Source organism: Scomber japonicus, chromosome 12, assembly GCF_027409825.1.
Source record: "Scomber japonicus isolate fScoJap1 chromosome 12, fScoJap1.pri, whole genome shotgun sequence".
NCBI lineage: Eukaryota > Metazoa > Chordata > Actinopteri > Scombriformes > Scombridae > Scomber > Scomber japonicus.
In genome coordinates, this window is record NC_070589.1 from 14,491,163 (window position 1) to 14,613,058 (window position 121,896).

Consider the following 121,896-nt stretch of genomic DNA (forward strand, 5'->3'; position numbering starts at 1 on the left):
ACAAATGTAACTTAGGTCTAATCAACAATGTATGAATAATTATTAGTAGAAATTAGTCACTTCTGGCTAAGATAATTGTAATTAAAATGATACTTTTCATACATTGTGGAGTGAAATAGTTATCTTTCAATTTCGTGGCATGGGAGCCGACTGGTAGACTGAGCTGGAGGTGGTCTCAAAGAACGGCATGCCCAGACTCGGGCATATTGTCTGGGCTTTGGTTCACTTCCCTAAATGAGCATTTCAGCACTGCCAACTTACCTGGACTGCGTTCACTATCTTGTCTCTCCCTCTTTCTCTGTCTGGCTGACAGTCTAATTGTCATGTGGGCAGCCTCTGCTGCATGGATTTAGTGTCGCGCTTGCCTTAATTTAATTGAAAAGCTGCGGAAAGGAAGGAGGATGGGAAGGAGGGAGGGGGATGAAAAACAGATAAATAACCAATCTTTGCCGGGTGCGCTGGGCAGTAAAATGGCTGTGTGTGGTGAATAATGCATGGGGGAGATGGATAGGTCTGCATGGTTAGAGCTCAGGACTGCTGGCGCTTCATTACTGAGGTGTTTGTATGCTGATGCTGTGATGCCAGCTCCTTTGCTTGGTCACACAGAAGTGTCTGCAGAGGTAGGGCCTCCCTGAGCTATCTCATAGTTTGTCATTCATTTTCTCTTTAAAGCTCCCTCCCTCTCTTCTTGTGTAAATGTTAATGCTTCAACCCCCAACACACCCTTTTTCTCTTATCTATCTGTGTTCACCGTATATGTGCGTGTGTGTGCTGGAGTCATCTCTACTATGTTAAGATAGTAAAGCCCAAAGGCAGATGGCTCCTCTTTCAAGCAACACACATACAGCCAGCTACTGACAGAGCTAGAGACAACCTCTGATTCAAGAGACAACCTCTTGGCTTGACCTTTGACCCACACTGCACCTGTCCTGTCTATCTTTCAGGTGTCGTATTTATAGTGATATTATAATTCTTCTCTTTTCACATTTTCAGTCCTTCATTTATGGTTGTTGTTGTAGAAGCTTGTTAACAAATGTTTGGTATTTTTATTCTGGTCTTAAAACCTCAATCTGATTATATTATACTGTGTACTGTGCCTTGTGTTTGTATGATTTAATTAAGATTGTATTGCCAGAATAACTGAACGGAGTTACCGGCTAATTAGTTAACTGATATCAATTGAAATTCTTCTCAGTTCATCCAAAATATCACATATTAAACTGCCCAATGTTAATATTTTATAATGCAGAGCCTGACTGATACATCAGCTTAACTAATGTTATATTAGTATCAGCATATGTGTCAGTTGATATGTAACAAGAGTTTGCACTGAACAGTAGAAATGCCAAAGATATGTCTGAGAAAACACAGAAACATTACTAACCCTGTCTGCAATTAATTATGTTAATGCAAATTTGCAACGGCAAATAAATCTTGATAGAAAGCTCATGCCACCAGGTGACGTTGACTATTTTTCTAACTTATACAGGAAACATTGTTAATATAATTGCAATATGTCAGAAGGTTGATACTTGTTATGTGTGCTCTTGCAATATAATATCCACTCATAAGAACTAAAGCCATGAGTGGATATTTATGGTTATTTTCAGGCACTTAGTTAAGGCGAGGCAAAGATAGATAAATACTGAAAGCATGAGACTGGAAAGTTTTGTTGCCTGAACTTGTGGGACTCAGAATGTGAACTCAGGTCTCTGGTGTCAAAGTGTTGTACTTTGTACGGTATCCAATTGATTAAGATTGCAGAAATAGCCTTGTTTTTGACTGTATGTGTTCATATTAAGTCTACTAATTACCAGCAGAATTGCTACATGTTATTCAGAGGAACAAAGTAAACAACTCTCAACGAACCCACTTTGGAGATTTGGGGCAAAGTTTTGTCGTTGTTGTTGTGGTTTAAAGGATCTCCCACTTCTTCACTGGCTTTGCTTACATGAAAGGAAATTCCATGGAGCTGAATGCAAATTTAGGGGGAAAATGTCACTTTACCTCCAACTCTGATCACAGGATACGCTCCTTTTAATTATCTTGGGTGCTGCATCAGGTTACATAGCTGTCAATAGCTGAAGCCCACAAGCGAAAGTTGAATTTTTACCCCACAAATTCTTTCTGGGAGTGGAACAACAGTGCAGTACGCTCACCACCACCATGGCATCAACGTCATCGACTCACTTGTGTTGTTAACTTTGACCCAAAAGAGACATTTGAATTAAAATAAGTCTTTCATGTAATGGCGGCAGAATTCTGTGTGAAGCTTTAGGTGTGTTATGTTGAAGCAGCAGGTTTCTGGAAGGCCAATCTATGGTGTTTGGCATCCTGTAATGTATTCCATTTCATTATATTCAACCTCCCAGCCTGCTCTCATCAGTGGATCAGGCATGTGCCATCTCGCAGGCACACTGAGATATAATTACTTTCTAACACACGAAGAGGGGAGAGAGAGAGAGGGAGAGAGGCGAAAAGAGAGAAAGGATGAAGGAATGAACAATGAAGTTTAATTATGCTTTATGGCAACAATTATAGAATCAAAACAGAGAGTCAATAGGCAGAAACATTGTCTAATTTTCTCTGCTGAGGTGGACTGGGTTTTGCACAGGGCCTCAGGCAGACAAAAAAAACAGTCAAGAGGAGACAGAAAACAGAGAGAATATGCCTGATCATATGTATTAGTGAAAGAGGGGAGTTGGTGCACTTCCAAATCCTTCACTGATATTTCCTCACACAAACCAAATGTACTTTGTTGCTAATTTCAACCTTTGCAAGTAATTAGAAGACTATAAATGATTCCACTTGTATTCTAGCCACCTTAATAATTGTCCGATGTGTAGTTTTGCCCTGATCTGTGTTTGGAGGTCCGTGAGGAGGAGCGAGCATTCAATTCAAGGGGCTCCACATGCTGTGTTAAACTCAGCCTGACATTTTGTTTTCTATCACTCACTCACAGAGTATCAGGATCAGTGGGATTAGCAGTCTGATTATCATGCTTCACTGACAGCAACACACACACACACACACACACACACACACACACACACACACACACATACTGTAAGCCGGCGTCCTCTCACACACAGGCAAACACGCTCAATCAAGGACAGATTAATTAATGGGAACAGTCTAATTAGTGTCATTAAGGGAGGAATAATAGAGAGGCTTGTATATAGGGACAAGAAATGAGGCAACCTGTCAATGTGTTTACAGACACACACGCACACACACACACACACACACACACACACACACACACACACACACACACACACACACACACACAGACAGACACACACACACACATACTTATATATTCACCCTCCCAGAACTGAAACACAACTAAGTTGATCATCAATGTCCTTAAGAAAGAATACAGTATCAGTCTGTTTGGGAGGTTTTAATGGTGTTGAATAAATATTTGAACACATTACATGGAACAAAATATGCCTATTTTTTGTTCTTTGTTTGTGATCCTGGTCAAGTTTGAAAGGAGCAGACAAAAGTGGACACAGCTGAGTTGCCATGAGCAACAAGCCCTCATGGTAACCCAGAGTTACTCAAAAAAATGCCAAAATGTGCCTTGGGCACACTGTTGAACACAGAAGCCAAGGAGGCAATCAGTAATTGGTTCAAACACACACAAACACAAACACAAACCTGTGTTCACGATCGCACATAAACACACAGACACACACACACACACACCCCGGGCAGGGTTACAAGAGCCAAAAAATTTGAAAGTAAGTGCTGGGATACCCTGTAGCGCAGAACCTCCGAATACACTCATCTCTCTTTCTTTTCTACTCTTACTCGCTCTCACAGGCACAGAGAAACAGACCCCCCCCCCCCCCCCTCTCTCTCTCTCTCTCACACACACACACTCTCACACTCACACACACACACACACTCTCACACACACACACGCACACACACACACTCTCACACACCTGATTTTATGCTAGAGGCTGCATAAATATGAATCAGGGGTGACAATGGCATGCAGAGTGGAGCCCTGTGCATCCTATTTTCATCATTTACCTTGGGCTAAATGGATTTGGAACACTGTTGGATAGCTCACCTCTCACACTGGTTTGCCTACTTAAATGTGAAAAATGGTACAGTTCCAAACTCAACCTTATGCTCTTTCATTTTTTTCCATTCTCTCATTCGCCTCTGCTCCAATACTCACTACTCGTGACTCAAGGACTCACGGTAAAAGGGAGAACCAAAACTTTCAGAGAAATTATCGCTACTCACTCACTCTGATAGATGTGTTTGGTGTGCACATATTGTACTTGCAAATGGAGTAGGAGCATCTTTTTCATTTGAAATTGTAGTTTACAGTTACAAGTGACAAAATAAACGATGAAGAAGAGGCGATGTGTTTTTTCTTGTTTTATGGTTACCTGAAAGAAAGGATTGTGTTCGTTCATCCAAATGACCAAAAGCATATTTTCTCCTTTACCCCTAGTCCTCTATAGCTACAGAGATTGTTTGTCTTTTATTTGCCCAGGTTTATATCAGCAATAACGTCTGTCTCCGAGATTTATACCTTCACCCCAATACAATGGAAGTGAATGCTCTTTCTTTTATACAGTCCGTAGCATTGAAAATTACATTTAAAAAACTCAACAGTGCCATGTCTTTCTGGGGTGTATGTATTATAACATTGTATGTAATATGAAAACTGTTGTCATTGTGTCCTGTGGTTTATCCATAATGGTGTAGATACTGTTTCTGAAAGGGCAAGTTGCTGCTGAATTTCCTCAATATAATTTTTCAATGCTGTGAGCAGCACAAACAAAATAACTTTCAGCTTTATTGTATCCGTGGAAGTACAGAATGATAGCAAGCTTATGTAAAGCCGGGTTGCTGCAGGCACCAGTGAGACATATAAGAAATATAATCCAGGAAGTCCAGTTTAGTAATAGATTCCTGATTGAAGGTACTAAACCACTGCATAGTTTTTATAGTCATGGGTACTCGTGCTGTATCAATGGCTGTATTCAAATGTGTGAGAGGGCTGTGTTTTTTCATACAGAGCTTTAATAGTCTGAAATCTCAGAGACCAATATACTGTATATATATACTGTATAAAACCAAAAAAAAAATTCCTATTTTAGGTCAACTAATCCTATAAAAGCAAAGGCCCTTGATTCAATATACATCTCTGCAGAGAGCCCAATATTGTATTATCTCTATTTCTTTAGGAAGCAACATTCTTTTTATTTATATCCAAAAAAAGTAGAAATAGGTATAAAAGTCCTGTTTAGGATATAAAGTGTTAAAAGAAGTGTCCTTCAATAAACAGTTTTGTTAAGGAGGACTCCCACACTGGGTCTCGAACGACAATCTTCCAGACGACTGCGCCAACCACTCAACCAAAGCTCAGCACCATCAGAGCCACAGACCTGCAGCTATTTATACATCCATTGCACAGAGACAGACAGACAGCAGAGCAGAGAGATATAGTAGACACAGACCTGCGTGCTGTTATTGGACATGTCTTCTTTTTCTTCCTAAAATCGAGTAATAATAATAATAATAATACATTTACTGAATACCACATTTGGATTCAGGTTCACTATTATTCTGAAGGTTGCTATCTTTCTTCTCTCCTCTTGTTTCCACCCCCCCTCCTCTCTCCTCTTGCCCTTTGTCCTTTCTCTTTACCCTTTCTCCCAGGTCCTTTCTCTCTTTTTCTTTCCACATCTCCTTCTCCTTCAGTCCCTCCTGATGGCAACATGTTTATCCATTATTGATATTCTGACTGGGCTCACTTCCCGCCCCCCTGTCGCCCCACTTTCCTCCAGCCTGCCCTACTTCACCAGAGTCCTCACGAGACACTCACATACATAGACGCCTGTGTGTGTGTGTGTGTGTGTGTGTGCGCGAGACAAAAAGTCGTGATAACCCTGAGTGTTTATTGTGTGTGTTCAAGTCAGTGAGACAGAAAAAGAGAGACTAAGTGAGAGTCCACACACACAGCGAGAAGAGAGTTCCTATATTTAGATCCATATAAGAGACTGTTCTTAGCATCCAACTGTGCATACACAAAGCTCAGTCGACTCATACATCTCTATGTGTGCCTGTATGAGTATATACACACACATACACACACGTGTTTTCACATTTATTAAGGAACAAGCCTGTTTTTCTCAGTTTCTTTTATTTCAAAAGAGATTTAATTTGACTGAGATTTACAAAATGTCCTTCATTTGACTTTGTGGGTTGGTGAAAAGCTTTTATTTGTAAAGTTTTAACTTTGCTATTTTGCTGTGTTCAAGTCAATTAGCATCTGTGGTGTTCTTTGTCTATTACAGTTTGATCCCCCTTGCGTCTCATAGTAAATAAAATGTGTGTATATGGGTGTATATGGGTTGATGTACTGTATGTGGAGCTCGGGGGGCAGAAACATACATAAAAGCACATGTATATAAGCACATGTACATTTTTAGGCACAGGTTACACACATACTTACTCATTTCATATACACACACATGCAATTTGAGAGCTTTGATAAGGGAGACTGGAGTGTATTAGTGTGTGATCCTTTGAAGAGAAAACATGAAAACGTTTGTTGTGCTTGGAGCAAAGGTTTGTTTGGTGCTGTTGCTTGACTTGGCTCCATGGGGCCCTCGCAGTAGTAGGCTGTTTTGAAGCCGTTATCAAATAAGATTTCTCATTTACTACTTTCCTTTCGCACCAGATTGGCTTTAAGCTCTGTTGAATCCTCTTCCACTTCATTATGTACGTAAGTTTTGTGTTCGCATGTGGGAGTGTGTTCGTTCGTCTCAGTGCATGCGTGTTAAGGAAGTGTGGAAAAGTTCCCTTGTCTCAACTGAATCTGTGCATTCATGTTGATGTCAATTCAAGGACATACTGTATGGCAGGCACATACTTACATACAGGACTCCATGTGAGTGTGTGTTGAATTTTCCCCTGTGTTGGCTTTTAATTGTTCTGTGCTTCTGAGAGTGTGTGTTCAGTTTAGTTCACAGCAATTGATCTGGAGAATAATGGTTGCTGGAGAGTCCCATGTCTCCAAAACCACTGTCTGAAACTCCTTGTAATTACCTATGGGATCTCCAGCAATGTTGAAGGAAGAGAGAGAGAGAGAGAGAGAGAGAGAGAGAGAGAGAGAGAGAGAGAGAGAGAGAGAGAGAGAGAGAGAGAGAGAGAGAGATAGACAGAGACAAAGAGAGGGAAAATGGGGAAGTGATAGAAATTGACAGAGATATTGCAATATGTGTGCACACCCAAGTGCATACAGTATGTGTAAACTTGGTTCTTTTCAGCTCTTAAAGATTCTTATTTTATTTATTTCTTTACTTACACCAATCACCACATTTTACAGGAAACAATGTCCTTGAAGGGTGATGATGACAGCTGTATCAAGTGATGTGACCTCCATTTGAAGTTATAATTATTAAGATTTCAGTCCTGGTTGATGCTGACCCCTGTACTGTAGTTACTGGTGGTGAGTGTGGTTTAATACTACTACTTAATACTACCACTTTATACCAATACTAGTCCAAAAACTCCATGGGCAGTGTCAGAAGGTACTTTATTTGAAAGTATCAGACTGTCTAGTATATCTGTTTACAACACAGCCAAACAAATATTGCATCACACTGTTAGAATAAAGCAATTGATCAATCATTGGCCTTTTTCTATCATGCCATGAGCAACATCAGTCTGATTTCATGCTGCTCATGAGTTGTTTTCCACTGTACAGCGGGGCACAACAAAGTTGGTTCCCCTGCTGAGGAGTTGGGATAGTGTCCCCTGCAGCTTACAGCTCACTGTGGCTGCTCCTTCTTGTTCCATTACTTCCTGCAATATGTAAAACTGATCCACTGTCAAAAAATGGGTTGTTTTGTAAATGCCTTTTTGATGCAAATGCTAACCTCAGTGACAAATACATGGCGCTTTTTGTGACTGTTTCACAATGAAGGGCACCTCTTGTGTGGCAGCAGCAGTAGGAAATGTTCAGTCTGTATTAGCAGTAACATGCTGCATTTTTTCCTCCTGTGAATTCCTTAGGTGTGTGAAAGCAATTTGAATCCAGGGCTACACTGACAATGAAAACTACTACATGGAGAGGTAATTGCTGCATGCAAGTATATTGAATGGTTATTTTGCTGAAAAAAACATCAGCCATGAATAGTATAAAAAAATGGGGATTTGTGGATTATGCAGCAAAACAAAACACTGAATACTTAAATACAGAAGTTTTGCACTGCAAAAATGTCATTTTAAAATCCAATGTTGAATGTTTTTATATCATTGCTTTTCTTCCTTTGTTATATTATTATTAAAAATGATAATAATAATCCCTAACTATGCTTCAATACTGTGGTATAGTCAAGTTGTGTTTCCACAGTCAGCCTATCATTCTATTAGCGTCTGTTAGTATTTAAGTCAGCCTGAGTCAATTAAAAGATCTGGAGTCACCTTCATAAGTTGTTAAGCTGTTAGCAGTGAGGCAGTCTAGGTAATGTGTGTTTGTGTTTGTGTGTGGTGATCCAATCAACAAGAGACGTGCTCATGGAGAGCAGAGACCAGACACAAACACACACGCTTTGCAGTTATCGCTGCTAACAAGTAACAAGGCTGTATTGAGCTTCCAGCAGTGCTGCAGCTTTTGGAAAATCATTTATGGTCATTGTTACACACACACACACACACACACACACACACACACACACACACACACACACACACACACACACAGACACAGACACACACACATACATACACACACACATACATATAAGCACACTCATATTCACCTGCAAACATTGGGATATGAACGTCATCAGTAACTCCGGCAGTATAGCAAATAGCTTTGTGTCTTTGTTAAGGTATCATCATTTCTCTTTCGCTCTCGCTCCACACCCACAAAAAGATTACATCGGAAGAAGCGTGCAGATGAAACTGGGGAGCAGGAGAGCTGGGGAATAGGGGATGGAGGAAGCAACAGCAACAAAATGAAAACAGGAGATTACTGATCAATGGGTAACACAGGATGAATATTTGATTCAGTCTTTTGTGACGTTCTCTTATCTGAAAACACATAATGCTGTTATATTGGTGTGTTAAGAACATGGAGGACTGGGGTTCAGCAGAGGTGCAAAAGATTATTGTTAGATGGACCATAAAAGCCAGCAATTCTCAACATTACTATGCCACGGGAGAGGCTTTATTAGTGGCATCATGGTGAAATTGTATTTCATCTAACAAAGATTTCAGTTAGTGCTTTTGTTCCCTTTTGAATAAAAGAAATCCTTTTGGGTGTTTGAGTCACTATTATGAATCTTCTTAAGTGCCAGATTGTTGCTGGAGCTTCATACTTTAAATGACTTGTGTCACTATGAGAAATTTGCAAGACAAACCAACAAATGGCAACTACTGTGCCGTTTTAGGAGGAATGTGTAGCACTATATGTGTGTGCTCATGGTTGTGTTACAGTGTTTGGATTACATTGGATAAGGATTACGTCCTTGTACTGAAGATCATCAGTAAGCAGTGGTGCATGTCCGAGGGCTGATAACATTTTAAACATTGATGCGACTTTGAAAATACCATATTAGGAGTTTATTGGCTTTGAGAGGTAAATGCTGGCAGGTGTGGTTGTGCACATGTACATACACACATATGCAGACACACATTCTACACATCACTGTCCTTGTAATTGCTCCTCTCATTGCCCCGAGGCGGCGTGAGCTGGCATATAAGCTATATAATAAAGCATATTATCCTGGCTGGTAATGCATTTCTGCCTCCTCCAGTCTGATGACAGCTGGAATTGAGCTCTCCGTGTTGCAGAAGGTGATCCATACTAAATTCCTCCAGGCAGCTTGAAGCTCTGTGTCATAGTCCTGACCTTCTCCTGACAACTAGCATAATGAGTTTTGGGGAAAGCAATGTCTTCCATGAATGAGCAAGTTGCTGTTTGGGTTTTATTTTGATCCCTATACGTCGTACGTGGTGCAGCTGGGATTTCAACCAGCAACAGAAAACATTTACATTCTGAAGCTGCTGTATTGCTGCAATCCTCCAAAACCAGTATCAGCCAAGACAACAGAAACCAGCCGTATTTTCAAATATTTGGAGTAAAGAGTGATCAAGCAGTTTTTTAATGGTTTATCAATTTTGTTATGCTGAAATTTCCTCTATTCATCGTATCAGAATCAGTACTGATCCACCTGTCAAGTTGTTAGAAGGAGCAGAAAATAACGTTTTCCTGCCACTCACTGTAAAATCACCTGCACTCCCACTGAACAGATGTGCTCTGACACAATACAACACTTTTCCGGTGACAAAAAATGCCTGCAGTTTGGCAATTCTTTAATCTGAGTGAAGCAAACTGTCAACTGTGCCAGGTGGAGGTATTTGGTAGTGTTACAGCTGAGACAGGTGAAGCAGCCCCTGAAGTCAGCCAGAAACAGATGAAGTAATGCCAACAAGTGAAATAATAATACCTTCACCATCTGTGTCGCTACTTTTCAATAATGAATCAATGCCAGTTTATGTGGACACAGACGTGTTAATTCAACTCTATTGTAATTTGATAACATGAGGATGTTTGAGTTATCAGTGATGTAGTGGATTGCAGTACAGTTGTACATGATTAAGTGGTTACCCTGCATGAAACCGTTTTTAATAAAATATAGGTTAGATCAACTATTATTTACCATAAACTGTTACACACATTTTATTTCTACTAGTGTTCATTTTGGAAAACTGAAGGGAAAAAGTAAAATATAAATCATATAAGATCAAGACCCTGTAAGTTCATCAAATGGACTGTTGATTCTGTCTTTACTGCTCTAGCTTTGTATTGCCCAATTAATAATTGTGATTTAACAATGTTGATAAGAGAGATCTGAAGAAAGCTAAACGACTGCTGGCTGATAAGAATTTAACCTGAAAGTAATTGAGATAAAATGTGTACATCGCAATGGGAAATATTATGAGCAATTCAAAAGGCTACAGATAATTGTCATGAAATTAGATTTAATGATAGACACAAAATCCTTAAGAGAGGAAAAAACTTAAGGGTGGTAAGATCTATGTCGATGAGAATTTCACTGAACGTGTGAGACAGAAACAGTGAACTGTGGCCGAAGCTCAAAGAGGATTGTGACAAAGAAATTGTAGTATATTTATGATATGGAAATATGGAAATAGCCCCCACTGACAACCTTAAACCTGTCACCCTTTTCTCATGCTGATCCCAATAATTATTTCAATGTTTTTAAACACATTAAATACATTTTACACTGAAGATTCTTTAGTATCAATGTGTCAAGGAAAAAATATGAAAAACCTCAATTTCTTTACACTATTTCATCTGAATGTTAGCGGTGTGCTAAAGCACTTTGAGTCATTAATTGATTACTTGGCCTCATTACTTTGACATTTTCCTGTTGTGGATCTTAATTAAATTTTGTTAAATTACTCTAAAGTGTGTCTCTTTTCAATAAATGACTACAATCATGTTTTCAGTCATAGAAAGATAAACCAAGTGGTGGAGTAGTCCTCTTTGTTAAAGTGTCAGTGAGGCACTCTGTGACAAGATTAAATCATTGGTAACTGGTAACACAGATAGTTATGAGGAATCTATTTTTTATTTAATTAATATGGGGACAGATATTTTCCAGGCCATGCTGTCATTGGCTGTGTAGACCATCAAACAGTAAACTCTTGTCAATAATATAAAGTAATTTCTGAACACTATTGCCAAGGGATGCAAACTGCTTTTTATTTAGGTGATTCCACTATTAATTGAAATTTTGCAAATGCCTTTATATCACAAGCCACTGGAATCACTTTATCCAGTAAGTCACTTATAGACAATATTGCTACTAAATGTACAAATGAAACATGGAGTGTATTTTATACCATCTGCTGATATACAGTATCAGACCACCTTCTTATTTGTGTTACTTACCATTTACTGACAGTAAGCAAGTTGTTACAAATACTTTCTCAAGAAATTTCAAGATGGCTATTATGAAAAGATTTGTTGATAAACCTAAATGGGATTAAATTATGAGAACAAATTGTCGGTCTAAGGCATATCATCTTTTTACGGATGTGACACTTTCAATGTATCCTTCACATGTGAAAATCTAGCCATCAAACCTAAAGCTTGTAAATTTTGGTTGTCTAAAGAGTTAAAAATGTATCTCTAGGAAACACAAACACTATCTAACTAATCCTTCTCACTGAAATATTGATAATTATTCAACATACAGAAATAAACTTAATCATATGCTGAGAAAATATTATCAACATGAATTTAATATATATTCATAAATGATATGAAAAGTACATGGAGGATGATTATTGAAATTGTAAATAAGCCCTCTTCTGAAAAATTGCCCCACAGTAAGTTTAATATTAATCATAACATCATAGAGGACCCCACTGAGATTACCAACAAAGTCAATAACTACTCTGTCAATAAAGGTCCTGCTCTGGCTGCCAAAAAATCCCATCATGCCCACTAGTTCTTCTTATATAGAGTTTGTTTCCAACCTACCTTCATAGACATTTTCTTATGTAATTCCATCAGTGATTCAATTTAGTATCAATCTATATATGATACAATCCTATCAGATCATATTCACCCCATTCTCATAGCTTATAATGTGTTTGAATATGTTTCCCATATGTTTTCCCATGTTAAATTCTTAGGTGTAATCATTGATAAGCAATTTCATTGTGTTATGTATCCAATAAAGTTGTAAAAAAAAAAAAAAAAAGGTATTTCTTTGCAGAGTAAGACGTATCTTGTCAAGAAAAAAAAGTTTATGGATCTACATTATGCTGTGATTTATTTTTTTCATTTCTTATGGCAGTATAGTACGACATATAAAACCAGTCTCTGTTCCATCTTTTCATTACCAAAAAAATGTGTATGAATGGTCACTAACTCTGGCTAGAATGTTCATACTTCCTCATTATTTCAAACTCTGCAGTTTTTAAACATATTTGACATCTTCTGATATATAGTATTGCATTTCAATTTCTTAACAATCCATTTCCCATTAATTTTTACAGTTTCTTTGTAACTAGGTGTCCGATCCACTGTTATCACGTCTGAACTGTTGATCTGGTTTATAGTCAGATACAAAACTAGCCATGGCCAGTTGTCAGTCAGGTACAGAGGTCCAGTCATATGGAAAAGCTTTTCTGCTTCACTTCGCAGTCACTCCTCATTTCAGATTTTCAGACAAGATCTTAAACAGCTTCTCTAGAAGGAGTACTCTGTAAATGAGCTTTGATAACAGTGGAGGAAAGCAACGCAAATATATCTTATTGGAGTCCTTGTATTATTTTTTTTCATCCCACCTGTTGATCTTTTATTATTGTTTAATTCTTCTCTTTTGATTCACTTCATTATATACAGTACACAAAATAAAGACTTAATCTTACTATAAAAGCTTTTAAGTATAAATATAAATAATACTAAGCCCGTAGGTAATGAAGGTCACATGGCTTTTCCACAGTATATCAAAGTCTATTACAGAATCAGAAGCTCTTGTAATTTGCCCAATTGCTGAAATGCTGTCTAGAATGAGAGATGGGTTGAAATATTTCATTACCCAGCTCCTTCTATAATATTCATTTAGTGGGAATTAGGCTCTAGTCATGTTTTTATCAGTAAAGTTTCATCCTGCATTTTAATATTTTTCTATAATTCTATGGGTGCAGTTATTGCTAATTTGTACAGTTATCATGCTTAAAGGTGTTTTCATCATTTAATGCAATAATATCCGTTTAGTGATTTGGATACTGTTTTAATAATCCAGAGAATAAGACTTCACTACAAGTTGTCGTTGATGAAAAAAATGATTTCTACATCTCTACTGCAAAGACTCAGTGATATTTAGCAAACCATGATTGAAAAATGAACCCCAGTCACATATCCATATGGTGATTATGGATGATTAGCTGTAACACATTTTAAAAAATGATTTAGGTTAGTAACTTAATACAATATTTGCCCCTGAATGAACATAATGTCATCTCTGTGACTGTGATAAGAGTGTTGGAGAAACGTATCATTTGTTCACCAAAGCTTATTAATAGTGATGGGAAGATGGGAACACTCAAGGTTAGAAGGAGTTTGGAGGGGAAAAAAATCACTATAGAAAATAAGTGTGGTTAATACCAAGTATGATACATTTTAAGAAGGCATTGAGGTGTGCGAGTGGTCTATCATCGTGCATTTATATCTGTGTGGGCAAGAGGTTTGTGAGCAAAGTGTTGTTTGTGTAAACTCATGTGGGAACCGGTGGCATATTTTCAGTGTATGTGATAGAAAAGTGTGGATGGGTGTTCAAAGAGAGAAGGAGTGGGAGAGAAAGTGTTTGAGAGAGGCAGAACAGGGGTTATTTAATGATCAGAGCAGTGTAATTACCTCCCAGTGAGGTTCAGCCTTTTAGACGGATGATTATTCAAGGGGAGAAATCTCATTTGCATCTTGTACAGTAATATGTAAAAGTGTTCGCTCTACACAAAATTAAATTGCCACATTGATTTTTTTTCTCCTCACTAAAAGTACATTTCTGTCTTTTTTCAACAGAATTATGGTTTTACACGTAGATGAATACATCTGCAAGCATAAAAGAGAAAATAGTCTCTCTATGTCCTGCAGTGCTTGTATCTAGTTTTGTCTCTTGGGTTCGGCTCACAGATCATTAACAAGGCGTTAGACATTATTCTCAGCACTGTATAGTAAAGGGCTGAGAAAAGAGAAGCCGTACAGTGAACCCATGTCACACTTCACTATAGCTCGCTAATACAAGGCAGGGGGTCACTCGAATGAACATTTGCTTGGCGTAATTATCCAAAATGTGCAGCACTTGAATCTGCATGTCTGCCTATCGTAAGTCTCTTTTTTTCTGTAATAGGCTACTACATTTTCCTGTGTCCACACCACCCACACATGCACACCTCCCCTTGGCAAAGCACACCACTGGCTATCCGTTTCTTCAAAGTATGAAATCAAGGATCCTGCTTTCATTCACAGCACCTCCAATTACAGTGGGAGTGAAATAGCATGGAGTGAGTGTAATGACAGCAATCTAAGCTGTATGGAGGAGAGGAGAAGAACACCTGACTGAGCCACTGTCACATTCACGGCTGTACTACCTAAGGACAAATGGAAAGACAGAGGAAGAAAAAAATCAGAGTTAGATGGAAAGATACGAGAAAATAATATATTGCGTTTGCCAAGAAGAAAGAGAGAATGAGTAAATGAATGTGGAGAGTAGAGAGACATGTGGTGAGATTTAACAAAAAAAAGGAAAAGAAAGAAAGAGACGATGATTGACAGAGAGCCATCTGTTGATCTTCATGCTTATTTGTGTTGCTGTGAGCTTTTCCCTTCCCAACTAGTCCCACGCGTGGCTGACTGGGGGTCAGCTGCGACTGATAGTCCATGCTCCTGTTTTCGGCTGACAGATGGGTGCAAGGACCGACTCCGGTGCAGCCTGAAAACGGATTCTCCATGCCTCTGCGTGCTGCCACTGCCATTTTACCCAGCTGTCAGTCACAGACAGCATGGTTGACGTTATCAGCTGTACCCCGCGTAACTGTGGAGGTCTGCTCAGAACTGCTGCTGGGTAGGAGTCAGACAGCAGAACAGTGCGAGGGAGGGGATGGGAAGATGGAGGCAAGCAGTAAAATTGATGAAAGCAGAGAAAAGAAGGGGAAATGAGATTCACCAAGGTTAAAAACATGAAGATGGTGAGCAGGGAAATAGAGAAAGAAAGGGATGGCATGCTAGATATGAGAGCAGAGTAATTAAAATGACATCAGACTGAGGGGACTTATAGTCTCCTCCTGTACACATAATGAAGATGGCTACCAAGGCCTTTGGCTCCGCACCAAGAGCCGAGAGGCTGAAAATGAAGTACAACAAGAGAATCGCTACTCTCCTCCCCCCTCTCCTCTTCCACTCAGGGAAAGATTTACAGGCCGTGTTATGACAGCACACAATAACAGCAGCCATATTTTACTCCTGCAGTCTGACAACAATATCTGTAGCCAATCAAATCTACCACAGAACAAAGTTGTTATCTCTACTGTGTGTGTATGTGTGTGTGTGTGTGTGTTTGGGTGTTGAAAACTGCCTGTCATCGGTAAATGTGATTGTGGTACATTGAGTTGATCGGCTCAATTTATTGCTGTCACAGATAAGGGATTCTGAGGATAGGGAGGCAGACTTTTTTACGGGGAATACATTAGAAAAATAAACACCCATAAAAGAAACCGTTTCAATCACTCAGAGATGAATTGCATGGAAACATGATCAGGAAATACTGCATGCTCTTAAAAGTTCACCTAAGTCCTAAAGAGGGGCCGAGGGAGATGGAAAAAGAAATATGAGAGTGAGAGAAATAAAATAAGGGATCTTGTGAGCCTGCACAGATGAAACTGAATGATGAGAAAATAAAGAATGAGAAGGGGAGATGCAGAAAAAAGAAAGAAAGGATCCAGAGAGTTACTTAAAGCTGGATGAAAGTGTGCATGGATCAATAGATATGGATGTGAACAGGGAGACTTTTAAATAAGGCTCTCGCTTGTGTCCTCAGATCCTGTTTCACAAAGAAACTCAAACTCCGCAGATCAATACCCAGCTCGTCTCACTGACCTGTACAGGCTGTAGCCAGTGGCTCCTCTTATATGGCACTGTCTGTGCGTCTGTTTGTCTCTGCTCACAGCACTTGAAACCCACTCAAACAGTCTCTTTATCTCTGCAGCCCCGGTCTCCATCAGCATCTACACCACCTTTGCCCACTAACTGTGTATCCATTGGCCCAACAAAGAAACCATCTTCCAAATTACTGCAGCATAACAATACAGCATTTATTCATTTCCATTTAAATAAAGGCCAGTTCTGCTTTACTCTGTTGCAATTTGATATAACAATGCCAGCGCACATTGGTATTCAGCCTACATGCAATTCAAGAAGCCTTTTACTCTATATAGTTGCTGTTTTGGACATCTGGTACTGGGTATGGCTTTCCTGGAAGATTTCTGAGGTTAATTTTACATTTCTGAGAGAAGTCACTGTGGATTTATACTGAAGAAAACTCTGTTAAACTCAAGGAACTGTTAGGAGAATAGCTGAGCATTGGTTGGAAATATGGCTAGTCACTTTTCTTTCAAAGGTTTGATGAAGATTAAGATCTACAAATCTTATTTCTGTGTATCAAGTACACAGCTAGCACTCAGAGGTGATTTGGATAGCTTAACATAAACACTGTTAGTCAAGGGACAGTTAATGAAACTAAATAGATATATCAATAACAATAATAACTGGCTGACACAAAAATCATCAATACCTGTGTGCCAGCGCTGGATTTCTGCCACAGACACCAGATTAAAAGCTCAGGTATAATGCAAAAAAAGGGAGATTAACCTGCCAGTGGTAAGCTTAATCAGCATTGTGTGAACTCATTTGGCAAGGATTTGAATAGAATGGTAATGGACGTACATTTATAAGTAAAAGTCCTGCACTCCAGCTTTAAGACACAGACATGAGAGTGATATCAATTGTTTCACCTAACTCTCAGAACAAGAGCAAACTTGCAGGTTTCCTAAAACATTGAACTGTTTCTTTAACTTAATCAACAGAATATTTATGAGAGAAGACAGCACTGTCCTAGTGACATTGTCTGAATGCCAAATTACCTTTGGGGAATGTTCAAAGCAAATAATTAGCACACAGGGAGAAGACAGTCAATGATATGATGCAGACAGGATAAGATTACCTAAATACTTAATAGTCCTTGTGTGCATTCACGCTAATGCATCTATGTATAGACACATGCACAGACTTTTCATTTATTCCTGACCGTCTAGTGTGAGTCATTGACAGCCCTGGGACATCTGTTATTGAGATGCAGAGAGACTGCAAGTGGTTAGTCTAAACTGAGACTGCTTCACTGCTTCGCAGCAGCCTCTGGTTAAGTATGTGTCAATATACAGAAAATGTAGCGTACATTAGATTGTTTGACCAGAGGGCTTTTACTTTAAGCTTGGCATATGTGCTTACGTTTGTATAAACACAGCGGTGTGTGTGTGCACATAGAGATGAGTTCAAGCTACTGACTGTTTACCCTTTACAAGAAATGATGAATTGATTCTTATTTTATTACAGTAGCTTAATCTAGCTCTAGAGGCAGAAAGAGACTGTACCCCATCAACAAAGATGTATACCAGAGTCTATGCATATATCACTGAGTGTGATCATGTTGATGTCAGACCACCTCTCTGCTCACATCTTATCCTCTTCCTTGTTTTTCTCATTAGTAAAAGCAGACCTTGTTCGTCATTAGGCCGTGATGGTCAGTTCCCACTGTGAAAATGTCACCAGAGTCTTCTCCCTGTGTCACCTCTGTCTGCTCCCTGCTGTCCCCTCTGACACGTCTAGGGACCATTACTGCCCTTTCTTTGACAAGGAACCCTGGTGATTACACTCACACTCGTGCACACAGACACACACAAACGCAGAAGACAGGACACGCACATTATAATAGATGACACCTATTTTAAGATGTAGCACACTGAGCTTCTGGCTATACATATACACTCTACTGTACTGTAAAAGAGTAGTCCCTTTTAAAACCTGAACTTGCTTTAACAGTGCTTATCTTTTGGTTTGATATGCAGCACATTACACTACAACTCAAAATTTTATGACCCTAACAAGTGATGATACACTACTTCTGTTCACACAAATGCTGCTTCCAAACCTAACAGACCCATTTAAAACCAGAGCAGTAGCTGTACTAACTCCAGCCAGTAGTTACATTGTGTAGACATGTGATGTGATTTCCTTCCCACTTTGACAGCCCTCTCTTCAGCAAAACACTGCACACCATTTGCTGCTCTGTATGAGCATGGATGGGAAAATGGATTTTCAATTCAAAAAACACTCAAACACACAGTTGTGCGTGTAAGCTGTTGCCACAGTTGCTCTAATGGACATACTAGTAACTCAGATCCACAACTTGGATAAAAGAGGAAATGCAGGCTTGAAATACGATATCTAAAAAGTTACTTTGAAAAATGAGTTTGCCTAGGGCCTGATTTACTAAAGGTCTGCGTGTCTAAAAACGTGTGCAAACATGACAAAAAATTATACGTGCTGTCCATTTAGTACGTTTGCCATAATGAATATGCAATGTGGGGCGTTTCAACCCCAGTGTGCAAAATACAGGGAGGAGAAAATGCAAATATGTTATTTAGCCCACGCATTGTGATTTACCAAACCTGAAGATAATTTTACTGACGGAAACTGCGTCTATGTATAAATAATACCCTTGAAGGGCAGGTATTAACTGGCTGAGCACTGCACTCAGGTGTTTTCTGTTTGCTTTTAGGATTCTAAACATAGGTGCATTCATAAAGACATGCAGGGAAAGTGCTTTAAGAAAGTGGTGAACATGTGTTCATGTTGCAAATACTTAAATAGATGACTAAACTGTGTTGAATAATGTTGAATAATATCATTTCTGTAAAATAATGACATGAAAAATCTATTGTGGAAGATGGATGCACTGTGCTTATCACATAGTTTTGGTAGATGTACATTATTGAGCAGATCTTAATTTGGATTAACAAGATTTTATCATAATTGTACCAAAATATTTTATCCTCAGCATTTTGCAGCAGTCTTTTGCTGCTGAGAGCGATTAGAGAGACAGAGGAGATACACCTGTGTCGACCCCCGCTGGTTGCTAAAGGGAGTTAAGTGTGTTTGACTCAGAGTTGATCAAAGCCTGGCTGCTGGGCAGCATGCCCTTGCAGTAGTCTGGTTCTTGCCTTCCATCTTGTTCATCTCGGTAGTGAAGCTGCTGCTCAGAGCAGAGCATAGAAGACAGGAGAACTGTCGGGGGCAGGTGGGGTCTTGCTGAGAGGGTCTGTATCTGCAACAGAGTGTAGTTCAACTGGAGTGAGGATTTAGATGTCAGTTGTTGAAGAGTTCATTGAGAGAAGGTAAAAATCATTACAGTTTTTTTAAAGGGCTGGGAGACCTGTGTGACTGACAGAAAACCACAGCTGTTAATTCATTTTAACCTGGAAATGGTGAACGAAATATTTAATATTAGCATCATAAGTTGGAAGATAATCAAGCTTTTCCTTGCATGCGGCCTATTTTGGGCTTTTAATCTTCTGTACATATGGAACAATACATACCTGTATTTCCCCAAAGCTGCACAAATCAATATTTTCATAGTAACAGTGGCTCAAATATTTTTGTGTGATATAACAAGGGTCACTCATCATGCCAAACCCACAAAGAATTGTCACCCAAATCAGCTGTCAGAGTTACATAATGCTTTCAGTTCAACGTTTTGCTTTTGTTTCAACACTCTCACCAACCTCATTTCCAACTGCAAAAGGCAGCTGTTTTTAGCCAAAAATTCTTATCATTATAATAATAATAATAATTATTATTATTATTATTAGGACTGCTTAATTTTGTGTATATTTCTGACTGCAGACCGACTTGGCATTAAAGCTGATTGTGTTAAACCAGCTGTACACTATCTTCTGAGCACCACACAGCAGACAGACAAAGGTAGTGACTTGCTGGTAAACATAGAAGAGCATTTAGCAGATATTTCTCAGCTCTAAAAGCAGAGTGTCAGCAGGATCTATAAATAGGCATCCCACATTAGCACCTTTATAAGGTGATGATATGTCAATGTTTTCAGCTTGTTGTCCTCAAGTTGCCAGACACAACAATACAGATTCAAGAGTTATTAAAGTTAGAGAAAATACAATACTTTGTCAGTGTAAAAAATGGACAAAAGTTATTTTATTATGATATGCTATATTTATTTAATTTATATAGCCCTTCATGAAGTTAAGTCTACCGTGATCTAATTAATCAGGAGATGACGCAAAATATTACCTTGAAAAACCATGTTACCACCAACATTGCCCCTTCATTCTGGACAAAATCTCAAGACCCACCCCACCTCCCTTTCAACCATGTAGGAGAAACTACGGTGGAGGCGAGACTCTATCCTGGCACACCATATGGTCTGAGAAGTCGTCCTTGTAAAATGGTTGGAAAAGGGCATGCACTTTGCAGGTGATTGAATAAACCATCTGTCTATCACTGTCCATTACCATCTTACTTGGATTCGCAAGATTACGTGAGAATCCTTATAGGACACTGATTGGTACAAACCACCGATGGTTCGGACACAAGCTCATACTTGAAGACAAGATGGATTCTTGCGTGATCCCATGAATCTTGCAAATCCAGCTGCTTTGCAAGGGAAGTGAACCTTGTAAAAAAAAGTGCAAGGGTCCCTCTATAGAGCCAGTGTTTGGTTTGTCCGTTCTGGACAGGCTCTGTGAAAGAGAACCTACGTAGATATAAAGGGCTCATTCTAAGCGAAAACACAACAATTCTTACTTTCATGTGACTATACACTGATTAAAACATACTTATGAATATTTTATTCCATAAATCTTACACACTGGTCCTTTAAACAAAGCAGACACACCTTCACTGAGCCCATTTATAGACATTACCCACCAGAGTGGTAGAGCATGGAATAAGTACAAAATAATTAAGTTGACACAAAGATAAAAAACTAAGGAGGCTAATGGGCCATTCAGAAGGATCCATTGATGAACGTACAATACCTAATCAATGGGGTTTCTTCATATAGCCTTTGTATTGTGTTGTGGTCAATAATGTGAATTGGCTATGACAATACCATCCAAATATGTTGTCAGTCATATTGATGACTATGCTAGATGCTGTTGCCCTCAACTATAAAAGAACAAAAAGGAAGAATGTACTAATTGCAGGTGGTCTGTTGAGACCCTTAAAAAGACCCACGGTCAATTATCCCCTGAATAGTGATCATAAAGAACGAACGACACATTCACGTTTTGTAAAAGTCATTTAACCTTTCACCTCCAGGCAATTATGAATAGTGTAATCAATGTTATCGATCGCTGTCGTTAGCTCTGTATTAATTGGACTTGTCAAAAGGCATAATCCTGGTTACCGTGTGGCTGCGTCTGCCCAGGAGAGGTCATCAGGGATCAGAGCTGGATGGTAATGAGGGTGTATGGGCACAATAGATAATGCCAGAGAGGTGTGTGTGTGTGTGTGTGTGTGTGTGTGTGTGTGTGTGTGTGTGTAAGGGAGACAGTTGTGTTGTGTGTGTTCATGTGTAGTGTGGAGGTGCACTGGGAGTAATGTGTGTGTGTGTGTGGAATTTTAATGATGTCACCACCTACTGCAGAGTAAAGTATTGTTCTCAAACACAGTATATCCTCTTTACCCCTTCCCTTCTTTGTGTCTGTGTGTGCTTGTGTGTGGGTGGGTGTGTTTTTATTAATCCTCTTTTAGGGACAAAAATAAGCTTATACAGTCACATAAAGGAGCATTTTGTCTAAAAGCTTGTACCCATAAGATAACACATTATTTTTTAGTTAAAGCAGCAAATCAATATTTTTACTACCGACACTGGATCACATGACTATTTGTGTCACAGATAATTATCAACTGACTGCAGTTCTCCTCAGTTCTTTGGAGCTTTACAGTACCTTTCAAGCTCATTATTTTGTTTTTTGGGGCCTGTAACTTTACTGTTTTTATTTCATTCCAGTGCTCTCATCAGCATTGTTTTCAACGGCAACTGTTTTCAGAATAAAAGTCCACTACATGCTCAGCACTAAATCGATGGCAGAAAAAAGTAGAGACTAGCTAGTGAAAACTATTATTTAGTTTGGAATATTTAGCTGCTAAAGAGAGATATTTGGACTTACATTCATCTGATGTTCAAAAGCATGACTTAAATGTTATTTATCTCAATGTTAAATTCTAATGTATCTGCTGGATGTATAAATAGGCAACTATTTCCCAAGAAAGTCACTGTTTTGATAAAGGGCTTCTTAATGGTCTAAATATATAAAACATGTGTTTTTGAAAGTGGCTTTGTCTTATATTCTTGGTCTAGACTTTTATTCGTCAATATACATTCACAACAACAAATGATACCAAAAATCTGTAAAATGAGTGTTCCCCTCCTGACTGAAGCTAGCCTGTAACTCCCAACTAGCCTACAGTGCCAGCAGGGGGCCTAAAAGATGGAGAGTGTTCGTCTTGAATAAAGTGGCTCAAAAAAAGACCAAATGAACCAACAACTGCTTAACATTAACATTACAAGTGTGTTCGTCAATTCGACTAGTTCACCGTCTCTCCTCTGCTCCGCTGAGCTCCATGTCTGTATGAAAAGGCAGCTCCACCTTCTCTGAAACAGAAGAGAGAAGAGCAACTCAGCATGGCTATAAGTGACAGCAATACTTAGAAGAGAGTCTCACACTCATTTATGGTAATACTGAGTCTCTCCTCTCTGTGTCTGTGCTCAGCAGCTCAGAGGTAAAGTCAACTACACTTATTACATTACTTTAAGTGCAATAAAGGTTTTTCAAGTAAAAAGCAGTAAGATTGATTTAAATAAAAGGTTTTTTTAAACATGAGTCTTGAGTTGTCTTATAATAGTGGTTGTCAATATAATACAATCTACCCATCCATCCATCTCAATTTTTTAGTTTTGTTGTTGTGTTTAAGTGTTGTATATTATTATATTATTATTTTTATGTGTATATCATTTATTTTTCTGCCCTCAAATGGCCAAGAACTCAGGTATTATAGGTTTAAGGTTGAGTTTAAGGATAGGACATGGTTGGGTTTGTGGTAAGAGAACAGAGAATGAATCAAAGTCAATATAATGTCCAAAGACAGTCTACAACCCACCTCTACAGTGTTGACTGTGCGAGCTGACAATAGTGCAACAACAGTGGAGGGAGTATCAACCACATACACATACTACATACACAGTGAGGAAAATGGAGAAATATGTACACATAGTAATTTTCTTTTTCAGTTGCAGTCAGTTATGGATTGATACTGTAATCATATAGGCTGTCGCTGTTGCTGTTGTTATGTCTTATAGGCTCCAAAATCATATAATTTATTTCTTTGTGGTATTTTATTTGCACCGTTAGATAATCCACAGGTTGAGGCACAGCTGATATAGAGTACATACTCTTCTGTCACTTTATTGAATTAACTGAGCTGAGAACCATTTCATCTTCAGGCTTTGGTGTTGCAAAGCTCTCAATTTCTGTACATACACCGACAAATCTGTCTCTCTCTCTCTCTCTCTCTCTCTCTCTCTCTCTCTCTCTCTCTCTCTCTCTCTCTCCCTCCCTCTCTCTCTCTCTTTTCTCTATTCTTCCTGCTCTGGCTGGTTCACACACACACACACACACACACACACACACACACACACGCATACACATACACATAAAATAGCACGTACATGTCTGAAATTTGATCAGGTGTCCAACCCCAGCTTCAACTGCAGGGTCTTAAAATCAGCTCTAACCATCCATCATGCTTTATAGCACATCACACATTATGGCCTGACAACAGACAGAGAGAGATGGAGAGAAGGAGGGAAATTCTGAGACAGCTATGGGGGCGGGGGGAGTATTAAAAAGAGCAAAACAGAAAAGCAGAGAGACATTGGGGGAGTAAGAGAAAGGGAAAAAAAAAGAAGGAGGGGGGAAAAAAAGCATCAACCTTTTCTAATCAATATCCATTTCCCGGGGCTGTCATGTTGTTGCGAGAGTGGCTGTTGCATTACCAAACAGAGAGCGTCTAATCCTAAATAAAATATCACCATCAATCCAAACCATCCCATTCATCTTCATTTAACAAACGCTCAGCTTTTGGCAATACCTTTTATGCACCCTCTTTGCCATAGTCAGAATGAATATGTCAGCATGACAGCGCCTGGCACCTGCATAGGAATATTTCTCTACGAAAAGACACTTGACTGTTAGTGGCATTGTTGCTCTGCACATCTCAGATGAGTGATTCCATAGAGGTGGATTGCAATGTGTGAATTGAATTTTAGGGGTTATGATCATATAGGGTGGGGGGGTGGGGGGTGCATGACTATGAAATAAATCCAAAAGAAAGAAAAGTGTGTTTAGTGAGGCTTTTTATGCAGGGCTTTCCAGTGAGTGGGAGTATGCTGTCAACAGAGAAAGACAACCGCATTGTAAGACACACACAAATGTGTATATATATGTGTGTGTGTGCTGTAAGTGTTGTAATGATGCTAAATCAGCTTAAAAATCAGTTTGTGCGTACCTCTGTGCATGTGTCTGTTCGTGCATATCCACTCCTTTAAATAAGTCTAGACTGACAGCTGACCTTATCAGCAGAAAGCAGGGCCTAATTTGCGTGATGATAACTCTGAGAAAAAATGTGAACGCACAAATGGGCTCTCTTCTGTTCCCCTCTGCTCTCCTTTCTTCCTCCTCTTTCTGTCTGTCATGAGTCTATGGACGGCATTAAGTAAATCATCTGCTGTGTATCAAATGATAAAAGAACAGTGTAATGTCATTACTGATGTACTCCTTGTTTCCCACGGCTCTCTGTCAATGGTCTCTCAGTTGTCTGAGTGTGTGAGAAAGGCTAAGGACTGCATCTAGTACATGCAGTCTTTTCTCTGTATTTTGGCCTCTGACCACAGTTAGTCAGCTATTTTGACACCCCGAAATGAAGACTGTCAAAAACAACCTCCAGACTGGATAAATGTGAGAACACCAGCCTTGCATTTTAGTGTTCGTGAGGAAAAGAAAAACAAGTCAACATAGCAAGTCAAACAGCACAGGTGTTGTCATTAACCTTTATTTGTTTCTTCTGATTGAGGTCTTAGTGCAGCAGCAGAGGAATTACCTGGGAAGCAGGTTGCATTTATGAGCCATGATCAATGCACTAATTTATGCGCTTTCAATTTTCTGACAACAGAAACAGAAAATAAATAGAGCACAACTAAATCATCAGTTTTAGTGTAATATAGGTTATTATGGAGAGCAGGAGGGGACATAACAGAGGTTTAGCCAACTGAGAGTTGGCAGAGACAGCAGGTTATGTCTGTCCCACTCTGTTTTTTGTGATTTGTTGTTTACTGACTGAAAGAGGAAAGATAAGCTACAGTGTGAATAGAGATCTTCATGAAGACAATCTGAGAATGTGAATGTGTATGCACTTGCACATTTTCATTCATACATTCTTTTCAAATTTTAGTTTTGTGTGGATGGTCTTCAAAAGAAAGAAAGCAAGAAAGACAAGGAAAAAGGAAAAGAAGTGTCTTTCTACGGGAAAGGTCTCATGTCATCCCATTTGTCTGTCTTTGCCCTCTCCTCCTCTCATGGCATCCTGACGCTCTGTGCTCTGATCTGTGGAGCCGTGACAGAGGTCTGATCCTCAGAGCTGCATCTCCACTTCAAACACTGAGGCAAATGACCCTCTACAGCACGCCAGGGTAGCACACAGGATTATATGCATACAGGCAGTCACACACACACACACACACACACACACACACACACACACACACACACACACACACACACACACAACTATATCAGTTCTTGGGATGTCTTAACTCGTCCTTTGGGTCTGCCTGAGATGTCATCTCCTCCAGCAGCTGCTAACAGTCCATTTCAGCCTCTAACCCTGCCTGGGGCCAGCGCCTTACAGTGGAGTACTAATGATCTCTCTGCTTCAGTCTGTCTCTCCTCTCCTTCTCCATCCATCCATCCATCCATCCATCCATCCATCGGTCTCACTGCCTCTGTAACTATATATCTCCTTCATTTACTGTACTGTCTTTCCTTTTGATTGAATCTATGTTTGTAAGCATGCCTGTCAGTACCTGCACCTGTTTAGTATTCTCATTTGTGAGCATGTCCGTAATTGTGCGTGTGGCTGTGCATTTGCCGCTGAGCACATCTTTGTAAACCCAGTGTCCATTAACATTGTGTTTACTATCTCTGTATCATTAAGAACTGCAGACATGTGTCCTAGTAAAAGACCAGGACATAAACTGAAGTGATACTGCTCTGGTCAGGCTCACATTATTCTCTGTTCTATTTCCATGGCTGCCTGCGAGCCTAAAAGCCTTCATAAATTACACTGTTATTTGGGTCAAACCTCCTCTGTTAGTACGCGTGTGGCTGATTTAGAGCCTGACTGCCTATCCTTACGTCTGTGTTTGTGCTCTGTGTGTGTGTGTGTGTGTGTGTGTGTGTGTGTGTGTGTGTATGAGAGAGAGTGTGTGTGTGTGTCCAACCATACACACACACATACGCAAACAAGTTCTCAGTAGTGACATAAACAATATAACTTAATCTATATCACCCAGAGAATGGTGAAGATTTAGACAGAGGGAAAGGCCTAAAATGTTTCTATATTTTTTGCGAATAGACCACAAGTTGAGTCAGCACACTTTTTTAGTAACCCATCTTGTGTGGTCGCACATCAGCTATCACACTGTGTGTGGCTGTGTGCTAACGGCATGGATAGCGGTCGTGAAGAGTGTGTGCGTGTGCGTGCATGTGATGGTGTGGCTCCAAAGTTGTGCTTAGTTTTCCATGACATTTTTACAAACCATATGATTGTGGTTTTACACTACAAAAACCCACCAACTGGTTTTTCTCCTTAACCTGTAATTTAGACGTCCTTCTGGTTTTCCCATAATATTTCCAAAGTTTATTTTCTCTTGTTCTCCCTATGCAAGTCCAACTACTGTGTTTGTGCATTTGGTTGCTAAATTAAGTGTTTATTGAATTGAATGGAACTGAATTGCAAAACAATCTGTATACGGTTTGAAAAAATGGTTTTATCTGAAAATGTTACATTTAGTATTTCTAAAAAAAAGGAACATTAATTTCTGTTACTTTTTACTGTAGTAGATGGGTCACAGATTCTTGTATCCACTCCTAAAACAATGATAAGGTGAATATTTAAAGATTTCCATTTTAAAATGGTGGTGGTTTGAACCCACAGTATAAATACCTTTCTTAACCGCACTCAAAAAACTCAATCACTCATGGAAATCACATTTAAAAAGTGTTTTTTCCCCATGACTCAACATATACTGCACACCGAATAACAGTTACATTACATACATACAATCCCCAAGTGACCATTATATTATATTATTATATATTCATTATATATTTCAATTTGATGCAAGTGCATTTTCCAAAAGGTCTTAGTCATTTTCAAGTGCCTCATATGGTCCAATAGAGAGTGTAATGTCTTAGATAGGTTATTGACCTTTGACCACCAAAAATCGTCCTCATCAACATCAACTCATTGACCAGTCTGTACACGTAATGGTCCATCCCTCCATTCCATCCCATTTTGTCTTTCTCAGAGAAATCAGTGCTGGCTACTTGTTATAAATAAATAGTCTACTATTACATCTTTCGGAGGTCTTTCCACTTCTTTGCACCTTGTGAACATTCCTTATTTGTACCATGTAATTTGAAAAACACACTCACGCTGGAATACACGCCCACCAGCACCACTCACCCATCCTTTGCTTTTTCTTGTCACTGGTTATATCCCCAGAGGCCACCACCAATCAATGCCAAGTAGACATGCCCACTTGTCAATAGCAACTATTATGTAGATGACACATGGATCTGGAGGACGATGATCACTCAGTGAACACAAGGTGGTCCACATTTTTTATTATAAAGACTCTTCCTATGATTTAGAAATACGTCCTCTCAGCTTTTCTAAATCACTCATATTTTCTAGCAATCTGTTCTCTAGTTATAGCCAGAATAATACCACAATATGGAGGAATTTCTAATTTTAACCTGCAGTACATTGGCACAGATTATCTAAGTCTTAATTATGTTTTTGTGGGAATTTCAGTTTCAAGTCATTCCAGCCCACCACTATTATACTCTGATCTTTCCATATACATTCCTTATCTTTGGAATATCCGATCATAGTGGTCTACCAAAATCTTTTTAGAGGCACAACAGCTATGATAAAGATATGGTGCTTTCACCCCCAGATATTGATCGTTGAAGCCCTCCTCATGAAGTATTGTTTCATTGCTATTAAATTAATATTGTCATTATACAGTACACATAGATTATGTCTTACAGAAAGGTGTTTTAGTTTAATTCTTGACTTGAAAATCAACAGTTTATTTGTTTTTTTTTGTTCATTGTTTCTTTAAAAATTAGATCTATATTAGAATTGATTTGGATAAACCCATACATTTTGCAACAACACTTATTACAACAGGCCTCCTTGAGCAAGACAATGACAAGACGTGTGTGCATGTGTGCATGTGTGCATGTGTGATTGTGTGTGTGTGTGTGTGGGTGTGGATGAATGTATGCGTGTATGTAAATGAGAGGCACATTGTAAAGTGCACAAGACAAATTCCAAGTATATTTTCTATCTACAAAAAGATTTCTCTTACCAATAGAAGTGGCACAACTTCTGACAACACCAAATGAATTGTTTCTACTGAATCTATTGTATATTTATATATGCTACAATTGTACTATTGCAGCTTTTTCTTTTTAGATTTTAGACATGTAACCAGATTTGCTAAATAATGGACAGAAATGAGAAACAAAGCCTGAGAAAAGAAAAGTAGCAGATGTTGAAAACAAAGAATAGGATGATGAAAAGACCTTGAATATGCAGACTGATGTTCAAAATAAAACCACACTATTTTGAAGCTTTGATGTTACACAAAAACTGTAGATGTTAACCACAGAAAGATGTATTTTCACCAGCCAAACCACATTACTAATGGGTTACATAATGCAGATGGTTTGTCACAGTTTCTACACCTCCATTTGGTTTTGAAAACATTTCCTATGGATCCACCAACATTAAAACAGCCTCCCCCTGGCCCACCCTCAGCACATAGAGGTGGGGGGTGGGGGGGGGGTTACTGCGGTTTCAAGGCTTTTCCCCGTAACATCAAAGCTTGATTGATGGCACTTAAAGAGCTGCGTTTGATTATACCGGATAGGACACACACAAACACTTGGTGCGTACAAAAGAACACATGTACACTGCAACATGCGCAGAAAATCATGCAACATACTGCAATCAGCTGTCACCCATTGTACATAAAGGGATTTCACAGAGAGGCAGAGGTAGTACATCACTGAGTAGGAAGATATTAGCAGCGTGTTTACACTTAAATAAATAAGGCTCCTATATGAGTTACTGAAATATATACAGCGTGTTTGTGTGATTTATGAACCAGCAGATGTGGCCTTGGTATGTTAGCTCTAAATTTAGATCTTCATCATCTTTAGTCCATCGATAGAGAGCAAGATTTGAGCAAGAGCAAGTTTGCCTTTGGTCAGAGTCCCAATTGAGTCTCCAATAGCAGTTCAGTATGTCATGCCTGCCAGGCATTAAGCAGTGATTTCCACATCTGTAAGGGATTATGTGGTCAATAATATCTCAGTCCCAGCGACCCCTCTGAGTTTTTCTTCACCTACTTTTTTTTGGCTCAAACATTATTTATCCTTCTATCCTCTCATTCTGTTCATCCTCTATCTGCTTCTGGTTCATTTCTAAACCTGTTCCTGGTTTTAAGGTGATGATAGCTGTCAAATATATGTAGTATTATTGCTGGTTTTCTTTTTGTGGTTATCCATTTGACTTAGATAAAACAGTATTTGGAAATTCTTTTTAGCGGATTTTGTTGCCAATCTCAAAAGCATCTCAAGCTCCTTTCCACTAAATTCCCTTCTCCCTTTCACGCAGTTTTGAGCTGTAGCGATTCAGTAAACTCTACCCAACTGGTACCAAATGCATGTTAAAACAAATGCCAAGTCCTGTTTCCACATACAATCAGACCCAGGTGTGTGTTATTTTTGTCATTTCTCCATTCTTCTCTCATTTCTTTGTTATCTGTTGAGCAAAAAAATGGCACAGATCAAATCACAGTTCTGTCAACATCCATTTTCCGCTGCATTCACAAAAAAACACACACACGCACATACACACACACACATACACAGACCATGATGCTGACTTACTGTACACACAGGGTGGCGTCTCATTCCTGTGGCTGATGAGAGCAGGCATGATGGGAGTGAGGCATGTAATGTGATTTATAGAGCTGGACTCACTTTTCAAATTCAATCAGGAACTTTGATTACTGATGAAAATTTGAGACAGGAAATCGCTTTGATAGCAAACTAAAACCTCATGAGACAGAGGAGCACTGATGTGTGCACGTGTGTGTGGACTGGGAAACACTGAGCCCGTCTGAACTGGGACATATATTTGATTAGAGAGGACACACGCAATGCAATCAAGAGCGACAAAGCAGGAACTCCAGGAAAATTTAACCAGTGTCTGATGAAATCTCTCCCCTGGTTCTGATGTTATCTACCTCTCTCTTTTTTTTGGTCTCCATTTTTGATACTCACATTGCCCACACACTCACAGGCGCAGGCACACGCATCAATTTTGGTCTCACGAGGATTATGAACACACAAACATTCACACATTTATGGAGGCACGCACACTCACACACACATGTGCACATATGGCTGACCCTACAGAGGTCACGGTGTTTGGTCTCTTTTGTTATTTTAACGTCTGTTGTTGCACATGAGGGGACACTCAAACACACACCTGACAGCATGACAGAGGGGCCCAATTATCACACACACTGTGTGTGTGTGTGTGTGGGAGGGAGAGAGAGTGCAGAGAGGAGGAACATAAAGAAAGGCAGATATACTGTATATAGATGGAGCGAGAGACAGGATGCTTGTGTATGTATGTGATACAAACATGACAGGCTCATCAGTCACCAATGGCCTTTTTAAGTGTTCTCCATAGGGACAACTGACCTTTTCACATGATGCCAATAGCAGCTGTATGATGAATCAATTGCCTTAGCCTTTGGCTCCCAGTAGCCTCCATGTTATCCAGAAAAAATACGTGAGATGACATTCTCCCTGTTGAGACACCTAGAGACAAGAGCCCAAACTTATGGATTGGCCTTTAATAGTGAAAGAAACCCCAGTGCTGATATCAGTGAGGCAGAACAAAGTGATGGACCTCTAAGAGAGAGGCTGCATGCAGGGAACACTTTTGGGATGTGGATGGATAGATGGATGTACGTGGGAGAAATTAGAAAGCTATGAGAAGAGGTAAAAGTAAGGAGAGGGGAGATAATGGGGTAGTCGAGATCAGAGTACTACCACAACCTTTCTGCCTGTCTGCACAGGATGGATAGGAGAAAAGGGGGATGCATGAGGCCAGCTGAGAGATTAAGAGGAGGGCAGCAGGAGGAAGAGATACTGAAGGTACTGAGGAAATGCAGAACAGGCACTGATTTTGTGTGTGTGTGTGAGAGAGCGAGAGAGAGAGAGACAGAGAGAGAGAGAGAGAGACAAAGGGGGGGGGGGGGTATGGATCCTAATATGATGGGCTAAATGAGGTGTAATGGTAGTAACATAGAGTGACAGCAACTGGGCCAGTGCATTAAGGGGTTAACCAAGGCCAGGAGTCACTGACCTTCCCCCTCCCCTGAGACAGAATTATCTCTCAGTATGGGATACACAGACCGCACACACACACACACACGCACACACACTGATAATGAAGATGTGGTTGCAGGATGGCCATATTTTTCCATTCAAGAATGTTATGATGGGAATTTCACATCCGCTATCACCATTCAGAGCTAGGGACAAATGAGACTACCTTTGAATTTCCCAGTTATGCAGTGCATGCTCACCAAAACAAAATATGATACCTTCAGGCTTTGTAACACAGCAAAAAATAATTGAGGTCCTAATATTACTTTCCTGTAAAGGCCCCTTGAATTTTATACACTCTGTAAGTCCTGTTGTAATTGTACTATGGAATTGTGCAAGTAAATCAATGTGTTTGCGTGCATGTGTGTGTGTTAGAGAATGTGTGAAAGAAAAAGACACGGCAGGCTTCAGGTGAGAAATTAGAAATATTAGCATATTTATTACAGCAACATGAAAGACATTAGAATGCCTACACCCTTTACAACAAGCAACGCAGAGGAAACCGGCATGGGGGCAAATAAGCATTGTATGGTGGCCAAAGAAAGAAAGAGAGAGAAAGAGAGAGAGGAGGAGAGAGAGAGACGGAGAGATGAAAGTCTTGAATGAGAATCACTCATGAACATTCACAATACAGACCTGGTGGGGAATGGAGGACAAACACTGTGTTTGAGATCAAGCAAACCAACCCACATAGCTAACTTTGATAGAGTGAATAGTGACAGAAAACCTGGTATTTTGAGGGCTGGAATAAAAGTGGGGTATGACTTCCAAACTCTTAAAATTTCTTAAGTGGGAGTGTTGAACAAGCTTGTAAAAAACCTTTGCAGTTTACCCATATTTTGCACGATACTTCATATTGTGCACATTAACCAAATTATGCAATCAAATATATCAAATTGTAAGCTAATCCCATCCATGATCTGCATATTGTTTTGATCAGTAAGTATCGTATTACTCAAATAAATAATGATAATACTGTCAATTTCTCCATTAACTTTTATGGGCCATCAGGTTTGAGAATGATTATTATACTCTCAGAACAAAATTACTTTCTGCTACCTATACTATTCAAAAGTGAAGGTGCAACTGGAGGGAGTCTCTGGGATATTACAAAACCAGGGTGTTGATGTGAGGTCATCTTAAGAACACAGATAAATACCTATACATACACTTTACTCCTAATATCGCCTCTGTAGGGCAACAGAAAAGAATGATAGCTCAGAAAATAAGGCATCTAAAAGGCCAGCGGTCAAGGGTAGTCCGCTAGAGTGAAATCATAGAGTTAGCAAGAGTAGAATGTACTCACTTTAAGGTTCTCTCAAAGTCTATTGTTTTCAGCATATTCGACAAAATAGCAAAGTGTTTTGGCAAGGACAAATATATCTTTATCATGTTTAGCTGTGAATGTACCTGTATGCCTTCTGTGTATTGAAACATATTATTTGTCATTACTTTACCATTTCTGTAACAATAGGACAAAAAAACCCAAGTAAAAAGGCTTATTATGCGGCCTTCTAGTGCAGTGGTATAATTCCATCCATAAGTAACAAAATTACAGTATGTACGACTATTTTGATCATGTGTTTCATACACTTTCTGTAATAAAACATCTGTGTCAGTTTAGTGTCCCTTGATGTGAAAAAGATTGAGAACCACTGTTATAGTGGTTTAAAAATTCACCCTGGCCCTGTCCCAAATGACAGTTCACTAAGGCCCAACCTCAGTTATTATTGGTAAGTCTGTCAAGCTTTCCTTTCAATGACGTCACATATTACAATTTACAATAAGAGAAGATTTTCCTGTCGAAACAACACTGGGTCTTTGATTTCACATAGATTTAAGCTAGCCAGTGACCATCAATTTTGCCAGCTATTTTACTAGCTGCACTTTAGCTAGCTAGCTAAGCCAGTTAAGCATGAGTTGGTTGAAAACTTTTGTTTCCAGCTAACTTGTTTTAAAATGAAAAGTGGTCTTTGAGTCAGTGACTTGATTGGCTATACACATCTTGTGCTAAAAGATGGAGAATATAGCCTATATGTCCCAGGCAGAAAGTTGCTGATGATCTGTATCGAAGTCATGACAATGAACGAAACATTGTTCTTGTATAGTTGTTCTTGTATGAGTGAGTCCTAGAATGTTGAAGAGTATTTTGCTAGCATATGACCCTATTTGGCTTAGAGCAGACAGACACTGTTAAATTAATTCTGTAAACTTTTACTCTTCTATTTTGGTTTTGGAAAAGGCATTAAAGGCTAAAAAAGTATCCCTATTTCAACATGTGGGGAAATCCAAAGCTAGTGCCTAGTTACAGTTGTTATGCTATGACTAACAGTTGCTATTTGCGAAACGGATTTAGCAAACTGTCAATTTTTGATGGTAGTGGATAGAAATTTGATCTTGACACCTCTTGATAGTTGCTTGTAGTGACTTTTTATGGTGGATATGCAAATTAAACCAGTGTATCAATAAGGAAAGTCCATTCTACTCATTCTAACTCTATGGTAGAAACTGCAGTCACTGTCACCCATCTATCAAAGCTGAAGCTTTGCAACCATGCTACATTCCTTTGTTCAGACCAACGAATCACCTCCCTTCACTTTTATGACCCGCCCCTGAACGAGTACTCAGAAATCTCTTTTTCACAATAAAAGTACATCATAATCATCATCATCGTTATCATTACAAACATTCTAACATTGGAAATCAACACTGTACATATTTTACACTATGATACAATCATATATACTGTACTTTATGCCACTGTTGGTCCTATAGAGTACCACATATATTAAAACTGAGTTTGGGAATACACTAAAAGCAGGTTCAGTGCCATTAATGCAGTGCACGAAAAGAGGGTCCCATCATATCTAACCTTGTAATTAATGTGATAAGTAGCAGTTTCCATCTGGCAAAGATAAACCAACAAACCAATGTATTTGCTTTTTTGCTGTAAACATTGCTTCATACATTTATCTTATGGGTGTTGCTTTGAAATGAGGGATGTTTGAAATAGGTTGACATGACTGATAACAAGAAAGTGAGACAGTATAAGACACATAAATCAAATTTTTAAAAGTAAAATTTACCCTCTCATAGTGACACAGCTGTAAAAATCAACACTGCTTATATTTAATCTTTCTAAAAAAAAGTCCATTGCAATAATCCTTATTACTTTTAGAGACTATTTGGACAAAACACTGTAATTACTGTGACTGACCTTGTGTAACCATCAAGCCATGGAGACTGTTGAAAATAAAGAGTATCGGAAGAATGGTGGTATGTTGCCCAGATGAACTTTTCATGGTCACTGTACATGGCACAACACTGGAAAAACAGTTACACGTTCTTAACAGTGTCAAGTCTATTATGACCTTTGCATCACCTTTGCTCTACACAAAACACTATAACTTTCTTAACACACCTGAAACAAGGGAAGGCAAACTCTTTGGCTGAAATATTCCTAACAACATCATTCTGAATAGATAATGTTGTTTGAAATAGACAGTCGGTTATGGAAGAGTAAAAATGTCTCTGTGCTAACTGCACCTTAAGCAGTTTCGGCTGTTTCTTTGCACTTAGTTTCATCATAAGTGCAAGCAAACTAGCACATGTGCGCTGGGTGTAGTTGCTATGGAAGTGTGTCAGAGCAGTCGCTAGGGAAGCCCTTGTCCTGGTCCAATACACAATTTTAAACAAATCATACTTCCATCCTACACAAGCTATCAAAATCTACACCCTTCTCTATCTCTAAAGGTCCAGTTTTTCTGTCCCACTCACCCTACACATTCATGTCATCCAGAATCTCAGCTCTTTCATTGGCTTTCTGTAAACAGAGCAATGGAAGGGGCCATACATGTACTAGGTAATAACTCCTATTACAGTTGAGCAATATAAACCTCACCACCAATACAAACATTAGGTCCATCTCTACGGTTGTGGGGCACACAGCCCCTATAAACATATATCTACACAAAACATATCTTCTGATCCTTTTCAAACTCTTCAAGGTGAAAACTCAAAACAGAAGCAAGAAGACAGTAAAAACCAACTGTACACCTCACAGACAGTGATGATAATTATATTCTAATTTGTTTTTTTGTCATTCTTTTGTTAAAAATCTCTTTTTTTCTTTTGTTGAGCTGATATGATGTGAAATGGGCGGGGATGCTCTAGATGTGGCCTTGTTGCTGGACTTGTGTCTCTCTGTAGCTCCATAATGGTGGTTGTGCTGCTGGGACTCAGTGCTAAAGCCGGTAGTGCCCATCGAGGATGGGAAGAATGGTGAAACTGCGAGAAGGTGAAGGAGTCAAGCGTCCATGTTGTCTCCATCTCAGTGTGTCTCAAAATCAATGGAGGCCCAAGCACAGAGTATCCATTACAACTCCGTTTCAGCGGGAAACTCTTCACAGGAGTATCCATTTTGGCTCTGTCTCACTGTGTTTTAATGTGGAAACTGTTATACTTGGACATGCGTCCCCTGGGTCTGCAGGCTCTGCACACTGGATAAAATCTTCTTCTGGTGGCCGGCCAGAGTGACACCCATCTTAGTCAGTTCACTACAAGGAAAACAGAAAAAATGCATTTTTATTTATTTATAGGGAAAAAAATCCACATTGCCCTTCAAATGCCAAGCAGCTGCTGAGGTTTCACGTCCTGTGTAAATTCCATTCTTTAATTTCAAATGACACTCGAATGGGATGTAATGCGTCTTTTACTGACAATCTTGACCTTTGGAGTGTTTCGTTTAACAGGGATGAGCGGTGAGACACCAGTCCTCTGTACCTGACACTTATGTAGAGAATTGCGTCCAAGCTGACATATCCAGAACTGGAAAAGTTCTCCTTATACTGGCCCATCTTGATGGCCTCCAACCACTCATCCACTGTGCTCACACTGAACTCTGGGGTGGACGGGTCCTCCCTGCTGGAATACAAAGCACACTCACAACTCAATAAAGTTTTGGCCTGTTGAGTGGCTAAATAGCAGTATTTGACTTGTGCGTAGGTCAATTGTTTGTACTTGGAACTTGGGCATTAATAATAATTTAAAAACTGTCAACAGTACACTTAAGGAGCCAGTTAATGCTCAATCATGGTACTGGATCTGTATTTGGACAGAATAGCCTTAATTTTATAGCAACCGCAGCATGACAGACTCAAATCCACTGTGAAAAGAAAACATAAACCCTAAACTTTAGACCTACCCATTAGTGCTAAGTATGATTGATGATTCTTCCCCTCAATGGCCCCCCACAGCACCAGCCCACATGGCTTTACTTGCTGAACCCTTAGATTTGTGTCACCTTATATTTGCTTGCTAGCTATTGTTATAAATGATCTCTGTGTTTATTCATTTGCATACATAATCTTAGTAAACCCCTTTCATATGCAGGACTAATTCCATCTGCACTTACAAACAATGCAGTGTACGCCGTGTAAAGATTCTTCTTTCTGGTCACGTCTACAGTGTGTAGGCCCTTGTTAGTAATGCTTTTGAGCTTTTCTTGTCTTTTTAGTTGTGATGGGATTTGTTTTTTTCTATTTAGAGTGTCTTCTTTCTGCTTTGAAAGTGGCTGAAACATTTTATTGCACTCTTCATTATCTGGTCTGGTTCTGAACTGTAGCTACATACCTGAAGTGTAAAATGTAAAAGTAAAAATAATGACATTCTATGGATGTACGTATTGCAATTGGTGAGGCAGGAAGTCAAGACTATATGTGAGACTCTGGATTTGCAATCTTATTCAAACCTTTTCATCCACCAAAAAATATGTGAGGATACTAAAAGAAATGTAATTTTCTACATTTCACAATTTTCTAAAATGAATATAAATCTAAAGCAGTGATTATATCTTCAATGACCATGGATTAGATTCCATAATCTAATCCAAATATCCAAGGACTATGTGTCAGTGAATGTGTTGAATTCACAGATTAATTTATAGCTTTCTCCCACTGACCATACTGAGCTGTTGGCCAGCTCTCTGAGGCTGGCTGGATTTCTGATGAGCTTGTCCAGGATTGTGACAATCTGTCCAAACTTTGGCCTTTCACTGCGACCCTTCTCCCAGCAATCCAACATCAGCTGGTGCAACACCACCGGACAATCCATCGGAGCAGGAAGACGGTAACCCTCATCTATTGCTTTGATCACCTGTGGAGAGACATACAAATATCAAGTTCTGTCATCAGTGCAAGAAAGAGAAATAGAACTTAATAGTTAAAAATTGAGCTGAAGATTGTGAAAAACAGAAGCGTGGCTTGAGATTTGCAGGCATTGTATCTGCCATGTTTTATAGCATGCACTATATCTAACAGCTCAACTAACAGCTTCTCTATTTTTGTTGTTTGAGGAATGATCTTATAATCCTTGCTGATACAAGAAGACTGACTGACTTAAATGACGGTTAACACTGTGACTGAAACATTGTGCATGTGTGTGTGTGACTCACATCCTGGTTGGACATCTCCCAGTAGGGTCTCTCTCCATATGAAATCACCTCCCACATGACGATACCGTAACTCCACACATCACTGGCTGAGGTGAACTTCCTGTAGGCTATAGCCTCAGGAGCTGTCCATCTGATGGGGATCTTCCCTCCCTGTGGATGGTTCACAACACAGTCAATACATTCTTGGCATGTTGAATATGTCAGTCTGAACTTGCTGCAGTAATAGTGTAAATATTGAAAAGCTAATTCTGGCTAAGCGCTATAATAAATCAAAACAGTAAAAAGTACTGCAGTGATGGCTGGTGCAGTGCCGCTATCAAGAACAGAGCACATGAGATTACACACCAACTTGTACTCACAAGATAGAGTTACTTTTTCCCTGGTGCTTATTCTTGCACTTCTCTTTCCTCTGCCATCAATTTCCTTTTTCTCCTTTCATGCTGCTCATTTTCATGCCTTTGTTGTTGACGCACAGATCAAACGGATTGCATAAAGTCCACTTTATTGACACACTAGGCAGTGAGATGCCCTCTCTCGCTCTCACACACACACATACACACCATACCTCTATAGGGCTCGCTTCAGCTTTTTAACATGCGGCAGCTGCCTCTGCACCACCTAGCATTCCCCATCTCCGCTTGGTCAAAGTCAAATCAAAGACAAAGCTGCCAAGTTACTTGTCACTGTACTTTTGTTTCCCCCAACCCCCTGCACACTGCTACCCCATCATCTATTTTTCCTCCCCTAACTGCTCTCACTGGATCCTTCGCCCTGCCTTCCCCTATCCTCTCTCTCTCTCTCTCTCTCTCTCTCTCTCTCTCTCTCTCTCTCTCTCTCTCTCTCTCTCTCTCTCTCTCTCTCTCTCTCTCAGTCTCCCTCGATCTCTGTCTTATTTGATATCCACTCCCTTTTCTTTTCCCCATCTCTGCCTCGGCCTCTCCCTTTCTCCCTTTCTCCCTCCTCCTCGCATGCCTGCAGCTCTCCATCTAGGCCTCCTGACATCAGTGTGTGTGTGTGTGTGATTGCAATAGAGCAGTCAGCCGCTGATACACTCCTCCCAGGGCAATGCTAATGCCATATTAAAAATAACATCCCCAACACTTCCTATGAATATGAATAATGCCAACTCCTCGTGGGCATTTTAGATGAGTTACTCCGCAGTGGTTTAACTCATTGACGTTTGAGTTTCTTCTGTGCTGTGCAAAAGGACGGCGATGTTAAGATTTGACTACATGTAGGCAAAATCATGAAGGGGGAGGGGTGTATGCATTCAAATTTGAACAGTGCTGGTTTAGTTTAGTAAATTTCAACTGTTAATGTAATACAGTGTTGGAGCTTTATACTTTTATATATCTATTGTCAATCAATTTTTTTCCTTGTTAAATTTCAAAGTGACACAAATTTGTGATTTTAAAATAAACATTTACATATTGGTCTTGACTTTCTGACACCTGAGTGGGTCCAAATGGTCTAACTTTAAGCTCTGATCACATGTGGCCATGACCCTCAAAGGAGAAACATTTAATTGGTGGCACATCCCTCTATATGTCTCTCTCTATTTTAAGGGTGTGTTTATGTTGACCATATTTTGTGGAGGATCTCATTATCCTCATGTCTGTGTCAGACTGGGTGAGGTAATGTAGAGGTTGATAAACTGTACTGCTATTTGGAGAACATTTGTATGACAGCTACAGCCTGTGTGTGTGTCTTACCCTTGTAGTGTAAGCAGCCTCGGGGTCGTCCTCCAGAACTCGACTCAGGCCAAAGTCAGACACCTTACACACCAGGTTGCTGTTGACCAGGATGTTTCGAGCTGCCAGATCTCTGTGAACGTAACTCATGTCTGACAGGTACTTCATACCTGAGGCGATGCCACGCAGCATGCCAACCAGCTGGATTACCGTGAACTGGCCGTCATGTTTCTGCAGGGAGAGACAAGAAGAAAGATTAATTAATACGCAGTACACAGTTTAAATGCTGACAGTAACCTGCAGCAGGGCGACATCGTGATTAGTGCCAGCTCCTTCAACAACTTCTCCTGGAAGCACAGATTCAAACCAAGAGTCAGGCATCTTTGATGGCAGCAATCCACGCTCCTGAAATGTCCCTGAGCAAGACCCTGAATCCCTTCCAGCTCCTGTTAACCTTGCATTTTGACCTCTCTCTGGAGGTTGGCAGGCAAAAAGATGAATTTCTCCTCCCAGGGATCAATGGAGGATCACAAACAAATCCTGCTTGCAGAAGATTGGATCTGACAGCGCAGACAAAACTTTCCTCTCTAACACTGAATGCGTGCCCAAGCAGAGCTCACTGGATTTCAGATTTGAGCTGTCTTTGGCTGAGAGCAGAGCCTGTTGATCGATGACAGTCCAGCTCACCTTCCTCTGCCAATTATTTCTGCCCTGGGCCAACGGTCCCCGTTAAAAACCCATCCATGTTATCAGTCACCCTCTCTCCTTTATGTCATCTCTCCTTCCCTCTGTCTCTTGGTTGTCTCCATCTATCTCTGTCTCTCCTCAGTCTCTGCCTCTAAGAGAGAACTCTGTATTACTTTGATTCTGTCCCCATCTACCTATCTATCTTCTTTCATCTTTCTGCGTCCCCCACCCCCCTCCCCCATTATTCTTTCTCTCTCTCTCTCTCTCTCTCTCTCTCTCTCTCTCTCTCTCTCTCTCTCTCTCTCTCTCTCTCTCTCTTCTCTCACTCCCTCACTCCCTCAGCAGCTGTGGAGTAAGTTAATTAGCCGGTGGTTTTGTGAGATGCTGATTGATTGGACTGTCTAACAAACCTACAGACTTCCTCTATCAATCTGCCCACCACGTAGCATTGCCAGTAAAAAGGAGGAAGGGTGGGCAGGGCAGAGAAAGAGAGAGAAGACAAATGCAGGGTAGAGAGGTTAGAAAAGGAGATGAAGGGGACAAATGAAAGGGTGAAGATGAAAAATGTGAATTTTTGGCAAAAACTAAGGAGAAACTTAATTGAATAATGGAAGATAGGAAAAACTGGGGGTGAGATGGAAATGGACAGAGAAGAAGAGCTTTCCTAAAAGACTGGTCGTTTCTTTGTTTCTCAGGGATGGGTGCTTAGTAAATGGTCAGCATAATTAAAGACACATATGGATGGCAGGACCACAGATCAGTTGTAAAAACCATAAATCAGATTCCATAATTATATTGAGGGACTGTGGACACTTTTTATGACCCTCATTACAATATATACTGTAACATACAACATGCATATAACTGTGTGTGTGATTTTGTGAATGTGTGTGTGTGGTTTGTGTGTTTCAGGACATTATGCTTTGGCCATTTTTAGCCCATCAGTTTTCATTTCATTTTGCCTCAGTGTTCCTGATGGGATTGGTGTCTATTTATCGATGGGCTCATCATCACAGGGTTAATGGCTCTGGAGCACTGCAGTGTTTTTACTGGCTGACAAACAACTCTGAATATGAATCAGGGGGACTTTCAACATGAGACACCCCGGAGCCGCATCAATCCATTCATCTAGGTATGTGCAAAACCCAATTCAAGGCTCTTAAGCTAAACCAATACTTTTGCATACACTTGCAAGCGCTGCTACATATTTTGTATGAAGATAAATTGATCAGAAGTCACACATTTATCAAATGTAATATATAATGTTTGCCTTCTGGATCTGCTCATAAGTGAAGAATACACATATTTGACTTTTTCATAAACGCACCTAAACCTCCTGTCAATTTAAAGAACAGGCAGTCTATTTCTGAAATGAGCTAAATACGTCTGCAGCTTGGTAATATGTTTCAGAGGATGGCCTCAATGACTAATTCTTTAAAAACATCAATGTAATGACATAGTCAGTGACAGGCTCCAGTAACTCTTGTCATGTTGTCGATTTCAGTAGCAAAGCAATACCTCTGCAGCAGTCCTTTGATTTTAACATTTGTGCACTGATAATTTGTTCAGCAATTACCTTGAGTAAAATCTGCTCTTCACTTACTTTTGAAATACTCTGGCCTGGATTTAAACTCTTTGTTTCTTCAGTTGTCTTTTTTTTAAATAAACAAATCCCTTTATAGAGATCTTTTTGGAAATGTGTTTCAATATTCATTCATAATGAGGGTGATTTGTTTTATCTCTATTATTATACTTTTCTATTTGTACTTGGTGAAGCAAAGGTTCAGTATATGTCATGAATATATCAGAACTCCCATTGCTTTCTCTGTGTATGTATATTGATGCAGGGTGCAAAATTAATTCCCTTGGCCAAATGACTAGTGGCATTCCAAAGTTTACCAGCCACTCAATAGATTACCATTGTTTTTTGAGTGGTAGCTGGTGCTAATTTTATGCCCTGTTGATGGCACATTTCTTTCAACTTGGATAAATGTCCAGTGATGGTACCAATATATATATATATCTTATAACAATATATATCAAACTGATATTTTAGTCAGTTTATTTTTAGGGATACGTAAGTGCTCGGTGGACTCAGTAAAATTTGTATGGATTGAGTTCTCCAGCTTTGACAGATGAAAGACAGTTTCATCCAGGTGCCAATATGTATTTTAAAAAGGGTTAGGGTTGTCCCCTCAACTACAGCAGTTTGGGGAAATTAAATCTACAATTTCAAACACTTTACAGCTGGGACACCAATTTTCACATGGCCTTTTGTAAGGCGTTATGGCCCTGACCTTGATGGGATGTGAGCATTGTGTTCTTTCCAGCTGAGCCAGGTAGCCGTGACTCACCTTGAGGAAAGTGTCCAGAGATCCGTTTTCCATGAACTCTGTTATGATCATCACTGGCTTACCTACAAAGAGACATAACAGGGTAGCTGTTAGTAGGGCAGAATTACAGGCAAGAAAGACACAAACTATAAAGCGATGAGGACAGAGTAGTGTAGTCCACAGCTGTGACCAGCAGCCTTCCTCTCTGTCTCTCTGCCTCTCTGGGGGATAACATGGCATGTCGTCATCAGTCACACTGACAGCTTCTAATCAGCCCTCTCCATAAACGCCAGGAGATAATTAGAATGGACCAATCCACCAGAATATGTGTGTGTGTGTGTATATGGGGGGCCTCCTGAGATCTCATGAATACTAATCAGCCTCAAGGGGAAGGGGGTTGTGGTTGGATCGCTGTGCACCTGCACCTGCAAGAATGTGTGTTTGCGTGCATGTGTGAGATGGAGGGATGGTTGACTGACAGGCCCCGCGCAAAACAGTCCCCTGCATGGCATCTGGTGGGGCTTACAAATGATTAACAAAGTACATGCAATCACATGTACACATGCACACACACACACACACACATGCTTGCACACGCACAAAAAACAGCAGTTGTCCCTGTTTTACAGGGTTCTCCCTACATAGGGTGGTAGGTACAACCCCCTACAGCTGAGCTTTGCCAATCACAAACACACCATGTGCAGTAACAAATGAGAGGCTCCATCATCCTGCCTGTGTGTGTGTGGCTTGTAAACACAGATTATGTCAGCTGTGATGAATAGGTCACACATCCCCAATCAAACCTCAGAGGGGCTGAGAAAAAACCCTGGGGTGAGGTCAAGACAGCATAAGAGGGGGAGAGAGAAATACATGAGGTGGAGACAAAAGTCAATTTTCTTAAAGAATGCCCAAAATATGATTGGAGTAGACATGAAAATGTTCCAAATTCCAGGCTTTCTTTCCCTTTCAAGAGAAGTGTTCACTAAAACTGTCTTAATTAAATCTTTAATCTTTCCTTTCTCTCCCTTGTGTCTTTGTTTCTTTTTATAAATCCAAAATATTTTTTCTGCTATGTTTTTCTTTTCTTTGTTTTTAATAACTAGTTTAACTCCACATATGCTATAACCCTGTTTACACCTGGCATTAACATCTGTGATCTGTGTCTCGTGTGATCTGATTACTAGTGGACAGCCGAGACACATTGCTGTTCACACCTGTCTCTGTTAAGCTGACCATTTATGTCCAGATTTTGTTGCTGTCTATATCACTTTTGCTGGAAGATCAAAGGGTCCTGCTCACATTTATTATGTCAATATAATGACATAATACATTTTTGTTTGAGAGCTCAGAGCTAATATACATGTACAGGCGACTCCAACTGTTCAGATTACTTTAGCCACGTAGATCTGTGCTCATCTCCATTCTTTCAACCGTTTTAATAACTGCCACATCCTGCATTGATGATGTATTTCTATGTTGCATCCTTGCCAGGGACGCATTAGCATTTACATTACAAAAGATATGTGATCAAATGTGTCCCAGACCACCTCGGCAAGTGGTTTGAGTGATTGGATCACAATGCTTTTTGGTGGTCCTTTACACATATGTTTAGTGCTGTCCACTTGTGATTGGATCAACTGAGACGCATGTTAATGCCAGGCGTAAACAGGGGATTTCTAAATGCATGATAGTTGCTTGAACGATGGCAAAAATGGCCACTAACAACCCTACATTTTGTCAAGGACACAGCTCAACGGAAATTATGCTCTCCCCACTATTCTAAATTGTTTCCACCCAGTTTTAACAATGAAACCTGGGGGATTGTCCTCAGTCTCTATGAATGTAGCAACTTGGGAGTCTAATATTTATATATTAATTGCCTTAAACTATTTATAACGCATGTTTTTTTGATCAAACCATCATGACAAAAAAGTGTCCTTGGGTTGAATTGGGGAGTTATAGAGTTATAAGGGAACAAAAGGAGAGAAGGTTGAGCCTGAGGGTTTTAAGATAAGAGGGGGAGGTGTGTTGTACCAGAGGAGAAGGAAAGGAGAGAAGGGAAGATGAGGAGGGAAGGAGAGGAGAGCTAGTCGAGGAAAGGCAGGAACAACACCACCGAGACCTACAGTGAGATTGTAGGTAAAGACAGCAATACATCACCTTAAATGAATTCACTATCTCACTGCAACAAACACACACACACACACACACACACACACACACACACACACACACACACAAACAGAGTCGCTGGGTCTCTGGTGGTGGTGTCTTCTTTGACAGTAACATTAGTCTCAGGGATAAAAGTGAAAGAGAATTGGATTTTCTTCTGCTGGGGGTGAGGATTGCTGGTCGCATTTATCTCTACACAGGGCCTGTGCTGTGTGTGGTGCATTGTTCTGTGTGTGCACGCGTGTGTGTGTGTGTGTAAGTGAGAGAGAGGGCTGGTTTCAGGGCATGGCAAGTGGGAAGGGCATGATGACGGCTGGCTGATTTCATCTCTGATCAGAGGTGGACAACATGTGCGTGCTTTTGTGTGTGTATGTGTTCTACCACACAGCGACTGATAAAACAGTTGATGTGATTGATCCTGACTGAAAGGGGGTCTGACTCTTCACAGCTCTCCATCCACCTGTGAGTGCTGGCGTATCTTGGATTATAGATCCTGTGAATGCATGTATGTTATTCTTAGGGTATCCATACAGAACGAATTTGCATACGCTCATCTATATGTCATATTCTACAAAGTAGACAACCATGAAATGGAATAAAGCTCTGAAAACTACCTCTGAAAACCAATTGTGTTTGAGCTCATCTTTAGTTGTGTGCTATGTGTGTGTGTGTGTGTGTGTGTGTGTGTGTGTGTGTGTGTGTGTGTGTGTGTGTGTGCACATGAATCCATGTATGTTGCTAGTGAAGGAGAATATAACCTTCAGGCTTGCATTTTTAGATGCAGTCAAGAGAGAAGCACAATGAAACACATTCCTTGTGCTTCTTTGGCTTAGGTGACCATATAAGCATGACATGCACTCACACGCACACACACACACACACAAACACTTCACTATAGCTATCATCTGGTCACCTGCCATACAGAATTATCCCTGTAACTCTGAAAGATAACAGAGGTTACCAATAAAACCTACCACACACAGGCGCTGTATATTAGCTCTTTCCATCTCTTTTTTGTCAGGTGCCTGTGCTAACACACACACACACACACACACACACACACACACACACACACTCAAAACACAATGAATCCTTTTCATTTCTTGTTGCAACTTTATTGCACGCTATCCACATTTCAAACACACACGCACCCACAGGCGGGATGATGGAGCCTCTCGAGCTCGTCATGGAGCTCCACTCCGCCAAACATCCACAAGCGCTCCTCAATTTCCTCCTGAAAGCACATAATTAACTAATCACATTCATATTCATTCAAATTTATTGCCTTTCATCGCCTTCAGAAATAACACAGCCAATCCACAGAGCTAAAAAACACCTCGAAGAGTATGGATGTGTGCACGCAGATTGGGTATTGATGTTCTGCCAGGTGGAGTGTGTTATGGAATGGATCAGAGACGAGTTTGCTCTTTTTCCATCTCTTCATTAAGTAGAGAGTAGAATGTGTTGCCACTCGTTACCTGAGGATAAAGCTAGCATCATCAAGACCTTGAATGTGTGCGTGTGTGAATTTGTGTAGAATGCCCAGAGTATGAAAGTGACAGAGACAACATATATACAGTGTGTCTGTTAAATTACATTATGAGAGGCTGTTTCCTTGTGTGTGTCTGTGTGTGTGTGTGTGTGTGTGTGTGTGTGTGTGTGTGTGTGTGGGTGGGTGGGTTAGTGTGTTGAGTGTGAGCGTAAATGAAAGTGATAGAGTCTGTATACATCTGGACAATTACATTATGAGTGGCTATCTGTGTTTGCGCCAGTGGGCCGTATTACCACATTATTGAATGAGGCGGCATAAGGTACAAACGAGAAAATGAAATAACTGCTGTATTGATTAATGTTAAGGGTCCGAACTAAATGATACAATGCTTTTAACACAGGGCAGATCTCTGTTCTGGGAAGCGCCATGTGAGGGTGTGGGGGGGTGCGGCGAAAACTGAGAGACAGAAACTCAATAACCTTATCTCGTCTCCTCTTTTCACCTCTCCTCCCCCTCTTCGCTTTCTCATCTCCTCTCATTTCCTCATGTTTGTCTCCTCGCCCCTCTTTCCTTCAAATCTCTTCACACATCTTCCAAGTCGCCCTCATTTGTTCTTAAGTCCCATCGTCTCTCATTTCCTCGCTCTTGTATCCTATCGCATCCACTCCCCGCACCTTCCACCCCCAACCTCTCCATCCCGCACCCGTCGTCACCTTCCCTCTCTATACTTTCCCCTCCTGCTTCTCCTCTTCCTCGTTTGTCTCTGCGGTTGAAATCTACAGATCTGCATATGTATTCAAAACATGAATAAGTTCAAACAACATTGAAAGAGTTATTGTTCTGCGCACAAAGACACACAGTTAAAACTAATCACTAGTTTCTTCAAACAGAAGACGGGCCGGAAAAAGACTGTGTGCGGTTTTAGCTCGCTTGAACAGCACCTTTTTGTGTGTGTGTGTGTGTGTGTGTGTGTGTGTGTGTGTGTGTGTGTGTGTGTGTGTGCGTGCGTGCGCGATATGGGCAGATGAGATGGAGCTTGGTAATTGAGGGTTTTCCAAATGAGCCGATTGTTGCAGCGATTGTAAAACACATAAAGGACGGATGGATAAAATGAGGGACGGGGGAGATGAAGGGAAGATAAGGGGATAGATGGGAGGAGGGGGGGGAGATTGCTTCACTTTCCTGATGTGTAGAGAGACAGATAGAGAAAAGAAAGATTTTTTTTGTCTCTTTCTGCATGTGGTGCTCTAATTAGCATGACAATAGCCACAATCAGGTGACAAACAGCAGAGTAGGTTATTAGAGTGGCACACAGCAGGGGCTGAAGGCTTATGAGGTTTTAAGCAGAGAGGACACACACAAATACTCCTACACATACCTCACACAAAGTACAGCTGTGAAAAATTGGAGTAAATACAACTACAACAACTGTCTTCATCGATAACCCCCATTGCTAAAACTACCAGGTTGTATCACCTACTAGTAAGACTTCTATCACGCTGTGTGTTACTCTATTAGTATGACTATAGACTCTGATTATAAGTGCTAAAAAAAGTTGTTTTTTTTAATCAACATGAACAAGAACACTAATAGTACTTGTGATACTGGTGTTATTGCTTCCTGTACAGTTATGTTGTAGGGTTGAAGCAATTTGTTCATTTATTGATGTTCATTCATTTTCTGCAGCTGAGCAGTAGAAAATTAGTTGGCAACTATATTTTAATAAGCAAATATGCCCAACATTCCCCATAGTTCCAGCTGCTAAATATTGAAGAGTTGCTGCTTTTCTTTGTTATGTGTCTTTATAAATGAAATGTGAATATTTTTAGGTTTTGTCTTGTTCATTGGAAAAAACAAGCTATTTGAAAATGTGGCTTTTGAAAGTAGTAATAGAACTAGTCACCTTTTTTGACATTTTATAGACCAAATGATGAATCATTTAATTGCAGAATTAACGGCAAATTAATTGTTAATGAAAACAATTATTAGTTGCAGCCCTATTGCGTTTTTATAATATGTAACAAAGTTTTGTGCAGTAGGCTTGAATATACAACATACAATACAGCAGTATGAGAAGTAATGATACTGTCAGAATAGAGGAACTGTAGTAGTAGCAGTATTTATATGTATTTTGTACGTCCAGATGCCCTGGAAGCAATAAATAAAACACTACGATGTTACTATTTTAAGCTCAAAAGAAAGCATGTTGTTGTAAAGAAATGTGTTATATATGAGACATTGTCTAATGTGCTTATACGTTGGCCTTCCTATTGCTACAACTGATTTTAATAGTAATGCTAATACTACCACCTCTACTACTACTACAACAGCAGAACTGTGACAACGGCAATTACTTCTAGTACTACTCCAAGAAATACTTCTCCCACTAACACTAAAGTCGACTGCTACTTACACCAAAACAAGCCAATCCAACACACCTGAGCCCAGAGCAGGCAGGGTCAGTCTGCCTTATTAGACTGAGGGCAGTGTGAAGGGACCAGCTGGTGCCAGAGTAAAAAAGGCCTGAAGGAATTATTGACCCATCTCAACTCTCACCCCCTTACTGACACACACACACCACACACGCACACCCTGGGCTGTGACCTGTGAAATTACTGCTCCGCTGGTGAGATTTGTATCTGAGGGGCTCTATCAGTTTCTCAATGTGCCGTGAAGACAGGTGAGAAGGGAGATACAAAGAAATGCATGTAAAGGTAGACAGGCACTCATTATAAGCACACTAAAAATAAAAACAACATGCACAAACATATTTTTATATTCATATAACACAGCAAAGTAAACATTATTGTGTTAAAAGATGTTGCTTGTTAAGCCAATGCTATTTAGCCATTTCTTCTATCAACTTTGTTATTGTCGTCTGCCACAAAATGTCAAGAATTTGGCAGTAATTCTTGAATTTATTCTGATATTGTTTAATCAGGATAGTGCGTGCCACTGAAAAAGAAAGTGCCATAATTGCATGTCTGCTTGTCAGACAAAAAAAAAACACATTTGATTTAGTTTGTTGCCGTAGCACTTCTATAAACTGCCTCAATCCTGCTAACCAAAGGTCACAGTTAACATCAAGCGTTATTTAGACGAGAGAGAGAGAGAGACAGAGAGGGAGAGAGAGAGAGTGACGGAGAGAGAGAAGGGAAATGAATAAGAAATGCAGTGGGGTCTCATTCTTAATATGCATGCTGCTGAATATTCATGAGGCTAAAAACACATCCAATTAACTTTATGAATTATTAATATTCATGATAAAAGCCTATGCATATGCATTTGCTCCTTTGTTGTTGGCCTAAGTGCCACTGAGCACCGGTGTGTGGTGGACTGAACATCTTTTGTGTGTGTGACAGAAAGAGAGGGTGTGGGGGGGGGGGGGGGGGGGGTGGCTAAGATGGGGGGGGTTTATTTGTCTGCCTGCATGTTTACAATTCTGTCTTTGTACTGACTGTCTCTGTCTTCCTTTTGCTTCTCTGTAGATCTCTCACAAACATCTGCATAACAAGGTGTCAGACCAGAGGAGGAACGTAGCAGCGGCACTGATAAACATGAACAGGAGGGGGTTCTGAAACTTCTTCCACGCAAAGCAGGTAATTTTGAAAACCCTGTTCAGGTTTGACAATGACATACATCCACACATGTTTTCAGGTAGCTTTTGCAAAGATCTCCGTACTAAAGCGACAGGTAAATCTGTTCTTCTCTGTTCTATTTATGTGCGTGAACTATGCGTGGTGGCTGCTGTGTCAAGGCCACAGCACGGTTACAGCAGAGACTGCAGACTGAATGCTCACTCAGTCCCCTCCTACTGTACTCTCCATTACATACTCAATCATTTTATCCATCTGTTCTTGTCCAAAACAGCCAAACTCACAGTTTAATAGTACTCATTTTCATATTTTTCAAGAAAATAAGACAGATTTGAATGTAGGCCATAAATGCTACTGGTTAACCAGACACTAAAGCACTGCTTTGCTGAGACAGATCCGTATTTTATTATTGCTAAGTTGTCTGATAAAATTAACATAAATACAGCTCAGTTACAATACTTATATTGAGTGATTGGCTATATTAACGATATTAAGAGTGGGTTACATTTGAGCGAACTTCATCCTATTAACATTATTGCCACACTGCCCCAATCCAGGCTAATGACATCATTTTCCAAGATTTCGATTGTCCCCACACATACCAAATTCTGAGGCTGGTTTCAGATTCATACACTTGAGAGACCGTTTTCAAAAACCTAAATTTTTGGGTACAAAAAATGTTACATGTGAACATAAAGATGCTTTTTCAGATTTTGCAGGCTCAATGTGGACCTACTCTGTGACTGAGTGAAAAGGCCAAAGAAAAGGAGAGCACTAGAGGGAGAGAAGAGGAGGCTAGGATTGACTGAATGAGACAGAGAAGTGAAGGAATAAGAAAGAGAGAGACAAACAGGGAGAGACTGAATGAGAAGATTAGATGGACACTGACTGAGAGAGAAAACAGGAGCGTGATATGTGGATATGAGACGAAAGAAGGATAGATGGGGAGAAAGAGAGAAAGACAGAGTGATGGAGAGAGCGAGGGCCAGAGATAACGAATCAGCTATCTTGTTGAACCAGGCCTGTGTCTATCTCACCTACAGCACATGAACACACACTCTCGCTCTAATTGTCTAACACAATAATGTGAAGTAAACAAGTGGACGTTTGAGAGGCAGCCAGTCGTCATTCACGTGCACATGGCTATACGTCATCAATGCGTTACCATGGTAATGGAGCTTCTATCTGATCCAGGGTCAACTCTTATTTACATCAGCAGCAGCTCTGCTGTGTCTCACACAGGTATGTGGCAGACACAAACACACACACTCTTACTACAGTGTACATATAGAGAAAGGAAAGTATATGATTACACAAACAATCAAACACATAATACACCCACACGTGCAAAATGAAGTAAGGTTTTTACTCATCACTCACATCTCGTCACAACACCCTCCAGCCTGATGATGTTCGGATGGTCAAACTGTCCCATGATGGATGCTTCAGACAGGAAGTCCCTCCTCTGTTTGTCAGAGTATCCCGCCTTCAGACTCTTGATGGCCACGTAGATCTCCCTCTTTCCCTGAACACGCAGCCGACCACTGCATACCTCCCCAAACTCTCCTACACACACACACACAACAAAGCATGATAAAACTATTAATATGGCTGGCAAAAGAGAGTATCTGTGCTCTCTTATCTTTGAACGTTTTGTCAGATCTAATATTGACTCTAAATTGCATCTGGATTATCTTCAATACAGTAACATTACATTTTCCAGATGTTACTTAAATGTTGAATGCATAGTTTCCAAGAAAAAACAGTTCATTCACGCCTCATATGAATACTAAAATATTATTGTAGATTAAATTTGAATCATTTCTATTAAGTTTATTGCATGAAGGCGACTGCAGTTTTATTGCCAACTCACCACCGCCGATAACTCTCTCTATACGAATATTGGATGCATCGATCTCTTTGGCAAAGTCCCTGACAGCCTGGTTGGGGTCTTCGTAGGTGTGAGGATGAATGTACGTCCTGCTGCCGGGAAGCTTGACTGTAGGAGCAGAAATGTAGTGAAATATGGAGAGAAAGAAAAGATGAATGCCCTTACTATATTTCCTAAATGCACTTGACTGCATGAGCTAATGTAGGGTATGGGATTACAAAATCTTCAAAAAGAGAAGTTCCCAATAGCAATATAATAGAAAAATGTTCTCCCATAGCAAAAGTGAATGCATGTTAAAATGGGTGCTTGAGCGTGGGTGCTCTGTTTGAGTGACATTACAAAATGATTACATAATTAAACACTTAACTACTTTGTTAGCAATGGTGTTAAAATGACTCATAATTTTAAAAGGAACCCATAAGAAGCCTCATTCTGCCAGCAAGCATTTGTGCAAGAAACTGTGAAATAATACAGTTTATTCAGTTGGAGACTTATATAGCTGCATGCTGTTCACTAGCTCTAAAAGTTTGAGTTCTTATCTAAAGGCATATGTACTGTAGAGTAAACAAGCGTGAGTATTGTATGTGATTAAACAGTCATTTTCAGGGTGTTTGCAGTGCTGTTGCTCCTGGCGTATAAAAATGTAATAAATCTAATATAATGTGATAAAATATTCCTCCTTCTGTGTGTTGTTTATATCTTTAAATACTGGCAGTGAGGTGACTTATTGCAGGTGGGTGTGAAGTTTAATTTTAAGTTATGTGTCAAACGGGGTGCTTACATGAGCACAAACTTAACCAAGACATGCAACAAAACTTAGACTACTTAATTCTAACTAAACAAAATGCACTACATTTGTATACATGATCATACATTTAGGAATGATGGCATCATTGCAGCTCATGATAACAAACTGACACAATCCCAGTTTTGATTGTGACAAATTGTGCATTACTGTGTGTCTTAGTGTGTGTTTGTGTTTACCTCGGCCGTGCTGGAACTGCATCTTCTCTTCATCAGGGTCCTGCTTGGCTTTGATGTATCCACAATGCCTGAAAAAGAAATGCACACCTGGGTTATTATCCTATATAGAAACCTAAACACACAGTAGAGACTGCTTTTCCGACACACAGATACTAGTACAGTGATTTCACACGTGTGTCTGTGTGTAACAGCCAATAGCTTGTGTGAACAACTAGATATTTCATTGTCTCTACATACCCCCCTCTTCTGTAAAAGACAGGCCTGCAGGAAAAAAAAAAACTATTCCTCTTTTTGTCTGCTTCTAGTTGTCAGTTCCACACTTCCCTCTAAGCTGTTAATGCCCGGGGGTTGAGTGAATGAGTTTGTGTGTGTGTGTGTCTTTAGAGGCTATCACAGAACCACGCATTAATGTACCCCTTTTTACCCTTTTATGGACCCCTCTGGCCATTAACCACTGCCTCCAAATTTAATACTCACACACGAAACTACACATCTCTGCCCTTTACCCAACCCCCCTGTGCACACACTCAGATGCCCCCTGCGGCATGGGTCAGTCCAACGATCAAGAGAAAATATTGACGAATTGATCAACTCAATCCTGCCGTCCAGATGTGAGGAAGTGTTAAACTTATTCTGTTTTACAGACCTTGTGGGGCAATGACGCTAGTGTGTGTATGTGTGTGTGTGTGTGTGTGTGTGTGTGCCTGTGTGAGCAGTGTTACTGTGTTTCTGTTGGTGTATTTTCTCTCCACTGTGTTGTATTTCACCCTCAAACACTGTATTACAGCCCTAATCACTGTCTGTGGCATTTACTGCTCTCTTGAATTCAGATTTTAGTCCAAAAAACATCAAATGTAAAAGCTGTTTCATATTATGAGGTACTAAACATGACATAAATACTGCATGGGCTCCTCCCCTCTCTATGAGATTGGAATGAAAGAGTGCTACACAGGTATAGCAGCAACCAGTCTTCCCATCATGAGGACAAATTGATTTGGGATAAGAGCCAAGGGTAACTGGGAACCTGAAGCAGACTGTGTGTGATTTAAAGAAGCAATAGAGAGGGGGCCAGAAGGAAAAAGGAGACTGAGAAAAGTAACAAGCAAATATTTGATAAAGAAAAAGAAGAGGAGAAATGAGATAAAGACAAAAATACAAAAAACGATAAAAGAGATACACTAAGAAATAAATAAAATTGAGCATGAAAATGAGAGACACAGAGAGACAGAAGTGGAGAAAGGTGCTAGCCTCAGTTAATCTCAGTAATTTGGTATTTAATCCTTGTGTTGATTTTACACAGCTGAATGCATGGTATAACCCAGACATCAATAGGCTGTCTTGGGAATACACACATAAGGGGTAGAGACTAGTTGCTGGTATTTGGGGATAAAGAGGAGGGGGCATAATGTTCTTATAAAAGTGGGGGCCCCACCTGGTTATCAGCTGGGCTCAAGCCAGTCAAACACCAAGGGACTATCATTACCCCATTGACACACACTCACACACACACACATAGTGCTTTGGGGCATGTGTTTAGAGCATATGGGGAATGGGGACATGGGTCACACCTTTGCTCCAACTGTGATAATCCCATGGGGGTGTGTGTGCACGCACGCGCACACACACACACACACACACACACACACACACACACACACACACTGATATTCTGCAAAACCGGCGTTGAAAATACTTCTCCATCATTGCTGGATGTGTATCTGTATTAGTGTGTGTATGTGTCTCCACGGGTGCATGGCTGCATATGTGAGAGCGTGTGTGTCTGATGGGAAATGAACACATTTCCATAGTAATTACAGAGCAACTAATTTCTCCTCTCCAGTTAGAGGTGTCATGAATCATTAGTGCTGCAGTCTTAAACATGGCACAAAATCTGACATGGCTGTGGCTTTTGTTTTCCCCTGACAGCTGTGTCTGGTGTGTGTATTTGAGATAGATATTTTATTTAATACCTTTGACTAAATGCAACTGATCTGTAAATCGTCAATTAAAGGCACCGCAACTGGACTCAGGAGGATAATATGAAAGCCATTTTCCAGCACCACAGGTATTCTTTTAATAATTTGTTGTTTACTGAGTTTCCCATTTGAAAAAAATAACATACATTGATGAATTTGTTGTCATGGGGTAATCAAGGATTTCATATACATAAACATATACACAACAACTCATTCACTTTTCCAAAATTCTGTGAAAAATATTAAATATTAAGCTCTTCCACTCTGTAGATTTACAGATCGAAGGCTCAGGTTCATAAAATGTCTTTGTAAGCCATTCCAGAGCCCCGGAACTGGCTAATATAAATGCAATGTTGGTGTTATTTAGCCTGGGTATACCCATGCTCTCATTCCAGTGAGATTCTACTTCCCTCAGAAAGTTAGCATGGCCACCAAGACAATATCTTCGCCTGAGATAGGGAACCAATCACAGAACGGAGAGGAGGGCTCAAGGCAATGACGAACATAGAGCGACTCGGAGCAGCAATAGATTGTGTGCTAAATACATTGGAAGGCAAGTTCACTTTGAAAATACAACAAAAACTTGCACTACATGATTTTTCTACAAGTTTGTCCATTAGTGTACAGAAGCATTTGATCGACATTTGTTGATCCCGCCTCAAATACGAGGAAATGAACGGCTCTTCGCCAGACCCTACCTCAATCTCACATGAGATTGAGACGCGGTCTTGTGTTAGCCAGGCTAGGTGTCATTAATGGTATTGATTAAATTCATTTTTCCTGCTGCAACACATCAAAATGTGTACTGTGAAAAACGGTCTACAGGCAGAGTTTGGATCTGAGTTTGTTTCAAGTTGCTTTTCTCTTCTGTTTGGTGTTGCCTTTCAAGCTCTGGAAACAAACCCGCTACCTCAGAGAGAAGCAAAACTAGCTTACTGGGAACATCAACCAGTGTACATTCAAGCTAACATTAGCTATTTTGGCAAAACTGTGCTAACAGGGCAGGTATCATTATCAACTAACATTAAATTTAACCGCATATTGGAACAGTAATCTGAGTCATAGCAACTTCTGGAGCCAGGGAGAGTGTTGAACTGTCACAACAGCTATTACTCAATGCTCACATGGCAGATGTCAAAGTCTAAAATATGACTAAATGATCAATAATTTCCACATTGGGCACCATGGTGGCCTCATGGTTAAAGTGCATAATATATAACTGCAACTTCCATGGGTTGAATCTCAGTCATGAGGACCCTTGTTGCATGTCTCTCTCTCTTCCCTGTTTCCTGTCTCGCTACATCACCTCTCACGTAGAGGAATCAAAAAACAAAAAACAAACCTATAAATAAATCAATAAATAATAACAACTTCCACAGCAACCACCAGCACACTTAATACAGGGAGTCAATCGGAGCCAGCATCTAACAGCGATCGACTGCACTGGCTTCGATGCAGAAGTACCTCAAGCCATGGTAGCTGCTGCTTGGTCAGTACACACATCAACACATTGCATGACCTACATACTGAATTTAATGTTCACATAAATCAGAATAAATGATCATTATAATTATTAGGATTAATTATTATTAAATTATGAATCCTTATCCATAGGTGACTCCAGTGTTTTAGTTACTTAGTCAGGGCTAGTTTGTGACCATAGCTGAAACCTACAGAAATAACATGCAAAACACAGAACGATGACTGGATTGGAAAAAACATTGCCAGTGCACATACTCTAATGTAGGCATCAGTTATGTTTCCTCAAATTATAATTGGCAAGGAAAGTAAGTAATATTTTAATTTATATTTTAGGATATATAGTTGCAAAATTGGCATACATAACCCATATTTTTTATTTTTTTATTTTTTACAGCTGAACAGTATTCACACTGGCACAAAAACGCTTTAGTCCATTGCAAATGTAGAAAACATTGTTATAGTAACCACATACAGTAGCCTTGTCTAGTTGTCTGCTATTGATTTTGATACCACAGGTATTTAATTTACAATGCTGACAAGCTTGAGCTAGAACTGAGTTTATAAAAAAGAAATTCCTCCTGCACATACACTAGCTACTTCTTTTACACTGCTGCACTGCAGCGTGAAGTTAACACTATCTGTCACTGTGAGAGAAATCATTGTTCCATTTAGCTGACATCCAACCACACTACGCTCTGCCATTTCACACAGTAAATACACCTCCCACACACACATTGCTGTATATTAATGCAGATTTAAAGTGCACACACCTTACTCTCCATAGCAGTACTATGCCTAACTTTCCCAGGCCCATGTTCCTTTTTTTTTCTCCATCTCTAACATTCTTAAGTCAGTCTTTTAGGTCTGTGAACCACACTATCCTCAGGCTTCCTGGGAGTTTTTCTTTTTTTTAAATGGTGTGTCCTGAGGGCAGATTTTACTTAATGCCCGTGTTGAGATCCATCTCAACCAGCTCAGCCAGCTCTACTGTGCCTTCAGTTCTGTCCCCTAGTCCTGTCTTGAATTATGACGACTGGCACAGCCAAAAGGTGTCGTCTTTCACATCGCAGGACATTGCCCTGTTCTATCTATACTTCATAGGACCATGTTTCCCTCAGTATTTCAGCCATCGAGCCTCACTCAGTCCCACTTCTCACTCTGACTATGTCATTCTCTGCTAGTGATGGCAGTAGTCTAGCAGACTCGTCATAGTTCCTTCTCTGTCTTATCCAGGATTTCTCCTTCCTTGCCCCAGCTTTGTGGTCGCTTCTCGATAGATGTTATTGTTGATGTAAGGGGAGTGCTCAATTTCCTGTTCATCAGTAGTTCTCCTGGGGACCTCCCACACTCTAGCGGTGTTGGTTTGTAATTCATATTTATCTCCTGGAAAAACAGACAGTATTCTTCACTGTCCAATTGTTTGCATTTATATATTGCCATTTTTCAAATGCTGGGCATTTCCTTGGTGCGTGGATGTTGCCATAGAAGCCACTGCTTCATAGTTGTCTTCTTTGTCTTCATCTGATGCGACGGTATTAAAAACATCCAGTGCTGCACATTCAGACATGGTTAGCAACAATGCTATCTCCCTCTTACTGGCGTGTTTGTTTGTATCGCCACCAGATATAGTTCAAAACTTTGCTTAAAAATATTCCAGTTTTTGGCTACACTCACTGCCAACTCTGGTATTTCACTAATCACATCCATCTTTCAACAGTTCATGTTGAAGGACACCACTCCTGATAACATGTTTTGAAGCAACTTTGAGAAAAATGTCCTTATACACTACAGAATGGCGCGCCCTCTTCAGGCACTAGATAAAACAACATATCAACACACACACACACACACACACACACACACACACACACACCTTAATGGACTGCGATATCACTATCACACCCGAGCTCTCACCTTTCTCTCTGTCTCTCTCTGTTCCACTTCAGTGAGGACAACAGGCTATCCCTGTCCTCCAAAGCCACACACTCCACATTTGCATATCAATTTACTTTTTAATATAATACTCTGTCACTCGAGACCCATTTGTCATTCTGCTAGCAAGCTTCCACCTTCATAGAGCTCCATCCATATGTTATGGCCACCATAGCCCCTCCCCCATTTTTCCTCTGTCTTCCTCTCATTCTCTCCCTTGCTGCTTTTTTATCTATCGGGAGTGTTATATTCTTTTCTAATTCTTTCTTTAAGTGAAAACATTGCCTTGTACTATAACCTACATATCTCTTTCTTGCTCATTTTTCCATCCATTTATCCACTCCACACAAACTCCCTCCTCTGCTCTCTTTTTCTCTGAGGTTGTGCTGTGTTTTTTTTCTTTTTCTTTTTTATAGAAAGAGTGGACACAAGGAGCTGGAAAGAGAAATAAAGAGAGGGAGACGGAGATGGAAAAAGAGAGTGCTGACAGGCAAGAACGCACAATGGGGGTCCAAGCCTGCATACCAACTAACAAGCAATCAGATGGAGGGCAAAGGCGAGGGGAGGAGGGAAGGCAGCCATAGGAATAGAAACCCAAAGGGTAACATAAGGGATGTGGATGAAAAGAGGGGTGGGGCAGTGTTTGTGCTGCAACAAGGGCAGAAGATAAAGAAGAAGAGTAGACATTATGAAAAGGAAGAGTCCTAAATAGACAGTGAGTGAGTGCATGAGCAGGAGAGAAGACCATAGAAACACAAAGGAATGGAGATGTCGGATGCTGCCTCCTTGGATGGAGGATTAAGACGGAAAGTGGAACAACAAAGTAAACAGCCATATCAGCACATAGCTTCCCCTAAAGGATAAAAGACAAAGGATAAGAGAGTTGATGGACAGATTAAGAGCAGATGACAAAGAGAAGAGTGTCAGTCAACAGTATTGCTGCTAGACATGTCCTGAGAGAGAAAAAGAAAGTATGGCATATATATAGTATAGGATCTCAACCCTTATAACCACACTGCAACAGTAAACTGGGCCAGTCCAGCAAATGAGCTTCATATTCTTCTTCAAAATGTTAATGCCATCGTCTGATTGTTTTCTACACATATATTCCTGTTCATGACCACAGGAAACTAGAGTCTATGCGTGTGTTCATTAGCCAAAAAGAATGCTGGGAACACCCCGGGCCAGTCGCCAGTCCATCACAAGACACAGATAGAAGAGATGAACATACTCATGTTTACTCGAAGAGACAATTTGGAGTATTCAGTCCACTTGATATTGGGAGGAAACCAGGCCATCCAAAGGTCAACCTAAATGAACACGGAGTGATTACAAAATACAGATCAGCCTTCTGTCAGGTGATAGTGCTGACTGTAGATGCTGCACAAATATCACAGTTAGAACTAGTGATAGAATAATGAATTTGGAATCAATATGCATAGTTTGCTTTACAGCTGTGACATACATTTTATGTCTTTTATGTCTCTAATATGTTTTTTTACATTGTTAAAATCCTTAAAATGACATATTTTTCTTCCTAATTAAAAATTCCCAAATCTATTAATATGCAAATATTGTTCATTTCAAAAGCTTAATTACTGGACCCAAGATGTCTCGTACTTCACTGAAAAACTCATTCTCAGTGTACGAGCACTGGAGGTTTCAAGTTTCCACAAGTTGTTTTTTACTGTTAATCTAATTATTGCACACTTGCCTTTTTTAGCTTGGCCTCAAAAGTGTGTATCCTGCATTTAATCTTGAATCTTGAGACCTAAAGATAGTGGCTGTACTGTTGTCTGATAGCTACTTGGCAGGTAAAAATTCAAATAGGTCATGTCCTGCATGAAAACATATTGTGAATCAGCCACTGATCTAATTCTTATGAAGAATTGTAAAATGCGCGTCAAAACGGTTCTCCTCATTTCTCTAATATTGTCACTGTTTTGCCAAGTCTTCACTTATTGGTCTAATAGCCTTGGGCTCAATTTCTGCTTCCATTTCCTGTTCGGTCTGACTCCAGGCTATACAGAGAGAGAGAGGGAGACAGCAGCATCCACTGTGCTGATTTGTACTTCCTCTGATAATTAAATCCAGCACTCAATGATTCTCTTGTCATTTTTTGTTTTCCGAAGATACAGCTTGACAGTGCAGTGTGGAATTAGAGAATGACCCCAGTCATATCACACATATACTGTATTTTCTAATTTTCATATCTAAAGCCAAAACAACCTGCACTCCACAAAAAAGTTGTCTTATCAGAAGTGTTGGCTGAGTCACCGGAGTCCTGATCTGAACCAGAGATGGAAAGAGGGACAGGAAGAAACATGTCTGGGAGTGAGCGGTAGATCAAGGGAGTGTGAGAACAGCACACAAGACTAGTATGTATATCACTGAACCATGTATGAAACATTTGAAATGATTGATACAGGAAGTGGCAACATGTGGCGACCACACCCCCAGGAAGTGCACCAGACTTTGACTGAAGCCAATCGGCTGTGTTCATAATCACATACTAAAGTACTGCCTACGACATATTCAATCAGTATGTACTGCATACTGTCTACTAAATTAACAATTAAGTATAGGCCAAGACCAACAGACTGTTCACACTAAAGTATGACTGTATCAATCGCTACATCTGGTCTCACCCAGCCAGCGGCCCCTTTACGTCTCCGAAAACATCACTACAAATTTCCAAACAGACCTAATTTGTATAAACTGACCACATATTGGGAATCTAAATGGTTACTTTATTGCTGCCAGTTGGTGCAAAATGTATTCTGGGATACTTAACTAGCAGACTTTCAGCTGACTGATGGTATAACTTCAGTCAGTCAGTCAGGTACAGATGCATAGGGCTGGCCCCGCTGTTGCGGTCCAGCAAAAAAAAAGCAAGATAGAAAAGACAGGGGAGGCAGGAGGGAAAGAAGAGAAAAAACTATAGAGGGACAGTATAGTGAAAGAAAAGGAGTAGGAGGCAAGGGGAGATCAAACGAGGAGAAACTTTGGCAGGACAGAATAAAAAGCTTGATTATGCTCGAAAGACAGAGAGGTTGAAGATAAGAGAGAGTGGGGTGAATATGGATGGTGGGATAACCTTGAATCAGAGTGAGGCATGTGTAAATGTATAAGACGGACAAAAGACAAACAACGGTAGGTGTGTGTGTGCCTGTGTGTGGATATTATTGTGTTAGTGACAGTCAGAGACAAAGAGAGACAGTCTCTGTGTGTTTGTCTTCATGTAAGTGAATAACCTTGGACTGATGTTAACCTGAGATGCGAGGAGAGCTAATAAAGTGTGTGTAGTTCTGAGTTGCGTTATCGCCTAGTTTGTTTTATATGACTGGCCACATTTTATAGGATTAGACGCAGCCTGCTGGCTGGAAGACGGGAGTAGAGAATGATACACTCCAGGACAAGGAAGAGTCAGAGGGGATCTGATACACACGTACAAGCAACAGTCATTCCATCCTTTCCATCTTTTCCTTTCGTCTCCTTCCTTTCCTTTCCTTTCCTCTCCCCTTTCATTTCCTGTCTCTCCACATTATTTTCCCACTGCTAATCAGAATGACTAGAAAAATGAAATCAGTAAATCATTAGTCACCCCTCCGGCATGACACAATGAAATGACACAACTATCCCTCTCTTTCCTCGCTTCACACATACAAACACACATACTGATGAGCTCACGCACACACACACACCCTGCTGTGGATATCTGCTCTCGTCATTACTCATGATAATGGTGATTCCATTTAATATCAAGCTATTAAATAAAAAATAATTACTGGGAATGAAATCAATGGATAAAATTCATTCTCATAATTTCTCAGCAAAATTAAGCCTTGCACACTACCTGAAAATGTGTTTACTGCCCGGGTGCTAATAAACTATGAGGTTTATAAAAACTGATGTGGATAATTAATTAAGAGTCAAAATAGCATGACAAAAAACAAAGTCTGGAAGAAAAAGAAAGTCTGGGTGCTCTAACCAAGCGTTCAAATTAGTAAGATTTCCTATTCTGGTCTCTCTCCATCTTGGCTGCAACTGGCATCGGCTCAGCACTCTCTGACCACAGTGTAAAAAGATTTACTCAGCTTGGGCTAATTATTAGGAAGGGGAAATGATTAGCTGAAGAGTTATGACTAATAAATCTGTCTATGTTTCATTAACACCCTGTTTGGAAGCATTTCATTTAGCTGCCGCTCATTAAAGAGAGTGGTAATGGAAAGGAAAGGAAAGGAAGTCAGAAGGAGAGAGGTGGGAGAGAAGCAGCATAGAGTAAAAGGAGAGATCTGGGGCTGGGCTATGGTAATTGGTGTAATGTAGCAGAATTTTTAACAACGTGGTGAAAAGGTCAAATGAGAGAGAGTGAGAGCAAAAGCAGAAGAGCATGTCATTTCTATCGTTAAGTTAAGTGTATCTTTATTTTTTTTGTGTAGATCAGTGTAAAAATAATTTGCCTAATGATGTTACTACACTGACACAACTTGATTAGGCCGTGATCATAATATGTGTGCGTGTGTGTGTGTGTGTATGTGTGAGTCCAACAAATGTATTGAAATGTGCTATAAATTTTTAAAACTCCAGCCGAAAAACCAGTTTTTTAATATGTCTGATGTTTATAGGACATTTGATCAATCCCACTGCAACATCTGCTCATTTGCATAATGTCTGTGTGAAATAGTTTTGCACCTGCGGCAACGAGCTGCTATTATTGCAGTGTTTGTAGCTACTTTCTAGGCATTCTGCAGACAAAGCTGTATTCAGCTACACCCTACAGCTTAATTGCATTAAATGAAAGCACCAGCATCCAAGCAACACACACAAATATGACATCACACACATACACACATCATCGTTACATATAAGCACACATACACCTCCTCACACTGGCCTGCTTTGTTTCAGATTGGTGTACACACAATCTCTTGGCTGCTAAATCATTATTAGTGCTATTATCAAGCAAACAGATCAGCACCACCAACAGGGAAGGGAGTGCATACAAATTCACCATAAGTACCATTTGGCAAACATGGGTCTATAATTTGTGCCTTTGTTCCTGTTTTTCCTCGACAGTATCTGTTTTTGTTATTCAAAACCAGGCATTTGATTTTTTTATGCTTAATACCCACATCCAAGCTACAAAAAAAAAAAAAAAATCCTCACCAATTTTCTTACTCCTAGTCTTTGGTGTTTTTAATTTCAATTTCTCACAACTTCTTTGAAATAAAACAAAGCACACACATATAAAAAACACAAACATAAACACACACACACACACACACACACACATACACACACACAAATAGCATTTTAAAGCTGTGATACAGTCAATTACTGTAGTTCTTCAGTAACAAGTCTGTTTCTCTCATCACCTCCTAACTGCACTCCTGCCTCTATCAGCGGCATGTTTTCATCAGCTTCCCCTTTTCACTCTTCCTCTCCCCTTTTGTGTCATTAAGTTTTTAAGAACAACCCTAGGCTGCACAACAGATGCTGCGGAGGTAAAAGAGCTTACACGCACAAACATGCACATCAACAGGACGTGCTATTGTGTTAAAAAGGTAGAGCTGCTACCGCTCTCTATTAGCGAGACTGAGAGGTCTTTCTGCTAGAATCAGCCACATTATAATGACATCTCACTTTCCTCTGTGTCTTTCTCTCTACTTCTTTCACTCTTTATTAGTCAAAACTGTCCAGAATGGCTCTTTTTGTGCTTACTTTGGTTGGAGAGAAAACTAGGCTTGTACATAGGATCTGTCTCTGGAAAGTGAACAATATAGCTTTTTTTTCTGTTATTTTTTTGTCAGGGATAAAAAAACAAAACCACCTTGCAAGATGATGATCAAAAAAAAAAAAAATCAAGTCGATCTTCCCTTCACAAAAATAACAAGATCTTTTATATTCTCAAAGTATCCACTAAATCACAGCATATTATTTTAGGATTTTGCAGACATTTTCCTTAACACATTGTGGTCCTTGAATCTCTGCTGAATATCCCCAACTCTGACAACAGATGTACTCCATAAAGACAGACTTTAAGACGCACAGCAGATGAGACTGTTTAAAAAAACATAGGCATCTTCACAACTTCACACTGACTTCTCACCACAACGCCCATATTAAAAACATGAATGTAGAAAAACACACGGGAATCTGGCACATGACCAAAACCCTGTAGCTATTCAGAAAAGGAGATGGTTGTAAGGCTGGAAAATCATTAGACTGCAGACAAAACAGAAGCACGCACACACAGATGCTGGAAGGCAGAAGCTGTAACATGTTTAACAAGGAGTGAGAGAAAGTGTGGACCGAAGGGGAGAGCACTTTTTGAGTGAAAGGCCATCTGCTGAATCCATGGTTATGCCAGTTGCTTCCTAGCTTCCCATCGCTCGCACCTGCCAGCCTGCCAAAGCACCCTCAGGAGTACAAAAGCACCAACTTCACACACAAACACACACTCTCGCACGCATGTATACGCCGGGCAATAATGGCACGCACACAGCAATAACTGGTGTGATTTGTCAGAGCCGTGCTGCGTCTGAGGAGCTTTCGACATTTTTCCATGTTTCCCCTCCTGCAGTAACAATAGCATAACAGCACTTTATTAAATGAGAACAGGACAGCACAGAATGGCCTGCAAATCAGCCTGTTTATGAGGCTTAGCTGTTCAGCAGCCTGCCAGCAACGGCTGCAGGCAGTGTGGGTGTGTGGGTGTGTGGGTGTGTGCGACTGTGAGCGATAGAAAGACAGTGAGACTGTACGGTCATACATTGTTATTTTATAGTTCCATGATAAAAACCTTCTATCCGGCTTCTCAAAATGTGGTGAGGATTGTGGGATTCAATAGTTGAATAAGGTGTAAAACAAGAACAAAAAGGTACTTCTAACCAGTCAAGTGATTATTGGGGAAATGATTTAAACAGCTGACATTTAGGGGGGTCTTACAAATGTCTGGTGGGAAATCATTCCAACCCTGGCTGACTCTCAGTGTCAATTTCAATTCAAATTTAATCATTCAGTCCACACTGAACTGGTCTCAGCAAATACACTGGATTCTCGATACATTACGGAGGGGGAAGGTTTCATCCAAATGTAAATTTCAAGAATGGAACAGGAAATGAAAGTCAGAGAGCCAAAAGACAGGCAAAATGAAGAGAAAAGCAGATGCAGAGAGAGTGAAATGAGAGTAGGGACTGAAAGAGGAAGAGACTTGGGGGTTGTTTGACAGATTAGATTGGAAGTTCAATAGATGAAAAGGAGGAGGTATGGACAACACAAGAAGAGCAAGAGCAATCCTTATTTTTAGATTCTCTCCCAATTCTTCCAAAACCTGAAGGATGACACTCTTATTGCACCTAACAGTGCAATTGCCCACCCACCACCTCTCCCACGCTTCCTCCTCCTCCTCCCCCTCTCTCAAATACACTTGTGATCTACCTTTTCATCTTTTGCTCCTTACACCTCTCCCTTCTTCCCATTGCACTGCTGGTTCTCCTCCTCCCTCCATCAGTCTCCTTCTCTCTCCATCTCACTCAAGCTTCCTCCTCTTTCTCTCTATCTTTCAAACCATCTCCAAATGTAGCTCTCTAGTGGTGCAAACATACTTCAGATGTACTTCCTCCCCTCCCCTCCTTGCAGCAGTCTGTCATTCCTACTGCCTATCTAATACGTTCTCATTTTATCCTCCACTTCTGTCTTTCCTTCACCTCACTTCTGTCCATCTTTCTCCCCCATGAGCTCTCACTCTCTCCTGGTCTTGTCTCTCTAGTGATGTAGCTTTGATCCTAGCTTCACTCCCCAGTTACAAACATGCTATACACTCCACCTATGCACAAGTGCACACACTAATTATGACAGATGTACAGAATGCTGTTTAATAGAAAACAGTAATCAACACTACTTCCTCCCAAGTGTTCCCACTTCTAAATGGGAGAAAGATAGATAGAGACAGAGGAAGAGAGAGAGGGACCTGGAATTGATGGCAGTGCATCGACCCCTCTGTAAAACCTAGTTAACACCTCCCCAGCCTGTGAAACCTGATTAGTTGAGTGTATGTGTGAGTGTGTGTTTCTGTCATCATGTGGGTACATTACACACTATGTTTAAAAGGTTGTTACACGCACAACCTCAGAATTCCCCTCTGATTAAAAATATGTTGATGTGAACTTATGAATGTGTTCTCATTCACTTGCCGTGGGGTGTGTGTGCGTGTGTGTGTGTGTGTGTGTGTGTGTGTGTGTGTGTGTGTGTGTGTGTGTGTGTGTGTGTGTGTGTGTGTGTGTGTGTGTGTGTGTGCGCACGCCTTACACAGGACAGTCTCCACTGATTACATCCCTTCTAGTCAATAGTGAATAGAGCACTCAGCCTGATAAGCAATCACCTGAATCAATACTAATGTTTTTAGTGTGTGTACATTAGTATGTGCCTGTTTGCGTGTTTGTGTGTGTGTGTGTGTGTGTGTGTGTAGCTCTTAACATGTTGCTAATCTAGTTGGAACTCATAGAGGATAAACATTTAGTTACAGGCACGGTAAATCACAGATGCATGTCATCCCTTTTTCTCCTCTCCTGCTCCTGCTCTGGTCCCTTTCTTCTCCCCCGAAAGAGCTCTCTTCTAACTCCACTCCTTTCATCTTCTCGTCTCTCACCAATCGGCATTCTTTTATTTTTCTTTCTCCCTCTCATCTCCTTCTCCTCTTTGGTCTTCTCTGAGACAGAGCATTAACAGTTGCCTAACCTTCAAAGAGAGTGATCATAGGGAGTCCATGCTCCTCACATACACAATAACAAAGCTTTTAGTTAGGCTTTGGCAGCAGTATAAATGTCAAAGTTGAAGGCCCTGCTTTGGCACACCCACATGTAATTCCTCAGAGAGAGACAGAAAAGAGACCAAGTGGGAGATCTTGATGGTATGAAAGTATGTGTACATGAATGTATATGACTGGTCTACATATGATTATGGCCTGGCTTAGTGTTTAGCACTGTTGCATCACAGCAAGAAGGTTTAAACCCTGGATGTTCCAGGTCTTTTCTGTGTGGAGTTTGCATGTTATCCCCATGTTTGCGTGGGTACCACCATGAAAGACATAAATGTTTGGCTGACCAAGGCACTGGCGAAAGAACTGGGGTGGGTCCCTGGGCGCTGCACTGCAGCTCAATTTCCCCACAGGCATCAGTAAAGTACTTCTTAGACTTGCTCTGCATGAGCTATTGCCTTGCTATGGAGACGGCGAAGACACAAACCTCGCAACAGGAAAACCTTCGGCATTGCACTCAAAGCTCAGTTGGTTTCAACTTAAACCATCTTTATTGTTGCTTCTATAATGCACCAACAGTGAGATTGTCAGTGGTTAACCTCAAAGGTGGTCAATGACAGATTAGGTTAAGGCTGGTCATATTCTATAATTTTGTTACTATCAACAAATCCAGAGAAAAGACCAAAATCTATTGACTTCCCCAGCGTGTGTGTGGTGCTCAGCCACAAGCCCACTGGTTCCCACGGAAGACATAAACATTTAAAGAACTGATCACAAATGTTTCATTTAAAAAAAGGCAACAAAAAAAAGCCTGGCACTGTAGCTTTTAAAAATGTTACTCAAACATAAGCATATAGTGCATTTGCTGGGGATTATTTTCAGTTGCGGATTTGGTGTGTTACTGAGTATTTATAGCAGCAGGACAGAGTATGTGTGACTGATTTAAAATAAACTACAATCCCCATGTTTATAATAATAAACTAAGTAATAAAAGAAAATGTCACACACTGCAAAGGTGTGACTGTTTTGTGTTTTTATTGTTTATGGACAACAGTGGAGATCTGTGGAACAGAGGAAAAGCTATATCAAACTTTGACTACACAGATGTGTTGATAAAACAATAAATAAAAAAGATTCATCCTTAATAATCATATCTTTATATTAGCAGGACATTAAATGCCAATCCTCCATTCTGTATTTACATAATTCCCAAACAGCTTTTGTTAGGCTCTTTGTCTCTAGCACTGCTCTGTGGTCTCCTCCCCACATTATATTACATATAGATCATACATTTGATCATGTGTAGAGGACCTTAGTCTCCCTTCTTTTTGACCTTACCTTCCACTGACAACGAAGCAAGTCACCAGGAAGATGAGGAGAACGATTCCCCCAGCAATGGACACAGCCAGGATGGTGGACTGGTTAGGGTCCCCAATAGCCAAAACATCTATATAGGAGACAGAAGGAACACAGTAGATTACTTAACAAAGGAGAATGCAAAGAAGCTGTTTTTTTCGAAGGGACAAAATGAGAGATGAAAAGTCAGCAAGACAGACAGTGCGTGTGGTGGAAAAAAGCAGAGAGAGAATGAAATATGATAGCAATAGAAAAAGGGATAAAAGACAGGTTGAAGGAGAGGGAAAAAGAGAGAGAGCGGCAAACGCGTAAAAGTGAGAGAGGGAGGTGGATGGAATAGTAAGTGAGGTCCTTGATGAAAAGCGCTCTCCCTCGCTGCATTGCCTATGAGGCTATGAGAGTGGACGTGAAAGCCATTCCCATTCGGCTGCACTGTCCAAATTGATATGTTAACATTGCACATAACAAGGCTACTGCCGAGAACTTTCTGCAAAGATGCATCGATTTTTACGCCACACCAATCGAGCCATTACTCAAAACAAATACCCCATTTATCTGGCTTAGCTAAGCATGAGTAGACATGTGTGTCTCTGTGTGTACGTATATATAAATGTGTGTGTATGCTGGAGAGGCAAATGAATGCCCCTAGGCAGGCACAGATAAGCATTGATCCCCTATTACATTTACAGGCACACACATACACACCCTTCTTTAACAATCAATAGAATTGATCTGATTAGATAACCTTGATATGATTGCTTTTGGGTCAGCTGCTTCTTACATTTTGACTTGACTGTGAACCTCCTACATGAAGTCTCAACAGCAGCTCTATATACCAGTGAGCTCCATAATTATGAATGAGGACGTCATATTCCAGATGTTTGTCGCAGGATAGGAATAGAAATCCAGCTTTGAATGACATTATTGATTATTGAATGATTAGTAGGCTAATGTGTGCCTGTTGTATGCTACACAATCTCTAGTACAGTGCTATACATTAACTGATTTATCCCACTCTGCCTGCTTGTTTAGGAATCAATGTTCACTTTGAAGAGCACATTATGGGGCCTCTAAAGCAGAAATCGTAGAGCATAATGAAGTGATAATGAAAGTAGGTGACCGTGTACAAAGTAGAAAAGGACGAGTGACAGCGAGTTCGAAAACATTATGCATCATAGTATGCCCAGAGCTGTTTGTGAGGCCTGGCCCCAGTGGATTGGATTGAACCTGGCATAGATTTTTGTTTTGTGCTTTCTCCTCTCCTTTCCCAATGTCTAAGTACAGAATACATTTCTAGATAAGTGCTCACTCTCTTTTAAATAGAAAAGGTAAACAAACCCTGCTCAGCACAGATCACTTGAGTTATAGTTGAGTTGCCAGTGAGGAGGGTTAAAATCAATCTTATATTATGACGCATCCAGGCAGTAAGTAAATATAAATGAATCCACTGGGCGGGTAAATAATTAACATCAGATTAGTCTGGATTACCATAAAACTTCAATGTCAGGTTTCCTCTTTTATAAAAAAAAAAAAGACTTCACAGTCAATACAAGGTTGCTGTTTCTTTTTCTTTTTTCTTCTTTGAGAAGTTAGTATTCCAGGATACTTTCAAGCAGCTGGTTGAGATACGTGGATGACAACCCATGTGGCTGATGAGGTGTCTTTGTCTGACAACAGAAGTTAAGAAGCCATCCTGATGAAAAGTGAGCTGTTTTATAAGCATGCGGTGGATTGATACATTCTGCAGGATGAATCAGACTCTTAATACACTGTGATATAATATGTCACTACTGTTTGCTCTGTAGTTAATCTTTGTCTTTCTTGCTCACCTGCTCTTTTTAATTTGGATTAATTTTAACACTGAGATTTGTGTTTGAAGTGCTGGTAGTGGATAATTTAAAGAAGAGAAAAATTGATTAAAAAATAACAACGTTGAAAATAAATCTCATCTCAAGTAAACAAATATTTATTAAAATGTCTTTACCTTCGTGGCTGGTCTCCAGTTCAATTTCTCCACCGTAGCTCCCGTAGCCCCCATCTGTTTTAGCCCTGACCCTGAACACGTAGGTGGTCCCTGGCTTCAGCCCATCCACTGTCATCATGTTGGAGCGAGTCTTTAAAACTGTGTAGTTTTGCTCCCGCTGATTCTTAAGTGGACGAAAATGAAAGAGAAGGAAAGAAGTAAGTTCAGTCGATAATATTACATTTCAGAGAAATAAAGTGGATAAAAAGGTTGAAAATATAGTTATACTAGATGGGTTAATATAGAAAGCAATAGACTGTGGTATCGAGACAGAAAAAAATTGGAAAATAATAGAAAACTCAAATTGTTGAATTTATATGTCTCCAGGGGTCACATTTGGTCACATTTATACATGAGCATCTGTCAAGCCTTAAATCTTAACATCTCTACACTTTGGGACAATATGACAATATATGAGGTTACTACAGGGTCGCAACGCTTCATTCCTCGACCTGTGTGCATGTAGACATGTGTGTGTAGGAGGATGAATAAAAAATAAGTGTGTCTGTCAGTAAGCTGATTCCCTGCAGAGAGGCTGATACTCTACCTAATGGAAGACACTCTACAACATGGATTAATGCTATTTTACAGCTAATGCCTGCCAACAGACGGCGCGCACACACACACACATACACACACACACACACACACAGACAGAGGCTTAATTTCATCACCTTGGCTGTATTTTACGAGGTTTGTTCAACAGATGTGAGGCTAATTGGCTTGGTGTGAGCAGTAGGGGAGACATGAGGGTTATATCATAAGATAGAGAGATTGAAAGATAGCAATGTTTGTGATTAACAAGCCATTACAGACATGCCCTAGGGCTAAACCCATACATTATGAGCCCAGACAATGTGTAGATGAAGAGAAATGTGTTGAGTTAAAAAAAAACTTTTAAAGAGGTACTCCACAGAGTATTATGCTTAATGGAACAATAAAACATTTTGGGAAAAATGCTTGTTCGCTTCCTTGTGGAGTGTGAGATAATGAGATCAATACCATTCTCATGTCTGTACCTTAAATATAAAGCTACTGTCAGCAGAAGGTTAGCTTAGCTGAGGGAAAAGTCGACCTCAGCCGAAGGTAACAACATCAGTAATCTGCATTGTGTCATCTGTTCAAAACCAAACTGCAAAAACAGAAAACTGACCTTTAAAATAAACCATTACTTTGGCATCTTCTTATAGCAATTCATCCAGTCATTGTTAAGCTATTTAAGTCTGGACCAAGGTAGTGGCACAACCAAACAGTAGACCATCAGCCACAAACATGGCTAAAAATCAAAGCAGTGGATATCTTGATTTATATTTCCAATGTTACTCTTACACTTCCCATAATGCAACTTGATATCACCTTTCATTAGACCTCATTTGTATTTTAAATGCTCATGTCTTTTAAACTGCTCAAATTTGAAACACAGTCTCTGAAAGGTTTAAAATTTGACATAACATGTTAACTGAACATGTATAAAATCGGTGGAGTGCCCCTTTAAAAATGAGTGATTTTAGTATGTGTGTGTGTGTGCCTGTGTGTGTTTGTTTGCGTGTGCGTGTGTGTGTCAGTGTCACCTTCTCATAGTAGATGACCTCATACTCCACTATCGCTCCGTTGGGTCTCTCTGGACCCTGCCAGGCCAAAGTCACACTGTCCTTGCTCCTCCTTTCCTTCAACACTACACTCACTGTGGAAAAACAAAGAACAAGAGGGGATTGCATGACAAAACAAAGAGAGAGTAAAGTTCAATGAGATGTTAGAAAAAAGGCATTGAAAGGTAGAGAGCGCGTGGGCTGTGGGAGTGAAGAGAGATGATCTCAGATGGATACCTACTGTGCTATAACGAGAAGACCCACATTTGTGCCATATCATTTTGATAATGAGAGCTTACAAGGTGTTTCATACATGTGTGATTGCAGCGTTTTACAATGTGTGTGTGTGTATGGTGCACAATCTGCTCATGTTATTAATGTGCAAACCCCAAACCCTGTGACTTCCCACATCGGGGTGCATGCTCAAGTAGGTTGAAAGTGAATGCTTGGGCTTTTGTACGTGACATACTGCAGTTGAGGATAGTGTGTATGGCATGTCAAGATCTTAATGAGGTTAACAACTCCTACACCCCTTTCACCCCCCCCCCCTCCCTATTAGTCATCACCAACCTGTCACATGCACTACTATTGCACAAATTTCCCACAGTCTCATACTGTGAAAGATGCACATATGATTATGTATGTGCAGGCAGAGGTGTCATTTTGTGGTTTCCTACTGATGCTGCCTGATACTATTTGTGAGCACACTGCAATCAGGAGACACATTTGAAAAACACTCTCCTTGCTGTTCTTCACATTTCTCGTTCAGGCTGATGAATGTGTTGTTCCCTGTATGATTCTGTTTTCTTAATAGACTTAAAAAGAGAATATCCTTGAACACCTGCAGTATTCTTTCTTGTCAACTTCTTACTAAATTTTACATCTGAAATTGCCCCACTTCACTCCAGTATTGTGCAGTGACAGACCTTTCTCTGTCAACAAATACAGATTTATTGACTTGAATTACATGTTACATCAGATCCTGTTTTTATTGAGTCATTATTTATAACATATTCATTTATTGTTTGTGTATGGATTAGGGTGGTGTGCAGGGAGTGTGTGTTTGGGGTGGGGATTGGAATGTTTTTGTGTTTTTATTATGTGAAGCACTTTGTGTTACATAGCTATGTATGAACAGTGCTATACATATTAAATCTGATTGATTGATTGATGTTTTTGAGCTGTGACTTTTTTTCACTCACCTGTCTGTGATGTGGTGATGTTGATCACTACTGTTCCTCTGGGTGTGGGGCTTAAGTCTGACACACCATTCTGGCTCTCAATGGTGAAGCTGTAGTTGGAGTCTGGCTGCAGGTCGGTGACCAGCACCGTAGCTGATGACAGACCAAACTGTCTGGGCACAAAATGGACACTGCTACCGCAGGGCGTGCACTTTTTGCCATCGCCTATGCACTTCCTGCAGTGGAGGCTGTAGGTGATGTCTCCCCGCCCTCCTGTGTCTCGGGGCGGTGACCACTCCAGGGTGACACAGGTCTCGTTCACTGTGGAGATGGGGTTTTCTGGAGCAGATGGAGGACCTGAGGGAAGGACAAGGCATAGTTGTGTTTGTGTGTACTGGTTGTGCTGCACAGTGCTGCCTGGATAAATCACAGTGTATCCACTACTGAACATCTGCACCACCCAAGCTCATGAAATATTGACTGACAAATATTATTTTTTCCCCCATATGTACATTTTCTGAACATGCATTGTCTTCATGTTCATTACCAAATTAATTGCAGTTTCTGTTTAGAATAGAACCCACATTGATTAATTAAAAATGAATTAACTGACTAGCTAGAGGGTAGACACTTAGCGCTCGATTAATGAATTGCTTTATAATGGACAGTGATTAAAAGAGCCTGGCTGATAGTAAATGTAACGGTATGACAATAATATATATTATAATAGACTTCCAAAGTTTAAACCGATCTTTAAAGAGGTTTCACACAATGTTAAATAGTTGACTGCTTGACTGCAGGGAGGATTTTAGTATGTAAAGTTACTGATACTCTCTCAAGCTGCACTGCAGATGATAAATAGTGAGTGGACAATGATCTATAGAAAGTACCTGGAGTAATTTTCTCATGAGTCAGGTATGTTTCATGATTTAAAGCAGTTAATATTACTCTGAACTTGAGCTGAAATGATTAGTGTATGGCAGAGGCAGAGTCCAAAAAGCGTGTCAGTAATCAATTTCAAAGGAGCAGAGAGGCAGCATATGTAGCTGTAACATCCTGTAGATCTGTAAGCATTATATCTCTAAATAAGCCTGAGACGTGCTACTGTGCCCATTTTATACTGATTCTCACTCTCTGAAACTCAATAGTTATTTTAGTGTATGCTAATTATGAAAATACACTAGAAAAAAATAATTATGACCCTCCATAGTTCCTAGCATGTGTGTGTGTGTGTGTGTGTGTGTGTGTGTGTGTGTGTGTGTGTGTGTGTGTGTGTGTGTGTATGTGTGTGCGTGTGTGTGTGTGTGTGTGTGTGTGTGTGAATGGATTAAAGAGGTATGAATGAGGAAAGCTGAGCCAACCATAAGTGAAGTAACCAGCAGTTTGGGAGCATATTTCAGGGGCCCTAATCCAAATTTTGTGACAATTTTGTTTAGGGCCCCAGAAACACTTGTTTGACAGTCATTATATACCCCTCGTGTCTCTACTGGCTAGGTGAAACATACTCCATCCATGGTCTTCATGCGTCAGCTGTTAGCCTCACTCTCTGATTTGTTTTGATTGCTCTCTTACTGTTTTAAGATTTAATGAAGTCTGTTGCTTTTTAAAGCCACAGTTCATGAGAACCGAACAACTCCTGCTGTTGTTTCACATTAAAACCTTCCATCTTCACATCAGCAGACCCCTTTATATGGGCATTCAAACCATTCACCCCATTTCCAGTTACCAAAAACAATGCAAGAGGCTGTGTTGGTGGGAACATGTTGCTTCAGTGAGATTTTGAAACACAATCCAGGAAGTCCAGTTTAAGTAACAGGTTTATCAGTTTTGATGGTTTATCAAATGCCAAAAATGTTCATAATACTATGATACTACTCTGGAAAGTTATCATGACAGCAATTATTTGACCTTTTTATAACTGTGGAGTAAACATGTGCCATTGAATTTATAAATACATCTATCAGGAATTAGTGTGACGTGGTATTAATTATTTAATATTAATAATTAATTAATCTGGTAGTTTTGTGTTCTTCATGCAGTGCTGTGGTCTTTCTGAACACAGCCTTATTGTGATGCAGTTACTGGAAGTGCTAGTATTGTCATCCACCCAAAGTTGACAACCATCCTTTAACTACTTTTTCAACAATTAAGTGCATCATCATTCTGGTATTTTTCAGATTAGTTTCAAGTATTGTCAGAAAAGGACACACAAGCCTCTAAACACATCTCCATGGCAAGACTTTAAATGCCATTCTTTCCTTCTTGTATGGAAGCCTCTCATATGGGAAACCACTGATTATTGTTGCTTACTGCACAGCATGGTGCTGGTATCTCAACCATATGGAAATTTAGCAGTGGATGCTCATTCAGCCTGATATCTCATCATGTCCTGCCTGAGCAGTTAGCCCCGGGGAGCCCCATGCTAAAGCCTGAGACTTTCCTGATTAGCCTTCCCAGTGGCGAGCCTCTCAGTAGTACAGGACGGATGGTGGAAAACTGGACTTGGGAGGTGGAGGCCATGCTGTGGATAATTGGGACTGTCTGTCATAAATCTGCTAAAAGGGTGTGCTGACTGATCCTTCTAATTCTGCCTTTTTCTTTTTTTCCATCCCCCACTTCTTTATGCTACACTTAACCGTCCATCACCATCATTTTTCCTGATCGGCCTTTTATGACATTTAGATTATATGCCTCTGATAGTCCACTATTTCCCCCGCTGTTCTATTATTTGCCTGTGTCTTAAATGTCATTCTCCATGTATCTCTATGACTAATTCTTTCACCTTTTCTCCTTATTTTCCCTCTCTACCCTCCTCAGGACTCTACACCATTCAGGAGAGGATGTGTGTGTGCGTGTGTGTCCATACATATGTGAGTGATCCGTTACTCATTTCCAGCTGATAACACCTGTCACATCTCACCTGCTAGAACGATTAATGAGTGTAATCTACCATAACCTGATAGTGTGTGAGTCTGTGTGTGTGAGACAAGGAATGAGGAATATCATCAGATTTCTACCAGAGTATCACCCGTATCACCAGTCTCATCTGAGATATTTGAGGACCCTAACCAGGTAGCTAACAGACATGGATTTGTATATGTCACATGTATGTGTATCTCTAGTGTTGTGTAAACCAATAGCAGTTGAGGAAAAGGAAAATGCACAGATGGGTTATAGATAAGAAACATAAATGAATAGAAAGCTACCATGCAAGTACTTATTAGAACAAACCAATTAAATGAAATGTAATCCAATCATTGTAGCTTAAAGCTGTTTTATAACATAAAAGTGAATATGCAGCATGCTCGGAAATTGACTTGCATCTGTATAATTGTGTGTGTGGCAAATAAGTATGTGTAAATGTTTTAATTTTTTCGCCAGTGTTTTTATCACTCACGTGTGCAGGCCATGGATCGAGGGTCAGTCTCGGCACGGTAGAAGCCTTTCTCACAAATGCACTCAATGGCTTGTTCCTGCGGGGATGAGCTGTGAGGAGGACATTTGGTGCAGTAGGCCTCCGTGGCCGAGGCCTTGTAGGTACCGGGTCTGCATGCTGGAGCGAGGACACAGATAAATTCCAGTGTTAAATGAGGTATCACTGCAAGCACAGATGCTCTACTGTACATGCCGGTCAATAATCATCAATCATAAAAACCCAGCTTTTAAAAGGTTTCGGTACAAATGCTCCAGCACTTGAAGTACTATATAATGAAAAACATCATCGCGAGAATAATCAGGGTCAACACATTACAATAACATTTAAATATGATCTTAATAACATTTAAAGAAGACGTTATTTAAATGTTGTAATGTGCTGTATGATAACGTGGATGAAGGCCATAAGCCCAAATGTGTCCATCTGACAAAAAAGGTATCATGAATTTGAACCCTTTCCTTAGATGTAGGTGAAGTTGTACCAGAAATCCCTACTCTGCTACAAATGCTTTAATGTATGAAGTCAGGTCCCAGTCAGAGTTTTGGCTGTCGTTTCCGTCATTTCACTAACCAAAGGAATTCCTGAGATCTGGGAACAAGGCAACATTGCTAAAAAATAGTCAGATGATGCCAGAAACACCTACATTGGAAGAAGAGTCTGTAATAAAAATCCATCAAAGTTTACAAACTGCGTTCAGTTCTAGCCCACCAAACCTACTTTAGTGTGTGTGCACACGTACATTTTCTGTGCAAAGAGGAAGGATCACAGACATTACAGGTGCACTGACATTCAGTTTTATCTCCCATCAGGTGGTTTGTCTGCTTGTTTTAGCAATGTTGCCACATTTCATAGATCTTTACAATTAGCTTGATGAGTACATTGGTACTATAATTGATAGAACAAGATGGGCCAGACTACAAAACTAAGTCCCAGGTTGTAATAAACCAGAATTATATCTTAACCCTGTGTGGAAATAGAGGAGAATCAGAAGAAAGTGTATAAAAAAAAACCCAAGACTGACACAAGGAGTTATACAACAGAGGTGAACAAAACTGATAAGATGTGCCGTGCAGCACCTATGGCAAAGAACAAAAAAACAAAGTTTGATGTAATACACTGTGACATTAGGTTTACGTGCAATGTTTTTACATCAGACTGTAGGCCTGTATAACCACAGGGTCATACAGTACGATAACAGCGCAACAGCAGATCAACTGTCATTTCTGTTATATAAGCATTAGATCTCCAGGCAACCAAGGGAACAAAAATACACAACACAGTCACAGTAATTGTCACAATAACCTAATATGACTATTTCTATGGCTGTTACAGTGGCTGCATGTTAGTCATTATGTGGAATCATAAAACTGGGGAGGGAAAACTGCTACTGCTCAACAGGAACAGCCTGCTGAAATAGACTGGGGACTTGAATGATTTCCCTTTTGCATCCTAGGCAGTAAAATGGAATTCCTGACTTTCCCTTTGGTAATCTGAATATAGATTACGCATCTATTTATTTATACATTCATAGGCCTGGTATTCCCATCCTCGTAAGCCTTTTCTGCCACGGTGGTAAATAGTATTACAGTATACAAAACCCCATGTAAGGTAAATGAGGGTGTCTGGAATGCAATTCAATAGATGCCTCATGTATGTGTGTGTGTGTGTGTGTATTTGTGTATGTGTGTATGTGTGTGTGTGTGTGTGTGTGTGTATGTGTGTGTGTGTGTGTGTGTGTGTGAATAGGTTGGATCAATGATGCGATGGAATCCGCCAGGTCCTGATTGCATGTTCGTGTGCTGAGCGCTTGTGTGCGAGAGGGTGTTAAGTATGCTGCAAGTGTGTGCGTGAGCGTGTGTGTTCGCCCGCTTGATTGCTTGTGCTGGTGGTGAAGGTCATGGCTTTAATCAAGCTACACGTCCCACGTCCCAGAAAAGCTGTAAATTATCACACTAACACACGCGCGCGTGCCACACACATCCATTCAAAGACTCATATTTATATATATATTTAACACAGTGGTTATCCCGCGGCTAGAGGAGTGGAAAAGTGGCCTAAAAGTAGTGTGATTTCTCACAGTGGAGGTATGTTCTTCCACCTGGTTGCTGTGCTTTCTTGCATACGGATAGTATTTTTAGGCAAATCATTCATCATATGGGGGCAAAGTCCACTAGCACAATTCCCAAAAGTATTGAGAGAACGGTGAAAAGGGATGTGTGTGTGTGTGTGTGTGTGTGTGTGTGTGTGTGTGTGTGTGTGTGTGTGTGTGTGTGTGTGTGTGTGTGTGTGTGTGTGTGTGTGTGTGAAGGTGTGAAGGTGTGAAGGTGTGAAAGAAAGAAAAAGAAAGAAAGGGAGGGTAAGGAAAGGACAGGGAGTGATAATTCTCAAAGGGTTTCTGCTCTCTTTCCTCCTTCCTGTCAGCTTCCAAGGTAATGGGTGCCCATGTACTGTGCGGGTGACTGTGTGTGTGAATGTGGATGTATGTGTGTGTTTCTGTTGGCTGGACTGTAGGAGCAGGGTGGAAAAGCAGCTTTTCTCCGGGGACATTTCATCCGGAGAGTCCTGGCTCCAGGCGCTGGCCATCCACAGAGGCACAAAGGACCCCGGTGCTAGAGGACACACAGGGCGCCCCATGCCAGGCCTGGCGTCCCGACAATTGCCTGATCAGAAACTCAGAGCAAGAATGGCGGCTTGGCCGCTTTAAGTGGAGCTTCCTTCTCCTGATCTGCTGTTTTCTGCTCTGCTCTTCCACCTCCCGTTTTTATTTCTCTCTCAAAGTCTCTTTTTCCCTCTCTCCCAATTTTTTTGCCTCTCTTCTTTTTTATTTTTTTCTTCAGCTACTCCCAGTGCGTGCTCCATGGGAAACATGTGACTTGATTTGGTTCCCTTATGATTAATGCTTTACGAAAAAGAGAGAGGCAGTAAGACAGTGCTCACATAAACATGCAGCAGACACACAGGAGAGAAAAAGTTTATACACAAAAACTATGTTGCACAACTATGAACTAACTCCAAATTTGGATCATTTTCAAGCAGCAGTTGACAATGCGTTACGCAGGGTGTGTGTATGTGTGAGATGTGTGTTTGTGTTTTTCTTCTAAAGACAAAGAGTGGCCTCAGATCCAGTGTCTTATTAAATATTCATCCGGTCACCAGAGAGACTCTGTGTATTTATGCCAATCGATAGCTCTTAGATATGATATAGTACTGCTACTCAAGACACACCCTCAGTCACCACGCACTGATTGAGAAGGGAACAGCCCATCTGTGTCCTCTGGGAAAAAAACTATACTCTACAGTATGAGCTGATTGAGTTCCATTCTGCTCAATTATATATTCAATTCTACTCTTTTTACTGTGGCAACTACTGATTATTTTCAGATTAATCAGTTATAAAAATTAAATAAGTCTGTTACACTTTCCCAAACCCCAGGAATATGACTTTAAAGCTGCACTCATCAATATATTTATATTTACAATGAGTCAAGTGATATGTAATGTAAAGTGGCTCATGCATAAGTGACATATCTACAGAGAAATATCACTTTTTAGCATGCTTGAGCAAATTGTTTTGATTTTAAAGGCTGCAACTTTACAGTCTTGGTTCACTCTCATCCCAGTCATCAGCCACATTTCAAGCCAGAGCAGGTTTTTCATTTATTTTTCAGCTAAAAGCTCTGATGAACCCATTGTACATGAGCTGTCCAGCAACCAGCTGATTGAGACTGAAACAGGGCACATGCAACCCAAAAGAGATTAGTGACTGCTTCCAAGAGTTTTATAAGAATTTATACACATCAGAGTGCAAGAACACTGCAGATAAATGTGAGAAATTCTTATCCTCCTTAAACCTACCAAAATTATCCTAGATCAAGCCCTATTGGAACAACCACTAACCAGAAATGAAATTCTAAAAGCTTTAATGTCTCTCCAGTCCACGAAAGCTCCTGGTTTAGATGACCCCTTAATAGATATGTTTCACCACTCAATTGACAACAAGACACTGCCCCCAACAACTCAAGAAGCCCTCATTACGCTAATTTGTAAACCAGATAAAGACTCCGAACTTATGGGCTCCTACCGCCCCATCTCTCTGCTTTCAGTAGAGAGCAAAATATCTGCCAAGACAATAGCAATGAGGCTAGAAAAACATCTACCATCACTCATTCACAAAGATCAGACTGGCTTTATTAAAAATAGGGCTTCAATGAACAACCTGAGACACCTTTTTCATATAATATCAGAGGCAGGTGATTTAAAGGACACACCTGTAATTGTTTCACTAGACGCGGAAAAAGCCTTTGATCGTGTTGAGTGGTGCTATATGTTTAAAGTTCTGGAACATTTCAATTTTGGTAATTATTTTAGAAATTGTATTAGACTTTTATATGATGAACCCAGAGCCAGAGTCGGTACTAATGGAATAATATTGATCCCCTTTGCTATTGGATGTGGCACAAGACAGGGGTGCCCTCTGTTGCCCCTGATCTTTGCTCTCATCTTGGAACCCCATGGCTCAACAAGTGAGAGAAGAATCTAACATGTGAATTTCAGTTGGAAACATTACACACAAAATTGCCCTTTACACTGACGATATACTTCATACAAGCCTTTACAGTTCGTTTGAATTAGAGGTCTGTAAATTAAGAACCTGACTGAGCGCTAAAGTTAACTGACATAGTGAACAAAAGTATGGCTCTTTTCTTAATCTAGTGATGTAAACTGTGATAAACAACACTTCCGATTTCTGGAATCAGAGAAATGTAGCCGTGTTATGTGTGAATGACGTTTAGGGGTTACTTGTGTGAGTGACAGAAGTTGCTAACTGTACTGGAAAAGTTCAAGAAATGGATTCTGTTAATGTTTGAAAGGCTCCGTACAGATTTACACACAAATGCACACAGAGAAATACAACCCCAATATCTCACAGTCATAGTCATTACATTCTGATTACATTCAACCAGGCGACTCGGTACGTAGGCAGAATCACATCAGCTCCACTTTTCTGAAACAAACACTTCCTCTGCCTGGCTGTGTGCCTTCTCCTCTCCTCCACTTTCCATTCTGATTTGTTCCTGCTAGTTTAACTGTTAATTGCTCTGTTCTTTCGCTTTCTGTCGCACTTGGTTCAAGTCAAACATTGGCTTCCCGCCGGCTTTACCATAAAGGACAGAAAGAACAGAAAGAGGAGAAAACTCGTGTGTGTGTGTGTGTGTGTGTGTGTGTGTGTGTGTGTGTGTGTGTTTGTAGTTGGGTGTGTGGGGGGTATAGTGTATTTGTGTGTGTGTGTGTGTGTGTGTTCTTTTGAGGGGGAAGTTGTGTAAAGCTTGCTTGGCCCACGGGAGATGAGCTCCATAATGGTCACCATGGCAACAGGCTTTCAAGATGGAACCCTTCTAGTACCCCTCGAGTGCCACAGCTCCTGGAGCACAGAGCAGCCTGTGTGTATGTATGTGTGTGTTTGTGTGTGTGTGTAGGCTATCCAGACGTTAGTTGAGGCCAGCTACTTAAAAATTGATACATCAAGCGTCAGTGGAGAAATCTGACGAGATTGAGTCTGACGTCCTTTACGGGCACTGAGGTCGCATCTGTATGTGTGTGTTTGTGTGTGTTTGTGCTCATGTGTACATACCCGTGAAACATGCTTATGGTTGAATTGACATTTCTTCATGCTAAACAAACTTAGGGAACAAGTTCAAGAAGAGAACTATATCTTATGTATAGAAAGGAAAGATGCGTATTTAGGTTCAAATAATCACTGATTGATACTTTACAATAGCATGGATGTTAATGTGGACAGGTCATTTCAATTAATTTACTTTACATTTACTGCAAATAAAGCAAAGTGCATATTTTTAAAGCTGCAGAAAAACACTACAAACATGAATTTATTAACTGAAACTGTGATTGTGTCGTCAATAATCACTTTAAAGTGAAGTAATATGTGCAGGTGTGTTGGTGCACAGTATGAGATACTATTTAAGGTGCAGAGAGCATAGCAAAGTGTGTGTGTGTGTGTGTGTGTGTCGGTGTGTCGGTGTGTGTTATTGAGATTTGTAGGGAATAGATATTTAGCATCAGAGTCCAGCCTCCTGCTGAGACCCTCTAATCCTTCATCAGAGTTCATAACAACACCACAATATTGTCATTACTATTAATCCTGTAAAACACACATAAACAAACAATTCCTGAGCTTGTTTGCACCTGTACATCAGATCTTCCTCTTTCTTTGTTTTCTGATCTAAAAATATGAGCATTATAGATAATTTTATAGTCAGATATAAGTCACATGTTCACGGGATACTAAATCTGTTCAAATGCAATTTCTGACTATGATGACAGCAACAATCAACAAAAACACAAGAAAACTACCCATACAGTACATTCTTACATAATGTACCAAATATTAGGGGAATACATTTTGATCGACTTAAATACTACATAAGAAGTGGACACAGAAATTATAATCTTTGGTCTCTCCCAGTTGACTCCATACTCATATTTAAGCATGGATTATTTTAAGTGATGCCAAGACACTATCATTATCTCAGCAGTCAGAAAATGACAGCCATTACAGTAAATGGTTAGTAATCTTAATACAAAAAGTATTAAAGTTCTTTTTGTGGACGTTTGATAAAATGTACAAAAATATTGCAGAAACAAATTACCTACAGTATCAGTTAAAGGTTAGGTCACAATTTCTCATATAAGTGAATGGGAAGGCATGTCCAAAATTTTAATTGATAGAATATTTTCTATTTGGGAATGAGAATGAAGCTGACTGCCTATGAAATATTGTTTATAGCTAAAAACATGATTGATACATTATAGTCATGTAATAAACCCCTGATTGCAAGTGCAGTTTAATGCTATTACTCTGTCAAATTCAACCCACTTACTTCCAGTCATTTTTAAGCAAAAGGAAATGTGAATGATTAAACCATTATTCAAACTGTCACATGTTCATGTAAATTGCACTGCAGATATACTTACAAATGTACTTAAATACAGGTTTGTGATGCAAAGTGACTAAAAAGGACAATAAATGTACTCTACTGTGGCATGGCTAAATTAGACTGTTATTGACTCAAAACTGGGCACTAGCACTTTGGATGTTTTCCTGCCAGTGCTCTGTAATGCAGTGGAAGGTAAACACACCTGAACTAACTTTATTTTCAAGGTATGACAACTGATTCCAATATTTGTATACTCGACACTGTTATATTTGATCCTGTTTAGGTCAGAATTTCAGAGATTTACAGTAATGTTTCCCCATCAGAATTTTATTCCTGGCAGGGAATAAAAAGGCTGTGAAAAGCATGTATATCAAGATATGGGTCAAACTGCTGTCTGAAAAAAAGGAAAGCCTTAAGAGAAAACATAACTGCATAACTACAGTAAATTGATACATAACACATGCACAAGTAAAGGAATGTATGTTGTAAGCTCCTTTGATATATGTAGACTTAAATTAGCATACACATATACAGTGTTTGATGTGGGTAAGAGGAAATTCTCCCAGATGTCATACAGTATATAACCCTGAGGAAGAAAAAAAAAAAGTTAAATATGTTTCAAATTTAACTCTATATATTCTGACTGCCTTATTTGTCTCCAAGTAGACATGTTTCATACCCATTCAAGCCATTCTCATACACTTGTGTTTATCACATACAAATGGTAATCTTACCAATAAGACTATCTCCTGAAAATTATTATGTACCCCTTTAAAGTGCAGATACTGTATAGCAGCAATTACTTTTGCCTCCAAGGGACTTTTGTTAGAGAAAGACAACTCAGGATCACATGGTTGCAGAGCGGATGAGAGATATGAGCTGTGTCCAGACAGAAGACATAGGCCTCTGTGATTGACACCTTAGGACAGACACACTGTGTTTATGGCATCTTATGACTTCTCCAGCACACACATACACACACACATGCGTGTGCACACACACATACATACATGGTCAGGCTGGATATGAAATGGTTTGTGATGTCCAGTACATGAAGCACATGAGCACACTCAGGCTACTTTCTGATATACTCTCTGTCCTCTGGATACCAGCCAATTACTGAGAGCGGCCATGGGGAACCATGGGATGAAGCACATCCTCTTCCTCATTCTGTCCATCACAGTCTTTCCATATTCCTCTTTCTCTGTTTTTCTCTCTCCTATATAGCTCTCTGTTTGCCCTCCTGTCTATTTCTATTTTTCTGTCTCTTTCCTGTTTCTTTTACTTTAGTGTCTCTATTGTGTGTGTGTGTGTGTGTGTGTGTGTGTGTGTGTGTGTGTGTGTGTGTGTGTGTGTGTGTGTGTGTGTGTGTGTGTGTGTGTGTGTGTGTGTGTGTGTGTGTGTGTGTGTGCATGTTGTGTCCATGTGTGTGTGTTTGTGTGTGTGTATGACTATGACTCTGTCTTGTATGTGTGTCTTATTTCCCAGTGGGCTGTCTGTCATACGTTGACCCTGACCTTCTCCAGAGCTCCTGCACAAATATTTACTCTCTCGCTGACAGGCAGACACACGCACATGCATGCACACACACACACAGGGAAAGAAAGCAAGCTCAATTTCAGTGCAATTAAAGCAAACACACATCTACACACACACTTTTCTTGTGGTAACCTAAGCTGATGGCTCACTAATTTTGAGCCAGGCCTGGAGTCTAAAAACAGATTAAATAGATACCAGGTGGATGTGTGTTTCTGTATGAGGGGTCATGGGCGAGGGATAGTGCGTGCTAGAGAGAGAGAGAGAAAGAGAGAGAGACAAAGAGAGAGAGAGAGAGCATGACAGGCCAATAGAAGGAGTCTGTTGGGAGTTAACTTCACAGTCTGAATAACTTATTCTTCTGTCTGTCTGCTTTGCTATCAAGATAAAAGGCCAGAAGAACACAAAGTATCACCTTCTTTTAAACAGAACCAGGAAGCGGCTCACACACACACACACACACACACACACACACACACACACACACGAAAACATACTCACAGACACACACACAAAGGTCATGTCTACATACACAGATTAAACCATCACTAAAACTGCACACACACTCCAGGTACACACATAGCTTAAAGATCTTCTATAAAACCCAACACACAGAGCTTGAACACACAATAAATACACACTCAGCAGTAAACGTGCCCACTTCGGCCGGCCCCGTGACCAGCAGAGTGTGTGTAGGAGGAGCTGTGCACCTCCTTTCCTCGCCCACGTTATTTTCAGTTCATCACTTTCAATAATTCATTCTCTCAGGCGGAGGAGGAAAAGAGAGCCCCGTGCTTTATTCTCTGTGTCAGTCACACACACACATGACCACGCATGCACACGCAGATATACCTGTCAAGTGGGAGGCCATATTCTAGCTGTCTTTCATCTGTCGGTGGGCAGTGGCTCATTTTGTCAGCTGACTTTACAGCATTGGTGGTAGCAGGAAAATCTACACCTGCAAAGTATGTGGTATTCTCATTTGCTGGTTAAGAGAAGAATAGTCAGGGGTTTATAAAGAAACACTTGAGATTACTGCCTCACTCAAGGTTGAGTAAAACTAAATATGATGTATGAGTGTTTCCATGTCTATATTGTATATTTTATATAGTATATGAATTGTTAATGAACATGTGTATTTACGTGTGTGTAACCTCAAATGTCATCTTCCACCTGACTGACAGTTTTACTTTGTTAATAATGAAGTATTCCATAAATAGTACCTTCCCTTACACACCTCCTTGACTTTCCTGCACTCATTCAGCACTGTGCAGGAAGTCAAGTGTGTCGCACACAAAAGAATCCCCTCTTGGGAAAATTGCCACAGTGTGTCCCTTTTGTGCTCTCCATAATAAAATCTCCACAGTTCAGGACCACAGGAGCTTTTCATCTGACAAATAAATATCGACGAAAAAATTAGATCTTGAAAGATAACGACACTCGCGGACCTCAGTGATGCTCTGTAAGCATTGTTATTGCTGGATTTATGTTCCTATTTTCGGCCTTATTTATTTTCAGCAATTGAAATTACATACAGAGAGCTGAATCTGACTTAATTTCCTTAAACATGCACATTTTTGTATTTTGTTTTATTGTAACTGACAGAAGAAGCAATACTTTTTCTCTTTGCTAATAATGCATCAATGAGTAAAAATGGTAAAAATCTACTTTCAATCTTTGTTTTCTTGAAAAGTACATTCCAGAACATATGAGCACATAAAGCTAAATGTGCTAAAATAAATATTTCTAGCTTGTAGGTGTATTTACCACTTTGAGTCATAGAAAATTTCCCATATATATATATATATATATACACCTGTAATACTGCAGCAGCTTGTCTAAACAACCACATTTTCAAAATGAAACAATCTGTCACATCTCCCAACAGGTTCTGTGTAAACCTTCTTTGTTCCATCCAACACTGGAGCTGAAAAGTCTGTTTGAATTCTGAATGGTTTCTCTTGGCCGTGGAACAATAGTGCAGCTGTACTGCATACGAAAGCAGCAACAAATTGGACTTCGACCGCGATCTGTACATCGTGTTTGGAGCTGAGCAATAACGCCTGTGCAACGCTGGCCCAATCAGTCTGACAGGCTGATCGTACATCTGGAAGCCATCCATGAACTAGAAAGAGAGAGGGAGGGGATAAGGGGAAGGGTCAATGGCTGCCTTCCTGTTCCTGTGTTTCCTGTTCAGCAGAACTGCTGGCTGCCTGCATGCCTGCTCTGCTCTATACACACACACACCTTTCTTGAAAGCCTTTAGATCTTAAATGGAGCAAACTCAACACTGACTCAATACTATAGAAATGTAAAAATTATGAAAATCAACTTTCCCATGAGTGCACACATGTTTATCCCTGACTGGAACTCCACCGCATATGGAACACGGCCAATTAATGGCAACTGTACCCTGAGGAGACACACTCTCCCCTCCACACCTCTCTCCTCTCTACCCCACATGTCTGTAGGGAATAGTGCTATTTAAGGACGTGAGGAGTTGAAACATGCGTTAACAGTTTCTCAGTCCTTGGCCTGCTTTTCCTCTTTCTCTCTCAGGATTTGTTCACACAGCTCAACTCAACGCACCAGACTCAGCTCAGCCACTATGTCCTGTCTCCCAAAGCCACCTTAATGTCCAGGGCTTCATTGTGGCTAACACTTCAGTAGTGCAAAACACCATCTTGGTGCTAAGGTGGCTTTTGGCATCTCAGCTTATGTCTGGCAAGTGATCCGCTACAGCGAGAGGAGCTGTGCTGGGAGGCTCAGTGTGGATAGACATTATCTGGGTCAGTACTGTGTGGCTATGTAGACGGGGGACTATGGTGTGTAGAGGGTATACCGAGCGCCTAAGCCTTTGTGATTTTGTGTCATTTATTCAAACACAAAAGAGAGGAGATGAGAAAGAGAAGAAGAGGGAAATGGATGGAGTTTAGGAGGACATGTGAGCGAAAGGAGATAAAGGCGAATAAAAGCGAAATGAAGGAAAAGGTGGCTGTCATTATCCAAATAAATGAAAAGTGAAGTCAGACGGACAGACAAGTCGAACAGTGGAAAGACACACACTTACACAGACAGGTAGAAGGACAGATGACTGGCCTTTAGTTGGCTCATATATCCGTTTGTCCTTTAAGAACATCTGACTAGTAATACCACCCTGCTGCCTGACACCTCAACAGCTTAATGCCTTAATGCTTGCAGCAATGTACATACACTCACATGCATACACACATTGCGTGTACTTTATACACACAAACATCTCTTGACTTGCTGTCTAAATCCTTCTGTTAGCCGCCCACTCCCTGCCTACCCACACCTTTGTGCTCTCAAGCTCCCTAAGCTGCCACAAGGAGAAGAGCAAAGAAATGAGAGAACTGTCTGTGTGTGCGTGCATGTGTTTGTGTGTGTGTGTCTGTGTGTGTGAACATACTACATGCAGGAGGGAGCCCTTGACCTTCAAAAGTCTGTATGTGATCAACATAAAAATGCTCACTTTACCAACTGCCTCGACTGTCCACATCACACACACATGCACACACATACACACACTCCTGCTGTAAGGATAGAGGCATCGGTCTCTGTGTTGGAGAGGCAATAAAGAAAGGCAGGTTCCCTACTGAGCTTTCAACACATACACACACACACACACACACACACACACACACACACACACACACACACACCTACTCGCACACACTGCGCTCTGTAAATGAGCTTAATCTCTTTCACAGGTGTGAAGATTAGCCTTTCCCTACATCTGTTCCCTGCTCAAACCTTTCATTATGAACAGGGGCTGGAATCCTCTTATGAGATATAAAGTGTGAAAGTGTATTGTGTGCTGTGTATATGTGTATATGTGTGTGTGCATGCAGTCTCTTTTAAATGTGCACGCTTGAGCTTGGAAATAGTCTTCCTTTCATTATAACCATCTGAGTGCATATCTAGATGAAGCTGTTACAGCACATGTATCATATAACTTACATTTATCACTACAGAATGTACGTTTTCTCGGGGAGAACAAACAAAGCCTTCTATTTTTTTAACCGTAAATCCTTTCCTGCTGGGTTGTGGTCAAAGCCAGGTCTGATCGACTAAACGGCTGAGCAACAGGCCTTTGATCGCTCCTCGTCGCCGGGCAGACAGAGCCGAATTCCCCTTCACAGCTTGAGCAATGTTTTCCAAATATATCAAACAATTCTGAAACATTGTACAGGCCTTAGTTATCCCTCCCAAAAGTTATGATCTCATAGTCATGGTCAAACGGGGTTTAGAGTGTGTAAGGGGATAAAGCAGCGTGATGTTTGCCTGGCTTTTGTACATGGCTATGCCTTAAAGGAATAGTTCAACATTGTGGCTATTTTAAGGCAAGCAACAGTTTATCCATCTGCACAGCACTTCTGTGCAGCATCTCCAGCTATAGCACGGGATGCCAGATATTTGTACGATCGGTGAGCACCAGTTTTTGTTTTGGTCTCTTTCCAGGCATGATGGTACTAAACCTGGCATCCTCACTGTGATGATAAGACTTCAGGATGCTACACACTATTGCTTAGCCTGGATATTAATCGCCAAGAATCATATACAAGCTCCCTCTAAAACCACAAACAGTCATGAGACATGTTAATAAGTCATCTTTAGAGGTATTGATGGAATGTTTTTAAACCTTTGACAGGGCAAGGATAACAGTTCCCCCCTTGGCTAATCATCCAGTGCCATACTTAGCATACAGACATGAGAGTGATTTTCTAATGTCATCCCTTAAAGAAAGAAAGTAAGCGTATTTCCAAAAAACTGCTGACCTGAACGATTCCTTTAAACTGTTTTTTTGTTGTTGTTTTTTTTCAAGTTTGGAAATCTTTGAGTTGAAACCCATTGTATCGGCATCAACAGTGTTCCAAATCAACACATACTGTAGTTGACGATTCCCACCGGATCAGAGGGACATTGGACTTGTTCCTAAGTGAGTCACACTTGGATTCTGATTCAATTTGAGAAGTGAAAAGAACAGCGGGGGAGAGAAGTGGAATCAGTGCGAGGATGTGTGGTGTGACTTTGAAAAGTTCCTCTTGCAAATTAAGTTCTTGCTCCGTATTGGCAGCATCAAACAAACGAAATGAAGAAGAAGAAGAAAGGAGGAATAGGACCATTAGACAGGTGTAGCCGACAGACAGACTAGAAACATGTCATGCTGACCTATATTACTTTTGCCCGCTGAGAAAGTGAGGAGAGATGAGAGCAAGAGAACTTGTGTCGAGGTGACAGGTGTCTGTCCTTCTCAACTCCGTCTCCTCCATCTCTCATGCATCTGAGGCAGTAATTGGTGCTGTCAGACACACAGAGAAGGAAAGAACACACACACACAAACTCACACAGAGTCACAGCTACACACATACACACATATACACGCACACACACTCCTGCCCTTCAGCATGCACCCCTAGGGTTTAAAGCAGGAGAGGTTTCACTACATCCCCTACCAGCTGTGAGACAGAGAGGCAGCAGGACAGGGCAAGGGAGCACGAGGTGGAAATGGAGGGGGTGGGAGGAGGAAACAGTGGCAGATAGAAACAGAGAAGGGAAAACAGAGATAGAATGCACAAGAGACAAAGATACAGAGAGAAAAGAAAGCAAGAGAGTGAAAGACACGGGGGCTTCGGCTACACAGACCGAGGCCTCTGCATGGGGTAGAAAGAGATGGAGGAGAAGTGACATGGGCGTGCAAATGTATGTGACAGAGAGGCAGGGAGGAAGAGAGAGAGAGAAGGAGAGAGTGTGTGTTTGAATAAGAGTGAGAGAGAGAGAGAGAGAGAGAGAGAGAGAGAGAGAGAGAGAGAGAGAGAGAGAGAGAGAGAGAGAGAGAGAGAGAGAGAGAGAGAGATTATGTAACGCCACTGGTGACAAAGAGGATGAGTATGAATTCATGTGATTGAGCAGCAAAACCACTGTCATAGGAGCAGCAGTGTGTTTAGTGCATGCCTCAGTACACAGGAAAACAAAGTGAATGAAACAACACAAGGACACACATAAAGGAAAAGGGGAAATATGTAATATGAGGCAAGGTTAATAGGATAAGTCTGGTGATATTCAATATTTTTCTTACTGCCAACAAATTCCATTAAAAGACCAACAGCATTTGTCTGCCTTGCCAAAGCCTGATATGCTGTATTCTTCTGTGCTTTAAACCTTCATGGTTGTTCAAAAACTATTTAAAAAATATATTACTAGGCCACAGTGGTGGACTGAATGATATATTCCTCATTTACAATAAACATGCATTGTAGTTCATTTTGTCAAATCATTAGTAAAGCAATTATGGCTGAAAAGTGAAGCAAAAATGTCTTAATCATTTCTTAAAAATATATAAATATATACATATATGTCAGCTGAACATGCAGAAATGCAAATTTACTTTTCTGTGTAGTTGGAAATGATAGCCAAGCATACAATTAAATGTGGGGAATTAGTATTAAGGTTCACATAGACCTCTGTCATTTTTTCCAGCCATTAAGATCTGGGCAGGTCCTTTCCAATTTCTTGGTTTTTCTTTAAAACACAAATATAATTTTCTTACTTGCTATGTCTTCCATCTCAGAACATTGTCTCTATTTACTGGAAATTATTAATAAATGACAGAACCTGTAAAAATACAACTATCTAAATTACTTTTTCCTATCTGAGATTGAAATATATTTATGACATGCTTTTAGAAGATTTACATCTTCAGACGGAACAAATGGGTCTGGGGCTGACAGACAGGGTAGGTAGAGAAAGAGAGTATTGAGGGATAGACTTACACATTGTTTGCTCATATAGTTGTCACTTTATAGGATTTATTGACAGTAAGAACTATTTATAATAACACTGTCATCAAATGAATTGTGATCACTTGTATGACATTGTTATCATCATTATCGACAAGTTGGTTCTATCACAACCAGGTTTTTTGGTGCTTGTGTTTCTCAAAATTAAAACAACACGACACACAAATCTGTTTCTCCTGTTACACATTCTGCTCCTGCTCACTCTGCTTGTACTGACACATATTACAGCCTCTTTCTGTGTGAGCAATTCAGCAGATCTAATCCAGTGTCCAGCATTAACAACATCAAAACATACGCACATTTAAACACATTTTGCACATCACTTTAGGGAGTAAGAAACGTGGGGTGGGAAAATAGAAATAGAGAAAGATGAACCCGTGATCTATAAATGTTTAACGAGGGCAGACAGAGGAGATGACGGCAGCAAGGAGAAAGAGGAGGGAGACAGTAAGAGAAATGGAGAGGTGAAAAAGGAAGACAGTGTCAGAAGGGATGGTTGAGGAGCAAAATGGGGGGCTTGTTGAGAGAGAGAGGGGAAGAACAGTCCCATTATAGAAGCAGACACCAGAGCATGGTTAGAAAATAGCAGAGAGGAGGGGAGAGAGCTGAAGATTGAGGGGGAAAAAGGCTGTAATTGGAGGTGTCTGGTGTTTGTCTAACACAGAAAGGCTAGTAATGATTCCATTAGCGCCTCACACCAAGAGAGAGAGAGAAAGAGAGAGAGAGAGAGAGATGGGGACACCAAGAGAGAGGGGGAGAGGATGGGAGTCAGAGATAGAGAACAAGGGTGACATAGAGACAAATAGAGGAGGCTAGAGGGGCAAAAACACCAGGGGAATATTCATACAGAACATAAGAACGAAACAACAATGAGAATCAGAGCAGCTAAATTGGAGAAAAGAAAGAAAAACAAGCACGCACAAAAAGAACAAGAGAAAGAGAATTCAAGGTGCCCATTAAAAGGCTTGTTCACCTGCACGATGATGATAATTACAAATGCCCCTCCAGTCCTAGCCCCGACTCTCTCCCCCACCTCACCCCTTCATCTCTTTGTGTGACAGCAAACGAGAGAGGGTGATTTAAATGCATTAGCAGAGTGTGTTTTCCCTATGGAAGACCTTCAGACTGTGTCAGGGCAGGAACCTTTTGTTTGGCGCTGACGCCGAGCGCTGAGAGGACTCTTTAAAAGCCTGGCCCTTGTTCTCTCAGGGACACATTAAAGCGCAACGCACTGGGTTGTTGTACTTCTCTGTGTCCTCTCATGTCTTTGTTAAAAGCAGGCTGATTACAGATGCAGTTACATTAGCTGGCTAAGTGAGATTTTGACAAGGGAAGGGAACAATATCTAATATATAAGGGAACACAGGCAGGTAATTTTAACCAAAGAGGCTGGTTTGCGGGGTATGAATTTGGCATTTTTTCACAAACAAACAAATATGACTTGGGGAAAGAAAAACGCAAATTCTCCTCCAGTATGAGGAGGAAATTTGATTGCTATGCAAATCCTTCTTGAGATCCCACAAAAATGTGTTTCTTAATACTGAGTAGGTGGCGCAGACATCCCTGCAGCACAGAAACTTCAATTCACCACAAAGGAATTAAAATCTTTTGGAAAATGCTAGTTGATTGTTTCCAGAATAATTGCTACACCGGAAAATATGCCTTGAAATGAAGTGAAACCAAAAAGCTGGCATCTCTTCCTTTGTCGCAGACTTTGGACACCTGTTTTTCCTGCATACACACACACACACACACACACACACAGACACACACAAGCACATGCATCCACATTTGTACTGACCATAACTTATTGTACCAGATGAGGGACACATATATTTCCCGACCCCTGACCTCAGACTGTCAATAAGACATTATTACTTCGGGATACAACTACCGCACACATGCACTCAATCACATACACACAAGCATAATGTTATTGAGTTAAAGCTAGCTTGTTAAACGCGCTTACATTGCTGTATTTATTCTCTGCGGAGAGATAAGACTCAGGGAGCAGACTGATGAGGTCATAGAGATCATAGAGGTCAACCGCTTTGCTGCGTCAGGTTGACTTTAAATAAAGTTTTAATACAGGGAATGTAACGGAGGCCTGCCAACTGTGGGTAGTGAAATCATTGCTGTGATGACCTGTCATACAACTAACAACTGTGTGTCATTTTATGAGACAGACATGTAGCTCAACAGTCGGCTTTTCATGATTGAGATGCAGCCAGACTTCTGCCACAATCTGTGCACATTACCAGATTGCAAACTGCACAGTACAGCTTGTTCTTGTTCACTTTTCTTTTAGGCCCAACTGCCAAGTTTTCGAAAACAGTCTGCAGGCCTCCTCTGTGGGGACGACTCCACTCTCAGGGCAGCTCTACTGTCAGGACAGGAAATGCCACCAAAATAAAACAAAGCGCACAAAACGATACCTCCGCTGTCAGGAAAAAAGACCACAGAACTATTAGCTGTCATGGCAAAAACATGTTGCTGTTTTAATGTGATTTTGTCAATGATGTTTATTACATAATTCAACCAATGCAGTAACGATATAGTGTCCTATGAATTATTTAAATGTAGCAATATATCTGTCAACATACAATAAAGTGATGGACTACCAATATAACTATTCATATTGATTCAATTGATTGATTTATTCTTTCAATATAACATATAGTGGTTAACTCTTTTAATATAGTTATTCTTATTGATAGTCATAATGTAGCCTATGGCTCAAGGATTCAACAAACACTGCTTATTATTTGAAGCCTGATACACTTTACATTAGGTAAAACTCCTTGTGTTAAAGAGAAGCATTTTGATTTAAAATGTATTATTTATGTTTATTTGAATTTTAACTACAAACTGCTGAAATGTACATTTTGACAACATTGTGAAAGACAATGAAGCTTTTCTGTTCATTCTGACACAGTTAATTATCCATATTTAGTTATAGTTTATCTAGCTTTCATTCACTTTAACATTCAATCTGTAAACTCCAGCTAAGTGGTCACGAAATTAAAATGTCCACTTCCCTCTTTCATGCTGGCCATTGTCACAATAAAAACATTATTATCCAGATTCTAGTGACCATAAGAAATAATATGTCTCTGAACTGACCTTTAGCTGAACATCATCTGTACTGTTTGGTGTATTAGTGTATATCATTTTAGCTTCATGAGAGCATGAAGCCTGTGGAGAAGCAATTGTGAAACATTATCAGAAGAAAAGAAAGATCTGGACTCAAGTGAGTTGGCAATGAACACCAAACCACACCTGTGGGGAGATATTTCTACCCATCACTTCAAGACCTAAAAAAATTGAATTTAATTTTTTATGACATTTTATTACCTTAAATTCTGAAAATCGTATTTAAGACTTTTTAAGGAAAACCTTTTCCGTATGTAACTCAAAACAATGTATTTCCAGTATTTAAACCATAGTAATACTGAAAAAATACTATTCTCAGGTTTCCCATGAATTCTCCCATTTTCTTCAAATACTATGTGTAAGATACCAAGTGTGCAAGAGAAGTAAGAGTCGGAGTTAATGCTGAGTCACAATGCTTTACTGGCACTTAGCCTACAACTAAGTCTCTGCTAACATTGATGCAGTATAGTAACTGAATGCACAGAGGCCAACCACAGAAGCCTGCACAAGTCACATAGAGCACAGCTCCCAACAACAATACATTAAACTACTTAAAAAAAAATATTTCTTTGATGTAGTTATTAAATCCACTAAATATGAATTTAAACCGGACCACAGTCACGTTGTCACCACTGTGCTATGTACGACTCTTGAAAACAACCGAGGGCATGTCTGGCATGTTTTTCTACAGATTTTAATGCGAGGTGGAAAAAAACTACATGTTATATCCTGTCCTATTTCCTGTCCTGACAGTGGAGCTGCTCTCAAAGTGGAGCCTGCACCAGAACCGTCGCCACAGAGGAGACCTGCAGGCAGGCCCCTCTCAAGTTTTCCAGCCGTCTTGGCTGCTGCTTCTCCAAAACAACTGAAATTGCATTATGTGCACCAATTCCAAGTTTGCAGTGATGAATATCTATGATTCCATTTTCGTTTTGGGGAGGAAGTGAGCCCATGGGGACAGGTGACGGCGTGAGTCTAATATGGCTAGCTCACTCAAATCCATGCACTCGCAGTATGTACACACACAGATAGCACACACACTGCACGCACACAATCTGTGGAGTTTTACGACTCAATAATCTGCTTCCTAAAGCATACCTTTTCCTCCTTTCCTACAACACAAACACACATCAATAAGCACTCTCTCACACACACTCTCACACTCATACTTCTCTCCTCTACTCAGCAGGGAAAATGAGATATTCAGCTCTGTCAAACATACACACTCAAAACAAAAAAGAAAAGAGAGAGATGCCTCAAAGCAACTCCTACCCTTTTCTCTGCAAGAAGTGTCCTCGCAGTGTTGGGAGCTGAATAAAAGTCACTCGAAGTGATGACACCCACACTGACATACACAAAGTCACACTTACACACTCACAAAGTGCATCACAAAAGTCATAGCATCCTCAGTTTCACAACAGAAATGTGGAGTGCCGAAATGCCTCTGCACACGCACATTCCAGAAAGATTAACAGTCATGGGCAGATGCACGCACACATTTACACACATTTACACACATTTACACATCACATATTCACATCTTAGAGCAGAACAGATATGATTGCTGCTTTTGTTCAGGAGCTCTTCTTTAAGCTGTCAGGGACCTGTGCATTACACTGCTACACACTATGGAATATGCACTCAAATGTCTCTCTGTCTGTCTCTCTCTCACGCACACAAACACACATTCACATATTCCCACACATGCCCCGGGACCCCCACCCCACTCACGTTGGCAGATGTCCTTGTTCTCCTCAAAGCCTGGTTTACACACACACCTCCCGATGGGAACCAGCCAGCCTCCGTCTGCGCTACAGTACATCTTGGGAGCCTCAAACTCCTCGGAGGCATTCACACACATACCGTGGACCTCCACCAATGCTGTGTCTCCGCCAGTTATTGTGTCGGGAAACTGGGCCAAGTTAAGCACAGTGAGGGGACACTTCTTGTAGAAGACCCTGACAGAGACCAGAGCGATGCAGGCGCCCAGGTCCTGGAAGGCCAGGTAGAAACCTTTTTTACTCAGGTTACTGATGTCCCGCACCTCTGTGTTCAGCTTCATCACACGGTCACCAACGTCCACCTGTAGCCAGGAGATGTTTTACATGTGTTAGGAAGTTTGAATAGGAGCAGCACAGATAATGTTAATATCATAAAGTCAAAACAGGATTCTGTCAAAATGCTGTCAGAAATTCAGCTGCATTTAAAAAACATAAATGATCATATCCTCAAAACAATTTTGGAAGGAATTTGAATAAGATATTTAAGTTTAAATATAACCCATATTCAAAACTTGATTTATTTTCTAAGTATAAAAAATACATTATAAGAACTAGACAGCCTGGGGAAGATTTGACTTATTGTTCCTAATTCATTTTATTTGAGAGTAGTAGTCAGAGAGGAAACAGTCCCCAGGCCAGGAAAAACTAAAGTGGATATAAGAACTGGTGACATTAATATTAATTAAATGTCAATTGGAAATGTATTAGGTTATTTTGTATTCCCTCATTCCCAGTTTTATATAATGTGTATTGTGTGTGTAAGTATGTAGAGTATGTGCATGTGTTATCTCATGCTCTGTGTGTGCATGTGTATGTGTGTGTGCATGTGTGTCCATACCTGTGTAAAGCTCTCATCTGCAGCAATGGTGTCAATCTTGACATACTGACTTTCTTTAATGAACCACACATTGGCATTGTTGGACTCGTAGTAGTACATGTTGAATGTCTGTAAAACAAATAGTGTTCGTCAACTTCGGGACTGTTATGAAAAGCTATCAGACAGAGCACAATAACGCACAGTGTAGCAAAACACATAAAAGAGAGAAAATCCATTCAATGTAAAATTTTAACAAGGCCCCCACAGCTCTCTCACTATTCCATTGCTTCTCCTCAAATCTCAGTCCATCTGTCTCGATGGCCAGTCAGCAACACTCTCAGCAGTTCCATGAAAGCGCAGCAGCTCTAATATTGGCTTATGTTATCTCCACTACTCATTCTACAGATATAATAACAGTGAAAGGGTGCAGGGGGCAGGCCAAGTGGAGAGATATGAATACAGAGGAGCAGTGATATCAGGCTAGCATGAGCGAATGGGGGACAGTAAAAACTATATCAGAAGTTAAAATATACGAGAAGCCACAAAGGAAGCCTCTAGAGCATCATTTGTTTTATTCTGCAGCTTCTCTCTCATGTCAATCTTTCCCTGCCTCTTCCCTTGTTATCTTCCACAGCCATCAACATCTGTGTGTGTGTGGGTGTGCAATTGTGTTGAGTGTGTACTGAATGGAAAAGTTAAAAAAACAATACAATACATTCGCTCATGTTCAACTTTGTTCCTCAAAAAAAAAAAACATGTTTCATTTGGTCTTGTAAAGGGAAAACAGCAAAAGCAAACAATAAAGCATAATTGTATCAAATTAAAAAAAGGGGAGATCAGGCAGGTTTAATTGAAAATGTGGATAAGCATTATTCAATTTAATTTGCTGATTTTGTTAATTAAATCAACAAATGAGCTGATTAGATAAACAGAGTTACTATAATCTGTACTGACTCTCTCCAGTTTCTACCTCTACGGTTTTAAAAAAATCAAACCTACTCCTGTACTATTGATCTCCAAAATAAACAAATGTGTCTTTCTTAAAAAGGAATTCAGAGCGCACAGCCACAAAGCAGCACAGATGGAGCCGGCTAGCCCTCAATGGCCTGCTCACTGGAAGGGTTTAAACATGCACACTAGTTGCAGGAACATTTGTTATGCTGCCTGTTTGTTAAAAAACTTGTGTTATCCTGTGTGGTGCAGACCTCTTTGCAGGTACCAGGGACCCCGGGCAGACTGTTACAGTCCCTCAGGGTGAACTTGATCTCGATATAGACTCGCTGCGCTCCTTCCCGGCTGATGTGACGCGTCCTCAGCCAGTTGTTCTGGTTAGCCTCCATGACGTTACACACCTGGTAGGTCCTCATTGGGGTGTTCCTCTCATCCATCACACTAATCTCCTCCCACTGAGAATGAAAAGGAAGAGATGGAAAAAGAAGGTTTATTGCAACATATTTTATCGTACTATAGATTTGGGATCTTCCGGCCTTTATCAATGTCTTTTTGTTTTTTTAGATGGAGAGCAAGAAAAAGAAGTGGGACTTCTTTTGCTTATGGAAGGGAAGGAAGATGGTAGAAAGCAGGGAAGCAGATTGAGAGGGTGAGTGAAGATAGAGGAAGAGTATAAAAAGAAAGCAGGGAAGGAAATACCTGTGTAAGAAAGCCATAAAAAAGTGGGAAAAGAGTGATGAAGGAGGGAGGTACAAGAGGAGAAAATGGGTGACAAGGATGGTGGAGGAAGGGAGAGTGAAAGATGGATATCAGAAAGGACAGAGTGAGTGAAAAAAGGTGAGAAACTGAGAAATCCACTTCAACGAAAACATACATTTCAAATCAAATACCAAGTGGCTGGCTTGACAACACTTAGCTTTAAGATAATCTTATTTCATCGCTAGTCAATGGACAAAGGAGATCTCAGTGCAAAGATTGCTTATGGGAAACTGGGCCCAGGTTCAGTGAACTGTGGTTTAGCACAAACCAACCCTAAGCCTGCATGTTCTGTCTGGGTGAGTGTGAGTGATGATCTGTGTCAAGATGACTGAAGGACTGTCTTTGTCTATGCTGCACGTGTGCATAGAGTGAGCGTATTTTTCTAAAGTGAATGCACAATTTAGCGCTTAAGAGGAAGAAGTGTGTGTATATGTGTGTGTATATGAGACAGAGAGAGAGAGCGAGAAGGAGTAGGTAGGACAGAGCTACTTTGTCTCCCGTCATCTGCTACCATCTGTTTCCACTTCTGACTAAGGCAGTAATTGAGAACACTTCTCGCATGAGCAGGAAAACATTGCTATCTACATACACACACAGACGTAGAGAAGCACACATACACATGTACAATCCACACAGACACACAGACACACACATAGACAGACACACAGACACACACACACACACACACACACACAGAAAAAACATTTCTATTCCTTAAAGAAAGGGAAAATAAACCAATGTGGTTTCAGTGACTCAAGATATCTGATCCATTGAACGCAAAGCTAACTGGATTTTCTTGGACACACACACACACACACACACTAGATGAGTCCTAGTTTGTGGTGAGGGATAAGAGGACCACCATCTTTGTTCTGAGCTCCTGTCATCATCTTAAAGACTGAAGCTTTAAGCTCTGTAGTGATGAGCACATATCACCTTACAGTAGTCCGATCATGCAAACACATAATAAACACCTGCATGCACTAAAACATGCATTACACACACTTGCACGCACGCACGCACGCACGCACGCACGCACACACACACACACACACATTCAGACCTGTCATCTCTACTGTGTCCTACAACTTAAATGAAAGGTGAATGGTGGATGAACTGAGAGGCAAAGACATTGGCCAAACCAATAACAAGCAACAAAAGCAGTAATAAAAGGCTAAGAAACTTTCAGACAGACTCCATGCTAAGGTTTTACTCTTGAGGTTAAATTGATGTGATGGCCCAACAACCCGGCAAAAGCTTGACGCATTTCACCTCTGAGTCCTGAGCACTAAAACAGATCCACATAAAAACCCACATTCTCACACAGACTCGTGCACACTCTCCAGCTCTCTCACACACTCAGATGCTTTTAATCTCCACAGCCTTTGCTGAAACGTCAACTGTGTATGAATTGGAGCTTGAACAAAACCAACTCTCTCTTGATCCTGACCCAGCAATCCTTCAACTAGAGAAACAGAGACAAAGTGAGTGAAGAAATGTGAGGAGGAGAAGAAGAAGAAGGAGAAGAAGAAGAGGAGGAGGAGGAGGAGGAGGAGGAGGAGGCAGACGATTGTTTAAGCTGCTATACTCAGTTGACATAAATGTCCCTGGCAGCCAGTTAAAAGTTTGAAGGTTACATATAAAGGATATATTACTGACATTGTGCATGCAGAACTGAGAGTCATTGTGTTCAACTGCAGTCGATTCAATTAAAAGAACAAAACAATAGACAGAAAAGGAAAGGGAGAGAAGAGGGGAGAGAGAGGAATGAATGTTGGTAAATTATAGGCGCGCCTGGCAGCTAAATAGACCCATCTGTGCGGAGCTGAGACCAGTCGGACATCACAGGACGGGCACACACACACACCCCGCACACACAGGCATACACAGAAAGCTGAGTCCCTGGGGAGTGGTGATTAAAGCCTTTATGGGAATAGTCATTGAGGGATAAAGAGGGCTTTATGATGTCTTTGTTTATTTCTTTGTAGGCAGAGTTTGGAGTGGCTGGATTACTGCCACTTCCTAGTGAGCGACTTATTTCCCTAGTTGGCGAGCCTGTTCATTGTCACTTTTTCCTGGTGTAAAGCACAGGTGTGTCTGTGAACATGAAAACAACCTGCCTGCCTCCATATTTACTAATGATATGCTTGCCGCTTGAGGGAAAATCGACCAAAAGGCGCAACTGGGAAAATGTTTGGATAGGCTGAGGAGTTTAAGCTCTCTTGCCGGGTCTCTCAATTGTCCACACACACATATAGAACTGTTGCCAGTGGTGTGTTGGTTCAGTCTGAACACTAATTAAAATTCAGAACGAAACCCCTCCTGCCTAAACCCTCAATCACCACAGCCAATCAGCACAGAGCCCACTTGATTGCTTTGAAGTGAAGCAGAGATGTCAGATTGGGGTTTAGGTTCAACCATTCACCAGCTTAACATAATATCCCTCCTGCAATCATCTGATGGGTACACCTACAAGGACGTAATTGGCTTCCAAACTTTGGAACAAGCTCTGGCTTAGTGTAAGGATTCAGTGTGAGAGGAGAGGGAAAATAAAAGACGAGAAGATGAAGAAAGAGGAGTAAGAGGGGGCTGGGGGAGTAATGAAGGCTGAGGTCTTCTTTGGCAGAGAAGAGATGCTGTGGGGCCTCCCATTTTTAACCATCATTAAGACGTATCTGTTTTGTGTCCCTCAAGAGGAACACCCTCGCCCGGTGACAGAAGTGGGTCGCTCCACTCAGTCTCAGGCACATCCGGCCCTGCACGGCTTGGATTAAGCATGACCTGTGGGGGTCATGTGTGGTTTTGGACTAATTCAGGTAGACAGTAGTTTTGGACTGGTGGGAATTGCTTCTTGTTGACACCAATCCCAAGGTTTAAAGATCAAAGGTCAACTAGATAATCCCCTTTATATGAAACATAAGACCTTCTCACAGCCCTGGCACCTTTCCTCTCTCAGTCTCAATCACTGTCCTCTCATTCTCTACTCTTTTTCCTTCTCCTTTAGATGAAATTCTTGTACCATTTCCATTAATAAGACATTTTTGTTTCAATATTGGGACTGGTATATGTGTAAAAATATATATAAACAAACAAGACCAGCAGGTTCTACCTTTTTTATTATGTATGCCACAAATTTGCTGGATTGTTTTACAGCACCAGAGGAGATTCTTTATTATCACACACAAAACAATACTTGTTGCCTCTGTCTATCCAGGAATATCTAGTAACTTCTCTTGTGTGGCAAGAGACAATTAGCCTCATGAAGCCAAAATACAGTACATCTTACAAAATCAGAGAATAAATTCAAGAAAACAGCCAAACAATAAAAATAAGTTGTACTGGCTGAGCACATAACATGATTCAACAGGCAGGAATGTGTGTAGATAATGACACAACTTTCCCCTGCTTCAATTGTTGTGAGGGTTGTGATGTTTTTTTTGTTTTTTTCAAAGCAAATTCAGAAACCAATTTGGTTGATATCGGATGTGAAACAGAGCCAAATCCTCTTTACCCTACTGTCAATTCTTATAGTAATTATACCAGGATGTCACAATAAATTGGCAATGTTATATTGATTTTTAAAAACAGGTACAAATAGCAGGATCATCTATTACTTGTGTCAGTTCACGTCTGTCAATTTGAATTGCTTTGTTTTTCTTTAAGCCAGTCTGTCTTCTAGCCATTAAAAGCAGGGGCAGCTGTTTATTTCATACAATTTAGCCTTCTGTGTTTGTCTTCTAAACTGACAATGATTAGACAAAGGAAGAGTAGGGAGGTTCATGTTCAGCTAAGAGAAGGATAACATCACCATCATGTACTACAAGACTAAATGACAATGACCATGAAAGGAAAGACTCCACCAGCTTTATCCAATTCCATAATTTCCTTGGTCAGATAAAGCCGTTAATGAAGCTTGTACCAACAGTAAAGAAACTCAAAGAAAACACTTAGTCTGTGAACAAGGCTGTATTTGTAGTATTACATGATAGACGAGTTGAGTGGAGGCACACAGAGCTGCTCTTGAAATGTCTTCCGAGTGCTATTTCAACAAAATAAGTTCTACGTCTTCTCTCTTGAATTTCTGTACACACATAGGGAAGCCATGCCAGACCTCCACTGTGATGACAGTTCATAAAAAAGATATACAGGACAGGGTTGAAATATACATTTTACTTTGCAGCAAACACATTTCTTTGAGGGTAAACTAACAACAAATGTTCCTTTCCGGGCCATGATTGAGTCACCACAAACTGAACCATATTTTCAATAAAAGTAACATGTGCACTCTTTGGTTTTCAACATTAGATTGAACCTTATGGCTCAGCCACAGATGGAACACATTCTGCTTTCTATAAGGACCTCAGCGAAGAGAGAAAAAAAACATACACAAACATACACAACATGGCCACACAATCAGTGCATTTCAATGAAGTGAACTTGATATCCTTGATTGCTTGAGAAAACAACCTTGCTTAGCTCTGCTCACTTCAGCTGCCTCTCTCTGCTACGCAAAACCATGAAACCACGTGTGGCATCCTGCAATTTAACACACTGATGCTGAATAGTGGAGAGGAAGTGTGACTCAAGGGGAAATAGAATTCATTCAGTGCCATTCAACAGCTCCTGCACTAGAGTGACATACACAACCTGCTCTTATTTCTTTATTGAATGCACTTCATCGTTCTTCCTCTCTGCGCCCTCAACCTCTTCCTTTCCTCTCACTTCTCTGTTGTCATTTTGTGATGCATGGTGGCTGCACTCCAGACTCCCTTGGTCCCTATACCTGCAAAAGCCTGGTTACGCAACCCTGCACACACACACATGCAAATAACACCCAACTTTGTACGCACTATCTCCTCTTACGTAAGAATATTTACCCCTCCACCCCGTCCCTTCACTCTGTCCCGAAAATCACAACCCGTAATAAATGGAGGCTCCAGTGCCACAGCATTTTCAGCGCAGCAGAAATAATTTGTAAATTCCCCCTGCAGACTCCCGATTTAGCAAGGAGTACTCAAGAACCCGGTGCTCTCTAAAATACACACTCCACTGCTGCTGCTAGCTTTGAGTCCTTGCTCGTTCCCTGAATATGAAACATGTCAACAAAACCCTCTAGTTGTGATCAGATTTATATTTTTGTTGCCAGGTCCAACATAAAGAGTGGATTATTTTTGTGTGTGTAAGTATGTGTAAGTGTGCTGCATATACTCACCCCCTCATTAGGGTACGCCTCCCAGCCCAGGTCAGCCAAGGCTGACATGGAGTCCAGCAACGTAACTGCAAGAGCACAGAAGAGAGAGAATAAACACATCAATACACACTCATTGAAAAATCTCTTTATAATGTTTTCCATTTACAGTGTGGACATATTGTTTTCTTGAATGCACCACATAAACCTTCCATATAAAAACTCCAAGATGTTGTCATGTTTTGTACAACATGGGTGTCTTTTGTTGTGTTGGAGTATGACAGCGGTGAAATCACAAGCAGTGGTAAACCTATAATTTCAAATTTAAGATTACTGTGGTTGTGCTGCAGCTGTTATGGTTCAAGGGATAGAAAGTCAGTCAGTGAATCTGAAACTGCAACAGGACCCCGAAGCAAGAGAATATCTTACATTTACATTATATAGCTGAAAAAAGTTGGTAGTTTGTGTTCATAAAAGATTTTTAAAAAGCCTATAGTTAGGTTATATTCAAGCTGGTTATGACAGCTTCCAATGCTGACAAGTTTTCATGCCACATAAAACGTATCAAAAATATTTACAAAAACTGCTCAAACCACAACTGCAGCACAATCTTCTACATTCATCTCCAGTGTGTTCCAAACTGTCGCAAATATGGCATGAACCACCACTTTTGTCTTTTCATCTCATGTCAAGCACACAGACAGACATGCATTGGTTTGCACAAGTGTGCATCACACAGCTGTTCCATTGGTCAGAACCACTTTATCCAAACTCTGTCATGGGCTTGAAGTGGTTTATGCGTGATTATGCTGCAGGAGTGGTTAGAGAAGGATATTTTGATACATCCCTCAAAACTTCCATAAACCCATTGTGAGAGATTTAATTCCAAGCTGAGCATATATACTGTTTTCCTTGGATGAATTCACCCTTATTACAAAAAACAAAAACATTGTCTGACAGGACATGATGTTTTCTGTTTATATATAGAAAAAATATAGACAGGAGGAATTGGAAGGAAAATACAGGAAGGTTTAAATGAAAGGTGAAGAGAGAAAGTAGTAAGTTGACCAGCAGGAGGCCTAATGAAAACCTGCTCAGATTCTAGAGTAAGGTTTTTCACCTGTGTGTGTGTGTGTGTGTGTGTGTGTGTGTGTGTGTGTGTGTGTGTGTGTGTGTGTTTTTGTCACATGTTGGGGTGTGTGTTCTTGTTGAGGCTTGGCCCAGTCAGGTCCTAATCAAGCCCTCAACACCGCTGACCATCAATATTTAATCAGTATCCATCTGCAGAGACGGCTGCTTCTCTCTTTCTTCTCTCTCTCAGTCACACACATTGTGGTTCTACCAGGTTATCCTCCCACTATCGAAATCTTTGAACCTATGCCTTCAGTCCACAGCTCAGACATCTAAGTTGCTGATCTGACACAATTTAAACTGAACGCGTCACTTAAAAGCAGCACATTTACATATTGCCTCCAGTTCTTATAAGGTAGCTGCACTGACCTACAAAAACTATTCAAAAGTAAAAAGGAAACAGTTTGTCCTCCTGAATGGAAATGAGAGTAGAAGTGTGTGTTTCTGTTTACAGGCCCCTCTGTGTATCCATACTGCCTGTAGGTATAACAAAGGGCCTGTAAAATTGGTCCAACCTCCGCTTTTCACATCTCTCTCTTTGTCTTCCTCTCGCACCCATGCTGTTCATCAGCTCTAACTTAATCGCAGCCATTCTCCTCAGCTCAGCACACCGTGACAACAGGGAGGTATGTCATGCTGTATAAGCGCGTGTATATGTGCGTATATGCACGTATATGCGCGCATAAAGGCACACTCATTTGCGTGTAGCTGCATGCAGCAGTGTGTACATGCGTGAAAAAACAGCTACACCGAAAATAGTGCACATGGTATAATGAAATACAGAGGGAGAGGGTCTGCAGAGCAAACCCAAAGAGAGATAGAGAGAGACAAAAAAGAGAGGGATGAGAAAGAAACAGTGGAGGAGAGGTGCTGAGAAGCAAAAGGTCATAGGTAGCCTCCAGCCCGTGTGTGTATTGAGACAGACTGAAGAGGACCATTTAGACTGCTCTCCTGAGTTCACAGGCATTTGGGTGGTGTACAGAAATAGGACATAATAGTATAATAATATGTGATTTTAGGACCCACTGGGGAGTCACATACACTCATATCTCTGTACAGAGACAAAAGCTACCCATAAACAGGGGTTGTAGAATTTAGAAAAATTGTCTGATAGTTGAATAGCTATTTCTGATGTTTAAAGGGGCCACAAAAAATACTAAAAATCCTACATATTTTCTCACTTACTCCCACCATCTTACCCCCCTCTCAAACCATGCAGGTAGTCTTGTTCTTATTTGTCCGTATTGGTGTAAAATATTTGCCTCTGAGATTTCCAAAACAATGAGTGACATGAGTGGTATGTTTGCTGTTTAAAACATTGGAGAATTCAATTTAAATTAATTATCTGTGATATTGAAACTACTTCATATGAAAGAAATTGTTTGTAGAGCAACATGTTCTGTTGAATATCCTTAGGGGAATGTTTTCAGTGGGTGTGCTAATGTGAAGATTTATAAATCTTCAGATTAGTACACCCACGCACAGATATAAATATCAATCGTCTGTGCGTGGACTGTGGAAGTAGCTCACCTAGCTTAGCATAAAAATTGGAATCAGGGGAAACAGCTGGTACTGTCAAAAGTTACCAACACTTCAACAGCTCATAATTAAAATACTGTATCTTGTTCATTCTGTCTGATAGCAAACTGAAATCTAAAAAAGGCAAATTGTAGTTTTATATGCTATAACTATTTCTTAGCTATGCTAATAACCTCCTGTCTCCTGCTCTATAACTGATGCACAGACATGAGAATGGTATTGGTCTTCCCATCTAACTCTCTGAGGGAAAATGAATAACTTTATTTCCAAAAATGTTGAATTATTCTTTTATATGGTACTTTCCAAATTTGTGAAGCCCACAAATGAAATTTCATCACCCCATTGTATTGTGTTAGAGGCAGAAATCTCTGAAATAGCCACTGTGTCTGAAAACCAAAACTATTTGCATGGCTCAATATTCCTACTTTTTTGTGTTACTTCTCCTAACAGGCAAACATGCTTTACAGTAACCTAGTAAGACAATATGTTACCAAGGCCACTAATGTTTCTAAATCCATTTTACAGCCCACTGGGAAAACTCACACATACATAGACCTGCACATCGACACTTTTTTTTCGTTCCCTCACACCTCCTGTCAATACTACTTATCACTTCTAATCAATGACTGAACTCATCAATTATGTATTAGCTTTAGCTTCCTGTCTGCTGACACAGCCAGAATATGTGAGTGTACCTGTGGGTGCGTTTGGTGGCAAAGATGAGGAGAACAACAGAAAAATTACAAACATATAACATTTTTCCTTAAACAACACAAAGCCACACCTCTGTCTAAACGGTCTGTTTCAAAATGCTCTCTCCCTCACTCTTCCTCTTTATCTGTCTTTCTCCAGGGATTTGGCTAAATTGTGTGTGTGTGAAATCTAAGCCTGGGCCAGGCCTGCTTTGGCCTGGAATAAAAACACCAAGCTCATCACTCAGGCCAGGCTCATGTTCGATCTAATGACCAGTCTCGCTCTCTCTCTCTCTTGCTCTCTCTCTTTCTCTTGCTCTCTCTCCCTCCCTCACACAAACACACACACACACATACATATTCACACGCACACCAAATATCCACACTAATCAGCTGTTAAACATGACATTTCATACTCACAGTGGAGCACCTTCCACATTTGATCACTCAGTGACACCATGGAAACAAAGCTCTACCTGCTGTCATTGCTCTCTCAAGCCTTTCTACCAAAAAATACAACTTCCATGCACACACAAACAAATCCACACACACGCACACACTCTCTGATTTTCCCTGGGCTTTCAACACAATCCATACACATGCACATGTGACCTGATAATTGTGAGAGTTGTTTGGTTACAGGGAGACATGCTCTGTTATTGATTTTCAGCATCAAAATGTGACGTTAACATTCTGTGAGTGAAACATGAGGAGGAGGAGGGGTGACGAATATGTGTAGATCAGAAATTCCTGTACAAATGCAGTAAAATGCTTAAATTACAACTACTTATAAAACCCTGTACAGAAACAGTACTTTTCAATCTCTTTCTCTTTGTCTTTTCATCTCCTTCTGTGTCTGTCTATTTTCTTCTCACTTCTGTTTCCTCCCTCTGGGGTCCTCTCTTTCTCTCTGTCTTTTTCCTCTTTCTCTCTCTTTCCTTTCCTGTCTGTTAATGTTTCTCTGCCCCTCTTTCTCTCTGGTTTGTATCCACTGTTTCAGCAGGGCTGCAAGAAGCTGTGATCCACCTGCCAAGAATCAAACGGCGCTGCCAACAGCCAGACTGGCACACAAAGAGACCAGGATGCTTACACACACTCACACACATACACACACACACAAACTGACACACATACATTAAGAGGGTTCCAGTGCCACAAAGAAAAAGACTGCACAATAAGACCACCACATAGATTCAATATAGAGTACAATATGTGAGTTCATAAGGAGTTCATTAGATCATTTCTGCTCAGCACACAAAATATAATACCATATTCAACGTGCTCATATTATATACACGTCACTGTTTTTGGCTTTTATCTTTAAAAATACCACATTCACTCAGGTTTTATTTCCCCAAACACCAAAAAGTTGTGTTTCCTGCTGCAAGAAACTGCTGATCACCACATTTTACAGTGATCAAAGTACTCTAGTGACAAACACGGCTAAGAAAATCTTCTAGTGATACTAAATGAAGAGAAAAATTCAAATGAGCTCCTTCTTTTTCTTTTTCTCTTTTTTTCTTCTGTTATACAAATCTGCCTCGTTTTGCATTTCATCCTTGAGTTTATCAGAGAGAGTCATTAATCTTTTTTAAGACAACAACAAAGATAAATAAAACTGGAAAAGAAAATACATAATGCAATTTTATGCTCTAGTAGGACAAAGCTTTGCAGTTTGCTCAAGATAACATACTGCAGTCAAACACACCCCTCTGGAATAAATAAAACAGCTATACAACTGTATAACACACACACGCACACACACGATATCGAAGTATTAGTGCCACGCCACACACACACACAGACCTTCCCCTGCTTCCACTCCACTGAGAGTGCAGTTCAACCAGTGAGAGTGTTGTCAGGGCAACAAACAGGCCGATGGAGAGCAGGATGAAGGAGTGCGAAGAGTTGAGCTCTGAACTTTAGGAACAAACGGGCGTCGTGGCCACACTGCTACAAACCCACCCATGCTATCTTTTCATCAGTCCCCCATTATCTCATGCACAACCCACCAGAGGTTCTCAATCAGTCATCTCCTCTCGTTTTTGTCTCTCCATCTGCACTCTCATTCCTTGTTCATCTCATTTTATTGACACTGTGTGTTATATCTTTACTCTCCTTATTTCCTTTCCATTATTTTTGCTTAGGCAAGCCTCCTTCCTCAGAGATGTTTTTATTAAGCATATAAACAACAGTAAGTACTCTGCTTGACTATTACAGGAAGGGGGCAACTGTGAGTGCAGCTTTTCATTGAGGTAGATGCAATACAAAACATTTCTGTCGTGTAGTCAGGGAGAAGACAGTGAGCAATTTAACTTTCATTTTAAATTATTAATAGATTACCTTTTTGTTTTTTACAACATAAATGTGAGGTGTGTTTTCTTTTGTAATTGAAAATATTGCATTTTAGTACATAGATCATTTTGTTTCTTAATTGCTCCACTAGTTCATACAACTAAATTCACAAATATGTTTGATGTTAAAGTGATGGTTCGGCGTAATTTCGACCTAGCGTCATATGCACCATGGGGTCTATCTAAACACCACCTCAGCCGTTTATTTTCATTTGGTCAGAAAATAGTGGAGTTAGAGCCATCAGCCGAATGGCTTAGTACAGGCACTAACGGGACCACCATAATGCCTGGAATGTTATCAAACTTCTACAGTAGTACAAATAGGGTCTTTATACTCCTTTTTGCATCTTTAGCAAACATATAAACCAAAATTGGGTTTTTGTCTAATATTTGCAAGAAGTCAAACAAATTCACAGATTTTTGGTAAAAGGGCTATGCTTTCTCTGGGTTCAGCAGTGAACATTCTGACCTAATGAACATATCACTACATGTAAATTATCTTCTATCACAAGGGAGAACGTTTGATGACATTATTCCTTAGCCATTCCTGCTACTGAAAATTGGTCCCTTTTAAGGTGTTGATTGCAATCACTTAATCAACTAGTGATTCTCACAAAGCGCATGTCAAGGCACAGTTAAATATGTTACCACATTGCGGGCGTTGTTAGTTTGCAGCAGATCTGTATTCACACTTTGCATGGGACGTGTTTCCCCTGAAGCAGGCATATTTCCAATAAATGTCATTTTGTTTTTCAATAAGATTTTTTGGGGGGCTGGTGGGTAGCTTGATTTCAGAGGAAAAGTGTTATTCTTCTCTGAGTGTAATAGCAGTCTGTAAACTGAATGTGTGTAGGAATAATTCAGTGGATTAAAATTGATTCAGAAACTAATTATTATTTGATTGAGTTCAATTGCTGCTGCCTTCTAACCATTATGTTCAGATAAATGTTATGTTGATCCTCCACACTTCAACAAACACAAAATTAAATTCCACATTGGGTCGGACTCAATTATATAGATTAAAATCAGTTGTATGAAGTGTCATCCTATGATTAGTTTACAGCTATACAAATGAGTAACAGACATGATCAGTGCTCTGAAAGCTGATTTTGTGAAACAAATGAATAAAATTTAATTTAAGATATTAACATGCATGGATAAATGGTAGTTGGGTGTCTAAATCATGAATTGTCTGATCAAACTATTATCAAAATAATAACTGCATATAATTTCCTGCTAAATTGAAGATCAAGGCTGATAAAAGTTTTGTTGAATTGATTAATTCTCTTTTGAATCTGTATTAGTTTTGACCAGAAGGATCTTATACACAACAACAAGCTTGGTATGATAAACAGCTTTATCTCACAACTGTGTGAGTTTGATTTTATAAACACTTCAAGTGATGGTTACCAACACAGAACTAAATTGGATAATAAGGCATGTTAACAGTATGTCAAGGCTTTTGATTCCTTTTCATTTGCAAAGGTGCATCTTCTACTTGAGTCACATAGTTATTAAGAGATGATATAATAATATACGGCATAGTGATTAACACTGCAATGAGCTACACACTCAAGCGAAAGGGAAAGTCTGACATTGGTACCCAGAGGGTAAATTGATTCTTGCTTGTTGCTTTCATCTTCCATTACTTATGATAAGATGGAGAAGGGAAAAGAATCTGAGAAATACATGCAGAAACATTCAGGCAGCCAATATGGTGACTCAGTAGAGTAGGCAGGATGTTGATGGGTCAAAGAAAGGAAGGAAACATGTGAAATGACCTGTTTACTCTGTTTACTACATAGAGGTGTAAATGTGCAAACATGCTATACACTTTCCCTAATAAGTGACTAAAATGCTTATCAGTCAAAATAAACTGATGAGTGTAACTTGATGCAGCTACTGACACACTGGGAATGCAGTGCAAATGTTGTGATAAATGATAAAGATGTTTAGCACATCAAGCCGGCCTTAATCTAATTATTTAAATGTTGATCAAAGCAAGTAAAAATGCAAATTGACTAACTACATCACTGTTTCACTTTGGTCTGCTCTGTTTTTATCATTTACTTGCAACATTCTCTCAGTTGAACTAAGATGAAGAGGGGGGGCTTTTGCTTCATTTAAATCCAGTACAAACAGATCAACTGAGCCAAATGTCTGTAGGAGATAAATAAACTAGACGAGCAGGCAAACACATCTGCACCATTCACCAAAAAGCTCTTACTGTATGTCTAAACTGTGAGGTTGAATTTTATGAGTAATCCAGCAGCAATGAAAGACACCAAATTTTTATATGTACGGTCAATATTTCAAGATAACAGCTATTAGATATATTGAAGTCACAAATGTGTAAGAACATAGCTGCTTTAGGGAAGGTTTATTGAAAACCTCATTCTCCAATGCCTGACCCAAAAGGCAGATGGTGCACAATGCTAAAAATATAAAAATGTTTATAAAAAATATTCATATGTGTGATGATCTCTACTTCCTTGTGGTTGCCTTTTTGGACCCCCCCCCCTCCCCCTTCCACTGTAGCAAAGATATATTAGCCTACTCTGCTATTTCATATACACTGGCAGCACTAGCAGAACAGAAAAGATGCCATTCTGACAGACTATGACAGGAGCACTGCCCTAGTTTGTCGCTTGAAGAGGCTCTGGAGTGTGTGTGCATGTGTGTATGTATGTGTGTGTAAGGGTTTGTCTGCTGGTTGAATGCTTGTAGTGTTGAACTGTGACAACCAGTCTGATTCAGACACTTGTTTTTTTTAATAAGCTTCTTCCACCAGTATGCCAACAACTCATCAAGAGCAAAGAGCAACAAACACACATGCACGCAAACATACTGACACACACACAAATACACACATAAGCACACACAAACCAGAGACCTTGAGAATTCAGAAAAAACTCACAGTACAAAGCACAGACACATACGCCTCCACACGTACACCTCCACACACTCAAACTGTGACGCATCCCACCATTCATTTAAAGAACTGAATTAAAATACCTCATGAGGAATGAAAAGAGTGAATGAGCAGCGACAGATAAAGCTTTTTTTCCTTAATAGGACACAGGACAGCTAATTCTGCAATTCTGTCTTTTTTTAAATTCTCCATTTGTTTGTTACAGTTTATGGGCTTCATCTTGACCTTTTTTATGCTCTGTTAGTTCTTAAGACATTCCTCCTGATGGGACAAGAGCCCTTGCACCCTGTGGAGACACACATACACACACAGTGCTGTCACACAGTGGTTGGTCACAGGAGGGTAAATTGGCCTGGAATCTCAGGAGTGAGCCACAGCGGTGGAGACGGATAGGAAATCACATGTCAAATAAAAGTGCGCTTAGACAGGTTGCCACTATACCACACGTGCACACACACCTCGACATCTGTCAGTACCACACACCTACAATAATTGTCTGTCTAGAAACCTGTCTGTCTGCCCTGCTGCTTCTATCAAACCTAAACTAATTTGCACTGATGCAGACACCATCAAGCAGTAAACAGAGACTGAACAAGCATCACTGGGAAAACACTGAAATGAAAAAGGATGAGAGAGAAAGCATTTACTATAGAAATATGAGAGAAATGTACTAGTAGACTGACTGAAAACAAAGAAACATTTATTGGCTTTTTAAAAATAGCTTCATTTTTGCTCAACAAACCACTAACTGGCTTGGACATGACTAGGGTTGCCAACCGTCCCTTGAAAAACAGAATCGTCCCGTATTTAGAAACAAAATTACGCGTCCCGTATTGAGCTGAAAAGGGACGCACTTTGTCCCGTATTTCCGTGACAATCAAAATAGTCTATAAAATGTCAATGGAATAAGCTTTCCTTGTCTATTGAAACGGGTGTCTGATATATATCACACACAAACAAAACACTCTACAAATCTTGTTAGAAGGGACAAGAAGAGGGGCGTTTAGCTTGTGGCGTAGTCACATCTGGGAGGCTACAGCAATATGGGTAGGTGTCCTTCAATTTAAACCAAAAAATATACTGTTTATCATTGATTTCCAAAATGCTTCATATTGTCATCTTCCCCACTTTCAACAGAACAAGTGACTCATTTTCTGGAGTCTGGACTGCCGTGTCCTCAGTAAATGTTTGTTCAAGTTTAGGCAACTAAAGCTACTTGGTTAAGTTTAAGGAAAGATTGTAGTCATAACAAATCAATGCCAACAGTGTCAAAACTGGACACTTTATACAACCAGCTATCCACTACTATGCTGTTAGAGTATCAGGGTACTTCTGCCTGTACTTCTCGGAGAAAACAGTCATAATACAAGCTATCAGAGAAAGTAGATTGTCAAGAAAAGTGAAACAAACTGCTTTTTAATACTTCAAACAAATCACCAATAATGTAATTGTTCTGTTTGATTCCTGGAGGTCCTGTATCTAACAGCTCACAGCAATATACTTGTGGCTCTCGGTTTGCAGGCACGCAGCCATACAGTTTTAGACCACTGCTAGTGTTGTTTTTGTTTTTTGTTTTGTTTGAACGTATGGAAAAAAGACAAATGAACGGATTTGATCTGTCTGTCAATCCAAGCTGGAAATAAATGTCTTGAACAAGAGGAGAGAAGTGTTGGATTTTATGGTCACTATGGAGCGCGTCAGACATGGATGCATGAGCTCATCTTTTATAAGAAAAGATAGCACTTATAATACGGTATGTCCATTTGATAAAGTTCAAGCACAAACTGAATTCCTTCCTGTAAACTGCAATTGAGAGGAAGCAGTATGATTGTTTGTCGACATTTAAACTCTGGTATTATGTTCTCAATGATATCTTCACAGATGTTCATAAGCAGAGAAAAGATTGGAGCACCGGTCGGCAAACATTCCAAATCCTCGGATGTTTGTTTGTAATACTGGATAATGCAGCCTTTCCCAGCCGTGGCACGAGACAAGACAGCAAAGCAAACAACAAGACAAAAGCAGTGAGAGAGAGAGGAAGAGGTGGAGGTAAGAAAACAACCGAATTGAATTTAGTCAAATTAAAGGTCAAAACAGGAGGTGGGAGGTGTGTGTGAGTGAGGAGGGGCAGTGAGGGGAGAAGAATGGGAAGAAGGAAAAGGGGAAGTGTCTGTGTGTGTGTGTGTGTGTGTGTGTGTGTGTGTGTGTGTGTGTGTGTGTGTGTGTGTGCGTGCGTGTGTGTGTGTTAGGGTGGCTGGTAGAATGTGGTCATGGCCCAGCGATCAGTGATTTGACCAGCAGTTAAGGGCTTGTTCGGAGGGGGAAGGGATCAGCAGAGGTGGTGGAGGGAGGGGGAGCTCACTTATACCCAAACTTCACTCCAACTATCTGACATCAGACACTGAGGGAAGGCTTCTTCTGACATTAAAGAACTCCTCATCTAACGGGAATCATCCAAGCCTAAAAGCTGTTCATGTTCAATTCCAGTTGGTTAAGACGCACACATGTTCACCAACATGGCGCTACTGAAATAATGTGTAAAAAACCTTGTGTATGCACATAACACTAATTCAAATACACATTAATTGAATATTTAATGGATAGAAAGCCTGTGCGTTCTTCTCTAACAACGCAGTGTGCAGATATCAGCTTGACTGACACTTAAATGTCGATTTTTATTCCACGTTAATACCTACTAGATTTTTTTCTGACTGAAATTAATAGTTTGACATTTCGAGAAATACACTCATTTGCTTTCTTACAGAGATGTAGATGAGCAAAGAGGATCAATACTACTATCATGTCTGCACGGTGAATACGAAGCAACAGCTAGAAAGATAGTTTGGAAACGGGGAGACAGCTAGCCTGGATCGCAGCTTCCACAGTTTCCACAGTTTCCACCTGTTTCCACACTTTGTGTCAAGTTAGATTAACCATCAGCCGGCTATATACTGTACAAATATGAGAGTAATATCAGTCTTCTCATCTCACTCTCTGCAAGAAAGCAAGTATGCGTGTTTCCTGTGAAGTCAAACTGTTGATTTAAACATGGCCAAAGGGACTTTCAAGGGTTAACAGTTTATCATGACGGATGTGAAAGAAAACATTCCTCTCCCTTCAAAACAGAAAAACAAAAAGACAAAACAAACAAAAATGAATTACATTTGAATGGGTGGGGCTGAATACAAAATCAAATTGAGCAACCACTGACTACCATTGAATACAACACAAAGGCTCTCTGGGTGCTGTTACGGGTGCTCTGCTCACTAGACCACAGAGAAATGGGTATGTTAGTCGGTCTGTCTTGAACATATCTCTGCTTGTCCTTTTTCCCCCCCTTTTGTTTTGTTTTGTCTCACTGATTCTCTCTTGTGAATTTGTCTTTTTCTTTCCTATTTATACTTTCATTCTCTCTCTCGCTCTCTCTCTCTCTCTCTCTCTCTCTCTCTCTTTCTCTCTCTCTCTCTTTTACTCTCTCTCTCTCTCTCTCTCTCTCTCTCTCTTTCTCTCTCACACACACAATGAATCCATGAGGTGAAACCCTCACAGCAGAATCATTCTCTGTCACTGAGCTGTATTTATAACCCCATCTATCAGCCAGCCCCGGGAATACGTGACACTATTCTCTGGACCAAGCCCACCAAACTGCCCCCCAGCCATACATTAGGGTAGGATGAGTGTATGTCGGTGGGTGTGTGTGTGTGTGTGTGCGCATGTGTGTGTGCACCTACATCCATGTGCATGCATGTGTGTGCGTGAGACTGGCCCTGTGTTAAGCAGATATTGGAGCTCTACCTCATTACAGAAAACACATAGGATCCTGTCCAACTGCTACTGGAGGCCAGAAAGAGATGGAGAGAGAGAAGAGAAGAGAAAGACAAAAAAGAAAAACAATCCAGGAGAGAGGGACATGGGGGGTAAAATAGAGCAGAGCAGATTTGAAAGGAGGGGATTAGAGAAAAGAAAACCAGGAGGGTTCTTGCGCTTGCTGTCTCTCTCTGCTGCTCTCTGATGAGAGCGGAGATCTATATCCTCTTCTGTCCAAGGTCACGGTTGTTACATGGGAGCACGGCAATCTCTTGGACTCGCACACAAACTCAGTGAGGTATGGCTCTGCCGATAACTACAAGCAGCCATTATAGATTAAAGCAATTAAACCACAGGAGACCTTTGACCTAACATTATACTACAGTCAGGATCATGGTGAATCATAAGATGTGTGTGGAAGTAGAGGGCATGATTTACATACGCTTGCTTCTGCACCGACTGTGTACCCTCATGTTAACCTTATGAAGCACCCCTTTTCCCCAGCAACCTGAGGCCGATCCAATGAAAAGCCTCAAGCATACTGTAGTTTCAAAGCTGATTACAGATTAAACTACAACATAAACCACAGGTGACTCATATTTTCCCCTGCTGTGTTGTGTTTGTTGTTTTTCCTCTCCCTCCCTGCTTTCATTTGATTACTAATTCAGTTGTATTCCCATTTGCACATAGTTTTCAGGCAGAATTTTGAATCAAGTCATTCATTTGCCTCTATTAGTATAATCACAGTCGCAGTGGAAGGTAGTATAGGGCTCCAATCTTGTGTCTGTGTTTACTAAGATTGGGGAGGTATATTTAGAGACGGAGGGAAGGCACGAAAATAGAAAGAGGTGATAGCTGCTTTCTCCGCCATGATGCTGAGAAAACGAGATAAAATGAAAAAAAGGTTTGAAACATGTCAGTCCATTGTGCAAGAGTGAATCAATATAAAAAGTTACGATGTCAGGGGGGCAGCAGGATAAGAATGAACCAAGGGAAGACCTGCGAGCAGCTACCCTGCTCTTACATCAGTGTGCCCTCAGGGTTCAGACATAGGGTGTGTGGGGCTCCCTCTGCTGGTTCACAAAAACTCATCAGTTCCCGCTCCTCTTGCTCTCTCATAACAAAGACCTTTATAGGGATACTCTTCATCACAACAACTTATGAATGAACCCTTTCCCACTCTGGATCGTTTCTCCTAGTCTGCAGTTAGCAGACAATTCAATCAATCTTCTCAATTCTGATGAACCATGCTCCACCAGTCCAAACCTCGCAACTGCTTTTCTTGTAAATGCCAACAATTTTGGATTAGATCAATAGCTCTGGTAGTAAACTAAGATTGTTGACAACTTAAGACTACTTTCTGCTAATACTATCAGTTCTATTAAAGGGACTATGTTCTTAATTGAGCCTTGAGAGCTGCATCTTTTTATGACAGTCTTGCTTCTGCTACTAGACAGACTCAGAGGGAGGATTTCCTAGAATAACAAGACTACTGAGCGTGGGTGGAGAATAGGCATCCTCATAGACAAACACAAGGTGCTCTCTCACAACCACACACACACACACACACACACACACACACACACACACACACACACACTCACACACACACACACACACACATTGGCAGAAAGAAGGGAGCAATCCCTGAGCTAAGCGTGCAGTCACAGCAGGCAAACTGGCAGGCCAAAAGGTAAAAGCAGAGCATAGAGCACAACAAAAATGACTTCATTGGATTACTGTCCTGTCGGGGGACACACATGCGCACACATACACACACACAGGGCTTAAAGGTGCCAATTAGGCCAATAGTATTAAGCAGCAGGACAGAGAGATGAAAGACCAAGTGAGCCACACAGAAGTGTACACACACACTCTGCCTTGCACACTCTTTGAAAAGTGTGTGTTCACAATCAAATCGATCTGAAGAGTCAATCACTTCACAGACTCTCAAGTTGAGCGTGATTACACACACACACACACACACACACACACACACACACACATGCACGCATCGCAACTCAGATGCCACTCTGTGTTTATCTAAATCAACAGGAGTTTCCCTTGACTTCCAGTTGGTTTCATCATTAATGCTCCTTTCAATGAATATTTCAACAGTGTGTTAGTGTCTCCCTCACATGCGTTGTCTCCTTCTGTTAAAACACTCCTCCTCCACCGTCTTTCCTCTCCCTCTCACTCGTTGCCCATCTATCCTCCTGAGCCTTTGTTCTGTGTGAACTCCTCGGGGCTGTGACATACATTCAGCGCAATGTACTGTATGTACACATGGCTTATACTGTTAAGTCAGCCAGAGACAGGAGGTCCCATCAAACCTTTGGTGTGGCCTGTCTGTCACTGTCTGTGTGTGTCTGTGTGATGTGAATCATTTGATTGTTCAGTCTATCCTTGTGTACGCTTGTGGAGTTGTGTGAGTGTGAGTGAGAAAGAGACGCAGCTCATAACAGGATGGAGAGCTTTGTTGCGATGCAGAACAGGATTGAGTGAAGCTTTGGGGAATACAGAGGGAAATGATTCACTGAATGACAGTCTGTATCTTCTCCAGTCAGACTGTCTGACAGCCACCAGGCTTCACTACACAACTCTCTTCCCATTTTGCTTTAAATAACCTGTTTTATAAACTATTGCCTGTGTGCAAACTGTCCTCCTCTACAGCCAGTTTTTTCTCTCTTCCACTTAGTGCAAGTTCAACTTCCCATTAAACAAACCAGTTCCCATGTTTCAGCCCACCAAGCAGTCAGGAGTAGTTAGTAAGTAAATGTATTGGCTAATTTCAGGCCGAGCATCGATGTTAATACAATAACTGAGAGAGGCTCAGCAGCAGCGTGTGACAAATTTAATGTAATTGCTGCTCCTCATTTGCAGACTGAGGCAGAAGGCTGTAGTCCCCAGCAGAAAAGAACCCATTTATCATTGTGTTATAATGATATCTAGATATAATTCAGAGGGATTTTGACAGATGTCAGTGTTGTTTTGGTATAATCGTTATAAGTTAGGCCTTTTCGCTGATAGAAAAAATAGTAAACGAAAAGAAAAATGTGAAGGAGCTTTAAGTGAAATGTCTACATCACCCTACTCTATCTTCAGCATGGCAGGGTTGCCTGTGTGTATATGTCATACAAATTTAATGTCAATATGCTCGGAAAAGAAAAACGTGACGTACAGTTTTTTCCCTTCCCCTCTCTCCCTTTCCCCGCTTTTCTTTATGCATGATTCATAACCGAGCCGAGCACTTAACGGCAGTCTCCGCCGCTCCTTCCCCGGCAAGTGGAACCACGGGATGGGGCTCTCCTATCCGTCACCACGGCGCGCAACCAACTAGGCAACACATAACCCACCAGGACACCCACCTTCATTCTCCGGGTAATTCCTTAAGGCTCGGCACGGCGACAACGCGTGAAAAAGAAGCAGGGAGTACAGGACGGAAAAGGATGGATAGATCCACAGGACGCGTGGTGGTGCCATTTTCAGGCTGCGCTGCGCCCTCGCTGCATCCCTGTTGGCGGTGTCGAGTCGGTGAGCGCAGCCCTGCGATTGAGGAGAGCGCGAGAGAGTAGAGCAGTGCAGAACTGGAGCGAAGACAGGAGGAGAGAGAGAGGAGGAGACGCTGGGAAGGAGGGTCCACAGCCAGCCAAATCCTGTCAATCAGCCGCCCGGCTTTGGGGTGGTTTGGAAGTCTTTGGACACCGGACTGCACTGTAAAAAACATAAATATGAACTAATTAAGGCTGATATTGAGTCTTTAAAAAAAAAAAAATCTTTTTAAAAAGAGCATATAAGAGAGATTTTAGCTTCCATCTCAAATCAAACCAACTTTTCGTTCCCCTGCTCTTCTGAACAAAATATTCAGCATATCTCCATAATGAAACGACCAATCCAGAACGATGCAGGTCTAATGGTAACAATAAATAAATAAATAAATAATCATAATAATT

The 121,896-nt window shown here is 40.5% G+C and overlaps 1 protein-coding gene across 2 annotated transcripts; it reads right to left on the reverse strand.

Annotated features, from left to right (window-relative positions):
* Nucleotides 1-36,949: 36,949 nt before the first annotated feature.
* On the reverse strand, nt 36,950-121,426 carry epha4b (eph receptor A4b). Of its 2 annotated transcripts, XM_053329373.1 has the most exons (19): nt 121,312-121,426; nt 105,513-105,577; nt 99,796-99,996; nt 98,612-98,719; nt 97,724-98,075; nt 77,488-77,643; nt 74,112-74,447; nt 72,892-73,004; nt 71,282-71,444; nt 69,280-69,388; nt 53,791-53,858; nt 52,789-52,914; nt 52,296-52,481; nt 43,677-43,738; nt 40,657-40,866; nt 38,945-39,094; nt 38,453-38,646; nt 37,276-37,416; nt 36,950-37,049 (listed from the first exon to the last, which is right to left on the reverse strand). In XM_053329373.1, the coding sequence occupies exons 1-19, from the start codon at nt 121,424-121,426 to the stop codon at nt 36,950-36,952; spliced, it is 2,955 nt and encodes a 984-aa protein (XP_053185348.1). The 2 variants fall into 2 exon arrangements, with proteins under 2 accessions (XP_053185348.1, XP_053185349.1); XM_053329374.1 differs by lacking the exon at nt 121,312-121,426 and having other exon boundaries at nt 37,276-37,413; nt 105,513-105,575.
* Nucleotides 121,427-121,896: the final 470 nt, after the last annotated feature.

Coding starts and splice junctions, on each gene's coding strand:
- epha4b (XM_053329373.1), bottom strand. CDS start 121,426: ATGGCACCACCACGCGTCCTGTGGATCTATCCATCCTTTTCCGTCCTG. Junction 73,005..74,111: donor CATCACCACATCACAGACAG/GTGAGTGAAAAA, acceptor GTTTTTCCACAG/TGAGTGTAGTGTTGAAGGAA. Junction 43,739..52,295: donor GGAGGGTGTTGTGACGAGAT/GTGAGTGATGAG, acceptor GTCTCTTTGTAG/GTAAGCCAGTGATGATCATA.